The sequence below is a fragment of the Sciurus vulgaris genome, assembly GCF_902686455.1.
Source record: "Sciurus vulgaris genome assembly, chromosome: 10".
Taxonomy (NCBI): Eukaryota; Metazoa; Chordata; class Mammalia; order Rodentia; family Sciuridae; genus Sciurus; species Sciurus vulgaris.
The window spans coordinates 82,140,102-82,261,997 of NC_136470.1; the positions used below are offsets into that span (position 1 = coordinate 82,140,102).

Genomic DNA, 121,896 nt, shown 5'->3' on the forward strand with positions numbered 1-121,896 from the left:
TTGTGTACCTGTAATCATTTTTCTATAATAAACTAATGCTTTCTCTTGCTTTTACTCATTCTTTATTGACAAAGCAGGTGGGAAAAGAATGTGTTTTGGCATCGTGAAGCCTGCACTTGAATTCAAATTCCATCATATACCAGTATTCATGATCTAATCATTTGGTATATTAGGATCCCAGTTTCCTTATCTGTAAAGTGGGTATGGGGATAATAAATGCTCAACAAGGTTTCTGGGAAATTAAATTAGGACATATGAAAGCAGTTTTCAAATTATAAAACAATCTGAAAATTATTTTCATTCTTTTCAATTCTAAAGTTGTTCCTTTTAAGCAGCTATGGTTTTAAAGACCAAATAAATGTAATAAATATAATTAAGAACAAAAATAAAACCTGTTAAATGAGTTTTAAATATTGCCAGGGACCTAACTGAAACAAAGGTAAGTTTTATCTCGTCAAGAACACACATGTATGTCCACATTTTTAACATTTCAAGGATTGGGACGTACCTTAAGTTGATGATGTCTCAAAAATTGTAATGGCCTGGTGGCAGTGGTAATATTTTCAGTGCCAACCAAATGCAAATATCAAAAGTCCTATGCTGAAAACTTGCAAAATCGATATTCACAGCTTAGGAGGAAATCCCATAGTAAAGAGAGAAGCACTTTTTGAAAAAAATTCTATGGTGGAGAGAAGGACATGGTGCGAAACAGCATAGACATGGGTGATTGAATCCACACAAGAGCCAGAGAAGTCAGACCAAAGGGGAGCAGCTTCTGGAAAATTCAACCAATCATTTTGTTCTCATTCATTTTTTAGGTATGCATAAAAGGGACGTATGATTTTAAAACTGTCAAAAATAACTTTAAAAGCCTTGCCAATAAAAATAAAATGAATTGCACCCTGATATGAAAGCATGTGTTATTTTTATTGGCTGCATTTCTGTCCCTTGGTTATATAAGCAGTAACGATGCTTCTTACAATCAGCAGTGCCTTAAGTACATGATGAATGTACAGTTATTTTTATTTTGAGGTTTTGGAGGGTTTCTTAATTCCTTTATCCTGACTCCTTCAACACGCTATCACAGGAGTAAGGGCATTGTTCTATAAAATGTTAGATTTTATATTACATCTCAGAAAATGAACAATACTTCCAGCATCCATAATAATAATAATGCCATCCAGCATCCAGCCTGGGTTCAAATTTCTCCAGTCCATATTCAAATTTCTACAATTATTAAAAATGTCTTATATATATATATATATATATATATATACACACATGCATATATATATATATATATATATAGTGTGTGTGTGTGTGTGTGTGTGTAGTGCTGGGGATTGAACCCAGGGCCTTGTGCTTGACAGGCAAGCACTCTACCAAATGAGCTATATCCCCAGTTCTTTTATATTTTTTAACTCTAGAATTATTATCATTATTAACATGAGGTATCAGCTACTCATAGTGACAAATTTGCTTTCTTTTAAACCTCCCCATCTTTTAAGTCATTGGTATTCATTTTGTTTCATCCTATTCTTTCTTGTAGAACCCTCTCAAGGTAAGGAATTCTTAGCAGCCTTATTTAAAAAAAAAAAAAAAAACTATCATTCTAGACTCTACATTATTTTTTAATGAGTTTGAGGTTTTTACATCTATCAGAGATAAAAATGAAACACCATTTCCAACCTTAGCTTACTGTGACAGTAGGACTATAATGGTATTGATGCACTGACTAAATGGAACTCAGAAATATTATACAGGTACACTAGGAGTCCCATTTACCTGGAGAACTGCCTTCATATGTGGCAGTATGCTATTCTCTGAGTGTTCGGGGTTTGGCTGATTTTAAGTAATCTCTTTATTTTTATGAAATATTCAGATCTTCCTGTTGATGATTTGAAAATATCTCCCTCCAAATTTCTGTTAGATAGGAGTTGGTACTTGGGAAGAACAGTGTCTCACAATGTATAAAAATACTCCTTTTCAACAAAGAACTTACTGCTCCATTATTGTATAAAATGACGTAGTGCTAGTATCAAAAGTATGTATAGACCTGTGGGAAGTATATGCACTAAAGAACAAAACAAAGTAAATGTTCTATATAGCACAAAGTACACACTATATTTTTCTTATTTTTTTTTTTATGTTGAGACAAAAATGGGAGTTATGGGGGGGAAATGGACATTAAAAGTCACACAATTTCATACCCAATATAAAGTACAATAGATATGACTAAACTTGTATTACTTAATTTTTGTTGATTAATTTTCTAGTAAGTGTGCCAGAATATTGAATTGAAATTGTCTAGAAACTCTAGCTAAAAGTGACTTGCATATTTCTATTTTAAATTGTTCAAAATGAATATGTATGCATGAATATAATATGTGTGTTACCTCTAGCTGTCAGCACTCAATAAGTCTTTCTAAAAGTGAGGCATCTACAGAGTAGAGTTCTGTTTGAGAAGAGTTTTGCTGCTTATAAAACTTATTCTTTTACAAAAAAAGATTAGATGATAGATTTGTTAATTAGTCTGATTAGTCATGATTTCATGTTGTAAACATTTATCGAAACATCTCACTGTACCCTATCAATATATGCAGTTAAAAATAAAATTTTAAAAATAATTCTTTATTCAGATGGAATAAACAATAAGCTACCCCAGAAATGTGCAATACAGGATGAAGTCTAATCATTGATTCATCATCCTTTCTTACTAGATTATTATGTAAATTTACTTACAGTTGACTAACTTCACAATGGATTAGTCTTTTTTTTCACAGTGAATTAGTCCCAATTTCCATTCAAATGGCTTATTTTTAAGTAAATGACCAAATTCTATGAATAAACATTCCTATTTCTTTTGTTTCTACTAACCACCACCACCCACCCCACCCCATGTGCCAAAAAATAAGCCTGAACTTGTGTTGGATAGAAGCTTATCACTGCCTAACCATCAGGGCATCACAGTGTACAAGAAGGTTAAGGTCATTTTAAGTTTTTAAGGCTCCCAGTTTCAGAATAAAGAAATGGCAAGATAAGACTTTATGACCCATATAGATTGCAAATTTATGTTTAACAAATTAGTTATTTTTATATTCCAGATAATTCAGTCTTGGCATACATGACCTATTTTAGAAAAAAAATCACCAAAAATATCTTTTTCAAAAAAAATTTTATTTTGACTAAAGGTTTTGCTGTATTGCCCAAACTGACCTTAAACTTGCAATCCTCCTGCTTCAGCCTCCCAAATAGCTGGAATTTACAGGCATGCCACCACTCTGGGCCAAAGGTATTATTTTTGAAACCCCAATCATCTCTCAACTTCTAATCTCTCATAAGCCCTGTCAATCACACATTCTCTTCACTGAATACATAGATCTGATGGTAAATTCTGATTATCTACTTGACTGGATATGCCTAGAAATGGGTGGATTTGTGAGGCTGTATCCAGAGCAGATTGACATGTGGGTCAGCTAACTGAGTGGGAAAGACCCACCCTGAACATTATCTGCACTGTCCACCAGTCTGGGCCCTGTATGGAAGAAAAAAGGAGAAGGGAGAAGCTCTCTTTTACACTCATTTGACACTTCTGGAGTGTGTCTTTTTTTTTTTTTTTTTTTTTTTTTTTGGCCATCACCCATGGATGTTAGACTTCAGACTCTTTATGCACTAAACACAGACTTGCACCTGCGACTCTCCAGGGGACTTCTAGGTCTTCAGCAGCAGACTGGGGCTACATCATTGGGCCCTCTTTTTCTGAGATGTCCAGCTTTCAGACTGAGCAGCTACTCGTTTCCCCAGCTATCCAGCTGCAGATGGCCATTGTGGGACTATTCAGCGTCTGACCAATGTAAGCCCATCTAATTGGTTTCGTTCTGTAGAACACAAATGAATACAATCAACTTGTGATACTTCTATCATCTTCACCTGCCATAAGCTACTTATTGTAGCTCTCTTGTTATGTTTCTATGTAAACATGTGCCATGTGTGTAAACACTGACACCCACAGCAATAAAAAAAAAAAAAGATTTCAATAGGACAAATAATTTTACATATTAAGCATTTCATTTCAGTTTCATGTAGATCATCAGAAATCATATACAAATAAACTAGTTGGGAAATTCTCAGAAATATTGACATTTCATTGGCTTTTCTAAAATTCACATAGGAAATTGCTCTTATTTCACAAAGTATAGTTATCACTGTTTCCTGATTTTACCCCATCCCTGCCCATCAATAAACCATAACTTTATCTTTACCTATTCTTATCATTTCTCTCCAGTCTCACAGGAAAGTTTATCTTCCATCAACTCCAAATATAATCCTTCAAACTATGCCCTAAATCTTATCATCTCTTTCCTTGGAAACCACACAGCATCTTTTTTTCAATCTCTCCAACAGCTCCCTCTGCCTCTGTTTTTCTTCTTTCATAAACATAAATCTATTTTGTTATTTTTCTAAATGTGGTAATTTTTCAGGGTCTTATAGCCATTGTCTACTCTCTGATTTCCTCTTTAACTAAACCTTTATAGGCAGTCTGCAATTACTCCTTCCCCTTCTCCCCTTATCCTACTGTGACATGATCCCTATGCTTATCACTTTAGGGAAACTTTTTTCAGAAGGGAAAGCAGTTATTCCATTATTTCTAATAAAATGAAAATGAGACCTTATCTTTCTAATTTCTCTGAAATATGTAGAAGTCTGCTAAACATGTTTTGAAATCGCCCCCTGGAAGGCTTCCACAGTGCATTTCTGTTTTTCTGTCCACTCTGGATACTTCTCAACTTCCTTCACAGATTTGATTTCTTTCAGTTAACCCCTTTAAAATGACATTTCTCAAAGTTCCATCCTTGTCCTTCTTTTCCTGACACTGTATTTGACCTCTCGGAGTGATACTATATAATTTAGGATTTTAATTAAAATAATGTTGATAAATCACAGATGCATTTTTCCCAGCATAAATGGATCTGGGAGTGCTTGACTTCACCAGAAGTATTTTGAACTTTCCTGCTTATTCTTGGGCCATCTGAGACCTCAGAAGGTCCTCAATACTTTTCAGTCAGTCAAACTATCATGAAACCTCCTCCCCTTCAGTCAATGGCATCACCCTCCCGCATAATCCAGAACACAGGGATTATGCTTCATTCTTCCCAAGCCATCAAGTCCTGGGGAGTCTACACACAAAAAGTCCCTCAGTTCTGTCAGGTGCTCTTCTCGTGCCCAGTTCTTAATGCTTTGTAACCTTGCTGTTCACACTGATGGTTTAGCTCTTTCCCTGACCCCAATTTCTTCACCTTCAATATTTCCAACATAATATTATCAAGATGCTCTTTCTAAAATGCAGAGCCAATCAAGCCATTTCTTATTTCCTCCCATGCTTCAATCACCCTACTGGATTCCCAGAGTCTTCAAAATAAAATAGCAACCCCTGAGCATGGCTCTCTATAATCTGGCATTGCTGATCTCTGCAGGCTCAGTTCTTATCACATTTGCCCTGAAGTCTACATTTTTGTCATACTTTAATGCAATGTGTATACCAAATATAAATATTTCAGTCATATTGAAATGAATGTTCTGAGTTTCTGAAGAAATGTGCTCTTTTAAACATTGGCACCTCTGTACCTCTTCACCTGGGAAGCAGCACCCAGGAAGCTTTGCCAGTTTCCTCTAAAGGTAGCAGGCAAACCCTTCTGTTGTGTATTCCTACAGTTCATTGAACTAATCTCAGCTAGGAGATCGTATTATTTTATGGCTGTCTATTTGTTTATCTGTGTGTTCTCTAAGCAAGTAGATTTGGGGTGGCTTGAGGGCATGGAGTGTATCTTCTTCACATCTCCAATGCCTTTTGCTGTGGCTAGCTGATACAGCGTACTCAATCAGTGGTGAACACACGGATTCACATACTACTTAGCAATAATCCCTTGTGGCTAGTCACATGATAAAAGCATATATGTGCTCTTATTTAAATCTATAAGTGTTTTTTTTTTTTATAACTACAGAAACAAATGTATAAACCAAAAACAAACTAGGAATTACGAACAGAAGTTTTTCTTCCATAGAAATACAAATTATTAAATTATTAATTTTAAAGTTTTAAAAATGCCCTTGTGATTGAAAAAGATAGTTACTGTAACTAGGCACAAAGAGCTGGAACATAAGAACATGTCTTATGTATTAAAATGTATTCCATTGATATTTTTGAGATTAATGATTCTCTTTTAAGTAATTATCTTTTGGGGCCAGAAGTATTGCTCAGTGAATTTAAGTTCAATCACCAGCACCCGAATAAGTAAATAAATAATACTTTTTGAAAGGGAAACATTATATATCGATACTATTAAAACATTATTTTAAATAATCAAATGCATATTTGAGGCTTCAAAGAATATTTAAAAAACATAAACTTGTTCCTATTATAAAAAGGAAACAAATTCTGAAAAAGGTAGACATAAAATTGTATAGCTTATAAACTGAAAATGAAAAGATGTTAGAACTTTTAAAATTAAGTGTGTCTCATCCCTTTATTGTAAATGATGGATTTCATTTACAATTTTATAGACTCCAGGGTCTTTTCTGTACTTTAAAAACTGATTTGGATTTTTAAAACAAAAATTAAAAGAGTAGTGATTTTATGTGGTGCTTACTCATGATTAGATTCTCTTATGTAAGTGTAAAGGCAAGACAAGGGCAGTTTGCACATTACCTACTTTCAATATTAAACTCCTGCCAAGTGGAATTAAGCCATCGGGTTTCCATGATAGGGTGGAAACGTAAAGTTAGCCAATGCCAGCTGAGGCCCAAGCTTCTGAGGAGACTCTAACACCAGATCCCAAGAAAAAGGACCCAGAAAAACAAAGATTTTTCCAATCCTACCATTATTGGTCTCTTTACCCCTATCACCTGGTAATGCCACTTCTGACACACAGAATCTGGGACAAAAGATGGTAGGACAATGAGACAGACGTGTCCATGAGAAGATTATTTCTACTCCCACCACATTACAGTGTTTTTCACTGGTTCTAATTCAGTGAAAATGATGTAAATTAATTTTAGGCTTGACTTTTGAGATGATACATATGAGCAATAAATAAAACAGTTTAGATAAAGTTTCCTGAGTCATCAATAATTACTCTTCTTTGTTTGCTTAAAATATTGCATATTTTAGGAAGAATTTGATGCTCACATTTAAACATGATCTTACATTCTAAAGATTCTTATTCATCATAATAAAATAATTTCTATTTAACTAATGCAATATACAATTCAGAAAATGCTTTCATATAACTTTCATATGATCCATACCACCATTTAAGTATTTCTGTGTTTTATTGTGATAGACCAAGGGATATTATATTAATTTGGAAGTCTATATACATATTAGCTAATAAATCCTAATGCTCTTTCCACTGCTTAATTCTTTTTTGTTTGTTTTTGTTTGTTCTAATTAGTTATACATGACAGCAGAATGCATTTTGACTCCTTGTACACAAATGGAGCCCAGTGTTTATTTCTCTGGTTGTACATGATGTAGAGCCACATCATTCATGGGATCATACACGTACCTATGGTAATGTTGTCCATCTCATTCCATCTTTCCCACCCTCATACCCCTTGCCCTCCACTGCTTAATTCTTCAGTGTTCTTATAGACATATTAGAAAGAGCAATGCAGTTTTTCTTCAACAAAATTATTCAAAATAAGTTTATTAATTTAGATGTGTAATATGCCTTATTATTAAGATATGCTTCCATTCCAAGAAAAAAGTAGCTGGATTTTGATATTCTAAAAAATATTAGAAACCACCATAAAGTAAAGGAAATATAACCTGAAAAGATAAAAACAAGGAAGAAAAAAAGAGAAGAGAGAGAAACAAGAAAAAGAGAAAAGTGGTGCATCAAACATCTAAAATAGTTCATCTTTTAAAATCTCTGGCTCTTCTTCCAAAGCTTGTGTAAAATTCCTCATATGTAAATATGTATGGCCACTGTACTTTTTTCAAAGGAGTATATCACCTAAAGTAAGGAATTATTTGTGTAAGAGATGGACCGTTTTAGAGCAAATTTTTCTAGGAGTAAAGAAGCAACTAGTTAAAGCTAACAATGTGGGAGGGGCTTCTGGAACTCAAGGAATTTGAGTTGGGTATTGAGAGTTGAATTTTAACAGGAAAAAAGAAAGGGCGTTTTATGTTAAGAGAAAAATCAGAGCAAAGACAAAAGAAAACTTATGTTTAGGAATATGCAGACATTTCAACATCTGCAGAGGGTTTAGGTGAGGGGCAGAGTATAATAAGGGGGCACTGATTAGCGGATGATATGATTATATACTTAGAGGAATCAGGAAATTCCACCAGAAAACTGTTAGAACTCATAAGTGAATTCAGTAAAGTTGAGGTTACAAGATCAATGCTCACAAATCCAATGCATTTTTATACATAAGTGATGAATCCTCAGAAAGAGAAATTATGAAAACTACCCCATTCACGATAGCATCGAAAAAAATAAAATACTTGGGAATCAATCTCACAAAAGAGGTGAAAGACCTCTACAATGAGAACTACAGAACACTAAAGAAAGATATTAAAGAAAACCTTAGAAGATGGAAAGATCTCCCATGTTCTTGGATAGGCAGAATTAATATTGTCAAAATGGCCATACTACCAAAAGTGCTATACAGATTCAATGCAATCCCAATTAAAATCCCAATGTCGTACCTTACAGAAATAGAGCAAGCAATCATGAAATTCATCTGGAAGAATAAGAAACCCAGAATAGCTAAAGCAATCCTTCGCAGGAAAAATGAAGCAGGGGGTATCGCAATACCCGAACTTCAACTTTATTACAAAGCAATAGTAACAAACACGGCATGGTACTGGTACCAAAATAGACAGGTAGATCAATGGTACAGAATAGAGGACACGGACACAAACCCAAATAAATACAACTTTCTAATACTAGACAAAGGCGCCAAAAATATGCAATGGAGAAAAGATACCTCTTCAACAAATGGTGCTGGGAGAATTGGAAATCCATATGCAACAGAATGAAACTAAACCCATATCTCTCACCCTGCACAAAACTCAACTCAAAATGGATTAAAGACCTTGGAATCAGACCAGAGACTCTGCAGAATATAGAAGAAAAAGTAGGTCCCGATCTTCAACATGTCGGCCTAGGACTAGACTTCCTCAACAGGACTCCCATAGCACAAGAAATAAAAGCAAGAATCAATAACTGGGATAGATTCAAACTAAAAAGCTTTCTCTCAGCAAAGGAAACTATCAGTAATGTGAAGAAAGAGCCTACAGAGTGGGAGAATATCTTTGCCAATCATACTTCAGATAGAGCACTAATCTCCAGAATCTATAAAGAACTCAAAAAACTCTACACCAACAATACAAATAATCCAATCGACAAATGGGCTAAGGAAATGAACAGACACTTCACAGAAGAAGATGTACAAGCAATCAATAAACATATGAAAAAATGTTCAACATCTCTAGTAATAAGAGAAATGCAAATCAAAACCACCCTAAGATTCCATCTCACCCCAATTAGAATGGCGATTATCAAAAATACAAGCAACAGGTGTTGGCGAGGATGTGGGGAGAAAGGTACACTCATACATTGCTGGTGGGGCTGCAAATTAGTGCAGCCAGTCTGGAAAGCAGTGTGGAGATTCCTTAGAAAACTTGGAATGGACCCTCCATTTGACCCAGCTATCCCACTCCTTGGCCTATACCCAAAGGACTTAAAATCAGCACACTACAGAGATACAGCCACATCAATGTTCATAGCTGCTCAATTCACAATAGCCAGACTATGGAACCAACCTAGATGCCCTTCAATTGATGAGTGGATAAAGAAACTGTGGTATATATATACAATGGAATATTACTCAGCCATAAAGAATGACAAAATTATGGCATTTGCAGCCAAATGGATGAAATTGGAGAATATCATGCTAAGTGAGATAAGCCAATCTCAAAAAGCCAAAGGACGAATGATATCGCTAATAAGTGGATGATGACACATAATGGGGGGGAGGGAAGGGTTAATGTTAGGGTTAGAGTTAGGGTTAGGGAGGGGGGCAAGTATGGAGGAAGAAAGTACTGTATAGAGGGTAAAGAGGGGTGGGAGGGGTGGGGGGGAAGGGAAAAAATAACAGAATGAATCAAACAACATTACTGTATGTAAATATATGATTACACAAATGGTATGCCTTTACGCCATGTACAAACAGAGAAACAACATGTATCCCATTTGTTTACAATAAAAAAAAAAAAAAAAGAAAGTAGATCAATTTTCTGTGTTGGAAACAGTTTTCATCAAATTCAAAAATAGTAACACCAGAGTCTCTATCAGCAAAGGATCAGCTGGGTTCCTTTTTTTTTTTCTCTTTCCTTTTCTTTTATTAACAGAGGAGAAACTTAAACCCCAGTCCTGGTGTTAGGAAACAGACAGATGTGAAAGGTGGAAACACAAGGTTAAGAGAATAATTCTATAAAATGGGCCCACTCTGCTGACCCCCATGTTTTCTTTTCTAAGAAACAATGTATTTGTAGCCCTGCCTGTCCTAAATGTCACATTCCTCAGCAAACTACCTGTTATCTGCCAGAGAAATGCTAGGCCTGAAATAATGTCAGTAAGAAAAACCCAAGTTACCCTAAAGGGGGAGACTTTTGTGATCCTTTTCACAGATCAGATTCTGAAACTCTGGAAGATAAGAATAGTTCCTCCTAACCATAAAATCTGTTAGACTATATGGTTAAGAAACCAATTAGAACTGGTAAGCATGGGCCAAGGTGACTTAGAGTTGCCATGACAGTGGGGAATTAAAAGTCGGATGTCATACTGCTGTCAGTCAAAAGTTAAGAGGTGGACATGGGCAGGACTCTTTGGAAACTTTTCTGGAATGCCCAATAAAACTGGAGTGCAGGAGATGCATGTTGTCTGTCCCTTTCCTCTCTGAGAGGTCCCACTTGCTTCCTTGAGAGTGTCCCCTTTCTCTTTTCCTATCCATTGGGTAAATTCATTCCTGTTACTCTGAGACATGTCTGGAATCTTTCTGGCTTGATCCCAAGAATCTAGGGTTGAAGCAGAGTAGGGGTCTTTGAACTGCCTCAGTTTCTCAGAAGGAACCAGCCACCTAACACTGTTTTCAAACTCTGTGCTTTCTCCTAGTTCTTAGAAATAAAGGGTGGGCCATAGCTATATTCAGTTACATACAATCCTCAATAACTACTTCATAAACTAAAGTGTATATGGATCTTGTCCATTAAAATGATCAAATAGTACCATATTTGGTAATTTCTTACACCAAAAAAGTAAAATATTTTCCTCCAGATATATAGAACATAACTCAAAGAATAATATGCATAAAAAAGATAATACTTGCCTTTTGGTTAGTGTAGATTCTAATTGTAATTCTTTTTAACAAGTGGAGTTAACATCCCAACCTGGTCCATTTGCATATTTCTCTTCATGGACCTTTTACTCAATTACCTGAAACTTTCCAATTCATATAATTCAAGAAAACTGGGTTAAGGAAGTCCTGTGTATAAAGGGCAAATATTTTTTTCATTACTGGCTTGGTTCAGCACTAAAATCTTTAAAGTAAGAATTGACTATTGTATGGATATAACTGGAAAAACTTAAGGTTTATTGATTAGATGAGCTCTAAGGTCCTTTTCTAAAATTTCTATTTTTTGTGCATTCTCAAATTATTTTCCTCTGAGGAAAATAATTTGTCATATACTTTGGTTCTTTTTAAATTGACTTAATAGTTTACATTTTTCCTAGTTTATTAGGTGCAATTTCATCTTAGAAAGTGATTAAATAAGTTCTAAAAATTCCATATGCCAAATTACCAAATGTTAATTTTAAATATTTTCTACCATGGATACAGAGAGACAGAAACTCATAAAGTACAGAATAAAAGCACATGAGTTTTAATTAGTAATTTAAAGTACCACTTGATCAAATGTCATAGTATATTTAATTGCATATGGGCCCCTGCTATGATAGTAGCACATGAATGGAGAGATCGTCTACTTAGAAATTCCTTTCTTTGCATTAAAAATCATAATGACTGCACAGATTAATTATCCATTTTCTCTTTCCTCCAAATTCATTTTAATCTGCAATGCTGGGGATCAAAACATGGCAAACTATATTTTCCAGCCTCCCATGAGAGATAGCTAATTGTGAAATTCTACCAGTAGGCAGCATTATAGAGTAATATTGAAAAGGTGAAGGAGAGGAGAAAGGACTTCTTCTTTCCTCACCCCCTTCCTCTGTAGCTGCTCTGTGAGTGATACTTGATAAAGCCTGCACTTTCTTCCTGTGTTCATCAAATTAGCCACATTAGGTCCCTTAGCTTCACTGTGTCCTCTATCCTGGGTTATTCCTGCAGCTGCTATTCTAGGTCACCAATATTCCATTCTCCCTCTTTGGCTCATCAACATCTGTGTAACAATATCCCAAAGCAATGACCCTCTTTTGAAAAACTAGTGTGGTTTCTGTTTTTCTATCAGGATTCTGATAGACACTGTAAAGGATGAATGCATCTATTCATGCTTTACTATCTCCTGTAATGACCATAAGTTGGTATGATAAGGAGATTCGGGGGGTGGGGGGCAGATGACAGTGTCCTGCTCTTTGGAGCCAGAAAATGTACAGACACAAATATGTGCTGAAACCAGTGAGCAAAAGATGTAGTCCCTGAAGTTACCCAAGGCAAAACAAAATTCCCTAGACATCAATCACTCAGAAAAAAGGAAGTGAAAGGAGAGCAATTTTATAAAAGAGGTTTCCACTAAAAACTAGGCCAAAATAGGGGTGTGGGGCACAAGGAGGTGAGGAACAATTTTATCTTCTTCACTTTGAGAGCTTCAACATTACTTTATGCTTTTCAGCTTTGAAAATTGCCCTGTTCATAAAAGTTTTATGGGTAATTTGGGTATTTTCTGCAAAAAATACAGAATATACAATGAGTTTCTGAGTTCAGAGGTTTTCTCCATTAACAACCAATTTCTGATTCCTCTCAAAAACTTAACCTAGAAATTTTGATCCCTTAAGCTATTCACATTCTCATTTAATGAAGAATTAAATGAAAACTGAGTAACATTGTTTTAAGGTACCCTTAGGGATAAAGGCAATGTTATTCCAAGTGTTAAATACTTAAGGTTCAGAAAACAGCATGATGCTTTCATTTCTTTTAGGATAAAGGAAATAAATAGAACTAACAGACCACCCATTATTGTATACTTGAGATACAATTGTACGGCTACACCTAACTTAGACTGATGGAAAGTGAATCACAACAAAATTGCTCTAAGAATTCCCATAAGCACAGTGCTGTTGAAACCCCAACTGAGTGCTGTCAGCACACATAACATACAACCTGTCAGGAGTAACCAACGACCAACAAGATCTCTTAAATGGGGGCGCACATTACCCATGGATGCTAGGAACAAGCTGATCTTTGCTTTTTCTCTCTCAGTAGTCAGGCAGACCTGTTAGTTCATCACCACATTGACATTATCTAGAGGCAGACCACCCAAGCAAAATAGCTAGGCCCCTAACTCACTTTCATCTTTTTAAAAATTATAATAATGTAATGTCATGGTTTTAGAAGTTACCTATCCTTTGCACATCTTTTATCTAATATGAACCACACAGAATTACTCTGGTTTGACAAATAAAAACAATAACAAAAAATGCTAATGGAGCTAGGGCCTTAGGCATGATCACACATCATTTAGATATTGTGCAGGGAGTCACCATGAAGCTGTCAGAATTATCAGGAAGCTTAGAAATGTGGTCAACATGCCCAAGCAGAAAGGGTACACTCAAGGGTTAAATTTCAGGTTTTTCAAAGAAAAGAAAACGTTAAGTTTTTTTAAGGACATGTTCCAGAGATATCAGAGGATAAATTATTTCAGCCACATCCAAGCAAAATTTTGTCCTATATTCACAGTGAAATAAAACAAAATTATTGAGTTACATACCTCCCTAAGGAACTAAAGTCTTCCTTTCAAAGAAGAGTCCAAAGTGTAAAAACTTTAATCTAACATGACCCAGAACTACCCGGATTACTCACATATTATATTGTACATAACAATATAAAAACTGTTGATGGCACTCTACAAACTAAAAAGCAATGTAAACTTTTAAAATATGACTATAATAAATGAGCATTCCCAAGACCTCAGCCTAATCTAGGCCAATGGTTCTCAAAATACATTTCCTAAACCAACATCATCAGTGACTTAGGATCTTCAGACCCTTGTAACAGAATATCATAAACTAAGTAGTCTATGGATTGCAGAAATTTATGTTGCACAGTTCTGAAGTCTGGAAAATCCAAAATAAAGGTGTCAACACATTCAGTTTCTGATGAGGATTCAGTTCCTAGTTCACAGATGGCTTCTCACTCTGGTAAAGGGAAGAAAGGACTCTCTGGGGCCTTCTTTATAAGGGCACTATTTTCACTCTTGAGGGCTCCACCCTCATGCTCTGAATGCTATCACACTAGATATTAGGATTTGATATCAAACTTAGTCTATATCGACTGGGAGCTTGTTAGAAAAGCAGATTTGGGGGTTACACTGAATCATATGCTTGGAGATGGCATCCAGAAATTTGCATTTTACAAATGCCTCCAGTTCATTCTGGTGCATGCTAAAGTTTCATAGCCTCTAAGCTAATGAAAGAATTAAACTTAAGGTCAAACAAACTTTTTTTAAAACAGACTCAACCATATGCTGTGCAACCGTCAGCAAAGAATTTGATCTATTATAGCCTAAAGTTACTTTTTCAGCAAAATGAAAATAATAATACTTCTTTGTATTATTTTACAATTTGAAGAAATCATACTAACCAGTTCTCTCATGCTGAAAACTCAGCTCAGATGTACCCTAATGAAAGAAGAGAATCAAACATCCATTCCTTAAGAATGTTACTAATAAAATACAATTCGATGGGCATCTGATTCAACTTGAGCAATACCTGAGCTATAAAAGTTTAAAAACCACAGGGATTGCCAAAAGGCTCCACACGGAGAAGACCATTCTGTAAGGATGCTGAGCATGGTTTATGCATTGAGGCAGAACTCAAGCATCATCCATATTGCATTACTCCTTTGGAGAGTGAATGTACAAGATTTCAGGTTATAAATAATTGACTTAAACACCCACAGATCTTCTAAGTATTAGGGCTGTCCTTTTAAATAAGCCAAAACCTGTGAAAATTTGCCAAACACAACCAGCCAAGCCCACAAGCAAAAGCTGTTCTGTAATGAAGGTCAGAGCCAGCAATAGAATTGCAATGGCATTCCACGACTAATGTCATCCCTAGAAACAGGATTTTCTCACACTTTTCCCACAGAGTCTGGAGAGCCTTGGAACCATGTTGGGTCCTCTCAATGGCTTCTACAACAGATCTCATCTAGCTGGTGTCTAGTCTCAGAAATCTAACTTTCCAAGGCTAACTTTTTATGCACACAATTCCAGATAGTTCCCAGAACCTGTTCATATGCTTCACAATCCATCAGGCCATTTCTGAAAGGCTCCAAAGTCATGAAATTCCAGACCATTTGTAAACTGGACTATTTCTGGATCTCACAGTGGATGTGAGAACACCAATGATTAGGTCTTTCTACAAAGGCCAGGTTAGACAGGGACACTACAAATTCCCTTCCTCATCCTCTAAAGGTGTGTGTACCTCTAGAAGCAGCGTCTTAGCACCTGTGCTACTTGTAGGTCAAATAAAGATACGTAGATCACCCTTTGAACTGACTGATTATGCTGATTGCTCTCCAGAACTATTTTACCTTATCTTCTTCTATGAAGCCCCCCAGGGAGAGCATGGCTCCAAAGGCCATTGGAAGCACTGGGATCTAAGCTGGAGAAACCAATGACCACTCTCCTGCTGGAGCAAGTAGGAGCTGTTATTTGGCCTCTCAGTTCATAGCCCAAAGCCAGCATTCATTAGCCAGTGTCCCTATTGAGTTTACTGATGAGTGTGAAGTTCTCAAATTGGCAAAAGGATCCACAAATCAATCCAGCTGAGGTGGATACTTTGAAGAATGTACTTAAACCTGCAGTTACAATTTGTATCCTAGTGATATCCAGAGAGTCTCAATTTTGAGATCTCTAGAAACTTACCCTCATAATGACTTCTCTATGATAGATTTTAAAAAACCATGTATGGCTAGCGTTGAAACAAAATAAAGTTGTTTTTTAAAGAGTAAAAAAATAAAAAATAAAAATAAAAAGTCATGTATATACCAACTGCTTGACTCAGTTTATATTACTAAAATACAGATTTTTTTTTAGGTAAAGTTGAACCAGATTTCTGAGGAATGTTGGCTTTATGTGAAGAGACACAATATGACTAAATGTCTAGCTCAGTCTCTGGAGCATGGTGTCAGTGGTTTTTACTACAATGGCAAAAGCAAACAACAACTAAGGAAATCCATGGATCCTTGGGTTCAACTGAATGGGAAAGTCAACCACTGGAAAACTCTACCACCCTGCAGTGGGACATCCACATAAGTGGTCACTCTGCAAGGAACATGTAAGGGCTGGATACTTGTGCCTTCCAAAATATTGAAATCCTTACTTTTATTTTTAGGGGACAGATGAGAATGATGGGAAGACAAAGTTAAGAGAATAATTCTATAAAATGGGCCCACTGTACTGACCCCGTAAGCCTTCTTTGCCAATAAGCAATTCTCTAGCAGCCCTGTTCACTTAGGCAAAGACACATCACATTCCTCAGCAAACTAAGGCAGGGGCAGAAGTCAGACAGTCAGTGTAGGTAATGAAGGATGGGGGTCAAGAGAGTGATGCCCAATTATCAAAGAGAGAACACTGGGTTGCCAATGGTTAAGCTCTGCAGTTGAGCTCCTCACTCTGGGATCTTAACAATTAACCTCCATGCTCCTGCTGTTAGTCATGTATATGGGAAAGAAAGAAGACAATGATTAAAGAGGGATTCTGGGGTCTATAAGAAAGAAAGTCACACTCCTTCCCGTGGACACCCAGCTCTGGGGCCCTTCTCTTCAGAGAAGTCTACCTCTATCCCTTTCTGAAACAAAACTTGCTCTCTTCACTTGTCTCAGCGTCTCTTGGTTGTTTCTATTCTTCAAAAAGGGGAACAAGAACCAGTCCCAATCTGCATGGAACTGGTATCATCACTATGTGACATACAGAAGGTGGGGCCTTGGGGAGTAATTAAGTCATGAAGGTGGAGAAAAATGAAAGCATAAATGGGATTGTTACCCACATAAAATGGACCCCAGAGAGCTCTCTTCCTTTTTCTGGTGTATGAGGAGACAATAAGTCAACCATCTGAAACCCAGAGTATGTCCTCACCAGAATTTGACCATGCTTGCTCCTTAATCTTAGACTTCCAGTCTCCAGAACTATAAGAAATAAACATCTGTTATTTAGAAGCCATTCTTTGCTATGGCAACCCAAATTAAGTACAGAAGCTCTGTCATAATACAAAGGACTTTTATTTAAGAAGGTTCAGGTGTCTTCAAGGAACCTGAGAATCTGCTGAACCACACTGTAATCATGCAGGTTATTACCTTTGGGTTAGATTTAGCATGAGCTGACACTGTTGCTTCCTTAACAAAGATACTGAGACCAACTATGTTGTCTTCTTAGTTTTTTTTATAAAACTAAAAAATAATATATTTTTGCTATAGCAATTATAAAGAAAATATGACTTATGAAGTAAAACTAAGTTTCCACTCTACTTTCTCTGGAGAAATTTGATATCCTCTACATTACACACACACATACACATTCTTATATGTGTGACTCATATATGGGATTTAGGGGGTTTTCTTAAATAAATTATATCATAACACACACACACACACACATATTCAAGTGTTCCTGATTTGTTTTTATTTACTTTTTTAAAATCAATACTTCAATCATAATGTTTGGACACGCATTGCCCACTTTCTTTTTCTTCTCCCTTGTTTTGAGTTACTAACTTTGTTTCCTCCTCATTAAGAAGATCAGTAATCCTAAAGGAGTATGCACAATAGTCCTCTCCATAGCGCCTATGCCCATATTCTCACCTCTTCCTGTGACTACCAGGACTTTGCCTTCTGTGTTTCCTTAGGAGTAAATAGGGCATTTAGATCTTTAAAGAATGTTTTCTGTGCCTGACTTTTATTCTTCTGGGCATTGTTTAATATCTTTGAGCCCAGTGGACTCAAGGAGAATGAATATATACTTATCTGTACTTATCTAAACCATTTAAGTTGTCCATTTCTAGAAGTTACAATTGAAATCCAAGTGTTAAAATAGGTGAGAACTATTGATTAAGTCTGATTATATCAAAATGAATCCAACTATTAAATATAACTATAATACACTAATAAAAGCATTTTTAAAAAGGTTTAATTTTTCATGTAAATCAACAGCTAAGGAAAAACAAATACAAGAAAAGCCATTGCATTGCTGATATCAGCAAGGTCAAAATAGACAGTAACATTTTGAAAATTAAGAAATTGAGTATATGTTGCCTTTCTTTTCCTTTTTTCTTTCTTTCTTTCTTTTTTTTTTTTTTTTTTTTTTTTTTTTTTTTTGTGCCAGGGATTGAACCCAGAGGTGCTTAACAACTGAGCCACATCCCCAAACCCTTTGTACTTTTTATTTTGAGACAGGGTCTCACTAAGTTGCTTAGGCCCTTGATAAGTTGCTGAGGCTGCTTTGAACTTGTGATACTCCTGCCTCAGCCTCCTAAATTGCTGGGATTACTGCACCTGGCACATTTTGCAAATTAAGATGCAAAATCAATTCATTACTTGTAATTTTAATTTCCAAGCAAGATGGAATTAAACAGAAAATCTGCAAGTACAAAAATTTAATTGTTTTTTCCCCATTTTAATCAATACTAATTTAAGTTGAATAAATTAAGAAAAAATAGATAAGCAAAAAGAAAGATGTGTTCAAATTCCCCATAAGCACCACTGCCAAGGGTTAACTATCCTTAGTATGTATATGCTTACTCTTCCAAACTATTTCTATTCTGAAATTGATAAATACACATAGCTTATATCACTCGAATTATAGTATACCCATTATGTCATAAGATTTATTTCATTAAAAAATAAGTTAATTAAGTACCACATGTTCTCTCTCCTATACTGAAGCTAAAGAATACTGACCTGAAAGTAAATTAGTGATTACTAGAGATTAGGAAGGATATTGGGGGGGAGGGTTGGGTTTGATCAGTATATGCTGTATGTACATATGGATCTATCACACTGAACCTCATTAATAGGTACAACTCAAGTGTATTAATAAAAAGTCATGCAGATATTTCATGGGTTACTATCTTAGAATGAAAATGTAGTGACAGCAAGATGATCCACATGACAACATGATAAAAATTTATTTTCCATTATGGGTTTGAAATCTAGATTCACAGAAGAGTTGCAACAGTAGTACAAAGAAATTCTATCCTTGAAATTCTCCAAATGTAACATGTCTTACTGCTTGTCTTTATCATTCCTATACATTTTTTTTTGCAGGGTGAGGGAAGGTACCAAGGATTGAACCCAGGGCCAAGGGTACTTAATCACTGAGCCACATCCCCAGCCCTTTTTCTTTTTTATTTTGAGGCAGGTCTTGCTAAGTTGCTTAGGGCCTCACTAAGATGCTGAGGCTGGCTTTGAACAATCCCCCTGCCTCAGCCTCCTGAGCTGCTGGCATTATAGGTGTGTACCACCTTACCACCCCACACATGCTTTCTCAGCCCATTTCATGTTGTTATAGCAGCATGCCTGTAATTTTTAATAAACAGAGAATTTTTTCTTACACCACTGGAGACTGGGAGTTCAAGATCAAGGCTTTATATCTGGTGAGATCTTTTCTTGCTGCATCGTCACATGGTAGAAGGGGAAGGACAAAGAGGCAAAGCCTTTACAAATGGTACTCACTCCACCTGAATCCATTGCTGCTATAAGAGAATACAAAAAACTGGGTAATTTATAAAGGGAAAAAGCTTATTTAGCTCACAGTTGCAGAGGCTGGGAAGTCCACAATCAGGTGGGCACATCTGGCAAGGACTTCATGCTACATCCATGGCACAGTGGGAAAGTGGAAGGGCAAGTGGACTCAGGCAGAATGGGCGAAAAAGGAGGGCTGACGTGCTTTATTACAACCTCCTCTCAAGAACAAACCCACTCCTGCGAGCAAAGCATTAATCCAGCTTAATGACCTAATTACTTCCTAACTGTTCCACCTCCCAGCACCATCACTATGGCAATCAAATTTCACAGGGAAAAGCCATATTCAAACCATACCACTACCACCATGCCACCCAACAGGGCAGCGCCCTCCCAGCCCAATTACCTCCCACGGTCCCACCTCCCACACTGCCACAGTGGCATCCAAATCTCAACATGCATTTTGGAGGGGACGAACATTCAAACCATAGCATTCCTTTTCATGTCCCTCTCACATGCTAAATACACTCTTTCCATCCTCAAAGCTCCAAAAATCTTAATTCCTTTCAGCATCAACTTTCCCTAAAATTGTAAGCTCCTGAAATTAAATAAGTTATCTACTTCCAAAATGCAGTGGTGGGACAGTCACAGGACAGAGATTCCTATTACATAAGGGAGCAACAGGAAAGATGGAAGGAGTAACAGGTCCCATACAAGTCTAAAATCAACAATAAGTCCAAACAACCTTTCATTTTGAGCCCTGAGAATAATTATCTTAGATTCCTTGTGTCACTCTCTGGAAACACTGGGACAAGCACTGGTTCCTGAAGGCCCCTGGGGGTGCACTCCCCAAGGCTTTGCTGGGCACAGCCCACATTGCTTTCACTGGGTGGAGTCAGGTTCCTGCAGCTATCCTTGGTTGACAATGCACTCTTGTGCCTCCCCAGTACTGGGGACTCAAGGACCGACCTCACAGCTCCTTATCCTACCTTCTGCGGTGGCTCTGCCCCTGCAGTGAGTCTCTGCCTGAGCCCCAAGGCTATCTGAGGCATCTTTTGGAATCTGGGTGGAACAAGTCAGGCTTTGCAGCTGTGAGCTCTGCTTGCCTCTAAGCTAGCACCGTGTGAACGTCACCAAGCTTTACTGCTTGTGCCCTCCAAAGTGGTGGCCTAAACCACACTTGAACCACAGAAGGAGGTGCTGCAGTGCAATAGAATATAGAGAGTGCCAGTGATGCACCAGACAGCAAGCCTATGGGGGTCCCTCAGGCCCGTTCTTTGATACCATTTTGCCCCCAAGGCCTGAGCACTTCAGCTTGTGATGGTAAGGCAGATCGCTTAGTGTCTTGATGAACAACACCTGCTTTTGTCAGTCTATATTAATCCCTGTAGCAAAGGGCAGCTGGACCACAACCTCTATTTCCTCTCTTAAACATGTTTGTTCATTCTTTACATGAGTTGGCTAGGAATTTTCTAAATCTTTAAAATCTACTTCCCCTTTCATTATAAATTACATTCTTTAAGTCACTTCTCTCTTCTCACATTTTACTATATGCTGTTAAAAGAATCATGAATACTTGTTTAGATACTTCTTCCACTAGAATACCATTGCTCTTAGTTCTGCCTTGCACAAAGTCCTAGAACATGGGACACAGTTCAGCAGAGTTCTTTGCCACTTTAAAACATGAGTGGTCCTTTGATCAGTGCTATGGTTTGGATATGAGGTGGACCTGAATAGTTTTTGTGTTACTGTAGGAATATTCAGAGGTGAAATGATTTGGATTATGAAACTGTCATCTAATCGGTCCATCCTAGTGTAAATGGAATGGCTTGTGGGTAACCGTAGGCAGGTGGGGCGTGGCCAGACAAGCCAGGTCATTGTATCATGTCTGGAAGGGTGCATCTTCTTTATGGCTTCTTACCTCTCTCTTTCTGCTTCCCAACTCTGTGATGAGCTGAGCAACTTTCCTCCACTGGGACCTACCACCATGATGTTCTTCCTCATCTTGGGCCCAAAACAATGGAGTCAGCTTTCTATGGACTAAGACCTCTGAACCTATGAGACCCAAATAAACTTTTCCTCCTCTAAGTTGTTCTAGTCAGGTATTTTGGTCACAGTGACACAAAGCTGACTAACACAGTAAGTTTTCATCCTGGTGAGGACCAGGATGCTGTGACACCAGGTAGTGAAAGGCAGATCAGCAAAGAGACTAAAGAACAAACTTGCCATTTACAAACAGCATCAGTCCCACCCATGAGGGTGGAGCCCATGGTTCAATCATTCCTGAATGTCCTGCCTTTGACACTACTGCCACCCACAGACAGAGCCAAATTTCATTTTGCAGGAGACAAACGTTCAAACAGTGTTTCCCCCATTCTGCACATATATATGCATATATGTGTGTTGTGCACCTATCTGTGTGTATATCTTATATATGTGATATATATATAATATTTTTTTCTAAATAATTTAAGTGGCAGACAGAATGGAATTCCTTTATCTCTAAACACTAAAGTACAGTTTTCTGTAACAAAGTATGTTCTCATACATAAACACAGTACAATTAATAAAATTAGGAAATTAACATTGACATATGCATCTCATGATATTGAGACTTCATTCAAACTGCCTCCATTGCCTCACTAGTGACCTTAGCAGAGCAGGAGTGTTCTTTTCTTATCCAGGACCCAATCAAGGACAGCACATTGCATTAGTGAATCGGCTCAGAACCACATGAGGATAAACATTTGGATGGAGGTCTATTAAGAAGTTTTGGCTTAATTTGATAAGAACAGAAGACTCTGAGAGTTCTAAGCAGGAGGTAAGATTCTCAGATTTTACCTTTTTTTTTTTTTTTAAAGTGACATTTCTGTTTGCCTTACAGAAAATAGTTTGGAAAAAGGCTCCTTAATCAATTCCTGGAATAAGGAGGGAGAGTTGAGGACAAAGCAAAGGCTTCATGGATGCAGAGGAGAGAAAATGACACATGGATCAAAGTCTTATGTGCAAATGGAACACCTGCCCTGCATCCACAGTGGGAATAAAAGGGTTTTAAGTTTGTGATGCCAGGCCTTCCCTTACTACTGAGAAAATTCACTTCGATCAAAGTGGGTAAGAAATTTTCCCTACCTTCAACTTATGTTTACAAAAAGTGGTTTGAGTCTGTAATGAATTGCTTACTTCTCAGAGGAAGAGAATAGTTCTGTTTTCATACCTTTCCATTCATTTCTAAAAACATATTTAATAATTTCTTGATCCCCTATTATTATACATCAAATTAGGACAGACTTTGCATATCAGACTCAAAAGACCTTACTTTATCCAATTTCATAGTGTCAGAAATCATTTCTAATTTTGTATGTTGATTTCAAATAATAATCTGTTTATTTTTCTATGGTGTCAAACTTCTGTCATACAACAGGCTAAATGGCATAATAACCAACAGCCTTATGAGTGAAATATGTACAATGTATTGTTTTATAATCCTGTATAACCTAAATAACCTACCCTAATGAGATACATCCATCCCTTGAACATAAAAGTCTCACTTGAGAACTTGCCATCATGCCCTTCCATCTGCACCCAAATCATTTGGGAGCTGAGTTAAAATTCAAAATTCGATTCACGCATCTGAGGTGGGGTCTAAGGTTCTGCCTTTTAACATGCCACCAGGAACACAATGTTAGTTCCAGATCACACTTGGAATAACAAGGACATAGAAATCACAGACTACCACTGGACAGCAGATGTTTTTTTAAAGGGAGGTGGGACAGCAGCTTGGAAGGAGTACAAGGTGGAGTCAAAGACAAAGAATCCAAGATCTATTTCTGCCACTAATGAACTGGTGACCTGGGACACAGCCTGTGAGGATCATGCACTGCAGTTTCCTCAATATGTCCTTCTGCAAGAACAGTGATTTGGTTTTCTAGGATATAAGGTGCCTTTTTAAAAAGCATTTAACAAAATTCTAGCCTTAATGAATAAACATGCTATAGTTGGTTTAATTGCAGTCAATGTATTTATTTAAAAATGTTAAATGTTTTCCTGCTGAGAGTGCATCCCAAACAGTTACCATCTGGTTATAAAGAAAATAGAAAACTAAATTACCTCCACGAGAAAGTGACCTCTCCTCTTTATAAAGTCACAGGAAGAACAAAACAGAAAACAAAAGATGTGGCCCACATTTAAGTGGTTAAAATATTCCTTCTCCTATGTAGAAATAGATACTCTACTCTTCTGCCTTTGGCATGGCTTTTAGCAAAATTTACTCTTTGAATCTGGAATGAGGTAGTTTTTCATTTCATTTCAACATCTGTCTCTCAACTGATAGCAAGCAAAGAAAAAACTAAGTGTTATCTCCTGCCCATTCAGGCTAGTACTAATACAGGGTTCCCACACAATAAACAGAGTCCAATTGGAACACCCCAAATCCACAATAATGTGTCTTGTCTAAAATATTATTTCTTAATAATATATAAAGAGTAAACTAGAAAGGACGGGTCTTTAAAAAGAAAAGAGAGAGAAAAAGCAGAAGGGAAGAGAGTGAGTGAGAGAGAGAGAGAGAGAGAGAGAGAGAAAGAGAGAGAGATCATTTAACTTGATGGAGACTTGTCAGGAACACATTCGCTCACTTTCTCACCATCTTTGGGATCAGCTGTGTTTTTGAAACAGCCAAGCATTCAAGGGTCACCTTTTGCCAGCTGCCTGAGTCCTGTTGCTTTTGATCACTTTCCCTGGCAGATGTGATGTGATTCTTTTTGCCAGCTCACTCCTTTGCCTCTGCAAACTTGGCGCACACTATTCTCATCTCACTAGCAGGGCTGCCTCTGGGTGAAAGCACTAGCTCCTGACAAAGGCAATCTCCCCTGGGAAGGGCAGGCCCCGTCATCTCCTGACAGCCGGGGCTCCCATGGTGGATGTAGCTCTCTTTCTTTTTGGTTTTGGTGTCAGCCTCAAAAGTCTGATCAGCTTCCATCAGCAAAAGCTCCCTCTTAATTGCTATAGATCAAAAGTGCTGAGCATGTCAATTAAAAGAGAGAAGGAGAGGACAGAGCAAGACTGGAAAGATCTAGCATTACCAAGATAACCCATTTCCTACTGGGTTGATGGCTTTTTCTGTGCCACATGGCACAACCTGTTTAAAGGGCTGGTCATTTCCCTGAGCACAGTAACCAATTTCATTGCCTCATATTTACCCTTACGCTCACTGACTTTTCTCTTTCCTCCTCTTTAACAAAAGGGTTTGTCTACCTTACATTTCCTAGAACTACCTCATATTTCCATAAAGGGAAATAGAGGTCAGAGCATGTAACCTCATTTCGTCTCATTCACTTATTGTTGTTCCTTTATTCTTTCCTATTACATTTTATCTAAGAAACTAAAAACTTAATTTTTAGAGCTGGAAAAGGATTTTACTAACTGGAGTCTAACAGATGAGTGAAGTAAGGCCACAGAGTTGAACTGATTTATACAGGGCTGCAAAGAAGTTATACCAAGTTTCTATTTGATGTATACCTCTATCTCACAGCTATGTTTCAATGCTAGCCACATTTCAATTAGCCAATCTAAGACCTAGAGAGGCAATCTCCTGTACTGGTTAAAAGCCACGCCCATGAAGCCACACTGGTGCACTCCATGGCCTATCTCTAGAGTGGGACTTTATAGAAATCAGACCTCATTGAGTTGCTGTGAGCATTAAGACTATTGGGATTGGTTATCTTCTCTAGACCTAATGCACAGTGAGTTCTAATTTACTGATTATTTCTGAAGAGGAAATCAGTATTCAGAGGAAGTAAAATATTATTAATAGTTTGCTCAAATTATTTAATGTATCTAACAAATAAGTTAGAGACCAGTGATGTCTACAAATTGAGTATATCATGGCTTTTTATTCATTTGGCAAATCAACAGAGTGCTAAATTTTATTTTTCCAAGTGAGCAGATAAAACAATTTCCCATTTACTAGCACACCTATCTTATAAACTAAAGAACATTTAATTTCAAACTAGCAGAAGGACATAATTTGAAACTAAAAATAATCCCCCCCAAAAAGAATAACCCTTTTGCTTCTGAAAAGAAAAAAACATTGTCATGGACCAGGATCATACAAGCACTGGAGTTTGCAAACTCTTCATTTTTATTTCATCTCCTCCAACAAAGAAGCTTGCTACCAGAGGCATGTGCAGCCCTCTTTGCTCCCACCTTCCGGGAGAAGCCAGGCTCAGGTAGTTTAACTGAACAGACATTTTCTGGGGTACTAAATGAAGCAGCTGCCAGTCATCCAAGCCTTGGCCAGTGTTCATCAAGTCTGCACATAATTCCAATTTTCCAGAATCAGGATCCAAAAATATTCATAAATCTAACATAGGTAACCTGGAAAAAGGGCAAGATCTGTCCTTATTACAAAACTCAACTGGACTTCTAAGAAGTCAGTAATAGTGGTTTAATAGGAACAGACTGAATGTTTAAATTAAAGATCAATGTGGACTGCAAAAACGCAAACTGTGTCCAATCTAAGAACAGTGATGGCCCCACTCAGTTTTGTAGCACTCAGATCGTGCCTAGAGGTGAGGTTCCAACAGAAACAGAGAAAGACGAAGACAGGCAACAGGAGGGAATTGAGAGAAAAGTCCTTGGGATACATCATAAAAGGCTACTGATGACCCTGGGGAGGTCAGTCTCAGAGAAGTGGAACATCAGGGAAGACGCAGCCACTGCCTTCAAATGTCTGAAGAGCTGTCATATAGAGGAGAAAACAGCTGCCAGAGGGCATAAGAAGAAACAGAAAGAAAGAAAACTGATTTATGCTGCATGAGGAATAAACTCTTAATGCTTACAGCTAAACCCACCTGAACACCGGCCCCCAAAATGGGAGGGAAAAAAAAAAAAAGACGAAGAAAAGAAACAGAGTGTATTTCTTGAGCAGTGGTGAGCTCCCTACCCTGGGAGGCATTGGAAGAAAGCTGAATAAAGATGTCTTAATAAGAGAGGCCCACACTAAGGAGTTAGGCCTTAGATCTGAAACAGAGAAAGAAGGTGTCTAGAGTTCTGATAGTCCTAGCACAGGATCTTGCACATCACTGGCCACTTTCTCAGTCTTGTCTTGTCCAAAATTGAGGCTATTGCATATGACAAACTCAGAGCATCTTTCCAATGTAAATATTCTCTAGTATCTAATAAAAATCATATTTTTCCTTAACTTTTATTACTGCCACAATCATTTATTGAATATTTTCCTTAAAATGGCACTGTAACATTTTTAAATAGGTTATATTATTACCTCATATAAAGAACTAAGTTTCTTCAGTCATAATTCTAACCCAGGTCTGTCTGATGCTCTTAAACCACATGGTACGTGAGCTGACAGCAATTAAAATTTATTATCTTGAAAGTGTTCTCATTTTTCCCTAAGGGTCTTTGTTTCGTTGGCACTCCTGGAATTAGAAATTCATACAAAGTCCTGATTACACCAAGATTACCTTGGAGATCAGCATCACGAAATCATTGTCCTGCCTGGATCTGTTTTCTTTTATGCCGATTCCAGCCTCCACAATGATGCCTCCTTTCCTGGTCAGGACTCAGTGCCTACGTAGATGACACTTTCAACACTGGAGAGCAGTATGACCTTGATCCTTCAATTAGTCATCTTTGTTTGCACTGCTCTTCAGTTATTTACTCCTTGGGCGCAAGACCTATTCCATATCCATAAATTCTCTATCTATGAAGTCCTCTTTCTGGACGTTAGACTAATTCCTTCATTTCATGACACCTGCACTCTGATCTTCCTGTCATGACTTGGTGATCTATTTCCTGTTCTCCTGTTTCCTGCTTCTTGGTCTCATCCCAAGATATCATGGTGCTTCACCTTGACCTCTTTTTTCCTGGTTGTGCAAATCCCTATTACACATGCCCACCTGAATTTCCACATGGATCACTTTCAACCATTCATATCTTCTGCTTCTACAGATGGGTTGCTGATGCTGATGGGCTACTAAAAAACAGGCAGCCGTGAAGATTGATGCCACCATAAACATACAGCATCCAATCACAGCTGCTCTCAATCCGCAGTGCTCAGCAAGTCCTAGTCAGCGCCCTCCATCATTTCCCTCAATCATCTTTCCAAACCGTCACCATTCTCCACAAGCTTCTAAATACCACTATTCTATTTCAGCATATAACTTGACTTCTTATATCACATTTCTCCAACTTCCAACCTTACCCCCTCGTTCTCAGCACAGGAAGTTCCCTTCTACTTTGTAGAAGAAAAAGAAAGAAAGGAGAAAGGAGGTGGGGAGGAAAGGAAAAGGGGAGAAAGGAAGGAGAAATTCCAACCAGGTGTGGTGATATGCACCTATACTCCCACGTAATTGGAGACTGAGGTGGGAGGATCATTTGAATCATTTGAGCTCAAACGTTGAAGAGCAGCCTGGGCAACATAGCAAGACCTGCCTCAAAAAATACTTTTTTAAAAAAGATAGGAAAAAATATAAAAAGAAAGAAATTCCATCCATTTCCTACCTCCAAATCCGTGCGCATCTGCACTTTCTTTCCTTCTGATAAGGCCACTTCATAGATAGATAGATGGATAGGTGTCTACACACATATATGACATATATATGACATAACATATATGTGTGTGTGTGTGTGTGTGTGTGTATGCATATGTAAGATATGTGACTGTCTCTGACTTCTCTATCAGGAATTTTATTCTATCATTAATATATCATGTTTTTCAAACTCTTTTCTCTAGTTGTTCATTTCTATCACTTTGTAGACACACCCAAATCTCTCTGAGCCCTATTCTCTCTGTATACTTACAATTACATGTAATTAAGTCCTACATACAAAAGAACCTGGAACAGAATGTGGTAAAAGACATCTGTGATTGGGTTTTTTGTGGGTCAGTGACTGCTGCACTAATTGTTCTAAATTCTACTTACTTATAGTCTCGAATTTTCCATATCTAATATCTACTGCTTCTAAAGTATCACGTTTGTAAAACACTATGGGTGTTTTCCTAACTCATCCAGACAATTCATTTGATTTGCTCTCAGTCTTGGTGCTTCAAGGTTAATGCTGTCTTGCCAGCTTCGAGCACCCTCTGCTGGCTAAATATGAATACATCATGCAAAGGGCCTGGTGAAGGTGTTATGATATCACTTTGTATTTATCGACCCCTTTTTTCAGTTTATAAAACGCTTATATTTCTATTATCATATAACATTAGTTAGCATGGTAAAATGTTATTCTCCGTGTCTCCATTTTATCTTATGTAGATGATAAGTCTGAGCTGTCCGATAAAATTGCCACTAGCCACATGACTCCTGAGCACTAGAAAAGCACTTGGTTCTAATTGACAAGTCTGAAAATGTAAAATGCACACATTTCAAAATGTCTTAGAGCAAAAAAGGGACAAGCGGTGAAAGTGCCCATGGTCTCATCCCTACTGAGTGGTGCCAATGGGACCACTAAGAGAGCTCACCAAAGGTTGGTAATGAGTGTCATGGGGCACAACTTAAGAACAGACCGATCACCACTGAGAAGTCTAAATTTGAGAGTCTTTATTAAGCTGGCCAGCTGACTGTCTCACGCAATGCCCCAAAAAATGGCTATTGGGAGAACAGCCCCGACCACAGGGTTGTAGGGGTTCTTATACCAAAAATCACATCAATCTTAAGTGTCTGTTGCTATGATTCAAAATTACAAACTAACATCATGAGATCATCGACAGAGGGGGAAGTGGGTCAAAATGACCCTTACCTAGGTACAAACTAAAGAATGGTTGCTAACATCCACACAATCACTGTTCACATGGTACATTGTTTAGGAGCAATAGGAATCAAAAGAGAGCAATTCTTTACTACATAGGAGTTTCCATTATATATTATTAAACATGTCACACCAAGTAACTGATGATGGGTACAGAGGTGGGGTGTTCCCATGGGAGAAGCTTATTTCCTACATAACTTGGAGTCCCAGAGCAAAATGGAGTCTGTTTAGTTATTTCCCTTAGAGTCTGGCCTATAACATTCTCATGGAGTCAGCTCTGTCAGGCCATCACAATGAGGTCTGTGGAAGTAGTTAAGGGGGCTGTGATTAGGGGAGTGCCTTCAATTTCAGACTTTGTTGAGGTGAAGAATGCCTCTTTTCCTGGGCTAGACCTGTTTAAGAGGGCCACCTAGGGGGATGGTAGGATGAAAGTGGATGGAAGCTGGAGGTGAACTAATAAACCTGGGGAGTGCAGAAGATCCCGGGAATCCCAGATGAATGATCCCCAGTGATGGGGAAAAGCAGGAAGAAGGGAGCAGGTAAGCCAGGTGACACTCATAGCCTTAATGAAACTGCCACGTCTTCTCTAGGCCCTGCCTTAGCAAAAGAGAGAGAGAGAGAGAGAGAGAGAGAGAAACACTTTCACAAGTCCTAAACCTGAGATGTGTGGCATCCATTTGAAATGCTCACTTGTGCAAACGTCATCTATAAATAGCTGATGGGTTAAAAGCACTACCCGTTTCCAGATGGCTTCCTAGGATCCTTTCGTTATTCCCTTGCCACTTTCTATTATTTATTATTCCTTCCTCGGATCCTGAGTTAGACCTTGCTCAGTAAACAGGAATTCCAAAATGTTAAAGTTGGAGAAGGATTTAGGAGTCCTTTTTCCTTTCCATCCATACTCTTACTCAACACAGAAATGTCTACAATAAGCTCCCACTAGGTCATGCACGATACTAGGCAACAGGGACAAATATCATCCTAACCAAAGGTGTATTTCAGTAACAAGTCAGTTATTCAGTAACAAGTCATTATCTCCTGCATCCTACTCTGAAAAAATTCTCATATTTGAAGTATTTTGTTTATATCTGTACACAGAATTATAAAAGAGGCTATGTGTTTGGATCATAGTATGGTGGACAGTCTGCTACTTCCTGAACAGCCCAAGCCAGATGGCTTTGACTGTAAGAAAAGTTCACTTGTCACTCTGTTGAAATCTTGGATGAAGTTTTTGCCTTTACAAAATGTTCTTTTTCTTCTCTAGTAATATTTTTTATTTAATATTGCTTTCTTTGAGATTTATAAACAGCCGCGTTTTGGTTAGTTTTCATGGATCATCTATTTTTCATCCTTGACTTTCAATATTTCTGTACCACATGTTCCAAGTATTTCTTATGAAGAAATAAACAGTCTGACAATCATGTGTCTTTCAATTGGAGCATTGAGACCACAAATATTTAATACTTCAACATTTGGGTTTGAATCTACCAACTAAGTACTGGCTTTCCATTTGTTATGTTTCTATTGCATTTTGGGTTGATTATATATTACTATTTCATCTCCCCCACTATTAACTTTGTACAGGACAGTTCTCTAGATGAACTTGATCTGACCCAGTTCTCCTCAAGTTCTCACTTGTAGTTCTCAAGAATTACTGCAGACATTGCTGACAATGTAACAACCTGAGACAGGTAGGGACTGGATAAAATGCCAGGGCTGTTTCTGTCTTCCCCTTGAAACATCATCAATGCTTTAGCCCAGCAACCCACAATTTCCTGAGGTATAAAATTCGTGTGGGTTGCTTTCCAGGGTCTTTTAGCTACAATGCAAAAGGGAAATGTGCAAGTGAGACTTTGTCTATCCTGGAAACTTTCCTGAGCCTTGGGGGGTCATCTATCAATGAACCCTAGGCTTCTGCTGTCCCTTGATGCCTATCTATAGTCATATATTTGCTCTGCATACCTTGTGCATGGGTGTTCTGTCTCACTGGAAGAAGCTGGTAACCAGGGCCCAGTGAACCTTCTTGCTGCACAGGTGGTTTTATTTCATATAGTTGTAATGATGATTATAGCACTCACACCCTTCAGAGCCTAATAGTATTTTTCTTGTTCCTAGTCAGTGAGAAAACTTTCTATTACTACCCAAAATGTATTCTTAGATGAGCAGCATAAAAATCACCCGAAATCGTGATAGTAATGTAAAATCTCCAGCCCTACCCCAGGTCTTCTGATCAGAATCTACAACTTCACAAGATCCCCAGATGATTAATGAGTAAAAAAATTGAGAAATACACTTTAACTTAATTTACTCTTTGATAATTTATATACCATTTTCATGTATTTTATATTTTAAAGGTATCACTTTAAAAGTCAATGTTCATTTTCATGTTGCAACATATTCATTTATATTTATTACTTTCTGTATTTCTAATTTTATCCAAGAATTTTCCTTTGGTCTGAACATATATGCACATTTACTTTAGTGTCATTTTTGCATTGAGTTTTTGCTCAAAAATTATTTCCCTGTCATTTAAAAACTTTATGACAGATATTTTCAAATCTATTACAAGAGAAAATAGTATAAGAAACCTAATTTAGCCATCCTTCATGATTTATACATGGTCAGCTTTTTCTGTATCTCCTTCACTTCATGCTAACATACCTGTTCATCTATAAATAATTCAGTGTTTAATCTCTGAAATGGAGGAACTTTTGTCCCTAGGTTACAACCTAACTCCAATATCATTATTGCACCTAAAAGATTAATGCCAAATTCTTTATATCCTCATATATTGTGCCACATTTCCAGAACAATCTTATATATTGTTTACAGTTTGTCTGAAATTAAAGCAGTACTTGTATCTCTCTCTCCCCCTCCTGCTTTTCCTTACAAATAGTTTTGAATAATTTTTGTCTTTTGTAAAGTCTTCCAGTCTGAATTTTGCAGATTACCTTATAGTTCTATTTAAAAAATTCTTCCATCCCCTGTACTTCCTATAAATCAGCAGATAAATCTTGAAACTTAGGGATTCTATTGCTAGTATTGTTACTCTTATTTGGAGGTACAGAATATCTAATTATCCTTCTTTTATATAAAATCTTTTATAAAAATGATCATAATCTTCTATTGCTCTTTATTTAACTATTAAATACTTCTAGCAAAGGAAATTAGCACTCAACAATTATTCATTACTCTGAAATACATCCCTTTTGTTTCAAAGGAAAAAAGCAGGATAAATGTTCAATTATTCCACTCATTTATCTGTTTTCAAAATAGCATCGGTCATAGGTGATCATAAAGATTATTTTGAGGGGAGATTATTATAAGTTCATAGATTTAAATGCATTTCTATCCATTATAGTTATTTTCTCTAAGAATGCACAAGATGTGTCCTCTTTGGCTGGGGACAATTTGACATGATCCTAGTTGGTTTTGATAGTTTGTTAATCGTATAAGATTTTCCAGGTTCATCTTGCACTTTTAAATCCCAGACCTAAAATAAGCCATTTCTCTATGAAGGTCTGTTGTCTTCTGGTAAGAAATATTATTTTCAGAACACTATGCCCATGAAGGATTTCATTACAACTGTGTTACTCATTGTTTCTGGACCTTTTAAATGTATAAAAATGGTTGAAAAAAATTGTTAATTTTTTTTAATATGGAAAGAGAGAAATGTGGAGAGAAATACATAGTTACCCAGATATAGTCATTCATTCAAACAGGTCCATTCTATATGATTGAGCACTAATTGGATACAGTTATTTCATTTACTTTGCCTTAAAATTTGTCATGTATTTATAAAATTTAATTTCACAATTATGTAGAATAATACTAATTCTAAGTGAAAGTACTGCAAGGTGGATAGAACACACAAAAACATCCAAGGCAAAAGATTATAACTGAGACATACAACACATAATCAAAGGCCTAGGAGAGATAACTGAGAAGATTTCTTTGGGAACTTAGAGCAATCAAAAGCCCCCCTATTTGTGGGAGAATTTAGAAAGTCATGCACATGTCCAGGAAAAGAACCAGCCTCAAAAAAGACCTCACAAGAACCCGAGCTTTCACCTTGAGTGGATCTCTGGGCTCAGTGAAAGTCTGACTAAGTGATGAAGAAGTAGGTTCCATAACTAAGCTGAAACAATCTGTGAAGACTCAAAGAGGCTCCCATTCTCCATTATTGAAGGAAATCTTTATAAAATCCAAGATGAACAAAAGCTAAGAAAAAGACTTTCATAACCCTACATGACAAGGCATGTACTGTCTATGAAAAATAGTTTGTAAAAGATACTACCACAATCTTCAATAATCAAAAATAAAGAAAGGAAAGGAGAAGAAAGAAAAGATGAAAATGAAAAAACAAACTGTGATTTCCAGGTTACCATATTATAATATGCAGTTTTCAAATATAAAAATGTCACAATTTATACAAAGAAACAGCAAAATATGGCCCATTCAAAGGGACAAAATGAATGAACCTATACCATTCTTGAGGAAGACCTGATGTTGGACTTACTACACAAAACTCCAAAATATCTGTCTTAAATATGATGGATGACGTGAATCTACACATCTAAGCTCAATGAACTCTAGAATAGGATAATCCACACTAAGGAACATAATAATCAATCTGTTGAAAATCAAATAACATTGAAGGAGCAAGACAAAAGCAACATCATTTACAAAGAAGCTTCAATAAGATTAACAGGAAATATAAGAAACCATGAAAACCAGAAAGATGTGGGAAGAACAACTTTGAAGTGTTGAAAGGAAAAGACAATCACGCTTTCTATACAGGCAAAATTTCAAAAAATTAAGACTTCTCAAAATAAGCATAAGCTGACCTACCCCATAAGAAAGACTTCAATGTTCAAATGAAAGGACATCAAGCAGTAACTCAAAGTTATGTGAAGAAATAAAGGGTTCTGATACCTGTCACTAAATGATCAACATAAAAGCTAGCATTAGATCCTTGATTTATAACTTTATTAAAGCCTATATAATTTAAAAGTCAAAATACATAAAATTAATTGGAACCTATGTTATTGTGCATAAGATATTTAAAAATGTAATATATGATAATGGCAAAAAAAGAACAAATTTTTTTATATGCTATCAAAATGGTACAAATTCAAACAAGACTGTTATAATTTTATGATGGTAAATGTAATACTTATAAAAAATAAGAAAATAGCAAAAGTATGAGAAAAAGGAAGTGAGAATGGAACAAAATACTTTAAGAACTAGAGAAAAGAGAAGATTAAGCTGAAAACTAGCAGAAATCAGGAAATAATAAAGATTAGAATTGAGATGAAGAATAGAAATACAATAGAAGTCACAAAACCAAATTTTTTTTTTCCTCAAAGAGATTGATGAAATTGACAACCTTTTAGTTAGACTAATGAAGAAAAAAAAAAGGAATAACCAAAATCAGAAATAAGTTCAGGACCATTTTGAGACAACAGCCAGGCCCTGTAGGACCCCTGGCCGGACTGACTGAGCCCTGTCTCTAGGATCCCTCAGCCCGACCGATCACTCCCTGCCTCTGGGGCCCTCACATCGACTGACTGCTCCCTGCTGCCAGGACCTCCAGACCAACTGACTGTGCCCTACCACCCGGACCCCAGACGGACTGATTGCACCCGGCCTCCAGGATCCCACAACCACACCAAACACACGGGACCTCCAGGACCCCTGCCGGACCAACTGCATCCCATCTCCAGGACCTCCAGTTGACCACGTTCACCCCTGAGCTGCAGCTCCCCATTTGCCAACACATTTTGAAGCCAGAGCGGCCATCTTGGATAATCCTGGAAGCCGAAGCTCCGATCTTTGGGTGGGGCAAATCCCATCCTGAGATGCCTGCTGGAGGCTTGAAGCTCATTCTCAGATACTTCTCATGCATCAGGCTACTGAACACTGGGAGGTTTCATTAGTATATGACTGCTATACAGTAGATTTTCTTTTTTCTCCTTTTTAAAAAACAAGTTTTTATTTCTTTACTTTTCTCGCTCTCTTTTCCTTTTGTTTACCTGGTCCCTAGAGTCTCTTTCTCCCTTTTTTGCATGCTAACATCCAATTTCTTTTTTTTTTTTTTTTTATTTTATTGTAAACAAATGGGATACATGTTGCCTCTCTGTTTGTACATGGCGCAAAGGCATACCATTTGTGCAATCATAAATCCACATACAGTAATGTTGTTTGATTCATTCTGTTATTTTTCCCCTTCCCCCCACCCCTCCCACCCCTCTTTACCCTCTATTCAGTACTTTCTTCCTCCATGCTTGTCCCCCTCCCTAACCCTAACTCTAACCCTAACACTAACCCTTCCCTCCCCCCATTATGTGTCATCCTCCACTTATTAGCGATATCATTCGTCCCTTGTCTTTTTGAGCCAATTTCTTTTGATTACACTCTCACACTTTCTATTTTCTAGAACGTCTGTATATTCTTTTCTTATCCCATTAACAGCCACATTCTACATCCCTCTGCATCCTCTTTGTCCTCCATTAGAAACTGCAAACCTTATTGCAAACCTGTTTGTTTTACCGAAGATAATATTTGAACTCACTTTGTTTATTATGACAATATTGTTATTGTCCCCATATGGGCTATTTGGTCTAGGATTGCATAGTATCGGATTTGGGCAATGCTAATATTGATCTCCCCTTAAAGAAAGAGTTTTGGAAACCTATAGGGGCACTATAAGCCTATAGGGGGAAATATGCAATACCCCAGATCTGCACTGCTAGAGGGTAAGATACATGAACAACATAAAAAAACAAGGGAAGAAAATGATCCAAACAAATCTAGATTCTATAGTAATAAAATCCAATGACAGTATGTTAGAAGAAATGTCAGAAAAGGACTTCAGATTATACATGATTAAGATGATTTGGGAAGCAAAGGATGAGATAAGAAAGCAAATGCAGGCAAAGAATGATAATACCAATAAGCTGAAAGAGCACCTGCAGGAAGCAAAAGATCATTTCAAAAAAGAGATAGAGATTCTCAAACAAACAAACAAACAAACAAACAAAAAACGGAAATCCTTGAAATGAAGGAGACAATATACCAAATAAAAAACTCAATGGAAAGCATCACCAACAGACTAAACCACTTGTAAGATGGAACCTCAGACAATGAAGACAAAATATTTAATCTTGAAAATAAAGTTGCCCAAACAGAGAAGATAGTAAGAAATCATGAACAGAATCTCCAAGAACTATGGGACATCATGAAAAGACAAAATTTAAGAATTATTGGGATTGAGGAAGGCACAGAGAAACAAACCAAAGGAATGAACAACCTATTCAATGAAATAATATCAGAAAATTTCCCAAACCTGAAGAATGAAATGGAAAAATCAAATACAAGAGGCTTACAGAACACAAATGCACAGAATCACAACAGATCCACACCAAGACACATTATAATGAAAATGCCTAACATTCAAAATAAAGATAGGATTTTGAAGGCAGCAAGAAAAGCATCAGATTACATATAGGGGGAGACCAATACGGATAGCAGCAGACTTCTCAACCCAGACTCTAAAAGCTAGAAGGGCCTGGACCAACATATTTCAAGCTCTGAAAGAACATGGTTGCCAACTAAGAATCCTATACCCAGCAAAACTATCCTTCAGATTTGAAGATGAAATAAAATCCTTCCATGATAAACAAAAGTTAAAAGAATTTACAAATAGAAAGCCTGCACTACATAATATTCAACAAAATATTCAACAGAATACTCAACAAAATATTCCATGAGGAGGAAATGAAAAACAACAATGGAGGTCAGCAAAGGCAGGAACTACCTTAGAGAAAAACCACTCAAAGGAGAAACCAAGCCAACTTAAAAACCAAAAATATGCCAAATGACTGGGAATACAAATCTTATCTCAATAATAACCCTGAACGTTAATGGCCTAAACTCATCAATCAAAAGACATAGACTGGCAGAATGGATTAAAAAGAAAGGCCCAACAATATGGTGCCTGCAAGAGACTCATCTCATAGAAAAAGATATCCACAGACTAAAGGTGAAAGGACGGGAAAAAACCTACCATGCACATGGACTCAGTAAAAAAGCAGGGGTTTCCATCCTTATATCAGATAAAGTGGACTTCAAGCCAAAGTTAGTCAGAAGGGATAAAGAAGGACATTTCATACTGCTTAAGGGAACCATAAATCAGGAAGACATATCGATAGTAAATATTTATGCCCCAAACAATGGTGCATCCCTGTACATCAAACAAATCCTTCTCAATCTCAAGAATCACATAGACCACAACAGAATAATTCTGGGTGACTTTAACGCACTACTGTCACCACTAGATAGATCTTCCAAACAAAATCCAACCAAAGAAACCATAGAACTCAATAACACAATCAATAACCTAGACTTAATAGACATATATAGAATATTCCATCCATCAACGAGCGGATACACTTTCTTCTCAGCAGCACATGGAACCTTCTCGAAAACAGACCATATGTTATGCCACAAATCAGCCCTTAGGAAATGCAAAAAAGTAGAGATGCTGCCTTGTGTTCTCTCAGATCATAATGGACTGACAGTAGAAATCAATGACAAAATAAAAAAGGGAAATTACTCCAACACTTGAAGACTAAATAATATGCTATTGAATGAAACATGGATAACAAAAAACATCAGGGAGGAGATTAAAAAATTCTTAGAGGTCAATGAGAATGATGATACAACATATCAAAATCTCTGGGACACTATGAAAGTGGTACGAAGAGGAAAGTTCATTGCATGGAGTGCATTTCAGAAAAGAATGAAAAGTCAACAACTAAATGACCTAACATTACAGCTCAAAGCCCTAGAAAAAGAACAACAGAATAACAGCAAAAGTAGTAGAAGTCAGGAAATAATTAAAATCAGAGCTGAAATCAATGAAATTGAAACAAAAGAAACTATTCAAAAAATTGACAAAACAAAAAGTTGGTTCTTTGAGAAAGTAAACAAAATAGACAAACCCTTAGCCACACTAACAAAGAGAAGGAGAGAGAAGACTCAAATTACTAAAATACATAATGCAAAAGGAAATATCACGACAGACACCACACTGAGATACAGATCATAATGAGAAGCTACTTTGAAAATCTGTATTCCAACAAAATAGAAACTACGGAAGACATTGACAAATTTCTAGAGACATATGCTCCTCCCAACTGAACCAGGAGGACATACACGATTTAAACAGATCAATATCAAGCAATGAAATAGAAGGAGCCATTACAAATCTACCATCCAAGAAAAGCCCAGGACCAGACGGATTCTCAGCTGAGTTCTACAAGACCTTCAAAGAAGAACTCATTTCAATACTTCTCAAAGTATTCCAGGAAATAGAAAAGGAGGGTACCCTACCAAACTCATTCTATGAAGCTAATATCACCCTCATACCCACAAAAAGACACATCAAGGAAAGAAAATTTTAGACCAATATCCTTGATGAATATAGATGCAAAGATCCTTAACAAAATATTGACAAACCGTATCCAAAAACATATTAAAAAAATTGTGCACCACGATCAAGTGGGGTTCATTCCTGGAATGCAAGGATGGTTCAACATTCGTAAATCAATAAACTTAATCCATCATGTCAATAGACTTAAGGATAAGAATCATATGGTTATTTCAATTGACACAGAAAAAGCATTCAACAAAATACAACACCCTTTCATGCTCAAAACACTAGAAAAAATAGGGTTACTAGGAACATACCTGAACATTGTAAAGGCTATTTATGCTAAGCCCATGGCCAACATCATTCTTAATGGAGAAAAACTGAAACCATTCCCTTTAAAAATGGGAACAAGACAGGGATATCCTCTTTCACCACTTCTATTCAAGACTGTCCTCGAAACTCTAGCCAGAGCAATTAGGCATACTAAAGAAATTAAAGGGATACGAATAGGAAAAGAGGAATGTAAGCTGTCACTATTTGCGGATGACATGCTTCTATATTTAGAGGATCTAAAACCTCCTCCAGAAAACTTCTAGACCTCATCGATGAATTCAGCAAAATAGCAGGCTATAAAATCAACATGCATAAATCTAAAGCATTTTTATATGCAAGCAACGAAACAGCTGAAAGGGAAATGAGGAAAACAACTCCATTTGCAATAGCCTCAAAACAAATAGAATACTTGGGATCCATCTAACCAAAGAGGTAAAAGATCTCTACGATGAAAACTACAAAACACTGAAGAAAGAAATTAAGGAAGACGTTAGAAGATGGAAAGATCTCCCATGTTCTTGGATAGGTAGAATTCATATTGTCAAAATGGCCATACAAAAAGTGCTATACCAAAAGTATACCAAAAGTGCTATAGAGATTCAATGCAATTCCAATTAAAATCCCAATGATGTACCTTACAGAAATAGAGCAAGCAGTCATGAAATTCATCTGGAAGAATAAGAAACCCAAAATTGCTAAAGCAATCCTTAGCAGGAAGAATGAAACAGGGGGTATCGAAATACCAGAACTTCAACTATACTACAAAGCAATAGTAACAAAAACAGCATGGTATTGGCACCAAAATAGACAGGTAGATCAATGGTACAGAATAGAGGACATGGACACAAACCCAAATAAATACAGTTTTCTCATACTAGACAAAGGTGCCAAAAATATGCAATGGAGAAAAGATAGCCTCTTCAACAAATGGTGCTGGGAAAACTGGAAATCCATATGCAACAGAATGAAACTAAATCCCTATCTCTCACCCTGCACAAAAATCAACTCAAAGTGGATCAAGGACCTTGAAATCAGACCAGAGACCCTGCATCTTATAGAAGAAAAAGGAGGTCCAAATCTTCACCTTGTTGGCTTAGGATCAGACTTTCTTAACAAGACTCCCATAGCACAAGAAATAAAAGCAAGACTCAACCACTGGGATAGATCCAAACGAAATAGCTTTCTCTCAGCAAAGGAAACTATCAGCAATGCGAAGAGAGAGCCTACAGAGTGGGAGAATATCTTTGCCTCTCATACTTCAGATAGAGCACTAATTTCCAGAATATATAAAGAACTCAAAAAACTCTACACCAAGAATACAAATAACCCAATGAACAAATGGGCTAAGGAAATGAACAGACACTTCACAGAAGAAGATGTACAAGCAATCAACAGATATATGAAAAAATGTTCAACATCTTTAGTAATAAGAGAAATGCAAATCAAAACTACACTAAGATTCCATCTCATCCCATTTAGAATGGCAATTATCAAGAACACAAGCAACAATAGGTGTTGGAGAGGATGTGGGGGAAAAAGGTACACTCATACATTGCTGGTGGGGCTGCAAATTAGTGCAGCCACTCTGGAAAGCAGTGTGGAGATTCCTTAGAAAACTTGGAATGGACCTACCATTTGACCCAGCTATCCCACTCCTTGGCCTATACCCAAAGGACTTAAAATCAGCACACTACAGAGATACAGCCACATCAATGTTCATAGCGGCTCAATTCACAATAGCCAGACTGTGGAACCAAACTAGATGCCCTTCAATTGATGAATGGATAAAGAACTGTGGAATATATATTCAATGGAATATTACTCAGCCATAAAGAATAATAAAATTATGGCATTTGCAGGCAAATGGATGAAATTGTAGAATATTATGCTAAGTGAGATAAGCCAATCTCAAAAATCCAAAAGATGAATGATCTCACTGATAAGTGGATGATGACACATAATGGGGGATGGGAGGGGGGCAAGCATGGAGGAAGGAGGGACTGTATAGAGGGAAAAGAGAGGTGGGAGGGAAGGAAAAAAATAACGGAATGAATCAAACATCATTACTCTATGTAAATGTATGAATATGCAAATGTTATGCTGTTACTCCATGTACAAACAGAAAGAACATGTATCCCATTTGTTTACCACAAAAATAAATTTAAAAAAAATTAACAAACAGATTTCAATAATATATAAAAATTATACATCTTGACAAAGTGAGGTTTATGCCAGGGATGTAAAGCTGGTTCCATAAAAACTGATCAATGTAATTCACTACATTAAAAGGCTAAAGAAAAATTATATGATCACATCAATCAGAAATCAAATCGTTTGGTGAAATTCAATATGCATTTATGATTAAAAACTCTCAGAAAACAGAGGCAAAGCATTAAAAATTATTGTTAAATTTAATGGCAAAAACAAATGCTTGCTCCTTGAGTAGGAAAAGTTAAGGATATCAACTCTCATCCCTTTATTCAACACAGTGCTAGAAGTTCTAGCCAGTGCAAAAAGAAAAGGCAATAGAGTGTAGATGGATAGGAAAAGAGGCAAAAAAAAATTGTCCATATTTTAAGATTACATGATTGATCTTAGAAAACTAAAAATAAATGAGTTCAGAAAGGTCACCCTAATAAAACAGCTCAGAAAAGTCACAGATGCAAAGTAAATATGCAAAAAAATCAGTTTATATGTTTTTAGCAATGAATTTGTGGACACAAAAAATATAGTACTATCTACAATCACAAAAAAAAATGAAAGGGAGTAAATCTAATAGAACAAGTTGAGCAAGTATAAGCTGAGAACTATAAAATGCTTACTTAAGAAATCAGTGAAGCTCTAAATAAATGGAAATGCACAGTATGGTCATGTATTGGAAGGTATAACAGTAAAGATGTCAGTCTTCCTCAAGATGATGTAGGGTTTTAAAGCAATTTCTTTCAATTTACCAAAAAAAGTTTTATAAATATATACAAGATTATTCTAAAATTGACAAGCTAAAGCCAAGAAACTAGAATAGTTAAAACAATTTTGAAAAATAATAAATTGCAAGGAATGAGTTTTTTTTCAATTTCAAGGCTTTCTATAGGTTGATTATTCCTTATCTGAAATGCTTGGGATCAAAAGTATTTCAGTTTTTTTTTTTTCAGATTTTGGAACTTGCATATACATAATGAGATACTTTAGGGATGGGACCCAAATCTAAATCTGAAACATGTTTCCTATGTACTTTAAATACATACCTGAAAGTAATTTTATATGATATTTCAAATAGTTTTGTGCATGAAACAAAGTCACATGGTGTACAATATTCCACTTATAGTGTGATGTTGGTGCTCAAAAAGTTTTAGATTTTGTACTGTTTCAAATTAAAGATTTTTGGTTTACAGATGCTCAATCTGTAGATAGCTGTAATCATCATGACTGTGTGGTTACTGGAACAGGGATAGAAACAGATCAATAGAATAGAAAAGAGAACTCAGAAAATACCCACACAAAATACACAACTGATTTTTAATAAATGTGCAAAAGCAATTCAATGGAGAAAAGCCTGTTCAAAATATGGGGCAGGAACAACAAATCCAACCATTATGTACAACTAATGTTCCAATAACAAATGCGGAGAAAAAAGATATGTAGGGCAGGAGTGACTGAATATCCAGGTGAAACAATAAGCTTTACCTAACCCTCAAAAATCATACAAAAATTAACTTAAATTAAGGACTTCAATGTAAAACTATAAAACTTTCTGGAAAAAAAAAAAAAAAACAGGAAAAAAAATCTTCAGGTTACAGGGCTGTATAAGCAATTCTTACACTTGACATCAAAGCATGATCCACAAAAGGAAAAATTGATACGCATCAATCGGTGCTGTCTTTCCAGGACAGGAAAATCCATTGTCACTTGTACATACACCCTTAAGGTCAATGACATATTTACCTACAGATGCATACACACACGTCCCAGTTCTGTGTCTGAGGGCTTCCATGGCCTAGTCAGGGGGTTGAGGGCATAAAGTTGGCAAGTGAGGAGGAAAGGCTTCAATCAGGCACTAGAAGCACTGGTCGTGATGCAAAGATCAGGTAAGTAATGACGCTAAATAATTTAAAGTGTGGGTATAATTAAGGGCATGCTATGATTGAACTAAATCTTTATGATTAGTCTAAGGAATTGCTAGGAAAACTGAGTATGTTTTAAGGGAATAGCAAGAAAAGCACACCAATGGAAGTAGAGTTTCATGAACACTGAAAGAGCATTTGATAAAGGCGGCTCAAATCTGATGCTTAAGAGATAAAATACAAAGATTTTTGGCTAGAAGAATACATACAAATTAACAAAAATCTGCCGAGTATGAAGCTGTAAGTATAACAGTGCAAATCAAGAACACAAGACCAGGAATGAAGTCTTCCAGGGGAATGCCTAGGCAGTCTCTGCAACTCTCCAGCCTCCAGAGGGGGAAAGCAGCAGGAAGCTGCCCTCTTCCTGGTAACCTCTTAAAGAAAACCAGCATCTCTTTACAACAGGAATCCTAGAATGATGTACCTGAAGGAGTGCTTAGGTAAGCACAGAGGAATGGGAGACAGGATAAATATCCCGAGTCTTAAAGCATGTTCATGGCAAAACATGGACTAGGACCAGATAACCTTCTTTTCCATAATACACTCATTTTTTTTTTTTTTTTTTTTTCGTTTTGTACTCTACTTTGTGTTTGCTCCTTAAAGCATGATACCCAGGATACAATGGTGTGGAGCGGGGGTGAGGGGGTGGCGGGAGTAGAATAAGCTAATTTTCTGCCTCTTAAAATGGAGGGGAAATTATTTTGAAATACCAACCCCCAGGATTTTCAGTAGTACAGAACCTTCTTTAAAATTTCTCAGGTGTGGGAAGTGGATGATGTTCTGGCAGCTTTTGTTTAAAGGTGGGCTTTCTGGTACCCCACCTCTCCATACATGGTGATAGCCAACACTCAAACTCAGTCATATTCCATAAAACTACCTTATCACCTCAAGCACTTCCTACCACTTAACCTACTTTTTAATTGGCTTCAAGATGTGTCCCCTTTCATTGGCAACTTCATCTAGTAATTGTTTTAGAGAGCAAAATTTCAAGTCAATGTTCTTCAACTATACAAAAAAATGCACATCACTTCTTAGGATCTGTTAGTGTCTACAGAGATCATTTATGTTCCCTATCTTATTTGTGAAAGAAACTGAAGCCAAGAAGATATGCTCCAGGCAACTAACTTAGTCAAGTTATAATAAGTGAAAATAGCATCTAAAAGAGACCTGCCAAATTTCTGCAGCATCAGTTTCTTCCTTCATATCTATCCTAATAAATAAGATAAAGGAATAGCCTTAATAAAGCAAACTATTACATAAGTAGAAGCTGTTATGTTCATTTTCTCAAAGTCCACTGAGTGTCAACAAAGCATCAGAATGTAGAGAGGAGGAGCATCAGAGTGCAGAAGGGTTGTACTCATGGAGACTTTGACTAGGATTATTATGTGAAACTCCACTTACCTGGGTTTGCTTTTTTTTTTTTTTTTTCTTTTCCTCCCTAATACATAAATCACCACACAAGACAAAGTTGTTTTCTGACTGATACTTGGGAGTACTTGTTGTGAATTTCAGTGCATTCTGCATCATTACAATGTTACATATATTCACAGGGTAGAAGGAAGTGGAATAAGAGAAAATTCATTAGCATTAAAAATATATTACGATTATTTTTTAAAGAAGAAAATAACAAATTCCATAGCGTCTAGTCCTTGAATGCAATAAAGAAAACACAAGACAGCGATCACTGACTTAACAAATGGATGATTTTATTAAGAGAAGGACAAGATTGGTGTTTACCTCAGTCAAACCCTCCAGGAAAACAAAGCACACATATATTTATACAATACTTTGGTTTAAAAATTATTCAAAACATCAATGTTAAACCTGATGTTTGAAGAAACAAATGGGACATAAGGTGTAAAATACAAACCGTGAGAACACAAACTTGCATAGATGAAGTAATGTAGATGTACAAGTGGCATCCCAGGAAGGCCTGAACACTGGAGAGTGCCTTGACGATGCCGACCACCTCAACCTTCCAAGACACAGGAAAGGAACCAGCACCATGTTTCTCATCTTCCTCGGTGAGGTTATGAGCAGGAACAATTTGTGCTGTATGAAGGTGAATTGAAATAGACTGTTTCCATCAGTCTAGTTCAGATGGGCACATACATAACCACCAGTACCCACCACAGGTCACCTTTAAGGCATCCACAAAGTGTCCCTCACAGGTACACTGTGTGGTTTGAAGTGGTCTTTCTCTTCTGTCATTGGACAGGCAACTGCATTTTACCAAGGCTCTGTTCAGCTTTGTGAAACAGCTATTTCAAAGCTGCTTTTGCCTTGGTTTTGGCTGATGAGCACTTGAGATAACATCTCATTTGTTTCATAAACATACCCACACTCTGAATATCAAAAGGGCTCTTATCAAAAAATCTGAAGTGCCTGGCACTTTGTAGTCTCTCTCAAGAGATAACTTTTCCAAATTATAAGACAAATAACAGCATCACCTCAAATTTCCTGAGCAACCTGATGTATATGAGCAAACTCTTGTACTTTTTAGTTCAGCACCTTTTCAAAATATATATTGTGCTGGGATGGATTCTTTTTAGGAAAAACCCCATATTACAGAGAATTCTCATTTTGGGATATCATTTTTATATGTAATTTCCCCACCATACCTTTTCATTATTTACAGTGTTTCATGAAATGAATATTGGTTGCCTGGATGAGGCAGGTGAGAAATACAGCTACTTCTGAGAAAGGGCATTTGGTTTTCAGTTTACTGCAAAGGCTAGTTATAGCCTATGGGAATTTCAGAAACTAATTCAATCAGAAGTACAAAACCTCTGATACCAAAAACCCTCTAACCAAATTTAAGAGCTAGAAACTATTTTAGCAATTATGGTCTGAAATTCAGTGCAACAGAAATGGGGCCTAAGTACAACAAGTATCATAGCATATTCTCTCAACTATCTTCTATTCACTGTTCTCAATCCTTGCCTGCTCTTTTGTGAAGAAAATGTTACTCAAACCCTGTCTTTCAGTTCTTTTATTCTTTATATTTAAACCTCAGCAAGGAATAATGGGCACTAAGTTGCACAATTAATCCTGCTTTGATCTGAATGCTGAAATCAGTGCTGGTTCCCTATGCTATGAAAAGTTACTCAAAAAGAGCAAAATTATTTTCTAGTTTGCTGAGAATACACAAAAGCATATTAATCCTATCAGGAACATGTTAGTAGGCAGTATTCATATGGAAAAGAGAATGGCTTTTAGGGCCAGATAGTTCCATAAGTTAACATGACTATTTTCATGATTGTGTTAGTTTATGGCATCAAGCAGAACCTGTAAAAACCACTTTATTGTCTTTCCTATCATAGCAAAAGTTCTGGTTAATTTTCTTCAGATCAGAAAATCTCCCATTTCTAGTAAATATCTACTGTTTTCTCTCTCTTTTTGGGGGGGGGGCGGGGAGGGGTTGGTGTTAATGGTAAGCATTTCAGTACACAAAAGTAATGGTAAAATTCTTACAAACAACCTGAATGTCTTCACTGCACAATAGAACTTTTGGAAATATCTTCTACACAGTCACCAAAAAACAGAATGACAGTAAACTCTCAATTATTCAGAAAGTGATCATCAGGTTTGAAGGATCTGGTCAAGAAATCTCTCTCCCCTTTCATGTTTTTGGTCATGTCTGCTATTTCAGTGGACTAAATTCAGTGTCACATGTCAGCCACCAGCACAGTGGGAAGGGAGGTTCAGAGTTCTAATATAAGGATGCTTGGAGATCACCTGTGAATTTTATATCTCAATGAACAGTTGGCCACCAATCACATACAGAAGTACACTGAGCTCAGTCAGAGTCAAACTACTTTAAGGCAATACCGCTCCTCATAGACATTGCTGGCATGAAGTGCAGGATACATCAGAAAAGTGACTCTGTAGTATTAACATTTTCCCAATCTACTCGTAACTTTTTGACTTTTCTAGAATAAATTTTAGTCATTTCTGATGACACTTGTTATATATACCAAGAGTAACAACAGCCTCTGGGTTCATCCTTTTAATAGTCTTACATGTCACCATGGATAAAAAAAGATTTTTCCACCAAGAATTTGACTGACATTATATGCCATGCAGCATTAACAGGACAGTCTATAGTTTACTTCTCTCAGCCCATATTACCTACCTTGGGCTAAGAAGGAAAATGTACTCTATCAACAGTAAGAAAAACAGATATGGCTTTAAGACTTACAGGCACCGATAGATATGAGAGAAAATGGGACTGTTTTAGAGTCACTTCTCTGACTACGAGCAGTAAGTAATGGATACAGTATGTACTTTAAAAATCTTTTCATTTTTATGAAAGATTTTATGATTATTTCCAAAAATCCTATGCTATCAGAATATGGCACACTATATATAGTGAAATCTATGTGAACAGTGTACCCTTTCAATGTTAATCAAATTCTATCCTCCCCAAAAGGGAAAAAGCCTTTGACTTCAAGCTCTGTTCTGTTCTCAGTCCTTCTAGCTGTTTATAAGCTAATAAAGGAGTCTCCACATCTTAACCAATAATCACAGTATCTTCTAAGATAGTCATCACTGAATAATCAATCTTTTTGATATTTCCCAGAGTGACTATTATATTAAAGGCAAAAAATTAAACAAAAATCAAGGCTGTAAAATGTTAACCACTTATGTGGTAAACTGAATGCACCATATAATAGTAGGTATTCCCAATTTGGCACAAGTTAGAAAAGATCTGACTATATTAAAGAAAAATAATTATCAGTTCAAAGATAATTATTTTTATACTGACACATTCTGCAAGAATGGGATGGAGAACTGTCAGCAATTAATCTATTCATTACCTAGTTCCTTCTCCATCCACATCAAAGAAAAGGAAAATTGGTTGAGTTCGGAATTTTCTAGAGTGGTTCAATGGAACATAAGGCCCACGGTCATGAATTTTGGAATATGTTGACCTAGATCCAAATGGCCAATACCATTCTGAAAAGGTTTTAATCCTGGAAGCATTTACACATATCTTTTTTTTTTCTAATTTAGATGTTTTTCTATGATCAAGAAATAAATACTTTTTTGGGGTGAGGTTGCAGTTCAATTAGTAATGCTGCTAGGTATTGTAAAGTTACTTAAGAAACAGTACTTCAGTGGTATGTAAAGTGACTTTCTAAAAATTTTAATGTTCTTTTACAGCAGTGAAACAACTATCCAGCCTCCCAACAAAATAATTATGTCTAACAGTGGCTTGAACACTGGAATCAATTTTTTTTCCAAGTCAGAACATTTAATCTGACCCTTATCTAACCTCTCTTCCAGGCAATGATTTATAAAAAGTTAGGTGGGGAAAGAGAATATAAGATAAGGCTCCATAAAATATTGTGCTCATTCAGCAATAATGGTGTTAATGGGACCTGGCTTCCAGAGAACAGAAATTAGAAACAAAGATTTTCCCAAGACCAGAAGTATTCATTCATATCACACTAAAACATAATACACTGTGGGCCTAAAAATTAATTTGCATGTGTTCTGTGGCAGGAAAAGAAAAAAAAATGTAAAAAGCTTACACATTTATAGAAAAATAACATAAAAAGCAGAGCACACAGTGAGGAGTATCTGGCAGTTCATTAACACACAGTTGTTAGTTGCTTCTATCATCTCAAAGATAATCATTACATTATTTGAATGAGAAATATTGAGGATATAATTGGAGAATTAGATTTCTATCTCCTTATTTACTGGTAAATAATTACTGAAGCTCTTAAAAAAGTGTTTGCTTTACAAAAAATAAAATAAAGATAAAATATTTCAAAGACTAATCTTTAAAAAACCTAAAAAACAAAGTAACAAATTTTCAATACTAATGAATTGGCTGTCACAAGGGCTATATCACCTTTGCCTACTAAGATAGCTAAAACAATAGCATTCTGGTTAAGTGTTAAATGGCCTGACATTTTTTTGACTAAAGCATGTTCAATTAACATTTTACAATAATAAATATGAATGAATGACATACATGAGAAACAAAAGAAATGTAGAATTTTTAAAGCAAAATTGATCATTGTATGAGATAGAAAAATAAACATTTATAAAATTAAAATATGGCAAATGATGTTGCCCATTTGCCTAAGTTAACATCAAATAAAAATACAATTGTTTTTCTTTAAAGTTACCATTAAAATATATATTTTTTAAACATGAAGCAAAACCACAGGGCAGATAAAGAAAAATATAGCATTACTTTAAGTCAACAAGGTTGATTTGGATATTGAAACCACTATGAAATTTGACTGAAGAAGAGACTTCCATTTTCTCTCCCCTTTTCTACATGTAGATTTTTCTATATTCACTTCACTTCACCATATTCAAATTTCTGTTACCTTCACTTTCCTCCCTTTTTCTAAAATGACTATATCCCTTAAGGTTTCTTTCTTTTTCTTTTTCATCTTTCCAGGTTACCATCTGCCCCAAACTTAACTTTCAGGTACATTACACTCAAGTTCCTATAATATAAAACTTTATAAAAGTAATGATTTTTCTCAAACTGAGATATTCAAATGTACTGAGAATCTGCTCTAAATAGCTTTCTGAATACTGTCCAACATTAAAGACCTTCTGGAGAGACAAGGCAAACTTAAGGTAGTTCCCAGTAAGGGGGTGATTAACAACTTTCTCTAGCCACCAATATATTTCTTTCCTAAAGAAACACTACTGAAATGAAAAACTGTCAGATTACATACAATAAAAAAGAAGAGCAAGTCAAGCTAAAAAAATGTACTATATATAAATATAGCTTGATTGCCATTTATGTTAACTAAGTATTATGGGCAAATAAACATTTCCATGAGTCAGCTGCTAGACAAAGACAGTGACTCTTAAAGAGGGGCCTATAAAGGTCTTCTACAAAGAAATACAAGGCCCATTAATGCCCATTTACAAATATAAAGAATCAGATTCTTGGTTTAAATAAAAAACACTATCAAATTCAACTTCATGTTGAATTAACTTAATTACTGATAGGTGCACAAAACATGAATGAGACAATGCCAACAAATATTGCTATGTCTTTTAAACAAGAGAAAACCTTCAATCTACAATCAGAGATATTAATGGCATCAATACTTATGCAATCAACTTCCAATTTTATTTTCCTTGACTCTACAAGGAAATGTAAAAGAAGGATGAGATATAAAGGTTTTCAATTTCAGCTAACTACATAACCCCAGTTAAGATTTCAGAGAATTAAGTTTTTGCCAACAAAGGGTTCACTGCTCAGGGGCTTCAGAAAGTCTTGCTACTAAGGAAACATCCACACAGTAAGGGTTAGAAAATGGAGTCTAGGTCAGTTTTCCCAAGAGGGCTTAAAAGGGTATAAAAAATCTCTACAGTCTATTTCTATGTATTCAGACTAACATATTTCAACTTCTCCAGATGTCTCTCTTTCAATACTTCGTGATTATGACTTTTTTCTTTTCCAGAAGAAATAAAAAGGAAAGGCCCTGTCCTTCAAAACATCACACACTAATGCACCAAAAAGCTATTCTTATACTTCTATTCTGAATTGCATACATTTGTTATTTTTCACTCTGATCATTTATCTCCATATAATTCTAATTGCTAACTAAAGCCTTGTCCCTAGATAAGCAACACTCCATACCTAAGGAAATGGCATCTTACAAATCTCTTAAATACTATATCCCAGGAAGTATGTGCAACAGAGAGGTGGCCAATAGTCAGAAGCTACATTTTCTTATACTGCCCAAGTATTAAGAATAACCAAAACATTTCAAATGAATTAATCATCTATAGTCAGAAAAACACTTGAGAAAAAAAATCCCAGGAATGCAAACAGTGGAAAACAATAAGTGTATGCATTCTGTATCATCCAGTAACATTTGCTACCATGAGTCCATTTTCAAGGCATATACCAATGTTTTTTTTATTTTTTTACTGCTTATAATGGAAACCTGGGGAGGGAAAAAGAAAGGAAACAAAATTAAGGAAAAATCTCTGAAACTCATATTTTCTCCCTGCCCAAATGAGATAATTTATCTTTATTTCAAGAAGGTCCTGTTTGCTTTGTTCTTGATTATAAAATATTCCTATACAGTTATTGTGTTATTTTAATATTATGCACAAAATATATATCAAGGACAATTAAGGCATCCCCCCAAAAGTGATGCATGCATGATTTGAAAAAGAGAAATATGAGCAACTTTCAGTTAAATGAAGGATGATAAAGATGCCACCAATTGATGAAAATTGTGATGAGGCTGTCGTTTTGATAAAGATATTTGTGATGCCCAATGTTCCATCTTTTAAATGTCTTTCATCTTACTTTCAACATTGGCTGAATGTCAGAATGGGGGAAAGGAAGCTTTTAAAAATGCAAATGTCTAGCACTCATTACCAAGACATTCTGATTTAATTAGTAAAAAAATGTCATCTGTGAAAAGGTACTTTTCTTTAATGACAGTAGAAACAGTAATTTAAAGAAATGAGGGAAGATTACAATTAGCTTTGGAAAAGGATAAAAATATCACCTAAGAAATCTTCAAAAATTGTAATGACAAATTAATTCTGTCAATTAAGACTTAATGTTTAAAAAGTCTCCTGAATCTGCAAACTTCTTGCATGTATTTTATTCTATATGATTTTGACAATTCTAAATCAAATATTTAGATTGCCTCTATTTTACAGATGAAGAACTTAATATAACAAACTACCTTTTTATTATCTGATTTTACAGACTCTAAAAATTTTCTAAAACATTTATATAAGTGAATGCATATCCCTAGAAGATACAAAACAACCAACTATTAAATACAACTATTTTAATGGTTTAGTGCAATTTAGATGTTCTTATTTTTTTCCTTTCTTTACCCCACTTTTTTTTTTTTTGCACAAAATTTTATATGGTACACATGTGTGCATTTTTTAAACCTAATTAATACAGTCATGAGCAGATGGGTAATAAGAATCAATACAGGTTGAGTATCCATTATCAAAAATGCTTGGGACCAAATCTGTTTCAGATTTCAGAGGTTTACAGATTTGAAATACCTGTATAGACTCTATTAGCCAAGCATCTCTAGTCTGAAAAGATGAAATCTGAAATGCTCCAAAAATTCACTATATCAACACTCAAAAAGGTTCAGATTTTGAGTTCAGAAATTACAAATGCTCTACCTATACAAAGAAAGCAGTCCAACAGATCTTAATGGGGGTCATGATAACCTTTAGGAATCTACTCAAAGTATGAGCTTTGTCTGGAGGAAACTGTGAATACACAGAAACATTTGCATTCAATTTAAGGTGCTTTTTAAATTTTTTTGTATTGTGTGTGTGTGTGTGCGTGTGTGTGTTGTACTTGACCATATATACTTTTCTTACCTTTATGAGAGGACTCTGATTTTGAGAAATGACGTGTAGAATTATGCTGGTTTGTAAAATGAGTATAATCCAGATCCTCAGCCTCTGTGTTGGTAGGTGGTGGTGGTCTGAGGGAAGCCAGAATTTAAAGAGATATCAAAGTAATGGTTACTAAACTTCTACATCTCATTGGATTACATGGCAAAAAACATTTTCTATAGAAATGAAAAACCAAATTGCTTTAGAAATCTCACTTTAATTCCTGGATAGTTGCATGGCCTTATTCAACATTACTTTTTGTTATGTTTTGATGTATATAATGCAATTGAAACAAATATTTCCTCAACACCTCACCTAATATTTGTGGGGCACGGTTCTAGAAAAACAGATAAGAGAGCTATAACTGTTGCTATTTATAAATGTAGGTTTTTACCAAGAAAGAGTAAGTGATAAAAAAAAATAGACGATTAAAAAGTAATAAAGTTAAATACAGAAAGGAGAGAGAAAAGGTCAGAAGCAGGTTAAGAAGGGAAGGAGGGAGGGATGGAGGGAGAGAGGAAACTTCGATAAACATAAAATTTCATGAGCAAAGTTCCTTTATCCACTAGGTGGCAAAGCACATCTTAGTACATTTACAACTTTCTATGTAATACATTTGCAAATTCTTATGCCAAAGAAAACAAAATATTTAAAAAACTACACTTATTACTCTAAACTTTTTATTATTTTAATTATTTAATATAGATTTTTGTAAACACTGGCATTGATGAAGATAGTGAACAAAACCTCTCATTCTTTATTTTTTGTTTCCCAAAATTGTACTCAAATTTTGTATCAAAGCATGGAACCTGATGCAGTTAAGAATTATCAAATATATAATTATGTTGTAGGATTTTTGTATAATTATACAGTACGAGTATTCTGGGGTTTGTCAAGTTATAGTCAGTTTGGTACAGTAGGTTCTGTAATATAAAAATTAGCACAAGTATGTTCAAATTCATTACCCTATCACTAAAGTTCTCCCTGGATATTCAGCATCTGGAAGAGGTGAGCAATGGATGTAAACTTGAATGTACATTTAGGACAGTGTTGTGGGTTCTAGAGGATTATCTCAACAAACTTTTAGGACAAGTCTGCACAAGTAGCTAGCCTGCACATATTTTAGATTTAGATTAGGTTGGATGAGGTTAGTGATCTAAGTTCACACAGTTGTTAACAATAACAGAGCCAGAACTTGAATCAAATGGACTCTAAACAAATGCTCTGAACTATTATAGAGGTACATAGGTGTTTGTTTTTACCAATAGAGCAGCTGTGTCTGCACAAAGAAAGAGATCTATATCTATACATACATATGCATGTGTGAAAATGTATTTTCAAAATATGTGCATGTTTTATATATTCTTTAATGTGTTACATATATATATAATTAATGTAAAGCACAATAAATGTGGCATTTTTCTTTTCTCTGAACCAACTGCTTAGAAATATTAGAAATGAAAGAAATGGTGCTTTTATTTTAGTATCACATGGCATTTAAAAAAGCCAGAAAGACAAAAGCCAAGTGGGACTCACAAAAGAAATTCCCTAATTATTGCCTGAATAATAACTCATTACAAAAAAGGATAATAAAACTGTAAACAGAGCAGAGGATGCCAAAGATCCTCTAGACTCTCCTAGTAAGGATCAACAAATCACTCTAAAATGCCATCAGTTCTCTTGGTGTGTGGTTCTGTTTAGTTTTTGTTTACACAGAGAAGAAATGTTAGCTTATTGCTTCCAGGGATCCTACCAAGTTTTTTGTTGTAACAAAAACGATTGTTACAAAGTTAAGGGTATTTATAAGTACAGTTGGAAAAAATGTTATCAATGTCTGCAGTTTGCATTGTATTTTGATTGCTGTTTGTGCTCATAAAATGATTTGTATCTTTTGGTGACGCAGATAAAAGTCCTCAGAATTCACTTCAGAAGTCACTTCTTCAAGAAACCTGCCTGGACACCCAAACTGGGTTTAGTGTCTCCTTCTGCTCTTATGCACCCTATGTTTTTTATCCACAGAACTTAACATAATCATAATAGTTACTGAAATAACTATTTAGACAATAAGCTTCATGACAGTAAGAATTCATTCTTTTGGACTACTGCTTACCCCTACTCTGAGCAATTATTCAGGTATTCAATAAATATTGGATAAATGACTAAATGGAGATAAATGTAATTCCCATGTATGAGCATGTACTAGGAGCCAGGCTCAGTGACACACGCCTGTAATGCCAGCAGCTGGGGAGGCTAAAATAGGAGGACCTCGAGTTCAAAGCCAGCCTCAGCAACTTAGTAAGGTCTTAAGCAATTCTGTGAGACCCTTTCTCTAAATATAATACAAAATAGGGCTGGGGATGCCCCTGAGTTCAATCCTTAGTCCGGGGGGGGGGGGGGGGGATGTACTAGGAACTAAAAGAGATTTATAAAATCTTCAGATCTTTCCAAGTTAGACATGCAAGTAAAATATCAAGTAGTATTTCCAGTATGTAGGTAAAACAATTTGGAAGTTGAGTCATAACTTTTTCCAATTACAAAGAGTTAGAATTAGTTCAGTCTAGTGACTAATTTTCTTATTTCCTTACAGATAAAAACATCTTGTAATAAACAAATAAATTGGAATTTTAACCATGAATATTATAAGCACTATGTGAGAATTTTTCTTTTCTTCTATTTCTACTATCAACAAATACATTGGGCTAGTGCGGTGCGTCTTGCAAGTGCAGTGCAGGGATCAAAAGTATTGATGGCTTCCAGTGGGGTTCCGGTGAGCGCTACCAGCTCTGCAAATGAAGCCCCCAAAATTCCGGACAATGTAGGAGACTGGCTCCGGGGAGTCTACTGCTTTGCCACCGATAGGAATGATTTCCAGAGGAACTTGATCCTGAATTTGGGACTCTTTGCAGCGGGAGTTTGGCTGGCCCGGAACTTGAGCGATATTGACCTAATGGCACCTCAGCCAGGGGTTTAGCCAAGTAGACAAATGGAATTCCTGTGCTGCACCCAAACCTTCCAAAAACAGCCTACAATCTGTGACTGGCACAAGGTATTCCCTGATGGCAGGTGAAGTTGAATTCAGAGGGCACATTCACCTTCCCCAGCTGAATTCCATTCTCTGGTCAACATTCATCCTCTGCCTAAGTGTTGCCTCTGTTCTATAAAGTTCTGTACATAGTTCCTAAAGTTTCTGTTTAGGTGATCTTTGTTCTTGTTCCAAGGAATAATAATGGTGTTATAACAAATATTTGAAATAAAGATCACACACACACATACACACACACACACACAAAAAAAAAAAAAAAAAAAAACAAATACATTGAAGTAATAAACATCTTGACCTAGGAAGCTCCATGCTTTTCAAAACAAAAATCATTGCTATCCATATAGATAGCTAATTAAGCTTTTATATCATGAACAAATGTAAATAGAGGAAAACCTAGACTCTAATCAGAAAGAATATATTCATAGTTGTGTAAAACACACACATATATAAACATCCAAGGTGTATAAATTTTAATGTTTAACTATGAAAATAAATGTTTCACAGAACTTACTTATTTTTGTTTTGCCATATATATAATCTTTCAGTAAATGATACTTGAAGGCAGTTTTCCTCTTAGGTTAAAAAAGATTTAAGTTCTATTGCAGTCATAAGTCACTTTTCACTAATAGGCAATTTTAAAATTTATTTTTTGGTTCTAGTTCAGTTATACATGACAGTAGAATCCATTTTGATATATGTATACAAGCATGGAATATACTTTTTTTAGTTTGGACCCCATTCTTGTGGATACATGATGGTGGGATGCACGGTAATGTTTTCATATATGTACACAGGAAAATTATGTCAGATTCATTTTGTAATATAGGATCATTTGCTTACTCTTTCAATAAGCCAAATATTTGTAGAATATCTATTTATATTCCAGAAACTTGATTTCAACATTAAGAAGTTTTTTAAACAGTCATTCAAGATTGCTCTATCATACCTACTATAAAGTTATTAGTGTTCTAAAGAGGTCAAGGAATTTGAAGACTATGAAATCACTCTAAAACTGTTCTACATTCATTTGACTAAAATAATAATAGTAATAATAATAATCCAGACATATTTACCGGTAGCTGCCTTTTATTTTACCTGGATACTGTGAGGATATACTAAACTATATAAATCTAAACTGTGGTTTAAAAGATTTTTTGGCATGTGCTTAACCAAAAGTTATAAAAGCAACAGATTTTATATAATTAAACAGATTATATTACTATTATCCTCAGAGCAATACAAACACAATGTTATTTTGTTAAGGGTATTTACCTTTTGAAAACACATGAGTTTAAAAATAGAGGATGGATTTTTAAGGCCACTAAATAAATTCACTTGAAGCAAGTCCAGTTATTTAAGTATGTGTAACAGGTGGCAACATTGTATATATTTTTCAGCACAATAAAATGTACATTTATAATTTCAATAAATATCAATAAGCAGGACCAAAATTCAAGGTGTTACTAATTCAGAATTAAGTATTAGATTTAGTGTTACTTTTGCCTTTCTTCATTTAAATATATTTTAACTGATAAATAAAAAATAGAAAATTTGTATATTAACAGGGTAATGTGACATTTTTATACACATATATTGCAAAATGTTTAAATCAGATTAAACACATCTTCTCATTTATCATTATTTTATGGTGAAAGCGTTCATTATATACTTTCTTCTACCTTTTAAAAAATGTACAGTTCATCAGTTATTTATGTTCATCTTCCTGTATAATAGCCCACCAGAACATCTTGCTTCTCTAATTTAGTTTCCACTGATCACCCTTTTCTCATTCTTTCCTCCCTTCTCCTCTCCCTAGCAGCTTTTCATATTTAATGTTTTGTCTTCATATTCAAATTGAAATGTTGTCTTGGCTGAAAGACAACAAAAAACAATAGAGAAAACAAGAGGTTGCTTCCTCAGCAACTGAAATATTGGTAACTGGAGGTTCAAAGAGCTTTAGCTTTCCTCTAAGTAGGACTCAGAACTGTTTGAGAGAAGTGAGTCAGGAAATACACATGCCACAGCCAAAGCTATATGGGCTTTAGAGTCTGCAGTGAGTGACTCAAGTATTTGCCTAAGACATGGAGATTCAACACAGGAATGAGTTTCAGTATCTTTAAATGTCATGCATACACTAGTGTGGATGAAGAAATCCAATAAAAATTTATTTTATTTAGGAAATTGGTTAATCTCATTTCTTCATAGCTGAGAGTATATATTCAACAAATACATAGATTGGAACTGGTCCTTAAAAAAAAAAAGAACATCTTTCCCTATACACCCCAGTTTCTGTAAAATATCACTTATTTGACTTATGCTACTCAATTTAAGACTAGAAATTTTAAAAGTTTGAGAAGAAACTTGAAAGATTTGACAGCACCTCAAAACTGCAGATTTCTGGATATCTTCTCCAAAGAACAGTCTTTTCAGGCAACCGACATCTCTTTATCCAAAATTCAACTTCCTATCTCCCCTTTTCAAGTGTCATCTTACCGTGCAGGCCTGTCATTCTTAGAACGGTGAGCTTCATCATGCTCCTTTGACTTTGGGTGTGTTGATTTAGCTGTTTTTGACTATGGACAGAAAAAGAAACAAAATATACACATGCACACAAAATCAAACAAAGGGAAAGATGAGGTTTAGAAAACATATTCAAGTTTTCCTTTAGTAATTTTAGGTTACTTACATTTAGTTTAAGCAACATGAACTTATTTTATATACAGTCACTCAGAGGTTTAAAAAAACACACATATATATAAAATACATATGTATTATAATACATGTATAAAACATAAAATACAAATATATGTATTTATATATATTTGTGTATACACACACATACACACACACACACACACACACACACACACACACACACACAAAGGCAGGTTGAAGATTGTTAGTGCAGCCATACGAGGGGGCAATAAAGAAATGAACAAACATGCTCACCCAGAAAGGTGTGCTTGGCTACAGATTATTAATGTAACATTAAACAACTGATATGAACTAAGGATACCCAGAGTTAACTGAATCTAAGTTTGGACTCTCAAACTTTCTTCTATACACCTGGCTGATGATTTCTATCCAGGCAACTACAGCACAAACAAGTTTTCCAAAAGAAGAACTATAACAGCACCAGATAGAAAATCTAGAAATCGTAAAAGTCATGATACTTGCTAGACATGTGGCCATCACCCTCTGACTTTGCTAATTTATAATGTATATAATACGCCTACCCTTTCTCAGTTAACAAAGAATATGAGGAACTGTGGCTTATATAATGGGGCAGAGGCATTTGGGTATTATTGATTAAAATAAAAAAATGTTAAAGTTGAATTACTAACAGGATAAGATGGTGAGTTAATTATACATAATAAACACAAAAATGATCCTTTTATTTAAGTCTGATTCTTGGATTAGTAAGCAAGCAGAAATGGTAGAGCCATACTGTCAAGCATGATTTCTATGTCTTCTTCTGCCTCACAAGCATTACCAAAACTGTGAGGGGAGACCAGAGACCCAAGAGAAGAATCTGTTCGAGAGAAAACAGTGCTAAAGATCAATTGTATCATGAATATACATCCCAAGTTGCATGCTTCCAGGACTAATGCAAACTCCATCCCTAAAAAGTCTTTACTGTGTGAATTCTCATACTCCTCTGCTTTTACTCCGTCCTGCTTGGCCACGTATTTGTTAGCTATCTATCCCTTGTCTTCCTCTTTACATTACATACGCTCAATCAGGAAAGATACTTTTGTATTTCCATGTGGGTCCAGTGTGGAACTTTGCAAACAATCTCTGATGAGTAAGCCTGTAAAACTGAACTTGCAACCACCACATACAACAATCAGAATACAGCAGAAAGAATGGAAGTCACTGCCCATTTTGTCAACTATTTCCAATTAGTGAGGGGAAAGAAAATAGTCCAAGCTAGTGCTGAAGAGTTCTTCCAGTATGATATAAGCAACGACTGCTAGTGACAGGTATATACATCAGTCTTCCATAGAACAAGTTATGTCTATGGAAAGAGAAATAAGTACATAGTAGGGATAAAGGAAAATATAAGTAAAAAAAGAAAGTGGACAGAGTACATCACCATGAAAATTTTGAAAGCATGTGAAAATGCTATATTCTCCTGCATTATAAGTGTATGCAAACAAAGATCATTCATGACCAGAAACACATGCACCTCAGGTCTTAAAATGAACAGATTATTTTTTTTTTCAATCTTTGCAGTATCTTTTTACACAATTATTTTCAAGAATGCAATGACTTTTCACAGTGAAACATTTTTACACATTTGATTCACATATGTAATACAGATAATTTATATATCCTAAATATATCTGCAAAGCCTATCCTAAAAGCAGATTTCCCTTCCCATTTCTTATTTTATTTCTAATAAAACAACAAAAAAATCACACACACACACAAAACCACACCCTACCTTCCACTCAGAATCATGCTTTCTTTTGTCCAAAGACAACTTCTCCCGTTCTTTGGCTTTCTTATAAGCTTTCTTTTCTTCAGCCATTAGAAGTCGAGCAATTTCCTAAACAAGATTCAGTCAGTATGATTAACTATGAAGCTGCAAGTCGATTACTGGGATATTTAAAAAAGAATACTGGTTAAGTTCATTAACACAAGCATACCTCATCCTGGGCTACTTGAGCTGCTCTCAGGTCCACCTGGGTAGCCTTTAATAGAAAAGAAACATGAAAAAGAAAAAAATAATAGAAATTCATGTTGCCCACTTAAAAAATCTTATACAAAACACACTAGTATTTCCTGGGTGTGGTAAGCACACCTGTGATCCTAGTGGCTTGGGAAGCTGAGGCAGGAGGATTGAAAGATCAAAGCCAGCCTCAGCAAAAGCAAGGTACGAAGCAACTCACTGAGATCCTGTCTCTAAATAAAATACAAAATAGGGCTGGGGATGTGGCTCAGTGACAAGTTCCCCTAAGTTCAAGCCCTGGTACCCACCACCCAAAAAATACACTGGTATTTGAAACTAGTTGTGACTAACATCTCTGAAGTTGATCAGCAGCTGGTATGCTTTCACTAGTCAAGGCAGCAACTCTTTTGATCAAACCCTCCAGAGGGTTCTTAAGAGAAGTGCCAGAAAATTCCTAATACAGGGGAATTCTGTTGCTAGTACTTAGTAAATAAAACTATATGTAACAGTTCCCCTATCCACTTGGGATATGTTCCAACACCCTCAATGCATACTTGAAAACACAGATATCACCAAATCTCATATATACTTTTTTTCCTTATAAATACATATCTATGATAAAATTTAATTTAAAATTAGGCACAGTAAGAAATTAACAATACTAATGAGTATAATTATTATAATAATAATATACCATACATATTAAAATAAAACAAAAGTTGTTAACTGTTTATTTTTGAAATTTTCCATTTAACATTTTGGACTACATTTAACTATGGGTAACTGAAATTACAGACTGTGAACTGCAGATAAGGGGGAAATACTGTACTCCCATCTTTGCTTTTCCACATATCAAAAAGATTTTTAAAAGATTTCAGTTTCTTAACTGATGGAGAACTATAATGCTCATTATATAATACCATGTTGATTCAATTCACAAAAAAACTACTGATTGACCTGAAATTTTGCCTCAAAATATGCTCACCAAAAGTTCTTCTTCTTGCAGTTTTCTGGCAATTTCGGCATCATACCATTCCTGATCCCTGTGGGTGACTCGTGATGTAGGAGGGCATACAGCATCTTTCACCACCCCTGGCTTCATTCCTAGAAAAAACTCACTGCAATAAGTTGCAACTGTGGTTGTTTTCTGAAAAGTTGTGAAATTTAAGAAAAAGAAGTTTTTCTTTAAGTATCTAACACTGATATGGGCTTCTGTGCCCAAATTCAGTGGGGGATGCATTTGAAATATGTTTCCCTAGGCATGAAAGTATAGTGCTGCTAATCCATACATGTTAACAGTTACCCTCCCCAAAACTGCCAAATAAAAACTCCCCTTTCACATAGTCCCTTTAACAGCAGAATATTGCACACACACACAAAAAAAAACTATAGGTGAGAGCTTCACAAAATAGAAAGTGAAAAAAAAAATTAAATACTGAAGGAAAATAAAAAGAATTTATTAAAAAAAAAAAAAAAGGTTACAAAATCATTAAAGAGACTAAGCTGACAAGACTGGAGGAAAGACTCCTAGTTACCTCAGCTGGGCATATCTTACTGCAAAGGAAACAAATACCATCACCTGCAAATTATGTGAAAATACTTGTTAGCCAACCAGTGGCCCTGATCTGATGTAAGTGAACCCATTTCTTCAGATCTTTACCATAGCTTTGATCCATTTTTTAAGGGCATTACTAAATTTTAGGAAGACATAAGGGAAAGGTCACAGAGCACTGATCTCAGAGTTCTACTCCTCTCAGGAGAAAGAAACATGAGGGACTGGTGAGCTTTTTTACTTTGAAATGTTATAAATAATTCATATTCCTGTTATAGTTTTTAATTAAGGAAAGTTTAAGAGCTATTTCAAAGTTGTGACTGTTTCCCTTTGTACCCATTTATAAACTGCAATTACTCAACAGTGTAAAATGTATTGTATTCAGAAATACAATTTGAATGCACTGCATAAAATCAGTCACTTGGAATATCAGCTTTTAGTAACTGAGGCACAGAAGGGGAAATATAATTTACTCCTAATTTCCTCTCTTATACCAGCAATTGGCAACTATGGCTATATATCATAATCACTTGGGGTGGGATTGTGGCTTAGTGGTAGAATGCTTGCCTATCATGTGTGAAGCACTGGCGTTTGATTCTCAGCACCGCATATAAATAAGTAAAATAAAGGTCCATCAACAACTAAAAATAAAAAAAAAATAATAATCACTTGGGTGGGGGTAATTTAAAGAAATTTTAAAAAACTATTTGCCCCACCTCATTGTAGTGTGGTTGAGTCTTGGCCTTGAGTCGGTTTGTCTTTCCAAGTGATTCATATTTACAACTAACATTGCAAACAATAGTTTAATATATTATCAAAATACCTCATCATGCGAGATTTACTTGCTAAAAACATGGAAAGGGAAGGGAAGAAAAGAGGGAAAGGAAGGGAGGGAAGAGGGGAGGGAAGGGAATTTAGTGAAAAGAATTTAGGTTATATTGTGAAACCTATCTTTGTAGAGTTTTCAGTCTAGCCTTGTGATAAATTCAAAAGCCTCAGACCCATATGCTTCTACCTTTACCACAAAGAAAGGTAAGTAAAGCTGGTGTTCCAGATTCAGACTTATCAGGACCTGATTACACAGACTATTTCAAATCATTCCTAGGGGTACTGAATCTTATAGGGGGCTGGACTGGACTGGGTTGCTCTGAACCTAAATTTCTGACTGGTTTGCGACAGCAAGAAAACAGTGGCATGCTCCCAAGAATGTAAGTACAATATAACCTCCCTAAATATAACCCTCCCTGAATTATGTTTAGTTTAGTCATATCTAGAAAATGAGATTTCAGGGGAAATAAATTAGATAGGAAACAGTATTGGGTGAGGTCAGCAGAAAAGATAGGCTGCATACCATACCCCAATCTCTAGAAGTTATAGTTTGATAAGTAGTCCAAATCTTAGTTGAAGGTGATAGAATATGCATAGTTTCTCCAATTTTGCTCTACAGTAAAGTGATGTACAGTAAAGTGGGATGTACTGAGATTTCAAGACACCAAACTTTCTCTACTATTACGCCTTCTACTCTACACAACAGAATTAGCTAAGAATACATTTTGCTTTAAAGTCTATCAAAGATATAGTCGAACGAAGTCCTAATTGGTCTAACAGGATGACAGTGTAACTGCTAGCAGTTAGAAAGAGAATGATAACTTTTATTATTCATAAGTCAGAATTTGAGGTAATATCTCTCAGTCTCAAATATTAAGAGGGGACAAAGTTTATTTCAACTTTTACTGTACCATTTGTAATTGCAAGTTTCATGAAGTAGAAAATTCCACAGTCTAGTGCACTGGATTTCTAGATGGCAGGACTGCCTGCTCATTACAGGATCTTTGTTCCTGATGTGATGTGAGTTTGTGTAAGTGTAAGAAGGAACCCCAGATAGTTCAGTGGAAGGTTGTCATTACAGAAAACAGTAAAGCTTAAAAATTATTTAAAACATAGTTAATTAAAGGAGATTACAGGAATAGTTGCCTTTAACAGCCTAAATAGAATCAGGAAACTACTTTCAACTAAGTGAGCCGGATTTCCAACATTCTATGTATTAATCTAATTGTTCCTTCCCAATCTTTCTGTTCATCATTTTCCAGTTTGAGAAAACAAGAACTTTCCAAAATGAAATAAATGAAGTATCCTCTTTAAATAAATTCTGATAGAATAAAATTATTTAAATTAGTACTGGTATTCAAGATGTCTATTTCAAGCTTGGAATAAAATTAAAGAATGACTGGAAGAGTCTTTAAATCATGCAAGAACATTTTATAATAAGCCATATAACACCTAGGAAATGTCATAGTATATATGATTAACAATTCATAAAAGAAAAGTGCAAATATTCCATGTCCCAGAGAGGTTAGAAGCTAACTTCAAGAATAAAAAACAAAAAAAAAAACAACAACAAAAAACAATAATAAGCTGATACAGATACACAGTCCGAGAGAAGTACTCTCAAAGGTTAGGTATGGTTATTGCCCTGTAAAAAGTAAACCAATCATTTAATTGAGCAATTTTATCTTGCATTCCTTTTTCAACTAACTCTTTAAGTGTTGTTTTGAAAATGCTCTTAGAACTAGCTTTGGTCCTCTTGCTAGGCTCTTCATTAAGTTAAATAAAACTTTGGCTTTTGCTAACAACTTTAAAAATTGAGTTTTCTTCAACAGTAAGTGTAGCCAGCAGTACTTAGATATTACATTTTAACATAATCCTCTGGCCTACTCCAGGAGGGTTGTAAAATCAAATGCTGACAGGGCCTGGGAAGGCAAAATTTATAAAGTAATGTAAATATCAAATGATAGACACTAAGCAGTTTACAGTGTAACCATAATACCTACCTCCACACATTGTTTTTTTTTAAATCCTATACTAGCAATATAAAATGAAACATTTGCCTCCACAACTGCAGTGTTTAGTTTCATGCTTTCTAAGCCTATTTAAAACACCCCAGAACATAACTTAAAGCCACAAAGACTAACCAGCTCTCAGAGCACTTTTATAAGGTCAGATTCACAGAACCAGAAATGAAGAGGTCAATGTAGTCACCATTCATTACCCCACACTCATCATCTTTAGAACTCTTTCTAAATTTCAATTAATATAACTTCCTCATGATCCTACTGTCTTCTCTATGCCCCCACAGCTCTTTGTTCATGTTTCCCTAACACACTGTTATCTAATTTGGGAGTGTGTGTTTATATATCTTTATTTTTGGCTTGACTGATAACCTTCCAAGGCTCAGATCCAAGTACAAAGGCCCAAGCCAAGAATATTTGTGGTAGATTTTCAGTATGGCTTGCTAAATCAAGTTTTAATTTTCCTTATAACCAAGTCCTTTAATTAGAGATAATATGATAGGGAAAAAAATCAATGGAACCACCTTGAATCTACAGCCTAGAAACCAGTTTCCCAACCACAAGTAGAGCATGACTAGACCACACAGGCTCTCCTTGGTACCTCTTGCCCAGCAAGAACTAAAAGAAAACAGGATGATGAATATGATCAATTAAAATATCAGAGAGTAGAGTGCTATGACAGTGTGGTAGGCACATAGAAAACGTGAAGAGAGTCATTACTATGTCAACAATGGACTTCAGAGTTAAGCCTGAGATGTGCCAAAACATTGAGGACTACCTCTAATATTCACCTGATTTCTATATAGATACAAGAACTTACTTGTGTTGGCATGTTAGAACACCAAGTACAAAGTTAGAATTGGAGAAAGAGCACAAAAAGTAACTCAATGCAACAGTTTTTAAACTCTAAATTCATAAGAATTACCTCCAGGTCTAAACCACGCCCAAACTGACAGAAATTTGCATTTTTAGGAAACAGTCCATCTGAATCTGACAATTTGTAAACACTGTATTAAAAGACTGCTTATCCAATTCTTCATTTTACAGATGAGAAAGATATAAGGTCTAGAAAATAAAGTATTTCCAGTCTTATTGGCAGGCACTGTTATTAAGGCAATATCACCAGATCTTTTGGGTTCACTAAAGCAAATGTGAAATTCAGGAGCTTTCATTAGGTATTAAAATTTCCTATGTATGGTCTTGGTAAATGAAGAAGGACATTTGAGCACCTCCAATCGAAACCTGGATCTGGAAGAATCTTCTAAGGAATCAGTGCATTCTCATAGAAGGGAAAGGTAAGATATCTTCCTTCTTCCTAAAGACCTAAGATTGAATAAATACCTTTACAGACATTAGGCTCCAGAATTTGTTTTGAGGACATGATTACAAACCAAAAAGGAGGAAGGTCTTCTTAAGACGCTTACTAAATGCATTGGTTTGTATGTTTGTACATGATACCAAGACTTCCAATGGGGTGGTCCTTTATTACCTGTGTCATGGTGATGGTGCTGCTCCTCACTCTCTGAGAATGGAGGAGTCCTGGGCCTGTGTCTCCTTTTTCTGTGCTCACCTTGCCCATGGTCCCTCCCATACACAGTTTCCTGAAGCCCTGCTTTCTGTGAGGACTTTGGTGAAAGTCGATCTTGGTGTTGGGACTGTTTTCCCCAATTACGAGTTCGATGGCTACCATTAGCCTTCCAGTCATCACATTCAGCGCTCAGAAACACATCACCACTGATCTTGGGAAGTGGAAGTCTCTGGAGTTTCTCCTGACTAGACTGTTTTCTTTCATGCTGCTCTCTGGTAATTTGGACATCATCTCTCACTCTGCCCCAGCTAGAGGATGAAAGGGAACTCTCCAGTGAACAGCGTTTTTCCAACTCTTCCAAGTTCTCCGGTGGATGTCTTGTTTTCTCTTTCTTCTGTTTCATAGTCTTTCCATCACTTTGTAGTTTACAAGACCTTGAGTATCCAGAACCCAATTCCCTGGCCCTCCTTGACCTTGGCTGGTCTGAATGGAGGTATAGGGATATGAAAAATAAAAATGCAGATTAACTTAATGAGAGTATTAACTCATTACATAGAGGAAGTCAGAGCCCAAGTTTAATATTTTAAAAATGGAGAAAACTGCTTAACAAACTGAGCAGAAAGGATGAGTATTGAAATACTCCATATATACATGAAGAATTCTGGGTATACAGTCAGAAAGTGGAAAACTAAAGTGAAATCTCAAAGAAGAACTTGATCTTGATCAGGCAGAATTTATGGAGTACTTTCATATTTGCCAATAACAAAAAAAAATAAAGCTGTTGAACATTAAAGTTTACTTTACAAAACCTATTTGGTACTAGCATGCGGTAAAAAGTAGGGAGAAAAGTATTATAAAACAGAAAAAACTTAAGACTTGTCATTTCAGTCACAGGCTCTGAAATATTCCTAGTGGAAATGACAATAAAATTACACAATGTTGCTAGTTTCTGCTTAATTATGAGACATAGTCCACAGATCTTGGTATTTCTATACCTGCTTCCCTTAAGTGGCCAAAGCAAATATTCCCAGATACTTCAAAGAATAGCCCTTTATCACAGTTCAGTGTGGAAGAGATGAAGAGGAGAATTTTAAGTGAATAAATGACCCTATTATCTTTTAATAATTCTGTTCCCAATTTTAGTGAAACTTGGCAAAGGAAAAAATTAAAAAGGAATGCCATAATGGAATACATAAAAATGGGTTGCTTCCTAAATATATTTCAAAACACTCTATGATACAGCTTGTAATAAATATATAAATCCCCAAACTTAATAGAAACTTCAAAATAGCACATACATGGATGCTTTTGTCTCATTTAAGCAAACTTTAAAAAAAAAGCAAATTAATATGCACCTTGCAAGAATGTATTGATTTTAATGTTTTTAAAAAATTTTTAATATATTTGGGAAATAAAGAAATCCTAATTCCATGGAAAATTGCTAATACAGCTAACATAATTAATCATTTGCTGAATTATATTTAAAAGAGCTACCACTATTTGATGAGATGTAGAAGGGGAAAAAAAAAGGACTATGTTTTCTTAGTTTTTAAGGTGTTTTTACTGTTTGGTTGATTTGATACTGTTAATCTGATAGTGTAAAGGGGAGTCACGTGCTAAATGCAACACTGATTATATAGCTTCCATCCCAAAATCTCAGTTTCTTCTTATATTTTCCAGAAGAAAAGGAAATCTTCAAGGATAAATCTGTATTAAACTCTATGTTCAAAACAACCTGTACAAGTATTTAATTCTACAATTTATGGTTAAATTTATATTTGACATAAAAAAGTGAAACAAAATAATTACTCTCTATGATAAAAAAAATCTGCTCTTTTAACTATTATTTTAGGTCTATTTGATAACTGAGCAAGAATCATTTAGCTAGTGCAGTAAATTAATGTGATATGACCAGTTATTAAATGACAACCACATTCAGGAAACAATGTTTTACAGTGTTGATACCAATATGCCCAGAGAGCTATATGAATGAGGTCTACCTTTAAGACCAAAGGAAACCGAAAAGGTTTAGTTTTGATATGAATTTATGAGGCTGTGATTTTTTTTTTAATTCTGTTGAACGTAAACCAATAATTTTATTCTAGGAACACGTGTTGAAATTATTGTTACAGAATTGTCACTATATTTTCAGAATTGGAAAAAATTTTCTAGTTCACCTATTGTGATATTTATAAATTTGAGGGAAAAAGAGACAAAGGTGGGATATCTGTTTGAATCCTTTAAAACCCCTTCCATCTGAGGACTGAGAATAAGATGCTTCTTGAGACCAAGTTATCTGGCAAATATAAATAACTCCCTCATTGTATACACACACATACATATATACACATACACACACATATATATATGCATACTTCCATGTTTATCATTCAAAATAAAATGTTTTAGATAAATACTATATTATACACACATAACAAAATTCATGTATGTATAAAAATAGTACTTTAGAGTTTATGAATTCTTCACCAAAATTACATTATTTGATCTTTTCAACATCTATGTGAATGATGTTTTAAAAATTCTATTTTACAGATGAGAAAACAAGGCTTAGCGATCTTATAGTAGATATCTTTGTTAAAATTACAATTGTTCTAAAGAAGGAACAGGATTTGAACCATAATCATATGACTTCAAGGACCATGACTTTAAAAAAAATAAATCACAAATATGACTATAATACAGAGTGAGTGGCTTTGAAAGAAAAACATGGACTCACAAATGAATAATATAAATGATTTAACAGTGAATAAATTTGATAACATTTTGGATAATTTCAAATTTTTAGAACATCTATACATAGTCTTTTTAAAAGATTAAATTATTAAAGTTTAAGCAAAACAAAAGTTGGAAGAACAACTGTTTCTATAATGATATAATGTGATTATGCAAGTAAGGCAAAAAGCAAACTACAAACAAAGATAGAAGTACCATTAAAGAATATTCCAGATGTGTTGGGAAAGGACCACTGCAAACAACATAAAACTGCTTTGTAAATATGAGCTGAATTATAATATGATCTCTGTGGAAGTCTTTCTCTTTGGCCTAACTAAAGGCATATAAATTGAGGATCACATATTTACCAATATGGAATCTCTCAATACCACCATAGCTGAGGCAAGAGAAATTCTAGTATCTACACACACATGCACAGTTCACCCCTTCCTATTCTTCAATACACACTCAATTCCCTCAAAATAAGCATATATGCCACTCTACAAATTTATAAAAATAGTTAAAATAGATTGTTTTTATAACGTGTATTTCATGTGTCTGAGAAACCACTAAATTTTTAACAGTCTCCTGCCTAGAGATCAATCAGGATGATGATAGTCTAGTCAAAACAAATAGGTTTGAGTTTCATTTCAAACTAGCATAGGTATTAATAGAATCAGGTTAAAATTACTACTTTAGGCATGCTGGCACATGTCTATAATTCCAGCTACCTGGGAAGGTTAGGCAGGAGGATCCTGAGTTTGAGGTCATCCTGGGTAATACAACAAGAGCCCCTCTCAAAATCAAAACCAACAATAATATTTTGGTATTCCTAATTACTTGCTATACTAATGTTTGGACTTAAAATTCAAAACAGTTACTCTTATTTATAGTATTCATGCCTCCAGAACAGAATTAAAAATTTAAAAAAAACAAAAAAAAATACAAGATAATGTTTCTGAGATTTGAATTAAAGCTGAAGAATAACTCTACATTCTGGTCTCCAGTATAGCAAAATGTGGTACTAACTTTTCTTTCTTTTTAAATGATGTAACATATCATTTCAGCAGGAAAAAACTAGCATAAAAAAAAGATGGTTATCAAAAAAAAAGATCTGAGCATTTCACTTATGGAGAAAGAAAGTATCAAGCAACAAACAGAATCAACCTGATTACGAAATAGGCAAGAGAGCTGAGCTCTACCGATCACAGTAAATTTAGTGCAAAAAATGTGACTTCTCAAGATAATACTCAAACTATAATAATCCTACATCTACCTATGCATTCTACTCATTAAAGACAAACCCATACTTACCTTTTGAATTAGAGAGCAGTTGATAACTGGTTTTGCAAGGTCCTTTGGGATCACTGACCTTACAATTCTACTGTCTAGAAGTTGTCTTTAGGTTTTGTTTACTGGTTACCCTAGGTACACTCTTCAAGCTGAAGTTCAATAGTGACTCTTGAAACTACATGAAATGCATTCCTTAGGCAGATCTTTGTCAACAGCTGAACTTACTTGCAAATACTCATTTCCCAACACATATTTAAGATAAAGAATCACCACCACCACAACTACCACCACCACACCCGCAAAAGCATACACCAGAGAAGTGACACTCTGGTAGAACTCCATTCCCTTACACATTATATGGGAATCAAAGAGCAAAGAAAGCATCAAAATCGAAAAATGAACAATGCATCTCAAAATTTAGTATTGTTTGTCATCAGCAGCTAAATCACTGGCTTAGATTTAAAAGGCGAGAAAGCATGAGGAAAAAAAGAGTTTTGTTACCCAGAAATTGATGTATGATGTATTTTCTTTATTCACACCAATTTGCTATTTAAAACTGCAATGCCCAGACTTCTTTAAGAGAAGTTTAAGTCCAGAGACTCATCCACCATTTTCCACACTCTATTTTATGTACTTACAAAGTAATATATCACTCCAAGAGACTGCAGCACAGAATACATGCCAAATCTTACAAAGCCATATTTAAGTTTTAAAAGTCATAAAAATGGCTCTGATTCTCCGACTAAGGAACAGATAAATTTATTGAATTATAAATAGAATCTCACCACAAATCTAAATGTACCCAATACCTGGAGATAAAGAGAAATATTCCTAGGTCCCTAAGGTCACTCTATGGACAGAATCAAAAGAGTGTCTTGTAGTTTTGCCTGAAGATAGAGTAGGTCATAATACAGGGATGGTTACCTCCATCTTCATAAAAGTAACTATCTCCATAAGCACTGGCTCCAGAGAACTCTGGAATATGTTTCTTTCGCTTTTTCTCTTCTTGCAACTCCTTTTCTTGCAAAAGGCGAGCTATATCCTGCAAAGACAAGAGGGAATGAAAATAAACACAAGGGAATGAACAAACTTCAACTACTGTCCTTTCCCTTCCAATTCAAGCAGAGATGCTTGAACAAGACATTAGATGAGAAACAGTAACTACTAGTATGAATTTCTTTTGGGTTTCCACTCTGTATTGAACTAGAAGTTCAATATTCTACTAGCCAGCTTTTATGGCCTTTGTCCATGGCTCCCACACTTTCTGGCATTAGTCTCATGTTATCCAAATGCCACAGATGATTGTTTGATGGCAGTGGCACCCAATCTAGATAAGTAAAGCAGGCTTTAATTTTCTAATTGGAAGTTAAGTCTAACCTAATCTCAAGAAATTCAAACAGTACTGCCTAAAGCTAACTATACAACAGAATTTTTAAAATACACATTTGTGAATCCTTCATCTAAGCTGGATTCAGTAAGTCTGGATGGGGAAGGACACAGTAATTTATAAAACTTTATAAATTATAAAGACACTGTAAGGAAGAGAGTGATAACATTCCAACCCTGCTCCCCAAAATATTACCATCCCTGCATGAAAACAAAAGGACATGCAAATAATTGCAATAAATTTATGAATTATAAACGCCTCAAAAAAAGGTTAAATGAGAATACAAAAGATGGAATATTATTTCTGCTTATAGGAATTAGTACAAAACTTTGCATTGTGTTAGGCTTTGAATGAAGACCTGAATTTCAACAGAGAAAAGAGTGAATGTTGCGAATGTTTAAATGGCCATCAGTCTAGGAGATGTCCAACAGTCCAGTCAGAACTCAAGCCACGAGGTGTTAAAGAGAAAGGTGAGAAAGACAGTCAGGCTGAATCATAAGCACTCCTCCCAAAGAATCATAGGAAGTCTGGAGCCCAAAATGTAGAACATGAAGAGTTATTAAAGGTTTTGGGCTGGAGAATGACAATGTTCTAAATCTGAAGGTTATTCTATGAAAGTCCTATAAAACAGCATATAAATTTTTATGCTCATGTATACTTTTGTCATCAGATACCTAGAGGTTCATAACAAATATGGCGACAATATTCACTGGTGCAAACAGTAATAACAAGCAGAGGTACTTCTTTACATTTATAATAAATAAGGAATACAAGAACTGCTTAGATGTCAATGATGAAAATTTGAACCAAAAATTACTATTCTTTTGAAATCTTCTGAATCTGTCCAGATGAATAAGACTACAAAGCAATTTAAAAAAATTCATGTGAATGAATGAACCAGACTGTTTTCACACTTCTGCCAAAATGCTGGATGCTAAAGCTAGGTGAAATAGAAATGATTCACTATATACTCAGGTTTTTTTTTTTTTTTTTTAACTATTTATCAAACTAGCCTTACACATATATGCGTGTATATATACACACATTTATTTTGGTAGATAATCCATTTTTAAAAGTCCATACTATACAGTGTCAGACACTTGAGTGGGCATTCACAAAATATTCCAACTCAGAATGAGAGATAAATAATACAATCCTACTTAACACAATTATACTTCTCATGCCTAAAACTTGAATTGCTAACACTTTGATGGAAAAATTATCCCCTAAGTCTGAAAGTTAAGATGGTTGTCCTTTCCCTTCCAATTCAAGCAGAGATGCTTTAACAAGACACTAGATGAGAAACAGTAACTACTAGTATGAATTTCTTTTGGGCTTCCACTCTGTATCTGTATAATGAAAACTGAACTATTCAATCTTTAAGTCAAATGTGTTTGACTCCTTAATGCAACATTTTAATAAATCTGTGCATGTTTACCAGGCACCAATGCCTATGTCAGTTTCATTACTCTGATATCTAAGAAAGTAATATATCAACCAGTTAGGATGGGAAATAGGGGTGGGATAAATCGTTTGTTTCCCCGAACTATAATCTGTTAAGTATATGTTCCCACATTCTTACGCAAGTGACTAGGGAAGTAGAAAGAAATGCAAACACTTCTCTGAGTTATCATTTTTACTAAGCACCCAATAATTTTCTAAGTGGTGTGTTTCACACAAAACCATAACTTCCCATTATAACTGAGGGAAAAAATACAAAGGAATATTACCGGGCCCAACTGCCAGCGGAAATTAATAAGCTACACTCCAGGGACCTTATAATTGCTTTCCTGCTATTGAATTTAGTACTAATGAATATACAATAATAAACACTCTCCCAATGTGAAGAACTAGGAGAGAAACAAGAATCATGTCCCTTCTTTATAATGCATTAGCTAGTCAAGGACATGGTTTTAATCAAATAGAAAAATAATACAATTATAATATGCACCTCAGCACCCAAGCCTTTTGCCCATAGATCTTTTTTGAGGAAGTTTCTCCTGGGAATGAAGAAACCATTTGCTAGACTTGAAGAAGGGAAAAGATTCAATGGAAAACTTCCACTATATTACAGGTAGGGTTTAGCACAAGTCACTACTCTTCCCTGCTTTCCAACATTACTGATCAATGAATTCAGTTAGGAGATTTCATAATGAAGTGATTTCCTTTGAAACAAGCTAAAGAAGACAATTATTAGTCACCGTGCATGGACATAGCTAACCAGCTTAGTCACCTTTGATATAACCTCCTCAATCCTTCCTTCCTGTTAAAGGTTAGTCTAGTCTAGAACAGCATTCACCAAACTGTTCTGAAGAACACAGAACTCATGTCTTTAAAAAAAAAAAAAAGGCCTTCAAATGAAAGTATGTACCACATCTAATTCTTCAAAATGCATATTAATATATTTCAATCTTTAATTAAAGACACATATTGTGTTTCTTTAACCTAGAATTTTCTAAACTCACTTTGAGAGTCCCTTATTATTCAAAAAATATGAAACTTGTGGAATTTGTTTTCTACCCAACATAACTTGGGAAAACATATCTATAGAAACTCTTAAACCCTTTCAAAGTCATTTTTAATTTTTTTTTTTTAACTCATCAGGTAAACTTATTTTGGGCAAATATGTGGAAATAACCCTGTTCCAAGAAAACTTTCCAGGAAGTACACTAACTGGAATGGGAACTTAGTATTATATCTCACCTCTCCCTTTTCTGTTATCCAAGCTTACTCAACTCTGAAACTTTGAAACTATAATCATAAGAAAGGGAACAATTAAGGATCTCTAGAATGATATTAGAAAGTCATTTTAATGAAAACATAGATTTACTGATACCTTTCAAGGAACCAAACAGTGGATCGATAGTGAATCAGAATATAGGGTAAATATCCCTAGTCTTTATCTATTTATTAAGGGTCAAAAGCAAAACTATTAGTATAAGACATGCAAGGTAGAGCCCAGGGGAGCTGGGTACATCTCTCCCAAGTAGATAACAGATTATCAAATCATAGTGTTGAGTTCCTTAGAGTACTGTAATGGTTTATATGATTTATATCAGGGTTATTTCTCCTTAAGTTTTCTTCTCTATCCCACAATTGTGTGGGTTTCAAAAAGAGAAAATATATTTAAAACAATCAAAAGGAGATCTAAAAATGTGGTTATCAACTGACTGCTTGAAAGGAAAAAAAAAACAACTAGCAATTAGCATTAACATATAACTCAGTATAGCTCTCAAAGCAGATATAATCCCCAAAGAGTTATCTTATAAAACTAAAACAGGACAATGTCAACTCTATGGGTGTAAACAACATCAACATAACTAAGATAAGAGAGAGGAGGAACTTTCTCAACTAGAAGCTTCCCTCCCATCTCCCTTTTTGTTCATGTAAACATAAATTTATCTTTGTTTCAAAATACAGAACTTTTTTCTAATAACTAAAATGTGTTGCTATTTGAGTTAGTTTCTAAATATTACCAACTTATATAAATATTCTTTTATCATGAAATTCTAGTCACCTAATAGTATTATAAATAAGTACCAGGACTCCCACTAGATTCATTTTTTTAATGTAAATTGCTTACTTAATTTATCCCTGAACAGTTCATATTATAAATGGTTTCAAACTGTTGAACCAGTGCCACAATGCTTCATGACATGCTTGGCCATACTAATGTTTACTTATGCCAAAAAAAAAAGTTTTTTTTTCCTAAAAATAGTTGCACATTCATGTATATTTGGAATAACGTTCAAATCACACACACTCCAGAGTTTTATTTAAGAACAACAGCTAAGTCAAATCAAGTAAAAATGTATTCCTTGGCTTTATTAAAAACACTGACAAATGCTTGTGGTGTGACAGAAGAGAAATCTCAGTATCTCTTAACCTACTTTTATTAATCACAAACTCATAGTATAGCACACCCACGGGCAGCAAGTCCCTTCAACAGGGCACCTAGAGAGAAATTTACTGTATTTAAGGCACAACATTAAAAAAGACTAAAAAAAAAAAAAAAAAAAAAAAAAAAGTTAGAGAAAAATAGGAGGAGGAGGAAAAGGAGAAGAAAAGAAAAAGAAAGAAAATGGAAGGTGTCCATAAAGTAAGAAGACAAAAAAAGTTTTCCCTCCACTTTTCTACATCTGTCTTCCTGCATGGAAACACTACTTTATTTACATCTGTGCTCAGTTAACAAATTATATCATAACAAAGTTGGAAAAGCTAATTTACCCTCACAAAGCTGTAAAACTCCATTACTTCTCATGACAATGCTGTTCAGAAATAAATCTCTGTCCCATACTGAAAGAGGCTTTGGTCTTTACATCTATTCATTTTAGGAGGCTATAAACTACCTAAGAGAATTAACTCCAAAAACCTCTAAAAGATTTAGGTGGAAATCCAGAGAATTTTCCACATCCCTACTGCTGATTAAGTTACTAACTAGACTCTACAAGGAAACAAAAGAAAAAAAAAATATGTATATATATAAAATATAAATATATATATATATCATCTAGGGCTGCTCATAAGTAGCAGGCAATACTTTCTGAGCTAAAAGTTAAGAATTAAAATTCACATCCAAATGGTATGAATCTACATGATGCACAACCATAGAAACGAAATGATGCACCCCATTTGTGTACAATGAATCAAAATGCAGTCTGTAAAAAATTTTTAAAAATTCACATCCAAGTCAGCCTAACTCATAGAAATAGTTCTCTGGCATCTTATACCTGCAAATAGATACTTCTTTAAGATTTAACTTCTTCATCTGAAAAATAGAGTCAATCACTACATTTGCTTATTTTATATAGTATTTTGTGAGACCACTTATTTTGCTTACTATTTAGATTCTACATGCCTAAAATAAAGTGTTTTAGTTTCTCTTTTTATCTTGTTTTCATGAATGGAGAGGGAAAAATTCAGACACCAGCAGTATTTATTAGAAGTCAATTAACTCCTCTGTTATTTTATAAATAGAAGCTTTACTGTCTACAAAATATAATCACTTCTTTCAGTCCCCAGTTTCATTCCTAAAGCAGTCTTTATTATAGAGAAAAAAACATCCTGTAGGAAAAGAGAGCCGCCTGTGTTGACAGCAAGGACCCAAAATAAGCCCTAACTCTTACTTTTAGTTTTATTATCACATAATCATGATTTGTTTCTAGAACAAATAATGAAATAAACTCAAACCAGGTGTCTCATACTAATCTGACCTTGAATAAGAAGGCTTAGAGGAACAAAAATGGCTCAGTGTAAATAGCAGTATAAACAGGCTAGTTTATTGATGACCCTTATCACATCTATTTAATAGGGTAATCAAATGTTCCAGTTTGCCCACAGTCCCAGGAATGTAATTATTAACAGCGCCCCCTTTAACACTCAAAGTTTATTTAACACTCAAAGCTACATAACTAATCATACGGTCATCCTCCTATTGAAAATGATAAATCAAGACAGTAGCCAAGAAGGGCACAATAGAGACAAAAGAAGGGAGACACAAAATTGATGTAAACTGATACACAATTAGAATCTGAACATCAAACTTTATATTGTTTTCAAACAAATGGAAATAAAATGATGTTTCTCATATTAAATGTATCTTGAGAACTGTCTGTATGTAGTACTGCAAACATATAACACCAAAGCAAATAAGAGTTAACTAAAAATTCAAGTCTTTTCACAAACCAAGCACTACTGCTAATTTCAGTCATTTTTAGCTTTAAAAATCAAGCAGAATCAAACGGATTAAGTCAACAAATCAAAGGAAAGTTAAAACATCAAGAAAAGAAAGGGAATGAGAATAACTACCAGCTCCTGACCACTCGCAAAAACTAATAATCCCTGACTCTATTTCAGGCTCCACTCAAAGTCTGTTTTCTCTAAACCTCCAAGAATAACCCAGGCACAGAAACCTTTAGTGAGCTGAATAATACTCCCAATACTTTCTCTCTACTCAGAACCTCAGACTACAACCATAATTAGAAACAGGGTGTTTGTGGACATAAATTAGTTAACCTGAGTTCATATTAGATTTAGGTTGGTCCTTAATCCAATGATTAGTGTCCTTATAAGAAGAGACGATAGCATGCCATATGACAATGAAGGCAGAGGCTGAAGTGATGCAGCTACAAGTCAAAGACAGGAGTCAACAGGAGCTGGGAAGAGAAAACATAACCCTGCCAACACTTCAAGTTTAGATTTCTAACCAAAACTATGAGGAAATAAATTTCTGTTGTGTTAAGTTACTAACTTTGTGGTACTTTGTTTCAGTAGTCCTAGGAAACTAATTCACACCTTATCCATTATCATCTCTAAAAACTATGACACTTATCCAACTGATCAAGAGGCAATAAACAGCCACAGAGAAAAATGTTTAGAATACTATACCCCAAGTAAGCAAAGTTCCAAAGCCTGTCCAGCAAATCTACACTGAGACTCCCCAAGTAGTCATGGAAGCCAGTAATCCTAGCATCTAGGGAGGCAGAGGCAAAAGGATCGCAATGTCAAGACCAATGTCAGCAACTTAGACCCCGTATAAAAATAAAAAAATAAAGAGTTAGAGTGCAGTAGCTCAGTAGTAGGGCACCCCTGGATTCAATCTCCAGTACTAAAAATTAAGAACAAAAAAGCCTTTTGCCTCTGATCTGAGCACTCCTTCCTCCATCAAGTGGAAGGGTATTAACCAAGTTATACCTCATCCTTCTTCTCCTGAATGCGCCGTCTCTCTGCCTCAATAGTCAGCTTCTCCTGAATTTCCTGAGCAATTTCACAGTCTTGTTGTTCACTAAAAAACAAAGGTGAAAATAATAAAAATACAAAATATAAAGAAAAATTTTTCCTACAAAATAATAAACACAATTTACTGAATATTATGAGTCACTGCATACTTTTACCTCACTTAATCCTCATGATAATGACATTAAGAGGTTAACACTGTCACATTTTAAAGATGAAAAGACCGAGGTTCAGAGAAATAACACCATTTCCCCAAGATCACAAAGAAAACATGTGGCAGAAATGGAATGTGATCCATATAACCACCAATGGAAAGCTCCATGCTTCTTCTCCACTACCATATCACATACCCTACCAGGGCCACTTTACAGGAAGACAGGCTTGTTTTCCCAAGATTCTGCAAATGCTATATAGAGTATGATATTAATATCCACAAATAATCAAACACGGACATACAGAAAAAATTTGAGAGCAAGCTCACTGAAATGTCAATTATACTGTGGTTATCTAGAGGTGATAACATGACTTTGAAATGAAGTTTTTAAATATTTAATTATCTGGATTTTTTTTTTCCAGTTTCAACAGCAAACATTAAAAACATTATGCTTACCAAAAAATGAAAGAAAGGACAAAATTAGTATATACATCTCAACAAGGTCGACTAACTGGCCCAAAGTCTTAATAGCTTAAGTGTTAAGAGTTCACCATGTTCTACATGTTCCTAGCCAAGTGTTCTAATAACAAAGAACAGTTGTCAAGAAAGCTATTGGAAAGTTACTGTAGGATTTGTAATCTAACAGTAAAAGGAATCAGAGGGACAAGAAGGGTCTTCTCTGCTGCCCAAGTTGCTGCATAGACAGTCCTGACCACTCTCTCCCACTCCCCAAGTCCTCACAGGTCTTTGTAGCGCTTTTGGAGCTGAGCCTGGGCTTTCAGATCTTCCTCTTGGAGCTGTTTAGCAACCTGGAGATCATGCTGGACCAAACGGTTCCGCTGAATGTTCGATGCCAAATGATGCTCAACTTAAGACAGACAATTGGAGAAAAGAATTATAATGCTTTCCCTTGTTAGTAATAACTCTTATACTAAATTTAAAAAGAGCTTTATCATTAGAAATAGCTTCATATCCACCAATTCATTTTGTTCTCAACAACACTGTATGACAGGCAGCGGAGGAATTGTTATTCCCAGTTTTCCATTGAATGAGAAGAGGATCAAAAAGACTTAATTTGCTTTTGGTCACATGGCAAAGTGGCAGTGCCAGGAATCCTACCCAAATACTCTAAGGCAGGGCCAGTGTTCTTTCTGTTACTATATGTTAACACTCTATTTTTAGCTGCATTTAAAAATTCTTTCTATATAGACACAAGAATTAATAATCCATAAATCATAAACCCACAAATATATGCATAACTTAGATATATTTTCCTTCAGAACATTACATAAATATTCATAAAAATACACACTATGACCTAATCTAGATACCACTATTGCCTGGAAAAATGTTCAGGGCCCTATTCTAAGGGGCAAGAATAGATTCTTATGCCACCCTCTGACACACCTCAGATATGTTTACAACCACTGTCTCCCACTTGGGTCTCCCTTCTTGTTCTACTATCCACTCAGTAATCTTCTAATCCCTGATAGCAGTCTCACTTCAAAACACTCAGAAATTTAATATTTACCCAGGTGACATTTGCCAAGACAAACTCCTTCAGAATGAATGTATGGTGTAGCCTAGTGACTGTGTTCTATCCCTACCACACCCTAATCAGCTTCAAGCTACCACATAAAAAGGTAAACTGAAGGCACATGAATGAGGGTCATTACTCACTTTCTTGTTCCTGCAGGCTGTGAGCCAGGGTGTGGTCCTCCAAGACAGCAAAATCCCGGCACACTGCAGAGCATGAGGGAGGAAGAGCAGACAGGAAGGCTCATTAGTAGTACTTTAATAAAAACAATTTTGTTTACTTAAAAAAAATTCTAATATTTTGAAATGACGGACTTTATAACTTACAAGGTATAAAATAATGTTAATAGAGTAGAAAATCTTCATTCACAAAAATCCAAATTGTGCCTGCTTAGTGCCAAGAACAAGGTGTCGCAAAATAATGGTTAGCCCTGGCCCCTAGTCTGAAGTGATAATATCAATCACAGCCATAAGAGCCCTGAGGTCTAGAAATTCCAATTTACTTCCATAAGGGGAGGGTAAATTGCTAAAATAAGAGAAGATTCAATAATGCTTTGTAAATTGCTATTGAAAAAGAGCTAAGTTCTTGTATTGTCAGAGGAGTCACAAGATAGCCTTTGCCTCGGCCATCTATAGTTCAAGGGATTCTCTCCTGGAAGACTTATGTCTATTCCAATGTCTTTAAGGAAAAATACAACATTCAGAGTCCTACAGGTAGAAACAGAAGTATACTTCAAGAATAATCACATTCTTTAATGGGAATTAGACTTTGGTTTCAAGGTCTCTACACATAAAACTGCCCCTATATAATCTACAAACCCAAAGAAAACAAGAACCCTAGAGGAAACCAGGAATCTATCCCTAATTTTTCCTCCATCTGAAGATAAAGGCAAGAGCATCTGCTGGCCTGTTTTATTAGGAAAAAATCTGGGAAGCGATGGTCTCCAAGGTCCAGTTTACACTTGTTTCTTTAAAGAAACATACAAACAAAACAAAACAAAAACATGAAGGGCTAATCATGCAAAGGGCTATTTCAAGGACATGAGGTTTAGGTGGTAAGTTTTCACTCTATTCCAAACATCATGTAACATGTTTTTTTAAAAAAGGAAAAATTCCCTGAGGCCTCAGATTATGGCAATGGAGGAGACTCAAGATAACATCCCGGAGGGTCTCTCAGTTTAGGATTTCTTTCTAAATCTTTGGACTTGCCTACTGAGAACACTTAATCAAAACAGAATGAAGAACACTCCCCTGCCATCTAGGCACTGAAGTACATTCACATATACATCACAACAGTTCTGTCCCTCATTGAGAAATACTGCAACAAAAAGTAAGGGATATCACAATTATTTTGAAAATTTTATAGTGGAGGAATCATTCTAGCCCAAGACCATATTAAACTAAATAGCACCTGCTTACCACCTGCTCAACAGTAATCACAAAACCAGTAATTCCAATAGAAAGCTCTATTCTTTTCATCAGCTACATTCTCAGAAAAATCTAATAACTTGAGGCCCTGGTCAAAATCATATGATATTTCACAAAATGAGAGTGCTTTCAAGATGAGCTAGTGAACACCTTCATTTGATAGGTGAGGAAACCAGGACCAGAAGGAAGAAGGGTTTTATCACATATATAGTGCACTGGTGACAGGGCAAGGAGTCAGTGTCTAAGCCAGCCAAGAGACCTTTACTTTTCTGACACTGTGACAGCCCTCCTTGATTCCAGGTAAATCATGGTCAGAACAGACTTGAAAGAAGAAATCTGTATTAACCAACATTCTCAAAAACACTTAAATCAATATCCAATTTTTAAGTGGATAAGTCAAGCACAGATTTAATTTACAGACAATAAATATTTGGAATAGATTAACCCAAATGAAGATAATCAAATCATATGTTAAAAAAAAGTATTTTAATATATTCTTATTTTTGAAGCATATTTATTATACTAAAAAACCTAATGCTTTCATAGATCAATTTTCTTAAATTAATCTTAGAGTAACATTTTTTTTTTCTTTTCCTTCCTGCCTTCCCCACTGTGCTGGGAATCAAATCCAGGTACTCCTGTATGCTCATCCAGCACCCTACCACTGAGCTCCATTCCCAGTCCTTTACACTTATTAAGACAGGACTTCACTGAGTTGCCCCAGCAGGCCTCAAACTCGCAATCCTGTCTCAGCCTCCCAAATAGTCAGGATTACAGGTGCCTACCCAGTACACTCCTGACAGTAATGTTTTCCAAATCATGTATGCCAAGCTATCATTAGGTCATAAAAACAAATTACTAAGTCTGAGACAAGTGTTTTAAAAATAAGTAGACTAGAAAATGACAGACTATATCACATACACAGGAGACTATGGTTTGGAGAAACTATTTTTCAGTTTTATATACATGCTATCCATATAAATATATACAAACGTAAATGATATGTACTAGGTCACAATGTAAAACATATCATTCTGTAGATTATAGTCAAAAAAGTTTAGAAGCTACTTCACTTATGTTATTAGGTCAACAAGTTATGCCAAAGTATATGTGACATGTTTTTAATGTCATGCTACAATAAAAATTATAACTTTTATGAATTATAAATATATAGTTTATATGTATTTTAATACATTAAATATACATATATTTATTTCAGGGATAGCTACACCTGTAGTAAAAAAAAAAAAAAATACTTATATGACAGTGGCACAAACTGAATTCAAAATAGTGTGGTTACTGCTAGAAAGAGAAGAGGCACTAGTGCCTTAGCTATATATGCTGTTCCTCTGCTTTAAAAACAAAGTAAACAAACCCAAAAAACTAACATCTATTTAATTTAATTTAAATGGTAGGTTTTGGGGGATGTTTTTTGTTGTTATTGTTGTGTTCTTTCTTTTTCTGTGAAATGCTAGGGATCAACCCAGGGCCTCATGCATGCTAGGTACTTTAGCACTGAGCTATATCCCACCCCCAACCTGCCCCTGCCATCACAGCTCAGGTTCCTGGGTTTCCGTATTTCCTGTGCTTTTTGTAATGTCTGATATATCCCACTTTAAATTCTGTAATTAAATGTGATTTTTAAAATGCATTTCTTTCAGTTTATGAACACCATACATCGTAAACCACAAACATGAAATCATGGTTTGGCATATGATAGCAGGTACAAGAATAACTGATTATCTTACCACTACTCTTCTTAATGACTTTCTAATATCTGAACAGCAGAACTGAAGATATTCAGTTATTGTGATTTGACCCTGAATCTTCTTACTGAAGCAGGTGAACCCACAAGATATGAACAGGGCTTGTTCTAGAAGAGAATCTAGAAGATCTTCAATAACTGTTACGAAATACACATCCCCATACATTCAGACAGCTGTGTCATCAAAAACAGTGACTTATGCAGCACTTCAGAGTTTACTAAGAACTTCCAATAATCTCCTTTACACCAAACTATTATTTGCCCAATCTACCGTTTCTTCTCCTTTTCTTCAAGATCTCCCTATGTATTCCTTGCACTACTACTCTAACACAAGCTGGAAAACAGTCGACCATCCAGTCAACTTTGTAAATCAGTAACCAGAATGAGATTACAAAAAACTCATCACAGCCAGGCCAGGTTTAAACCAGGAGGGAACTTTGGTCCTTCCCTCATTTACTGTACTTGGAAGTAAAAGTATAAATAGTTCCTAGAGATAAACAGCATAAACTTACCTCACCACCTTTCCCTGCAAGTACATTTAACTGGAACTGGGGCTTTCTTTCTCCCATATCTCAAACTTTTTCCCTCCCATGTTCATTTTCACTCACCCAGAACTCAGGGCGCTCTTGCTACAAGCCAACCCCATTATTGTACTCCCCCAACATGCTGCTGAAATGAGTTTCCTCAACACAGAATCTCACAATGTTCTCCTTGTTCCCGTTCAGGCTCAAGGGTCCTGGAACCTCTTCTCTGTGTCCCAGACATTTTTCCAAAATTAGGGTGTTATAGCTGAGTTTCTTTTGAATACTAAAACATGATGCAATTCTGCCTCCTTGCTTCGGAAAACACAACAGTTAGAAACTTCTTTTGTCCTTCAACTGGAGTACACAGGTGCTTCCCCATTCAGATGCAAATTCTTCCAGGGATGGGACTTTGTGGTAGGGGTCTCTGCACCTCTTACACAATTAGCAATGGTACAGTGACTTCAGGAAATGCTCATAAATCAAAAAAAAAAAAAAAAAGGCAAAGAAAAACTGTCAATAAAGTCAAAGAACAATGAGCTCCACAGACAAAAAATTAAAAAGGTTATGAACAAAATAAAGCTCTGCCATTATGACAGCATCACAAACTTGTAAATTTTGTCAAACAGCATTTAAATAAAATAATTAATAATAAATTACATAAAACTAGAACTCTCTCCCATTTTCATTAAAAGTGTAGTGATTTTTTTTTAATCCAATACATACGTGGAACTATACAGGAAATTTGTTTACGTTAAGTATCAAAAATGAGAAGGGGGGCTGGCTGCCATAAATACATTCATATATACATCCCCCATCCATTTTCCTTGAAGAGGAAGATAATTCTCAATCAGTTGTAGATTCTCTAAAAATAGACAAATAGTATACTATGCACTTAATAACTACTCACTTAATAAGCATGTGCTGAACTCTATTCCAGGATGAATAACTCTTTGCAAATCACCAGAGGTGAAGATGACAGAAAGGTAAAATAGTATAATATATGTGATAGATGTTATACTAGAGACTTGAAGTAAATTATTGGAAGGCATAAGCATTGGAGCAATTATGGCTACTTATGAATCGAGAGTTGGTATAAGAAGTGAGGATGATGGTGACTTGGATACAATGTACCAGGAAATCTTGATTAACACGCAAAATGGATTTCGAAGGGAGGTTAAAATCTTTAAAGTTTTATCTTGTTCCCATTTTATTTCACTCTTTTTTATGGCATATTAGCTATTTCTCATAGCTTTGATTATTCTAAAATGTTCTTGGCAAATCTCCATTTATAATAGAATATTAAGAAAATACAAACAAGCAAAGAGTTCTGTGGATCACTGATAAACATCTTCTCCATTTTCAGCAAATTTTCACATTATATTACATGAAAATATTCTTCTACAAATACCTTAAGTACACTGGATAACTTTTGACAAATGCTGGTCTTACAGGCAGAGCTTAGTTTTAGAGAAAAGAAAAAAATCAGAATCAAAATTGGAAAGGAGCCTAAAAAAAACAAAAAATAACAAGTTAACAACTAGTTTGCTAATTTGTGGAGTGGACAAATGTTTGGTTACTTCAAGTAGAGAAGAGGTGTAAGTTTTTTGTTTGTTTGTTTTATTATGGATAAAAGTATTCAGCATTTATGGCAGAAGGCTCCATTATGGAAAAAAAGACACAAGAGACAAAAATACATAAGGACATCCTGAACTTCTGTGTCTGGAAAGCATTCAAAGGATTCCTCAAAGGGAATCATAGCAAGAGATAAGACAGAAAGGCCGTGTGCACCACACTGAAAACTGATTTATTACACCATAGGCATTCCTGGTACATAGTTTATGTAACATGCACCAAAGAAAATCTAGTATTTGCCACCACACTTCACCAAAAGCAAACAAAAAAATCTGCCTATTATACTTTTTATTATTCTTTTTGCTTTCCCATTATTATTATCTCTTTAGGGGAGACACAGCCTATTCCCAAATTCTCCCTACAAGTAATTGTGGGGCTTTTCATTAACATGGGTACAGACTGCTATTGCCTTCCTACAGATTAACACCTTTGCCTGACCTTCCTTTGGAAATCACCCAGAAAGTGGAAATATTTTCATACTCTAATAACCAACATGTTAAAGGAAAACAGAAAATTAAACATCACTAATTTCAATGTCCCCTAAAATTCTGGTCCAACAAAAACAAATTTAAAGTACTAAAATAGTATTTGAAAAAAATGTTTTCTTAGTCATTAACATACCAGATTACGATCTCCTCAGCTTTCTATCCATCAAGGAAGACGTAAATGACTACATTTTACATGAGATATAGTTAAGATTGTTTTATAAAGTTCACTTTAAAAAGTTTCTCTCCTCCTTAGAAATGAAATATTCTCTTTAAAACCTATTCCAGAGAGGTGATCTAGATTTAGAAGCGATATAGTAAAACAGTCTTTGGATCCCCTTATCTCTTGTATGAGCAAATAAAAGCATCCCATCCCCTTCTACCCCTATCACAAATGCACTTGGGCATACAGACACACGCACAGATACACACTCTTAAGCAGGAATTCTGTTTACTCCTTCACTAAATTATCATATTCTCAAACTTTAGTCAAGAATCAAGCACTTAACCTGACAACAATAATGGGAAAAAAAAAAAAAATTTAGTGGGGGAACAATTTGCTAAACTAATTCAGCTCTAAAGTTTAAAAGTTCTAAATAAGAATTAAATTATACTTCTATTAAAAGAATATTAACTCAGGTCAAATACACAGAATGAGTATACATAAACTAATCATCCCATTTAAAACAAACCGAGAAATTTTCTGCACTAAGAAATGACTTCATGATATTCTTCATATTATCCAAGTATTATGCACATACCCAACTCCCAGTTAACTTCATACAAGAAGTGAAGCAGTCATTTCCTTTGTCATTCTTTTATTCACACCCTAACACTTTCTGAAACTATAATTCATATGACTCAATCTTTACTAGCTCCCACTACCCATTATAAACATGCCTAGATTACTAAGACATTCACTAGAAACTTTCAACTGTATTTGTTTTCCCTTTTAAGGAAGGGTAAAATTTTATGAATTGTCTTATTTTTATGTAAGTGATATAAGTAGCAGATGAATTACACACTCATTGTTTTGAGAGCAGGGATGATGCTTGCTTTTGTTAATTCCATAGATCTGAAATACCAAGTGAAAGAATGGACATTTTTTTAAGCTGTCTATTTTATTTCAACTCCCTAAGGTCTCCCTACCAGTGACGGGAACAAAGCCCTTAAAGCTGTTCCAGGAAACAGCCCCAAACAGAGAATAAAAGAGTAATTGGAGCAAGATAGTATTCAGGCAGTTAAGACACCAGAATCTACACCCTGTTGTAAAACATTGTGAAACATGTTGTATGTTATCAGCAAACCCAGACCCCCTTTGAAATTTCCCGGCAGCTTTGTTCCCCTTTTCCCTTTCATGTGCGACCCCTCCCGATGTGTGGTCTCTGCCTTTATAAACCTACAAGATTTTCTGCGAGGGACTCGACTCCTCGACTCCTGCGTGAGTCACGAGTCGGGTCCCAGCGCGCTGGAATAAACACCTCTTGCGGTTTGCATCAAGTGACGCCTCCTGCAGTTGATTGGGGTTGCCGTTGATCCATGGGACAGAGTTGGGGTTTCCTTTTGGGGGGCCTTACATTTGGGGGCTCGTCTGGGATAAGACGCCCCCCCCCATCAGCGGAGTTGACCTTGGAGGTAAGAAGGGGTACCCCGAAGTTGTCTGTCTTTGTCTTGTGTTTTGTTAGTTGGTCTGGTTCTGTGAGCGCGCTTTTGGTTTCAGTTTGGCAACCGTTCGGTGACTCGTGAGAGTGGCCAAACAGTGGTCGGTAGACGTGCCTGGAGGGCCACAGGTTGCAGCCCTGGGGGACGCCCCAAGAGTGGAGGAGAGCCAGGGACGCCTGGTAGTCTCCATCGGTAAGGGTGCTGATCGGGTTAAGATCGCACCCGTTTGTTCTGTTGTGTGTTTGTGGTAGACAAAGTGGAGGAAGGGTTGGAACAACTGCGGGGTTCTCGGCCCGGGCTACTCTCGGGTGGACCCCAAAGGTTCCTTCTCCGGACTCCCCCTCCCAACAGCCCTGAAGGGTAATTTAGCAAAGTAGCTTCATTCTCAAAAGTAATGGAAAATAAGGTCTCATAATTTTCTTTAACATCCAACCAGTCCTGATGAGATGGCTAAAATGCCCTAGGCACAAGGTTTCTGTTAAAACCTGTTAGATCCTTCCAGATCTCAGTCAAGGCTTACATTGAAATATAAATAAAAGAAGCCTAAAGGCTCAGTAGGAGACCGGTCTCAAACCCAGGGAAAGAAAAGGTAAAAAGAGTCTTTAAAACTCCAGGAAAGTAAATTTTATGGTACTTTACTAAAGTAATTAACGGCCGTATCATTTTTCTAGGACTCTTGTTTTTTTTAATTATATGTTTTTTTGAGCTCATGATTTTTTGATCAGTTCTATTTTTTATTCAACTAGAGTTTTTGAACATCTGTTACATTGCAATGGAGATTCACCTATAAAGTTACAAGGCCTCGATTTTGTGTTATTTGTATGTCGTGCTGCCTAATGTCATGTTTTGTCTGTATCAAAACTGAGCGCTCCTAAAATTAAAATTTAAAAATGGATCCAGATACTTTTAATTCACGTGATTTAAAAAGGTTCAAATTGGGTAAACTAATAAAAGTAAAATGTCTTTGAAAATAACTCACAAGTCTCTAGGTGGTCAAGCTAATAAAATATTGATGTTAATAAAGTGTCTAATATCAATTGTTTCTAGGACTTTTCTTCAACAGGAAAGAGACAGCAAATACTGTTCAGGACACTTGTCTGATCTTGGTTTTTACAGAATAAGTGAATTAGAGTTAACATGTATGGGATTACTCAAATGTGTTTGTAGAGACATCTGATTAATTTACAAAGTTAAAATGCTAATTGTTAAATAACATCGAGTACTTTTAACTCCTTAAATTCCATGGGGTATCATACTTAAACATTATTGGTGTTTTCATAGGTTGGTAAATAAAAGGGTTTAAACTTGCTTTGTGTCATCACTAAACTAAAAACAAGGTTACTAAGAGTTATGTCCTAACAAGTGCAATTCTATATACAAAGGGTCCCAAAAGTTTCAACTGTGTTTCAATTAGAGTACTATAAACAACAGAATATTTAATCTTATTAAAATAGAGTAATTTATCTAAATTCAGAAATTTCACAAGAGTTGTTTCAGAATGTGAACAAAAAGGGGTCAACAAATAGGAAAGAGAAAATAAAAGGTTCTGGGTATGGAAATATATTTAGTAAAAGGAAAAAGGAAATGTTTCTGGGTAAGAAAGTGCTTGTGTGATGAAATACATGAGGGTCTCAGTAAGTGCTAAGAAAGTCAGTGTAAGTAAAGGGCAAGTTTCAACAAGTTTGTGTGTAACTAAGGTGGTTATATGTATGTGAGACAGCTAAAACTATTGAAGATTTTTCCTAAGGTGAAATACTAATGTTCTGATATAAACCAGTTTAATCTATATGGTAGAATGACATGGTAAAATGACAAGGATTTGAAACACTAATTTACTCTTAACTTTGTGTCTATTAAGATTTATTTCTTTAGAACAATTAGTCTTAAAAATTGGGGTGTATACAATTATGGTTAAACAACTGTTATAGAGTATTATACTATATTACAGAGTCTACATTTTTCTTTAAAAACTAAATGTGGTAAGAAAAAAAGTGTCAAGGTAATTGTGAAATGGTCACTAGTTGTATATTAAATGTGTTCATATTTTTCAGGTACACAAGTTTTTAAAGCAGGGAATTTATTAAGCTCTGCTATTCTCCAGATTAAACTTGTCTGTAATGGTAATCTTAAACTTATAAAGAGTAAATTGTATTGGGGATTTATTTCTATCATTTAATGTTCTAGTATAGGACCTGTTATCAATGGGGTATGTGTAAAATTTGTCACTTTTTACACTGAGATAAAGAATTTCAAATGTAAATGTATTTCTAAACATTAGAGTCTGATTTGTTTAAAGGTTAATATTGTGAAACATGAAAGAAACATGAAAACATTTTGCCACTTAATCACACAAAAGGAAAGTTAAAAGCTCTCTCAGCCTTTCTTTGATTCATGTTTTAGATACTATGTTAAACTGTGTTAATTATAAAGTTTATGTAGACTCAGGAAACAGTATATGTAAACTACTTAATGGTATTTAAGGAAGAAGCAAAGATCAACTTAAGATCTGTAAAGAGCCACGCCTTACCTGAGATAAGTCTCTGCCTCCCACCTCACTGTGTATAGAATAGCTCCAAAATAAGTCAGACTTCAGCTTATATAAAGTTATAGTCTAATCTCCAGAATCTATAAAGAACTCAAAAAACTCTACACCAATACAAATAATACAAGAATACAAATAATCCAATCAACAAATGGGCTAAGGAAATGAATAGGCACTTCACAGAAGAAGATCTACAAGTAATCAATAAACATATGGAAAAATGTTCAACATCTCTAGTAATAAGAGAAATGCAAATCAAAACCACCCTAAGATTCCATCTCACCCCAATTAGAATGGCGATTATCAAGAATACAAGCAACAACAGATGTTGGCAAGGATGTGGGGAGAAAGGTACACTCATACATTGCTGGTGGGGCTGCAAATTAGTGCAGCCACTCTGGAAAGCAGTGTGGAGATTCCTTAGAAAACTTGGAATGGAACCACCATTTGACCCAGCTATCCCACTCCTCCGCCTATACCCAAAGGACTTAAAATCAGCATACTACAGAGATATAGCCACATCAATGCTCATAGCTGCTCAATTCACAATAGCTAGATTGTGGAACCAACCTAGATGTCCTTCAATTGATGAATGGATAAAGAAATTGTGGCATATATATATATACACACACACAATGGAATATTACTCAGCCATAAAGAACGATAAAATTATGGCATTTGCAGGCAAATGGATGAAATTGGAGAATATCATGCTAAGTGAGATAAGCCAATCTCAAAAAACCAAAGGTCGAATGATATCGCTAATAAGTGGATGAGGACACATAATGGGGGGAGGGAAGGGTTAGTGTTAGGGTTAGAGTTAGGGTTAGGGAGGGGGGCAAGAATGGAGGAAGGAAGGACTGTACAGAGGGAAAGAGGGGTGGGAGGGGTGGGGGGAAGGGAAAAATAACAGAATGAATCAAACAACATTACCCTATGTAAATTTATGATTACACAAATGGTATGCCTTCACGCCATGTACAAACAGAGAAACAACATGTATCCCATTTGTTTACAATAAAAAAAAGAATAAAAAAAATAAAGTTATAGTCAAAAAATTGGTTCTTGTTGTAAAAGTACTGTGATCTCAAATAGGGGATAGAATGTGGTCCTCAATCAAAATTCAAGATAGCTATTATACAAGTTGAATATATTTTTACTCTTGCTAATTTCATTTTGTAAAACTATTACCTGTTAATGTTTTGCAGAAGTATCTGCTTCAAGAACACACAACCTAGGTAACTTGTGATAATAAGCCATCACCTATAGAATAGATAGTGGTAACTTCCAGTACTAATACAGACTCCAGTTAGATAAAAGGGTAAATAACTGTAAAGTTATAGACATTGAAGTTAAAGCCCAGTACTCTTACTTTATGACTGGTGAGACTTGCTTGCTGGATGATTAAGATCAAACTTAGAGATTGGAGTTAAATACAGAGGTCAAGAAAAGTCCATATTTGGGTCTTGCCCTCAAAGTCAGCCTGAACCCAGGGAATACGAGGACTTCTCTAAGGAGCGTTGCAACTCTGGGTCACACAACCTCCTGATCAAGGAGATTGTTGAGACTAGAGGATGAAAAATCACTCAGTGCATCTGCTGCAGAGGAGGGTCATGGAAAAAGGGAAACATCCCTTGATGCTTCCAAAGGAAGTCACCTCATCAAGAGACCCTGCCTAACCAAAGTCACTGGTGGAACTATGAAGCCGCTCTTAAGTTCTCTATAAGTGACCCCTGTGGGAACTCAGCTGAGTCTTTAACAAGACAGGAACCAGGTCAATTTGACCAGCTTGATCTTAGACACCCAGCAAAACAGTTAAAACCAAAGTATAGCCATTCTTGGGCATTTAAAGAAAATAATAGTTAAATGTAACTTAAGATGTATACTTGTGTTAGCCCACTAGAATAAAAACTGGAAGCTACAAATTAAAGAAAGATTCTTCAGCAAATGTGCCTGATAACTATCAAGAGAAACTGCCAGAGTCAGAAGTTTTTAGTCAGTTTAAGGCCTGCAGACCTTCCTAAGCTACACAGGTAGACTTAATCTATGTTTGCTAGTATGATTATCTATTCCTAAGTAGCAGAAGTATAGAGATCTCTACTAAACACAGGTAATACCAATAAAGGGATATTTTACAAAATCAGATGACATTAAGTAGCTTAACTATATTTTCTGGGGACATCTATGACATTAAGAGCTAAATGTTGTGTTTACATTCCTGATAACCTGGACAATGTTAAAGTCCCCAAATAAAGGCCTTGTCCTCTCCAGCCTTTGCTAGGCCTAGTTATGGGAACAATTTCTCAGTTCTTCCACCTCCTGGTGAGAGATTAACTTGTCATTTTCATGATACTCAGTGGCATGTTTCAGACGCTGCAACATTTACTTTGTACTAATCTCATTTCAGTACTCATGTCTTTTTGTTCTTCTATCATAGAAGCAGCCACCCCCAGATGACTTTACAACCTGCTCTTCCCCAACCAGGCTTCTTCCTGGCTCCCCTCGATTGACCCGATTTAAAAAAACAAACAAACAAAAAAAAAAAACAGAAACTCCAAACTGCTTGCCCCTCGCTGCCCCCATTCAGCTTCGAAGTAGCCAGAATGACCGACGCCCCTTTTCATTTCTTTAACAAGCAGTTAGGAGTTCCTAAAGCTAACGGGGGGAATGAAGCCAGAATTGGTAGACAGATAGGTAGTGTAGAAATAGGGGATCGGGTCAAATCGAGGGAGTAGAGGCCATAAAGTCATCTGCCTCTGGAAGTTGGAGACTGCCCCTGGAAGAATGGAAGGTCAAGGATCTCCGGAGGCCATTGATTACCAAATTTACCTGCCTTTATCAAGGACTGTTTATCAAAGACTGCAAACAAGGGGCTGCTAATTGGTGCCCCCTGGGCCCTTGCCTGCCTGAAAAGTCGATGGCATCGCTACCTGGATTCACGCTTTGCATGTCAAGCCTGCACCACCACCAGACCCAACGTGGAAAGTGGAAAAACTGGACAACCCCCTCAAGCTCCACATCCACCGTGTTCCTGCTCCTGTTGACACACCTCCCGCCGATAAGTAGTCCCAACCCTCATGCCCCCCAACAACTAACATGGCAGGTCCTCTCCCAGACTGGAGATATAATATGGAGCACCACCAGGGAGAAACCCCTTTGGGCTTGGTGGCCGTCCCTAACCCCAGACATCTGCGCCTTAGTAGCTGGGTTAGATAATTGGGATATCCCTACCCTGACTTCTGAGGAGGCCCGTAGACGTTGGCCAACATCACGCAGGCCTTTCGGGGGAACAGAATACCGCCTAGTTGAAGGGTACAACCCAGGATGTAACTACCCACGCTCCCGTGACAATCTAAAACAGACCCCTTTCTATGTCTGCCCTGGGATAGGAGGTCACAGAATATAGCAAGGACGTGTGGAGGTATAGACCATTATTATTGCTCTGCATGGGAGTATGAGACTCTGGCAACACTTATTGGTGCCCCACCTCCTCCTGGGATTTAATCACCATATAGCAAAATCTTACGGCTGCCAAATGTAATAACCAAGGGTGGTGTAACCCACTGAACATCTCCTTCACGGAGTCACCTTCATCAGGGAGAGAGTAAGTGCTGTACAGGTACTAATGCTCAGGCAACAATACCAGTCCCTCCACCAAGGAAATAGCTTTGGAGAAGAGTATATAGAGACAGAAGTTCCATGATTAGAACTTACCAAAAAAGAAAATGGGGAAATGAAAGAATGGACATTTTTTTAAGCTGTCTATTTAATTTCAACTCCCTAAGGTCTCCCTACCAGTGACGGGAACAAAGCCCTTAAAGCTGTTCCAGGAAACAGCCCCAAACAGAGAATAAAAGAGTAATTGGAGCAAGATAGTATTCAGGCAGTTAAGACACCAGAATCTACACCCTGTTGTAAAACATTGTGAAACATGTTGTATGTTATCAGCAAACCCAGACCCCCTTTGAAATTTCCCGGCAGCTTTGTTCCCCTTTTCCCTTTCATGTGCGACCCCTCCCGATGTGTGGTCTCTGCCTTTATAAACCTACAAGATTTTCTGCGAGGGACTCGACTCCTCGACTCCTGCGTGAGTCACGAGTCGGGTCCCAGCGCGCTGGAATAAACACCTCTTGCGGTTTGCATCAAGTGACGCCTCCTGCAGTTGATTGGGGTTGCCGTTGATCCATGGGACAGAGTTGGGGTTTCCTTTTTGGGGGCCTTACACAAGAACAAGGAAGATATTCCAGAAACATATTTTGTCTTAAGAAAGTATGACAGGCAGCCACAAATGAAATATAGCATTTTGTGGTTTAAAATACAGGGTATTTTCACATTTATTCCTCCTAATCACTAAAAAAAAAAAAAAAGAGCATCCTAATTTTATTTATGAAGAAACTAAAGCAAAAAATTAGTGAGTTGAGCACAATCATCCGGTCGATAAACAAATGGATTGTAAATTAAATTCACCTTTTTGGTCTTAAGTATTTCTATACAAAGGAAACTGGAAGAAAAGTGTTTTGATATATCAGAAAAGCATGGTACTATCAAGTACTAATTAAAGACAAATGAAAAATGTGCCTGAGGTTCTTTGAAATTAAGAATTAAATTTGGTAAAGGTGGTTACATGTATTCAAAAGTGGGTTCTACCCAATCAACAAATGGGCCCAGGATATGAACAGACACTTCACAGAAGAAGATCTACAATCAACCAACAAACATATGAAAAATGTTCACCATCTTTAATAATAAGAGAAATGTAAATCAAAACTACCTTAAGATTCCATCTCACCCCAATTAGAATGGCGATTATCAAGAATACAAGCAACAATAGGTGTTGGAGAGCATGGGGGGGGGGGGAAGGTACACTCATACATTGCTGGTGGGGTTGCAAATTAGTGCAGCCACTCTGGAAAGCAGTGTGGATATTCCTTAGAAAACTTGGAATGGACCCTCCATTTGACCCAGCTATCCCACTCCTCCGCCTATACCCAGAGGACTTAAAATCAGCATACTACAGAGATACAGCCACATCAATGTTCATAGCTGCTCAATTCACAATAGCCAGATTGTGGAACCAACCTAGATGTCCTTTAATTGATGAATGGATAAAGAAACTGTGGGTATATATATGCAATGGAATATTACTCCACCATAAAGAATGATAAAATTATGGCATTTGCAGGCAAATGGATGAAATTGGAGAATATCATGCTAAGTGAGATAAGCCAATCTCAAAAATCCAAAAGATCTCATAAGCGGATGATGACACATAACGGGGGATGGGAGGGGGGCAAGAATGGAGGAAGGAGGGACTGTATAGAGGGAAAAGTGGGGTGGGAGGGGTGGGGGGAAGGAAAAAAATAACAGAATGAATCAAACATCATTAACCTATGTAAATGTATGGTTATGCAAATAGTATGCTGTTACTCTATGTACAAATAGAAACAACATGTATCCCATTTGTTTACAATAAAAATAAATTTTAAAAAAAAATGGGTTCTAGATATCAAAGAAAAGTGTACTTTCCTGTCTCAAAAAAAAAAAAAAAATTAGACCTCCAGCAGTGATAGTCTATCCTCACTCCTGAAAGATGAGAACAATAAGAAGTTTGTTTCATTTGCGCAGTGTTTCATAGGTGATCTACTCAGAAAATCTTGTAGTATCTGTGGAAAATTTCAAGAAAAATCTCCCTTTGGAACAACCTGCTATCACTCTGGTCCTCCATGGAGCGCTGAGCTTCCTGCCTTTCAGGAAAAGAGAGTATTAATAAATTTAGATTAATATGTCTAAGAAATATTTTAAAAATTTTAAAAATAATGTGTAAGTTCCTTGCCTTTGTTTTCCGCTCTACAAAGGAAATGTCTCCTTAATCTATCAGAGTCCTTTCCCTTACTAATACAATTGCCTGAGTAGAAGAAAAATGGAACATAGGGAAACTATGAATAAATTCCATCCAGGACAAATTCTGTACCTTCTCAATCCCAGCAAAGTTTACACACTTAGGGACCAAATTGACAGCAAAAGCACAATCAAGCACCAAAATTAAGCTCCTTGATTACCTTAGTCCTTGTCCTGATGCCAATTCATGCCAATTTAATGAGAAAAAAGGAAAAAATGTTTATTGCTTTGCCAGCAAAGGAGAAACACAGGGGACTCCTGTCCCAGAGGCTGTGACTCTGCCCATCAGGGAAAACAGAGGGCTTTAAAAGAAGCTATTCAAAGGCTACATTCCAGGTGCACCCTGATGGTGTGTTGAAATTCACTTGTAATTTGGGGGATAGTCACTTCCTAGTTCTTCTGCTGATATCTCCTTCATGTGAAGAACAGATAACTCAAGGTATCTTGTTCCCTGCACCCAGGTTAGGTAGGGGGAGAGGGAGAACAGGAAAAGAAAAATATGTCCTTTTAAAATAAGCAGCAAGGGCTATGTTCAAAAGGTAAAGGGGATCACTGTCCCATCCCTACTGAAAGTACACAGAAAACCCACTCCGGAGGAGAGAACCAAAACAAGAGTTTTTAATAAACAAGAGTGTCAGCCCTTAAGGAAGGGAGGAAGGGAGGGAGGGAGAGAGGGAGAGAGGGAGAGAGAGGAAGAGGAAGAGGGAGAGACAGGGAAGGGAGAGGGAGGGAAGAAGAGAGGGGAAGAGAGGGAGAGGGAGAGAGAGGGAGAGAGCGCACGCTAATGGCAGGGGAACTGCCCTTATGTAGAGGAAGCCCACTAGCTAATGGAATCAATGACTGACAAAGAGGTTAACAATCTAGATTGTAAAATGGTGTGTGGGGGGAGCAGAATCAGGGAAGAAATGGCTGCAGCCTTGTTCCCTTCACCTACAAACACCAGAAGCTAAAGGAACTGATCAGGAGCTTCTATGGGTTTCTCCCATTCATGCCCTCTGTACTGGGAATTAATCCCAGGGTCTCAAGCATGTTAGAAAAGTGCTCTACCACTGAGCTACTTACCCAGCCCAACAGGAAGCTTCTTAAAGTGGCTGAGCAATAAAACTACAGATACTCTCCTAAACGTCTGCCCCAATTATGAGACACAATAACAAAAAAACCAAATTGCTGGTCATTTTAACAAAATTTCCCACTTTCAGGAAGAAAGTTGAGAACAAAAAATAATACCTAAGTAATGTTTGAGCAATTAATTTATTATGCACAATGGGCAACTGAAATTTTGATCCTTGTAGTGTCTAAAATTTCCAGCTCACTGAAATTAACGAAATTGACATACAGTATGACAGAGGTAGAGAGTGGCACATAATCTTGGCAGATGCTAAGCAGATAAACTGCACAGGTGTTTCATCCTCATTTACTTTGTTCCTCGTCAAAATAGGTAACAGCAGTGCTACTTTTCTGATCAAGCCTCCATATCCCCCGTTCCTTCCAATATGCCATGGTTAGTCCATCTGTCTGGGAGACAGATGATCTTTTCAAGCAGAGATCTATAATATAATCAAATCAGATTCAACTTCCTGTATTTATGGTCCTTAGTATAATTATCCCCCTTACTAAATTACCACCAAGTACTCAGAGATTTCCACAATTCCTTTCTGAAAGACAAAAAAAAAAAAAAAAAAAAAAAAAAAAAACAAAGACTTTCTTTCTACCCATTGTATATATGATTAAGGGATCAAGTAATATTAACTGATATTTCAACTGTTTGGTGATATTTATGGTTACTGGTTTTGGGTCCTACTTTCAGTTGTTTGGCTGTTGTGGGTGTGGAAAACACAATGACAGGGCCTTACAAATCTGCAAAAATCTTAGCTACCACTCATGTTAGCAGGGGGATCCCTGTTCGGTCTGCCTAAGGCACCCACCCACCTCCTTTGCTATCTAGATAATTCATAATTATCTTTCAGTATCTCAGTTCACCTTAGTATTAACCCCAAGTGACTACATACAACCAAAACCAATGCAACTGATTCACCTGCAAACCAATTCATTCATTCTCCACCTTACTCAAAACAAAGAGCTGCGTTTCTATCAGTACTACTTCAAACGATGAACTCTATCACCCCAAATTTCAGATGTGTTATAATAGAAGAACACATCATCTGGTAGAATTTTAGAACACTTAGAAACATGGTATACCAAGCAGGTGGTCACCTCTTGTTCCCTTTAGGAGACAATTAAAACATATGACTCAATTTATAAAGAAATGATGGCTCTGGAATTTAGAATAATATGTCTAAACAAAAAAAAAAAAAATGGGATTGCCCATATTAGAGACCGGTATTCTAAAAATGTGTACGCATGTGTATATATAAGCAACAAATATGCTTAGGATCTATGTGGCATTTTGAATCAAAAAATGCAATATGTGCCAAGATGCTGGCAAGAATCTGTGGAGTTTGCAGTCAGTTTCATGAGTCACTGGTTTGAGAAAATTTCCCCATGTCCTAAGAAGTCCTCTGAGGTTGCAGGCTACCAAATAATGTCAAAAATTAGAAACTGTAAACTAAGTAGAAGGTGAATGTCAAAAACGGAATGAAGGAATGAAGGAAGGAAGGAGGCAAGCAGGCAGGTTGGCCTTCAGAAATCCTCATAATGAAGAGATTTTTAGGGTTCCTGCAATAAACATTACACAGAGATAGATACCTGTTTTCTTACTGGTGCATTATGATTATGCATAATAGTGGGATTCACTGTGGCATATTCATATATACAAATAACTTGATCAATTTCATTCCCTAGTATATTTCCTTTCCCTCTCTTGTTCCCTCTCCTTGATCCTCCTTCCTCAACTCTTCTGATCTCCCTTCTATTTTCATTCAATTAGAGGTCCCTGTAAAAATTTTTTTCCAAGAAAACCTTTTTCATTAAAAGCTCTACACATACCAGAATAGAATAATTCAGGATCCTCTGCAAAGTTCTTCCAAGTATTTAATCTGCTAAAGTCACCATCTTGGTTAGAACACCAACTTTAACCCCCAAAGAAATATCTTCAAGAATGATGTTAAATGATAGATTGGGTTTCCAAATTTCCAAATATTTCTAAATTTTAGTCCCTGTTCATAAAAGACTGATTCATCATTTCCTTAAAATTATAAAAGATGCAATCATTGTCTATTATTATCAGAAAGGGTTTTATCTGCTGTCAAATTCTTATCTTGCTCTATCAATCATCTCAACTCCTCTTAAATATCCAGCAACACCAAACCCATTCCTTTCAATGCAGCCATTTTCGGTAATTAGGTTAAATGGTCTTCAGAACAAAATCTGCCAACCTATTGTGGTTACCCACTGGTCCTAATTTTAGCCTTAGGGCACTCCCATTCCCTAGAGTGCATGTGGGTGCTCTGCACAAACCACTAGCACTCTGAAGCCTATTGTTTGTACACCCTTTAGATGATCATCCATTCAGCATATCATTATTGGCCAATGCACAGGTAAAAAGTCTTAAAAATACTTGGTGTCATAAGAAGAAACCGGGCCACCCTGAGCCTCTATAGTACACTTTGACTATAGTTGAAATATCTGACTTTTCAAATTTAATTTAGAAATTACAAAAAAAGGATAAATATGAAAACCCTAATATTAAATATATACTATGGGATAATAATGTAGTTTATTTTCCTGTTTAAACATTTCCATGTTTTCCAAGATAAAGAATCTTATTATCCTTTCCAAAGTATTTTATAATAAAAAGATGCATATCTTTATCCTAATTTAACTATCTAAACAGTGACATAAGAAATATTTAGAAGAAAAAAAAATCAGTTGCAGTAACAATATTTTATTGATTCATGTATACTGCTCCTTTAGGGCTTTTGAATGTAAATTATTAAAGGAAAAAATTATGCGAATAAAAACAAAGTCTACACAAGACCCTAAATTTGACTATTATCTTTCTGTGCACCGACACAAGGGAAATATATGAAGTTATTCAATTCTGATCATCAGAAAGAATATTCGTTGATGAAAAATGTTTATTAGTATATAATATGATAGTAAATTCAGTGACCATGTTGAAACTTAGGAAACACTAAATAATACTTAAATGTGTGACTAGGCACACACAAATTTTCAATAAACACACAAGGCTAAACACAATAGTCATTATAAATGCAAAACAATTAATCCCAACATTTCATTTGATGCAATTTATCAAAGTAGGTTTCTGAGTTGTTTTTTTGGTGTTTCCCCCCCCCAATCCCCTAAATTCAAAGTTAAGTGAAAAACCTCAGTAACCTAAACCATTTGTTTGGCAAGTAAATATATTATAGCTAACCACAGACACACCAGATTGCAGGCAAGTGGGTTTTGAAAATGCTGAGATAATATAAGTCATCAAATCAGATGTACTACTTTAATATCACAGACCATCTACATCATTATCAAAGACCACAGAGTAGCTGGTAACTTATTGGAAAAGAGAAAATAGCTGAATCAGGAATTTCCATCTGACAGGGCAAATGGGAATAAGAGAAGCAGTGAAAGATAAAAAAAAAAAAAAAAAAAAAAAAAAAAAAAAAAAAAAAGGTGGAGCGGGAGTAACAGGGTGAAAACAGAGCAATTTTACTCATACTGGTAGCACTGTTGGAGAAAGAATTTTCCATAAGGAACTATCTGACTCAATTTACCATAAGTGATTTTTTAAAAAAATACAAACAGCCTCACAAGCTTCTTGTGTTGCAAGCATAAACTTCATGGATTGGTGTTGTAAAACCAAAACCTTCTTTTTTTTTTTCTAGCAATGTTAACAAAATAAAAGCTACTTGAGAAAAGTTATGGCTAGGTCCTTATCTATTCTAAGAAAATGCAAATGCAGATATTAACACAAAACACTCAAGTTGAACTTCCTTTCTTCTCAAGAAACAACCTGTAATCTCAAAATGAGCTCAATCAAGAAATCATTTAGTATGAGTCTCCATCAAATTATTAGGTTCTTTTCATTACCACCTAGTGGTCACTAAGGTTGTCTTCAAAACCCTAAGTAATGAGCATTCCACAAGGCCCAATGCTGAATGGAACAGGTATTAGAAAAGATTTCCTTAAACTAAAACCTCTATGATCTATCAATGCATCATTATACTCTTAGAGTCACATTTTTTTTAACACCACACTGGTCACATGTAGCATTTCTATTTAAGTTAATTAAAATTAAATTTAAAAAATTCAATTCTAGCCAAGCATGGTGGTGCACGACTATGATCCCAGCAGCTCTTGAGGCTGAGGCAGGAGGATCACAAATTCAAAATCAGTCTTAGCAACTTAGTGAGGTTATAAGCTAAGACCCTGTCTCAAAATAAAAAATAAAAATGACTGTGAATGTGGCTCAGTGGTTAAGTGCCTTTGGGTTCGATCCCTGGTACCAAAAAAACAAAAAAAAAAAAAAAAAAAAATCAGTTCTACTCAATTTCACTAACCATACTGTTTTGGACAGTATAAAATACAGAATATCTCCATCATTGCATGAGTTCTATTGGAAACACTATGCTAGATAATGATCAAGAGTGTGATAGATAGGATAGTGCCAATTTAGATAAATGGACCATCAGCAGACCAATTAGGCTCTACAGCATTTAAAACCGTACCATTGGTGTTCGTGTGTGCACGTAAGTGTTTTAACCAAAAGTTATTAATTACCTTTGTCATTATGGACAACCAAGGGTCTTGAGTATATTATTGCTCATATTAACTATCACTTTACCTTTAAAGCACTTGTATACTGAGATTTCTCCAGGCTTGTTTTTTTACTCAGTCCTAAAGTCATGATAGATTTGTTATCCTCACCAGGGTGAACAGGTCAGGAATCATTCTACATTTATCAGACAACTGTGCAGATATGATCACATAAAAAAAAGTGATCAAATTTCTACTTGGAAAGGAAAGGGACCCAGTTATTCAAATGGTTAAAGGAGTTCAATCCTTAAAATTCAATTGCTACTGATAAACCCATCAAATCTGTAATACTTTACTAATCAAATACTTACTGCAGGACCTTGAAGTCAGATTAGTAACCACCTATACTTGTGAATTTCAATTGGCCTTGAAAATTAAACTGATCCCAATTAGAGAAGTATTCTCCTAAATTTACTGTCTTCTTTAAATAACAGTTACATTTCACATGGGCGATCTCCTTTAGTGAAACTCAACAACTAAAATAATTATGCATAATATAAAAATGAGTAAAAAGAAAGCACTTCTACTTTTAAAAGGTTCAATTTTTAAACTGATTTATAAAATTTAATTAAAGTGATAATTATCAAAACTGTACTTAGAAAAAGATTAAACTGTCATATAGTGTATTCTGCAGTACCATGGCACAGAATATGGGTTCTATGAGCTACTCAGTGAAGACATATTGCACAAGGAAGTTGAACAGTGTAACCAATCCTGGTTCCAACACTCACTTAATAAACTCTTACCACTTATGTTTATTTAACTATAATAATAAAAAGAAATAAAAACCATCATAAGTACTTAAACACTGCAGGGAATTTGCATTTTTTTAAAAGATACTCACAAATTATTCTGATGGAAACAGTCACACCTTCTATGTGGTAAACAAAGACCATCAAGAACCGCAGAATCTCCTCAGAACGGTAAACTGCATTATATAAGCAATAGCAAACAGAATTGTTTCAAGGCAATTTTTAGAATATGCAGATAGTAAAAATTTATTTATTCTATTTTGATTCTATGTATCCCTAAAGAAACTCCAACCTTCTGTTGTTTCACTATTTGGATGGCACTTTTCCTGGCACTTAAATGAGCAATCAAGTGGTTTGGCAGCCAATTCTCTGTTTGCCTTAGCCTAGAAAGAAAAGCCACCCATCTCCTTAAGCCTCTGTAGAATAAACTGAGTGATGCCATTAAAACCCAAAAGATCACATCCATCCAACTTAAGCACAAGTTTACACCAGAAAAAGAAAATCATGTTGGTTTACTGGCTTCATATGACAAGAGAGTTTCCTTAAGTACTAGCTATAGTAAATTCTATTTATCCTTGAGTCAGATATTTCCACTTGCAACTTCTCTTCTGCAAAAAGATACTTTGGCTAGCCTTTTCTTTCCCATTAGGATTAGTAAATTCATTCAGTTTCAAACAATCAAGAGAAATACTCAAAATTCTCAAATTTTATTAAGATAGATCTTGAGATAAGTAGGCAAAGTGAAATACTCTTAGAATCTTGCTCCCATAACTGCAACACTCATAATTCCTTCTGGTAATCATTTATCAGAGCTCTATACATATTTCCAGTAACCCTGAATTATATAAATCAAAAATTATGAAAACAAATGAGTAAATCCTGAGATTTGTGAAATTTCCCTCTAGTATGTCATCATATGCTCAGTAATTGATCATGTTCACTGACTAGAAATATGTTTGTCTAAAAGATATCTTGATATTCTGGCCTTTTTTCTAAAATCAATTTGGTTTTAATATGAATCTAAAGTGATGATTACACAAAAGATCAAGAGACTTCCTAAATATCGTATAAGCAGGCTCATATTAAAACCAGATTTCCTCCTCTAGAAATAGAGTCTATACAAAATAAGGAGGGGACCCCACAGTGAATTCAAAAAAGCTGCTAGCCAAGTTTCAAAGTACACCCATTAACGCAGATAACCAGGAGTTACACAAAGATCTCAAGAAAGGATTCGTTGGCTCTCTATGAAGATTCATCAGGGGGGATTTTTTTTGTTTTGTTTTTTGTTTTTTATTTCTTTTTTAGGAGGAAATTTGCATTCACCTCACTGGTACTTAAACTATATGTGAAGTTCCAATAGCTCTCTAATCTCAATAAAGTCTATCAACTCAATACTAAGAGGACAGAAGCAAAAATCATAGTGATAAACTCCAAGAAGAATGCTAAGATTAAACAGTACAAAAGAGTGGCAAGAAGGATCTCTATGGATTTCCTTTAATGTTTAAGAAGTATTTCAGAGAAAAAGAAACATCAATATCACAGTTATACAGACCAAAATTCTAATATTGTTTAACTTGTAAGTTAAAAGACCTCAAGAAAGTTATTTAATCTCTGAACCTCAGGTTTCTCATCTGTACAATAAGGATAAATAGGGGGAGGATGGGGCGGGGAAAGGCTGATCAATGAGCACAAAGTTATAGTTAGGAGTAAGAAGTTCTGATGGGTTATTGCACAATAGGGCAATTATAGATAATGATAATGTACTGTACATTTCAAAAGGCCAGAAGAAAGGATTAAGGGTCTTTTTTACCCTGAAGAAATGATAAATACTTGAAGAGGTATGTTTAGGCAGATTTAAACGTCATACATATATACATGTATCAAAACATCATGTTATCTTATAAATATGTTTTTGTGTTATGTTTTTCTGTATCAACTAAAAATATGTTTAAATTAAAAATATAAGGTTAAATGCTGTAAGGACTAAATTAGAGAAGGTTATGAAGGGTTAAAGAAAGCATCTGTCACTCTATATGAAGTTTTCCAAAATAAATGAAGCCAATTATTATTGTTGGCAACATCAAAGTCAATAAATTCCTATAATTATTTTCTCCTAAGTGTTTATTTTACTCAGATCTCTTTAAGTCAATAATTAACACAGATGCAGAACAAAATCTATACTGGAATATGCAATCACTATCTGCTGTTAATAATCTGTAGAAATGGTTTTTGACAAGGATAATTTTTATAGCATTGTCTAACTTCATATCCAACATACGAAGGGAGGACACATTTCCACATATACTTTGTGGGACTGAGTTAAGGGAAAATCAGAGTGTCTAGAATGTTTAATAAGCTCCACCACCCCCAAACATTTTTTAGTTGGATGCTCAGAATAAGAAAGCAAACTAGAATTCCATATGAAAATTATGTAATTATTTACTAAAATAGAATTATCAAAGTATCATAATCAAGAATGTTCTAAGAGTGGAACTGTATGTTGAGAAGTGTGGTCAGTCAAAATATAATGAACATATTAACATGTAGATTAAAAAATTCTGGCATAGCTGAAACTAGATGGATTTTCACAATTTTTACACTTGGAGTTACTCCAGTAAAAGCTTTTGAACAAATCTACTTGACATTTTGACATCTTTACTGTAAGAAATGTAGATATGTTTTGCCAAACTTGAAGAAATACAATTCCTTCACTATAAGATACAAACTGAAATACAAGAACCCTCTTCTTAATTCTAGATACCTGTTATAATTTTAGTAGCTCACCAAGTGATATTTACAAGTCACTTTGCAAATAAGAGCTCATGTTCTGACCTATGAAGAGACAATCTAAATTATCCTCATGAACTCACTCAATTTGGAAATAGGGTTGTACAATTCAGTATTAAGTGATATACATCTGTCTCTCAGATACCAGAACATCATCTAAAAATGGGATTAAGTGCAGTCTATATGAAGCCTATCCATAAAGGATGGCTGATATGATAACCTATTGGACCAAACATTTCTCTCTTCATTGCAGATGTTGATTTCACTATTTCTAGCCAACAAAATGAGACACATCAGTTTTTATTCATCTATCTAGTAGCTTTAACCATCAGTAAACTTAAAAAAAAAAAAAACTTTAGTCAACCTGGTACCTTATAAAAAGGTAAGCTTTTCATATTTCAACTAGCAGCTCTCAAAAAATCTCCTCGATCAGGGTAAAAGGAGACTATGTTATCAGTGACTAATTGTCCAATGGGTACAAATGTTGGACTGTGCCATTTACAAAAAGATTTTCCTGGGACCAAGCCTGGGAAAGCTAACACCTTCCTCCTTGAAGTTCACCAACTTTTTAAGTTCATTTGCAATGTAGAATAAATGCCCTGGATTTCTCTATATAATGGCTTCAGTACACACTACGGTATACTTGATTATCACGTTATATCTTGCAGAGCCAAGTGAAAGAATTAGGGGTAGCCTGCATCTATGAACAAAGCTGTACAAATGCCTTCCTGCTACAGAGAATCTACTTGCCTCACTTGCTTTAGATGTTTTAGAAAACTTCTATAGTATCTCCCTAGAAGTAGAAATTTGTTTTTTTATAGCTTTGCATGTTCTTAAAGCAGTGTTTAATTTTCACATACATATAAAGCTGAAAGAGATCATTCTAAAATAAGTACAAATTAAGAATATTCATAACCAAAGCAAAAACCTCAGAACTTCTTTTACTTGTACTTTCTCCCTCTTTTCATCATAAATCATTCCAAATTTGCAATCTGTACTTCATTTTAGTTTTCAATCCAAAACTTTCAGACAAGTCTTCACTACTATCTCCCTTTATAGTCAAGAATTTTAAAAATACAAGCTATGTTTGGCTTTAGGTAAAACTTTTAAACATTGTCCCCTTTAAAAATAAATCTAAAGGAGAAAATAAAATTACTGAACTGGACCCATCACCAACTAAGAAACTAACTGGATCCTCCAGTTAACAGCAACAAAATGGTACATCACTTACTGGATAATGTGCACACATTATCAGGGTCTTATGTAACTAAAATTAATCCTTAGACGGTACTATGGGTTCAGACCTTGAGTTAACCTTAAACACCAATGAAACTTCTGGGTAAATTTAAGAGCTGATAAAACTCATACAGCAAAAAGAAAATATACTTAATCCTAATAACCTACTCTTATCCTAGTGAATTCATGCAAATAAATCAGAGCTCTTACTCTGCCATGATTAGCACAGTTACATCATGTCAGTCTACTCACAGAACACAAATTATCTTATATTGTGACAAGTTTTCTGGAGTATCTTCTATGTGTAATTAACCCTAACGAATACTGAGGTCAGTCAGCTCAGCTACTAGCCTTGTCCTGAGAGAATTAGCATACCAATACACAGAAACATGTTGCTTAAAGGTGAGTTCATGAGATAACCCAGGAAAGAAGCAGGGTAGACATATGGAAAATTACTATTTGAAGTATGTCCAGGAGTTGGGATAGAAATAGACTACATCTGGATAGTGGGGAAGAAAACTGCAAGTTGTAAGTTAGGGTTCTGGCTCACAGGACCAATCATCTGGAAGGGAGAAAAGTGGGAATGTTTACAGGGCACCTTGAATAGTAACCCCAAAAGAGTCTCCATATCCACTTCTTCAATTAACTGTCAGAGCAGGTTCATGTATTTGGCACAGTAAACAGATTTAAATAAGAAGATACTGTTTTCTCTGAATTATTACTGTTTTCTATGAATTATCATGGCTTAAAAAGTGATAAAAGGGAGATGTGGAAATAGTCTTAAAAATCTAGACTGAAAGTACTTCATTTTACAAAGTAAGTTAATTGAACCTAAATTTTATACTCCAAGTTAGATGTCAAATTGAATAAAATAATGTATTGGTAAGCTAAAGCAAATCTTGCAAAATAATTCTAAGAGGAGTTCAATTACTGAAAAGAAGCATGGTAGAAATGTGTAGAGTAAAAGGAGTAACCTCCTACACGTCCATTTAAAATGTAAATGAAAATGATAGCTATATTACATACTGCCAAATAAGAATCAGAAATGTGTGTATTTCTTACCTCTCTTCAATTGCATGAATCAATTCAACATCTGTTCCCCACATTTTTGGAAATTCATAAGGAAACCCATAAATTAAGAAAGCTAAATAAAAACAGTTTTGGTAAACTCTATAATTAAGTAAATTTAAAAAATGAAACCCCAATGATTTCTATTATATTCTATGTAGTATATTTCACATTTCATTTAATAATCAGTTATAAAATAGAAAACAAATTAATAACTTCAACACAGTCTGCAGGAGACAGGTACCTCTCAGGCTTTAAAACCAATGAAAACTTTATATTTGCATAGCTAGAAAGGATTTTGTAAGAAGGACCTCACCTAATCATCATATCCTACTTCTTGTGGTATTTCAACAATGTCCCCTTCAGTTAATAATTTTTCAAAGATCAACCCTACAGAACTTTAAGAGGGAAACAATAAAGACAACAGAAAAGAAAAAAATGGTTTGTGGATACACTAAAACCCAATTTAAAATAATGAGGTCTGGAAGCCTGGGAAAACAATAGAAGCAAATGTATCAATTTAGAATTCAGCAATCACTGACTAAAAGGGAACATTCTGTAGGCAAAGCCAGAAAGTGATTTGTATATGGCTGACATTGTGACTAAACTGCCCTTTCTAGAAGAGGTGCTGCCCCAGATGTTAAGGAAATAAAATACACAGATGGGAAAGAGGATCTTAATTGAGTCCCTCTTCTTTTTTCACTTTAAGTTTCCCACTATTCAAAAATCAGCGAATGTAATACTTAAACCATAGGATCCTCTACTGTTAATAGACAAAAGAAATTTTACGGTTGATGTGGAGGGAATGAAAAGGGAAAGACAAAAGTCTATTCAAACTTTTATTTTAGGCATTTGAAAGTCCTAGAGTAAAACTAATGGAAATTGACTCAGTCTTTATGACTCATTAGAAAAGCAGAGCCAAAAATGACCAATGGAGACTCTCCTGGCATTTGATTACTGAGGAGTTGTATCAGAACTAGAAATATTCATGAGAAACAAAGTCTTCGAAGTTTGGTGGTAAATCAGTCTAGGTACACCTCTGATATAAGTTTCTAAGAACCAATACTTCATTTATACAAATATTCATAACAAGTTTTGAACAGACTGAACTACTAAGTAATAAGCTAAAAAACATAAGCAAACTTTTTTTTTCAAAGTTGAATCTGTTGGCATTAGGGCTATAGCTCTATGGTACAGCACTTATCTAAATTGCCTAGCATTTGAAGTCCTGGGCTTGATCCCCAAACAGCACCACTAAAAAAAAAAAAAAAAAAAAGTTGGAAAGTTGGATCTGTTGGATACTCATAAAAGAACCCCCCCCCCCACACACACACACACAAAGAGACATGAACTAATTGCTGGCCTACAGCAAACTCATATTTTACATAAGATTTTTATCTTGATTCAATCATGAAGTCCCTAGAAATTTATGATTTTTTGTTCTTAAAGAGAAGATAAAAGGATATAAGTATATTTTTAAAAGTCACTTCAAAAATTAAATATGCTGGAGATGTGGTTATAGTTTAGTGATGGAGCACTTGCCTAGCATGTGTGAGGCACTGGGTTCGCTCCTCAGCACCACATAAAAATAAATAAATAAAATAAAGGTCTAAAAAAAATCATAAAATTCTTAAAAAATTAAATATGGTGTCATAAGAATTCAATCAACAATTATTACTGAGTACCATTACAGTAAAGCAAAGTTATGATAATGAGTGTTCATAATGATAATTAAAATCTCAAAAAGTGTTAAGAAAGTTTTCCAAAAGTTTCATTGAAAGTAGTTTCAAAAGATACTTTTTTTTCTATAAAGTACCAGTGAAAACTTTAAGCTTTGCAAGTCATGTCGTCTCTGTCACAACTACTCATTTTTAACTCTACAGCCAAAAGCAACCATAAACGAGATGCAAATGAATGAACATGGTTGTGTTCCAACAAAACTTTACTTTTAGACACTGAAAATCTGAAATTCATGACTTTCATATGTCACAAAACATCCTTTTCTTTTTTTTTTTTTTAACAATTAAAAAATACAAAATCCTTCCTCAGCTCACTTGCTGTTTAGAAACAAGCAGCAGGTAAACCCAATTGCTCAAGAGTTATAGTTTGCAGGTTCCTGTAACAAATTTCAGGTATTGGGGTGATTTACTGCTCATTCTTTAATACTGTCAGATAAATGAACATTCACTGCAAAAACAAGAAATAGAGTAGGGGAGGATCCTAATATTGGGGCAGCCACAGTATTCTCACTCTGTATTTTCTAAATGCCCACTGCGTATCTGGCCTGTACATAAAAACTATAGTTTCCTGGGACCAGCTCCAAGAGATCCAGCTAATATCAAGTAAAGTTAGCAATGGGTTTTTAATTAAACTGCCCATTATTCTGATGTTGAACCAAGATTTAAAGCCCACTGACATTTGTAAACTATATATATATATTTGATAAGATTTGTATCCAGAATATGTAAAGAACTCTCCAAGATCAATAATAAGAAAACAGTCTAATTACACCAGGAACAGTGGTGCATGCCTGTAATCCCTGCAACTCAAAAGGCTGACGTAAAAGGATTGCATGTTCAAGGCCAATGTGGGAAACTTAACAAGATCCTGTCTAAAAATAAAAAATAAAAAGTATTGGAGACATATAGTTCAGTGGTAAAGCACCCATGGATTCAATCCCTTGTACTGCAAAAAAAAGAAAAAAAGTAAGATTATAGATTATAATTTTATAATAATTATATATAATTTATTATGTGTATAATATATATTATATACAATTAAAATTATAAATTATAAACCAGAGCAAAAATTTATAAGACACTATAACTAAGCACAAGAAAAGACTGTTCAACAAAATCTATCAAATTATGCTATGTTCATGTACAAATACACCACAATGAATTCCACTTATATATAATTGTAATTCACTAATTAAAGGGATATTAATAATAGAAGGGAAATTAGGAGAGTAGAGCAAGTGGATTAGAAGGATGCAAGAGACAGGGAAGGTACTAGGGAATGAGAATGATCAAATTATGTGCACTTACAAATGCTGCATAATGAATCCCTCCATTATGTATAATTATAATGTACCAATAAAAACTAAAAAATTTAAAATGGTTCAACAGTATTGGTCATTAAGGAAATACGATTAAAGCTACAATGAAACATTATTACAAACCTACTTGAATGGCTAAACAAACAAACAAAAAGACCCCGACAAAATCAAGTGCCAGGAAGGGATGCAAAACAATTGCTGCTCACATATGTGGCTTGTGGGAAAGCAAAATGGTACACACACGTTGAAAAAGAGTTTGGCAATTTGAACATATACTTGCCATATGACCTGGCAATCCACCCATAGGTGCTTATCCAAGAGTAACAAAAACTTAAGTACCACACACACACACTCATATATAAGTGTGCACAGCAACTCTATTACCAACTCTATTACCAACTGAAAACCACCCAAATTCAAGCAATGAATAGACAAACTAAGGTACAGCTACAGGAGGAAATACTGCTAATCAATAAAAGTAATAGCATTACTGATATATATATATATATATATCATATTTTAAATACATTACTTTGAAAGAAAAAAGCAGACTCAAAAAGCTACTTAAAATATGATTCTACTTAACATTTTTGACAAGGCAAACTAGGGAGGCAGAAAACACATCAGTGGTTAGTGGGGTGAGGAAAAGAGGTTAAGAGAATTGGGGGTTATGAACTGTTCTAAATATTGACTTCTGTGGTGGTTATAAGGCTCTACATTTGTCAAAACACAAGAATTCCATATTAAGAATTTGCACTGTATGTAAACTATACCTCAGTGGACTTGACTAAATTAGAAAACAAAAAGGAAAAGAACCACTGATATATAAAACAAGACTGCACAATTGGTTTTATTAAAAAAATTTTCACTGTCCTAAGGCAGCATATGGTTACCAAATATCCTATGCATACACACTTACTTTGTCTGTGTACTTCTAAATAAAATGATGGAAAAAGAAAAGAGTTTTTGGTTTTTGTCACATCTTTTTTAGAGTAACATCAGAGAACTCTTTTGTACTGGTTTCTAAATTAAACATGTGGAACATTCTAGATTCAAACATCTAAATAATCCCCAAAGTTCTGCTGAATATAAAAACCAATTATCCTTTGTAGGTCTTATCTAGGGTATCCTCATTTTCATTTCTGAAGCACAAGGCATCTTTAAATGGGTCATCAGTTAAAAACATAAATCCAATGATACTTCCAGTAGCTAATCTGCTCTTCTGTCACTGAGGTAAAATTCATTTAATCTCAAAAACTTTTTTAGGACCCTGACAAGAAGTGAGGAAAGACCATAGTCTACGGCTTTGTGTTTACTTTCCTATTCAGTTTAAATTTAGGAATATCAGAGAAGATATGGATTGTTTGTACAAATTTTCAAATAGAAAAACACTAAGACTAAGATTGACTTCCTATCGTTCAGCCAATAATTTGTTGGATCAAAAATAAGTTTTTATATTTTTCTAAATATTTAAATTAAAACATTAATTTAAAAATATTTAATTAAAAAATAAAATGTTAACTCATTATCTGTATGAAACATTATCCCTAAAAGAACTGGAGAAAATTTCTAAAATAGTCTTGGCATTAATAATTTTCATTCTGCTATTATAACCCTATGACAGTATTAAAGAAGCACTTCAAAAATTATTCTTATGAATCTACAGAACAATTTAAAAAAGGAAAGGAGAGGAGAGAGGAAGACAGGCAAGGAGGGAAGCAGGAAACTGACCAGTGTAAATATTCACAGTTCTAAAATTCTAGAGCCAATGTGCTAATCCCTAGCTATTTAACCTCAGTGGTTTAGTACAGTTCACTTCTCCTTTTTGGTCCACAGATTTTCATTTGGAAAATGAGGAGGCTGGCCTGGATCAGTAGTTTTTAATGCTCTAAGATCCCTTTTTAAAATATCAATTAACTCTATATAGTTTCCTGCATAAGAATTGTCCTTTAAATACCTGTTAGTTAAAAAAAAGAAAAGAATATTTTACAAATAACATTCACAACCATTTGAAAAACAAAATTATTCATTTAAAAAACACTGCATGACTACATATAGCAATGAACTAGAAGATTCCCTCCCCCCACCCCTGTTATGTAAGAGGCATTTTTGGTACACATATGAACTTAAATTTAGAGAATTTTTTATAATAACTCCTTGTATTCCAAACCACAGTGTATGTCCATATACTACAGGGCACTTTTTTTTTTTTTTTAATTAGACTACCCTTACACAGTTTGTAGCACCCAGTGGATAATTTTTTTAAAATCTATATCTAAGATTCCTTCTGGCTCCCAAATTGTATGAAATTGCTTTGTATTTAAGAAAAACACTTAAGTTTTTACTAAAATTCTATTCCATTATAATAAGTATTACTTTCAAGGCCATAAAAGCAAGAAATTACTTTTTTTCTTTGTTGTACATATCTATGTTGGATGAATTTGATTTACGATGCATACCTATAAAAATATATATTCATTAGAAAAATAAATAAATTTAATGCTCACATTAATGACAGGTGGCATGCATGATTAAAAGGCATTCTCTCTATTCCTTAAGAGCTTATACTCTAAGAAAGAGTATAGAATAATTATATTAGGAATAGGAATTCTAAAGCAATAAGGAACATCTAACAATATATTCACTCATTCACTCATTCATTTAAATATTTACTAAATATTTGCTAGCTATATGAAAGATAAGAAGCCAGTTGAGGAGAGTAAAGCAAGGTAAGTACCACACAGCTCAGAGATGTAGACAGGGTCTCACTAAAAACAACAAAAACTGCTGTGGATTTTCAAAGGGGAAAGCAAATTTGCCCTCAAGCTAGACCATGTACATCTCACAAATATTCCCATTGCATTAGATGGCTAAAATTCAGGTAATATGTTTTCGATTTCTAGAACTACTGGGTTAATTTATCGAACCAGACATAATTTTGTATCTTTCACCTTGAAATTCTGGATGTATGTTATTCATTTAGTTTACCCCATTATGGCACCGTAGTGTCCTGGACTTAAAATAAAATAGGGCTCTCTGGGTATGTTTCCTTTTATAGACATTTCTAAAAATGCATTCAATTTTCTTTCTCTAAAGAAAAAGAATTTGCTTGCAGAAAAGCTAGCTAACTATACATCAAGGAATAATTCACTCCCAGGTGCACTGATTTTAGGTATTAAGCATCTTTCACACACAGAGTTTACCAACTTTGGGAAGAGTATAACTTTCCATTTGTAGAACAATCTCCCCCTTCCAAAAAAAAAGAGCTTTGGGAAACTGCTGAAAGGAAAGAAAAAAAGAAGACTGACGCTGGGAGAAGATGGGAGGGTGGGAATAAAATTGCTAAGTGGTTGAGAGTAAAAGACTAACACTCAAGAAACTGCAAAGAAGGTAATAAAACATCAAAGGATGTGGAAAGGCTTGGATACAAGCTAATGCTATCATCAACAATTGTGATAATATAAAATCTTGGTTAGATGGAGAAAATGCCAAAATTAAAACATAAGTGGGCAATTCAAATTAAGGAATGTTAGGAGAATTTAGAGATCAAAAAGGAAAACAGAACATCTTGATTCTATTTCAGAAGGAAAAGTCAGTGAAGTTAAAAATGCAAAAAAATTTCTAAGTTTGTCAACTAGAAGTGTTTATATTTGGAAAAATATATTTTTAGCTCTGAACTCTTAACGAGTTTTCCTAACATTTGTAAAATGTATACTGCATTTTAGTTATAGCTCTAATTACTTTAAAAAGTGGTTTGGAACTATTTCAAACCTTTTTGCATAGAACCTGACATGTTTCAGAAGAAAGCACCATTCCTAAACATCGCAACAGTATTCAACAGTATTTTCCACTACAAAAAGTGTGCAGATGTTCCAAATAAGTTTTAGCCAGAAAAAAAAAGACATGTTGACATTTAGTTGACTTAATTCCTTTCACCTATGTAAGAACTCAATCGTCTCTTTGTGTCCTAGTTTAAAAGAGATATATGCCAAGGTATAAATACTGCCATAGTAGTATGTGAGAAAGAGGGGGTGGGAGGCAGGGCATTAAAAAGTCCTGTCCAAATGATGAATATCTTTGACCTCCTTAAAAACTAAGGGGGCAAACACTGGATTTTAATCCAGGAAATAAGATTCTCAAATATTCCCTCTCCCTGATGTTAGCTGCTGCTAACCATGACCTCTGCTGAGATGTTCAGAACAAAGGTCTCAGGGTACCCCAAGCCCTCCTAAAAAAGTGGCAGTGGGAAGGGTCATGTATTCACTATATTAATATTCTAAATCTCTATTGGAATCTGCCCCATGATGCCAAATTTAATTGTTTATCAACTGACTAAAGGTTTAAATTAAAATAGAGAAGTGGAGGAGACAGATTTTTTTTTTAATGGGGTTCAAAAATCTGAGCCAGAATATTAAGCAAAGTACTACTAAACTTCCTCAAACTTAGTTGGAGTTTCAGTATTACAACAGTCTCAATGTTTGAGTATATTTTGCTCCATCATAGGCACCAGCTCTATTCTAATTAGGGTAGAGACGCTATGAGGGAGTAACTGAACCATAATTAAAAGGTATATTAAAGAAAGATACAATTTATTAGACTTGAATACTTACCAGATCAAAAATTTTATCACTATTAAGATGTTCCTAGTATAGCACATCATTTCCTTTGATGATCTTAGAACCAGAAAAATCAGATGCTTATAAAAACAAAGATCTTTTCAACAATTTCTGACCTCCTTCGAAATTAATAAAATATTTAAATTCCAACTTAACAAAGACACATGAAAGAACCACATTACATTTCCTTATCCTTTATCAGATTATGTAAACTGAATTACCAAACACAATATTATGCCAAATGAAAACCAATTAGAAATATATTAAAGTCTTAAAAGAGTTTGGAAATAGAAAAATCCAGCATTTTTAGATGAAAAGGGTTTGTGGAACTCCTTGAGAAATAATACTCCAGCATAAATCATTCATGTCTTTGTAAGAAATCAAAAGCATAACCATAATATAAATGCATACACAGAAAGTGAGTCTTAAATTTTTTTCCAGGTCACTGACATAGATAATGGATTGGGTAAAAATCACAGCACTATATTATTAATACATTAAATGTCAGACCTTGGGGTTTGTGGTTTTTTGTTTTGGTTTGTATGTGGTTTTATCTTTTTGTTTTGGTTTGGTTTTGGTACTGGGTACTGAAGACAGGGGTACTTTACCTTGGAGTTACATCCCTAGTCCTTTTTATTTTATTTTGAGACAGGGTCTTGCTAAATTGCCAAAACTGGCCTTGAACTTGCCTACTTCTGCCTCAGTCTCCTGAGCAGCTCAATTACAGGTGTGTACCACCATGCTCTTCTACATACAATGTTTTGTTTGAACTGTAATTCTCATCTACGCATCAGTCACCCCCAAGGAAACACTACCTCAAGATCACTTCTTCTTTAAGATACAACTAAAACACACACACACACAACTCATATCCAAAAGCAATGGGCAATCAGACAATTTCTAAGACTAGGACTCTCAAAGTAAAGTACTGATCTGTCTTTCCTAGTACGCAGGCTCCTTCGTCTTAACAGGGAAGTAAAAACTATATGTGAATGTCTAACTCTTCGCCAAAGAAACAGAAAGGTGAAAAGGCCTAAGATCTTAGATCGGGGTGTGTGAGAATACCCTTCAGGAACCATAGGACAGACCCAGACTCATTAAAAATTCTACATAAAACCAGTGACTACTAAGTAATCACTAGTCTCTCCTAGTGTTTGGAACTCTGGGAAAGAAAGCAGCTAGGCAGTCACTAATTTTCTTGGGGTTTCTGGGCTGATCTGAGCAAGACCATTTGAATCCAACTAAGGCAATGAAATAACACAGTTCCAAGAAAGCAAAATTCTTATTTTCAATTCCACATTTAAGACATTTCAGGTCACAGTACTCAATTGAAACAAATGTCGCAGTCTTTGCAAGCTCTTGGAATTTCTGACCTCACGACAGCACTCTGGAACTTTGGTACTTCCTAGTACCAAAGAATAGTCAAAGATAACTGAAGGTTAGGATGATCCAAATGACAATAAAAACCGCTAGGTCCTAGAGTATATGATGAACACCAGGGAAGGGAAGTCGCAGGACTACTCGCAGTAAAGTCAAGTCAAACTGGTATTACTCAATCTTTATTTTCCTGAACACCAGCGTAAGGAGGCATTTAAAAAGGTCACCAGGCCTCAGTTCCCCTTGCTCACCGTTTTTCGTAAAAAGGGGAGAAAAATGTTTATAACAGCTTCCTGTTCGCCCACTCATGGCAAAGCCCAGCCTAAACTTTTAAACCTTGAAGAAGGTGGGAAAATCAGGCAGCCAGACCCAGGGCTGGGAAAAGTACTGAGAGAAGGAGGGAAAGAGTCATGTTTCAAAACAAAGGCTGCACAAGGAACTGTACGTCAACCCCTCCTCACTTCCCAACCCCTCCCCACTTCTCAGTCTGCTAGGCTGGGCTTTGATTTTTAAGAAGTAGCCCGATTTACCCAGCTCTTCAGCGTTCGCTAAGGCTTTGCCATTCATAAGAACACTGGCACAACCACTTGCTGAGGATGGTGCTATCCTCCCCATCCCCTTTCAAAGGAAAAACTACGCTTAGATCCCACTATAGATCCTAAATCCAAGTTCCTCCGTATTTAGGCCAGGCCAGCCAAGGCGGGCGCCCTGAAAGGGCCGCGGGGGCCGCAATGCCGACGCCCCCGGCCAGAGAGAACCCGCCGCGAGAGTGGAAGCACCCGCGCGCGCCTCCCGCCCCAGTCCCTACCTTCCTTGACTCCTGGCAGCTTGGACTGGTCGATGCTGACCTCGGCCATGTCGGGCCAGGGTCCTGGCTCCCCCTGGCCGCCCGCTTCCCACCCGCGCCGGCACCGAGCCGGCCCGGATCTCAGGAGCAGCGCCTAAAGCGGCGCAAAGTCTGGCGGTCAGAGTGCACCCGGCCGGGAGCAGGAGCGGGCCGGCGGACAAGGGCTGGCGACAAAGGCGGCAGCGACGGCCCGACGAACCTGGCTGGCGAACCAGCTGCCCTGCCGCAGCACCTGCTCCGCGCCCCCGGCCCAGATCGATACCAAATACCCGGAGCCCGGAAATGGACCCGGGCGGTCCAGTACGGAGGGAGAGAGGAGACAGAAAGGCGGGCCGGCGAGCGGGCGGGCCTGGGTGGGGAGGGGGAGGGGATCTGCAGGTCTGTAACCGCAATTGCGAGTGGCTGGCGAGCGAAGATCGGCTCCCGCCGCCGCCTCCTGTTGTCTCCTTTGTGCTCAGCGAAGCGCCTGAGGCTGGGGCCCTGCGGTGCCCTGGTCCCAGAGCCCTGCGGCCCTCCCGCAGGAGGGTCTCCTCCTTAGGTGGGGACACGGTATTCTGAAGGCCTAGACCAAAAGGCTACAGGGGTCACCCAGTAATCGTTCTTGTCAGCTGTGTAGTTAGCATTCTGTGCTACGGTTCAGAGATTAAGATTTCCACTGGGTGTTTACTGCGTGCTTGGCTCTGTCTCAGGCACTTTTTTGCACCTGGGATTAAAAGGGAGTTTATATGTGGGATAAAAACTTCAAATACAACAAACAGAATGAAGAGCAGCTGATAGAATTCTGGGCCACTTTAAAGAAGAGTAGAGTGTTCACAACCATATGGGGGAACTGAGTCATTCATTGATCAAAAACACGTGGATGTCTACCAAGTTTGTTGGTAGGGACTGGGGGTGGTAAAGACATATGTCAGATTTATCACTGTTGTAGCATGCCACACATTGGACTATAATTATAACATTTCCATCACCTTATTTTATCTCCTGGTAACAAGAGTTCTCCCTCCTTTTGGAAAACTGCCCCAAGCCACATACATACACACACACACACCCTTGAGTTCACTCCTATCCTAAATGTGTGCAATGGTAGAACCTGAGCACCACCTCCAACCTTACCCCATCTCTCACCCACCCACTTTCATCAGAGGGTGTGTGTGTGTGCAACCAAGACAGGTTCCCTAGAACACTTTCTTGGGCTTTTTACATAAAAAGGGACAACTATTTTCTGTGGGAGAAATCTGTCTTCACTATAAACAATGAATCCAAATGGTAAACAGAAGCAAAGATAAGAAAAAGGAAGATGAAGAGGGCATGTTCTGATAGTAACACAGTAGCCAACCAGGATTCCCCCACAGCAACTGCAGTTTCTGCTGCTCCTGCATTCTGGGATCTTCCCTGAACATCCCTTCCATTGAGCCTCAGTTTCACTTAAGTGAGTAAAGGAGGGTTTTGTCTCTCACAGTATGAGAGACCAGGAGGAGGAGGTTTTATCTTAACATTAAAAATAGACCTTAAGTTAGCAAAAATTTAGGAGAAGACTTTCTAGGCCAGAAAGTGGTGAAGTAAGATCCACAGGTCAATTTGAATGACGAAATGAGTTTAAATGACTATATTTTAAATGATTATATAGATGTAATATGTTTTCAACTTTGCCTCTTAAACCCAAAGTCTCTCACACCCTTTGGGGGTGGGGGGGATTGCCTATCCCTGTGCTAGGCAGAAAGAATACTCACTAAGTTAAATATGTGGATAAGAAGGATGTAATACTAGAAAAGTGGGTTTATGGGATTTTTAAAAATTTGTCTTGCCATGTATTTTTAACCTCCTGTAGTTATAGATAATATTTAAAATAGCTGTATTTTCTGTTTTCCTCCCAAAATCTATTGTTTCCACTTCCCTACCAAGCTCTGCCCTGGGAAGCTATTATGGATAAATCACCAGGATCCTCTTGCTTTGTGACTTCCTGTTGAGTTTGACCAATGAAAATCACTGGCAGAAAAATCACAAAAAAGGAAAGCAAAAATAGCAGATTATGTACTACACTTTTCTTCCTCTAGTCTAAAGCAAAATTTGGTCATTGCTCTGTCCTTCTATGACTACAATGCCCATCTAGAGGCCTCTTTTCCATGGTTTCAGTCTCCATGGGTCTCTAGTAATGACATTTCCTGTCAATACCCCTTTAGGTATGGGCTTCCAGTGTTGCTAGTTCCTTAATCTTGGTAACACCTCTGTAAATTCTTCATTACATTCTTTTCAGTTGAACTGTTTCGATTGTGACTTGTTTCCTGCCTGGACTCTGATACAGTAAGATAATGCTAAAAGGTCACTGCTTTGCTTTCCTTAGAAATGCTCACATTTCTGGCCTAGAGAAATATGAAAATATATAAAAATCTCAGGACTATTGTTTAGGGAATTAGTTGCCTTCAACAGAAAAAGTAATGAAAAGGAACCAAAATCCCCAGCCAGTTTCTAGAAGAGGAGATCTGGAAAACCCCCCCCCACATAGTTGGACTTTCTTTCTCCAACCCCAAACTCCCACTGTATCAACCCCCAACCTGGGCAAACAGTTAGAACCCAAGGTTATGGGCTTGGACACTTTCCAGCAGAAAACTGAAAGCAGCATGGGTAATAACTAAATTTTTTTGAGAATTTATTTTATAGGAAATGAATATATGGTGAATTCCTTTAATCTGTGTCCTTTCATGTTCAGAAATATCACTTAAGCAATATAAAGAATCAAAGGATGGGCTTCCCAGAGGGAGTAAAAATCTCCAATTTGGGGTAGAACACAAGTAAGTAATTCAAAGCCAAATCACAACTTGAATGCCATAGTGGTAATAAGGATTTTTATTTACAAAGCAACATGAAACCACTAACTGGTTTTTAATTATATATTTTTGACATTAATAAGGCAAATTTGGGAATAATAAAAAATGTGATCAAAATATGCACATTTTGATAAGAGGAACTCCAGTTGGAAAACATAAAATTTCATAGACAACCCCAAGTTGGAGCCTCTAGAAGGTAAGCTCTATGATGTGGAATTTTTATCTGTTTCATTCACTACTATCCCTAATACCTACAATAGTGCTTAGCATGTAATAGGCATCCAATAAATATCTTTTAAATATATGAATATAGTTATCCAGATGTATTATCTATAAGAACCACAAATTAAAAGAAGATTAAAGACTAGAAAAATACCTGACTAGCATATAAGAAGCCCTGGGTTCAATCCCCAGTACCACTACCAGAAAAGAAAGAAAAGAGAGAGAGAGAGAGAGAGAGAGGGAGAAAAGAAGAAGGAGGAGGAGGAGGAGGAGGAGGAAGGAAGAGAAAAGAAAGGAAGGGAAAAGAAAAAAAAAGAAAGAAAGCAATATAGGCAAATGAATAAATGACATTAGATCTTGAAAACGTAGCAAAGAGGACCCAAAGAGTTTCACACACTGCAGGAAAGAATCCTCCTTCCCCTTGGCAACTAATTCTCCCTACCTCATCAACAGCAGTTCCAGAAAAGAGACTGTAATCAGAACTGTTATCCACCTACACCAAGAAGTGTTAGTCTGCTAGAGCTGACATAACAAAGTACCACAGATTAGGTGGTTTAAACACACAAATTTATTTTTTCACAACTCTGGAATCTGAAAGTCCAAGAACCAGGCATCAGCAGATTTGGTTTCTTCTGAAAGTTTTGTTTCCTTGGCTTGCAGATGTCTGCCTTCTTACAGGGTCTTCTCATGTTTTTTTCTCTGTGTTTATGTACCCAACATGTCCCTCTGTGTATCCAAATTTCTTCTTCCTGTAAGAATGTCAATTAAATGTGGATTATGGCCCACTCCAATGTCCTCATTTTTAACTTCTTGAAAGATCCTGTCTTCAAATGAAGACACATTCAGAATTACTTAGTGTTAGGGCTTCAGCATATGTCCTTTGGGAGAACATGATTCAGCTTAGAACAGAGACAACAAGGATGGCTGAATCATCC

General features: G+C 35.9%; 2 protein-coding genes across 3 annotated transcripts; one reads left to right on the top strand and one right to left on the bottom strand.

The window, feature by feature from the left end:
• Window positions 1-47,050: 47,050 nt before the first annotated feature.
• On the bottom strand, window positions 47,051-118,065 carry CCDC50 (coiled-coil domain containing 50). Of its 2 annotated transcripts, XM_079154977.1 has the most exons (12): window positions 117,876-118,065; window positions 80,649-80,711; window positions 79,710-79,836; window positions 78,773-78,863; window positions 71,617-71,734; window positions 66,628-67,149; window positions 61,723-61,841; window positions 60,715-60,759; window positions 60,510-60,614; window positions 58,556-58,635; window positions 53,002-53,108; window positions 47,051-51,575 (listed from the first exon to the last, which is right to left on the bottom strand). In XM_079154977.1, exons 1-12 carry the CDS (start codon window positions 117,922-117,924, stop codon window positions 51,556-51,558), a joined length of 1,446 nt encoding a protein of 481 aa, XP_079011103.1. In that variant the 5' UTR covers window positions 117,925-118,065; the 3' UTR covers window positions 47,051-51,555. The 2 variants fall into 2 exon arrangements, with proteins under 2 accessions (XP_079011103.1, XP_079011104.1); XM_079154978.1 differs by lacking the exon at window positions 66,628-67,149.
• LOC306670298 (mitochondrial import receptor subunit TOM6 homolog) lies at window positions 55,724-56,283 on the top strand. Its single transcript, XM_079154979.1, has one exon. It carries the CDS (start codon window positions 55,766-55,768, stop codon window positions 55,988-55,990), a length of 225 nt encoding a protein of 74 aa, XP_079011105.1. The 5' UTR covers window positions 55,724-55,765; the 3' UTR covers window positions 55,991-56,283.
• Window positions 118,066-121,896: the final 3,831 nt, after the last annotated feature.

Bases quoted from the DNA above. Each gene is read 5' to 3' on its own strand.
- CCDC50 (XM_079154977.1), bottom strand. From the start codon at position 117,924: ATGGCCGAGGTCAGCATCGACCAGTCCAAGCTGCCAGGAGTCAAGGAA. The intron at 71,735-78,772 runs GTATAACTTGGT...TTGTCTTTGCAG, and splicing joins TTCAGGAGAAGAAGGATGAG to GATATAGCTCGCCTTTTGCA. The intron at 61,842-66,627 runs GTAATAAAGGAC...AGTTTTTTCTAG, and splicing joins GCACCATCACCATGACACAG to GAATGAAGCCAGGGGTGGTG.
- LOC306670298 (XM_079154979.1), top strand. From the start codon at position 55,766: ATGGCTTCCAGTGGGGTTCCGGTGAGCGCTACCAGCTCTGCAAATGAA.